Raw genomic sequence first — 144,179 nt, 5'->3', positions numbered from 1 at the left:
ATAGATGCGACAGGATGATGCTGTTAATATGAAACTTTGCACTATATCCTACAGCATCTTGGAATCGCATCAAGAACCTATGCAAGGGTCCTCTTTGTTGACATTTAGTTCAGCATTCAATACTTGTCAGACCAGGACATCTCTTCTAACCAAACTAAATCAGCTAGCAGTACCTGAGCATATTTGTCTACGTGGATCACAAGCTTCCTAACAGATAGGAAACAGCAGGTGAAGCTTAGGAAAAGTGATTACATCAGGGACACACCTGTAAAATCGAGCACAGGGGGGGCCCCAAGGCCTAATGTACTTTCACCCACTTCTCTTCTTCTCTCTGTATAGCCAATGACTGCATCTCAAATGATCCATCTGTTAAAATACTGAAATTTGCAGATGATACAGCAGTGATTGGTCTCATTCGATTTCTTGATGAAGCAGCCAAAAGATACAGGCCGGGAGGTTGAACAACTAGCCTCGTGGGTGCCACTGGAACAATCCTAGAACTGAACACACTTAAAACCGTAAGAAGAAATGGTGGTAGATTTCAGGAGAAACCCTCCCATCCCTACCTCCTCTCACAATACCTAGACAACACGGTATCAACAGTAGAACCTTTAAATTTCTAGGGCTCCATACATATCTCATGGACTCCTAAAAATGGTCTCACCTAATATCAAAAATGTCATTAAAAAAAAGCACAACAAAGAATGTTCTTTCTGCGCACAACTCAGGAGTTTCTCCAAACTGCCCAAGGAGCTGCTGATACAGTTCTCACACAGAGGAATCATTGAGTCTGCTTCATCTGCACCTCTATAACTGTGTGTGGTTTGGTTCTGCAACCCAACAAGATGGAAACACAGACTTCAGAGAATAATCAGGAACTGCAGAAAAATTAACAATTGCTGCTAACCTGCCTTCCATTGAGGACCTGGCACCATAAAAATGCTGCACGGGTCAAAAGGGCTGTGAAAATATTTACTGACCCCTCTAGCAGATCCTGGACATAAACTGTTTCAAGCTCTTACCCACTCTAAGCGTGGCTACAGAGCACTGCACACCAAGACAACTTCTAGACATAAGAACAAGTTTTTTCGAGATGCCATCACTCCTGTTAAACAAAATAATTCCCTGCGATAGCGATCAAACTATTTATTATATATTTTATTATATAATTACTGCACTACTTTTCTTTCATCATTCCTATTACCCATCTCCTCCCAATTATGACTGTATGACTACTTATAGCCTGTGCTTTGACATTTCATTTTATTTTATGATTTTACATCTTTATGTTTCTATTACTTCATTGATTGTTTCCTGATTGCTTTACTAGACCTATATGACAAATCATTAAAATGCTGTACCCATGATTCCTTTGACAAATGTATTTTCTTTTATGTACACTGAGAGCATATGCACCGGAGACAAATTCCTTGTGTGTCCAATCACACTTGGCCAATAAAGATTCTATTCTATTCTATTCTAATCATCACTCTGAACCAACCATTACTCACCCTACCTGCATTCATCCCTCTAATCAATTGGCACTTAAGGAAATGATCCTGGCATTGGGTCGAGACCAAACCCTATCAGCCAAATGGTTAACAAACTATCAAGCCTCTCCAAGCCTTTACCAAATTTTCAGAAAAGCAATCAATTTGTTCAATGTATTGTCGAAGGCTTTCTCGGCCGCAATCACTGGGATGCTGTGTGGTTTCCAGGCTGTATGGCTGTGTTCTAGCAGCATTCTCTCCTGACATTTTGCCTGCATCTGTGGCTGGCATCTTCTATCAGATTCTCTGAAGATGCCAGCCACAGATGCAGGCGAAACATCAGGAGAGAATGCTGCTAGAACACGGCCATACAGCCCGGAAACCACACAGCACCCCAATCAATGTGTTGTTTTGCTGGCTATTCCACCTGAATACCTTGTGCTGCCTCAGAACCCATTTTGGCCCCCACTATGTGAATGTCTCTTTAGATCCATTGTACACCCCCACTCTGTGAACCACTCCTCTCTTCCAGCAGTGTGGGATCTCTCCAGAGCTGCTTTTGTGGACATCTTCACAACTAGTAAATATCACCCCATTCCTAAGCGATTTCTGTTCTTTCTTATTTGTTAGCTCTTGCACTTATGTGTGCTTGCCAGTCTGTTTACCTTTTACTCAATAAAGTTTTTCTGCTGGAACAGCAGCCTGGTTTATTAGAGAATTTTGCTGTAACAACTCCTGTAAACACCAGTCTTTTGATCTCCATTACTCCCTCTTGCTAGTTCAGCTTCCATGCTAATTTGCACAACTTTGAAGGAGACTGCCTACTCAGAATAACAGTGGGGTAAGTAAATATCACCCCATTCCTAAGCGATTTCTGTTCTTTCTTATTTGTTAGCTCTTGCACTTATGTGTGCTTGCCAGTCTGTTTGCTGTAACAACTCCTGTAAACACCAGTCTTTTGATCTCCATTACTCCCTCTTGCTAGTTCAGCTTCCATGCTAATTTCCACAACTTTGAAGGAGACTGCCTACTCAGAATAACAGTGGGGTAAGTAAATATCACCCCATTCCTAAGCGATTTCTGTTCTTTCTTATTTGTTAGCTCTTGCACTTATGTGTGCTTGCCAGTCTGTTTACCTTTTACTCAATAAAGTTTTTCTGCTGGAACAGCAGCCTGGTTTATTAGAGAATTTTGCTGTAACAACTCCTGTAAACACCAGTCTTTTGATCTCCATTACTCCCTCTTGCTAGTTCAGCTTCCATGCTAATTTGCACAACTTTGAAGGAGACTGCCTACTCAGAATAACAGTGGGGTATGGAAAGCTCTGGCAAGTACAAGTTATCTGCAGACCACAGAGATCAGTTTTCCTGGAAGAAATGGCAGTTTCAGACCAGACTGTAAAGTATGACATCCCTGCTGAGCTGTCTCTTCTCTCCCAAGGCTGCTGTCCTCACCACATCTCCAGGAATTTACAAGACCATGTGGTCACACATCGAACCCTGAGATGAACCAGTCATTTTAGCTTCATTTTATTTTCATTATTCTAAAAAAAATTGCAATGTTTAGTGTAAAGGTGACGGTAGTTCCCTGTGCAAGTTTTGGTGTACTTTTAATTAAATCTCAAAATTTCATCCTTGAGATTACACAGTGAGTTACTGGGTAAATAAAGCTCAGGCAAGTGTCTGGATTTTGGAAACCCTTTCCATTTAGATAATAAAATAAAATAAGCAGTCATTTCAGCTTATATGTGTGTATGGTGTGTACTTATATGCAATTTACAGTCCACTCTAGTAGCCCCAGGTGGCTGGGGGATCGCACCACTACTGCACCACCCTGCATTCTCCAGAGGACTTTCAGATGGTATGGGGAGGCAGAAAAAACAAAAAATCTCCCTGGCTGCCTGAAAACCTTCCTGGGGCTAAATGGACTTATGCCACCTTTTCAAGTAGCGTAGAAGCCCTCCTACCTCCCTAAACAGAAGCCCTCCTACCTCCCTAAACAGAAGCCCTCCTACCTCCCTAAACAGTCAGGCCAGGAGTAGGACTAGCCTACTGCCCACCCAGGACTAGCCTACTGCCCTCCCACCCCCAAGACCAAACCTGGACCCACAGAGAAGCCCCCTCCCCACACTAGCCACCTCTGGCCACCCTCCCCGACACTAGCCACTGCTTGCCATTCTCCTCACCCCTTGCCACCCTCCTAATACCCCTCCTCACCACTAGACACCCCTTGCCACCCTCCCCCACCCCTAGCAAGTCCTCCCCACAATCCCCCACCCCAGCAAGCCCCCTGCCTTCCCCCCATCCCCAGCAAACGTTACCCTCCCTCACCCCAGCACCCTATCTAGCCCCACTGTATTACCCTACTGTGGGCTTTGCTGCTAGTATACTTATATGACATTTAGACATATGTGGTATAACAGCAATGTTTTTGCTTGCTGAGTATTTGGTGCAAAGTCTCATACTAATTTTCTTTTTTCCATAATAAACTTGCTGTGAAACTTTTCCAGTCACTTCTGTTGAAAGTCTTTCTTCTAAATGCACCACTGGGTGGTAAAATCTAGTATTCACTACTTCAAGAAGAACTTTGGCAGCACTTCCTGTTTTTTTCTCATCTTTTTTGAGTTGTAGCTGTTACCACCCACTTTGTTCTTGTATTATTTTTCAAACTGTTTCTATACATACATACGGATGCTGGGCATATTTTCACAAAAGACATTTTCAAAGCTCTTTACAATTTGTTTTGTTTTTTAACATCCAGTCTAGTGAACCTCTGTCAAGACTTTTCTTTTTCCTTTTATTTTCTGGGATAAAAGAGTTTGTCTGATATGGGAGAAGAAAATAAAATGGGAGTTTTGAAGACATAGGTGTTTATTTGGGGAGATATAGACAGTAGAATTCTCAATTTTTTATTTCACTGTGGACACAAAAACCAAGAGAATACTAAAGGTTCTCTTTTGATACATCATGTCCAAATAAGACATCAATTGAAAGCCAAACAGCCTTATTTATTAGGGGGCACAGTTTGAAGACTGAAAATATAAATCATGTATTGTTGGCTTCTTTTCTGTTTGATTGGAAAGCGTTGTGCTTTTCACCTTAAGAAAATTGGGGTTGAATTATTGACAATTTAGCCCAACCGAGTCTCTGAAAGTTCAACGCCAACAAAGTTAAAAGGTCATTTAAATTCATGGTAAGTACATAGTAATTCAACTTGTAATGTTGTGTGCCTTCAAATTGTTGAAAGCCACTTTTGAAACGATTGAATCCCATGGATTTGTTCTGGAGGCAGAAAAACATCTTGCATCAAGGAAGGCATCATTGCTAGTGGAACCGATGACTGGGATTCAGCCAGTTGTGGGATTCAAATAATTTAACAACTGGTTTAACAACTGGTTCTGCTGAAGTGGTCCGAACCTACTGAATCCCACTATTGGATTCAGCTTAATGTCTTATACCATAAAACACTGAAATCAGCGAGAAAATCAGTGTTGATAAGCTACACATTTTTCTTCCTTTTTTGCTGAATACGTTATGTTTCAATCTGTGGTTTAATTAAAATATATCATTCTCTGCAATGACCAAACATAATATTTATTGGCCTACTAAGTTATTCTCTAGAGCTGGGCTGTACTATGAGCCAAAAGGGAAAAAAATCTTACAAGAAAATGCCTTCAGTTGTGTATTTAGCAGAGTTGTGTATGATATGAATTTGGAAGAAAATGTGGATATGTCTTGTTTAAGTGCTGCAGGAAGTGTGCTTGTTCACTTCTTGAAGCACAAAAACAAAGAACAGCTACAATATCTTGCTTCTTTAGAGGCTCCTTGAACCCACAGATTGGCAGCCCACCTAAAAAGATGGTCAGCATTTAAGGTTTCCAAAACCTTAGCCAGAGCACATTTTTTTACTTTGGTCAAGAGCTGTGAGACAGTTTCTATTACATTCCTTATACCTGGAGGAACTTGCACAGCTATCTGGGAAACAATGTTGATGCTTTTTGTCATTAGCTTTAGCTTCTTTACTATTACCCTTCTTGAGAATACTGTTCAAAAGTGCTAGAAAAAGGACAGTGAAGTTCTCTGCCTTTGCCTTTTCACAGAAGAGTGCCGTTTCACAGCACAGTGATCCTTGAGAGAGATAACGTCTGCCATGAGAGAATGAGTTTCTCTGCATTTTATTGTTTTAATGTTGTTTACTGCTGCTAGTTTTCTTTATTATAGTTCGGTGGTGATGCCTTATGGCTATGAGCCTCTTCAAGGAAATGTTAAATGAAAAATTATTACATTTGAATGTGTTAGAGCTGCCAACTCTGAAATTACAACTGACCTCTGCAGAGATCAGTTTCCTTGAAAGTGGACTCACGTGGTATCATGCACAACTGATATCCTTCTACTTTTTAGACCCTGACTTCCTCAGGTTCCGCCCCCAGATCTCCAGGAATTTCCTAACCTGTACTTGGCAGCTCTAATTTCTGACAGTATATTAGTTTAAAAGTCTCTGCTGTGATTTGTCCCATTTGCTCTGTGTTCTTACAAAAGTAAAATTAAAAAGAATATACAAAGGAAGGGATGGTTATATATGAATGATCAAATGTAGAGTCAGTGATCTCATCAGATCTTGGAAGCCAAGCAAGATTCACCCTGGCTAGTTCTTAGATGGAAGACAGGGTCACCATAGATCAGCTGTGACTTGAAGGCACCAAAAAAAAAGTGTTACTGGATAAAAAAAATTTAAGCCCCGAGAAATTTTGGACCTTTGACATAAGAAACATGCATTTCCCTAAGATACTACACAAGTATTTATGGGCTCATAAGCTTGCTGCCCATATTTGGATGCACCAGTAGTGGGACCTAAGATACCGCACAAGTATTTATGGGCTCACAAGCTTGCTGCCCAAATTTGGATGCACCGGTAGTGGGACCCTCACAGTAACTCTGATCTAAACCCATTGGAATAATGGATTAATAGTCTGATACATCATTCTGTACTGAATTATATGTCAGAAAAAGACAAATATGCATGGTTCTTGTGTGACTGGGAGTTTTTATGACAGCATTTGTGATAAAATGTAATATTCAAGGAAGGCATTTCCTGTCTCCAACAGCTCATTTCTGAGCTGGATATTCTGCAGAGATAAACACAGTCATATCAAATGATTTTTCTTTAATCTTTTTTGATGGGAAAAATGCACTTCTTGCAGCTGTTTCACATTGCTGATGAGTAAACAACAGAATATGAATTATTCTATGTTATTTGGGACCAAGAGGCATGGTCAAAGTGATTCTTTTGAATCCTGTAGTAGCACCCACTGACTCTGGTCAGACAAAAAAAAATCCTTGTGCTACCTGAGAATAAGAAGGAATGGAGTAATTGAACATATAAAAGCATTTATTCTCTCTCACACTTTTACTTTAGAGCATTATGTCTACCTAGGACCTGTTCTAAAGAAATTCAGTAACTTTTTGCTAATATAGTCTAACTGTTTCTTCAGTATTATGATTCAAAAGTCATACTCACATTCTTCTCCCGAAGGGTGAATATTTGTTTGTTTATTTGATTTCTATACCACTCTTCCTGTCATAACAAGTTCAGAGTGGCTAACATCAGTGCTGCACACATCAATGAAGCATGTATCATAAAATACAAAATATAACAATAGGCAATAAAACAATATAGTGATAAAAGCATAAAATAAATTACAATAACTCCCATGAGGGAGAACAATTAAAATTTTCAATTCAATGTTTCAGCATTCTTCCCACAAGTTAACAAATTCATAACAAAATAAAAGGGAGGGGAAAAGGAAGGAGGCCATCTAAGCTGGAAAAACTGGCTGCCCTCAACCATAGGGCTGGCAGAAGAGATCTGTCTTACAGCCCTGAGGAGTGGTGACAAGTCCCGCAGGGCCCTGGTATCATTAGACAGAGTGTTTCACCAAGCCAGAGCATAAACGGCTCTGGCTCTTGTTGCGGACAGCCACATTTTTCAGGTCAGAATAGTATCTTCCACTAGATCCTGGTCGTCCACTTAAACCACTGAGAGCCAGCATGGTGTAGTGATTAAGAGCAGGTGGGTTCTAATCTGGAGAACCGGGTTTGATTCCCTACTCCTCCACTTGAGTAGCAGAGGCTTATCTGGTGAACCAGATGTGTTTCAGCACTCCTACATTCCTGCTGGGTGACCTTGGCTAGTCACAGTTCTTCAGAACTCTCTTAGCCCCACCTACCTCACAAGATGTCTGTTGTGGGGAGAGAAAGGGAAAGGAGCTTGTAAGCACCTTGAGACTCCTTACAGGAGAGTAAGGTGGGATATAAATCCAAACTCTTTTTCTTTTGATGGACCAACAGTTACAGAAAATAGTTGTATTAGACTTTTTTTACAGAACCAAAATAAGATGGCCAAAATAAGATAAGGGCATCTTAAAAAATAAAACCCATATCCTCATTTTTTGTCAGAAGAGAAAAAAAATAAAACTTCTGAGGAGATAACGGGTTTTTCTCCCCACCCAGTAAAGTTCTGACTTCCATTTTCACTGGCACCTGCCATTTTCTGCTGCTCAAATTCTCTGTTGTGCCGGCCATTTGCTGCAGGATGTCACAGAACCAGGCCTGGTAGACCCATGCCTGTTCTATAAATCCTGGGTTCTTTTCTCCAGATACTCTGAAACCAGCTGAGTTCTCAACGATCTTGTTGAAAAGAAAACAGAACACAATAAAACGTTCTAATACAAATATTTCTCAACTAAATAGCACAGTTCCTGCAGGCTTGTCTCAGCCCCCTGAGCTTAGAGATGCTCCTTCTAGCTCAGCCTGGATCCAAATCCCTATTTTATTTGTTCTTTGGTTCCCAGGAAAACTTCTGCCATGAGGTAATCTAGCCTTTGATGTATGACGGTTTGATTACTGGCTTCCTTTTGGGTAAATTTATTCAGTCTTTTGCTTCTCCATCTGGAGATCAAAGCCCTTGTCTGGCTAGTGTGACTTTTCCTGATATTGTAATGGAGTAACTTCACCACACAGGAGCAGTGGGGAAACAAGCCCAGTTCACCATTCTTGACCGTGCTGGCTCTCCTGTTCTTCACACTAGCTCCACTGTGTATTGGTGATCTGTGGATGGGAAGGGATCCTGTGCAGCCAGTCCCTTCATAATAATTTACTGACTGCCATTATGTGGTGTGATGCAAGAAATAAAGAAAGATTGCTCATATTTTTCTGATGTTACTATTTAGAGCTGTGTGTGTTGGATGGAGGGTTAGAATTGGGGCCTTCTCTTTTGTGCTTGTTGCTGCCTCCTGTTTTACAGCTCAGATCTCTTGAGATTACATCTTTGAACAGCAGTTGCAACAGAAGGCTTGACATGGAATTGTTTGAAAATCTGCTTCGTTGTACTTTTAAGATACTTCTGTTAATGTACATGGGCTGTATTTTAATCTTTTGTGCACTGGGCTACTCCATGGAAACATTATTAATAGGTTTTTTAAAAAACAAAAAACAAAATAAGCCTATAATCTCAACTATTCAGGTGTGGTGCTCTATGGCCAACCCAGATATATGGTCTCTAAGTCAACTTGCATAATATTAAGCAGGATCAAATATTAGTAAAAGTATTGATACAGCTTAGAAGAAGCAACTGTATGAGTGCAAGTAGAATGAAGGAGAGCACATACCAAGGTCTTCTACAATATAGTCTACCAGTTCTTCTGCAAAGGGTGCATGACAGTGGTCTTTTTCACACAGCAGAAATAAAACACCTTGTGGACATTTTAAAAACATCAGTTTTGATTTTTTGTTCAGTCTGTGCAGACAACACAAGAATTGCTAGCCAAAATAGATCTTCTTTCCCACCTGAGAACCAGCATGGTGTAGTGGTTAACACAGCAGGTGGATTCTAATCTGGAGAACTGGGTTTGATTCCCCATTCCTCCACCTGATTGGTGGAGGCTTATCTGGTGAACCAGATTTATTTCTGCAGTCCTACATTCCTGCTGGGTGACCTTGGCCTAGTCACAGTTCTCAGCCCCACCTGCCTCTCAAGGTGTCTGTTGTGAGGAGAGGAAGAGAAAGGATCTTGTAAGCCACCTTGAGTCTCCTCACAGGAGAGAAAGGTGGGGTATAAATCCAAACTCTTCTTCTGCTGCTGCGGCTGCTCAATGGAGTTCTTGTCAATTTCATAGTTGCACCTGCCATTTTGTGTGCTGCTGCAGAGATTCTCCTGCCTCCACCATTTGGTGAAGCTTTCCCATGGAGGTTTCCTCTACTTGCAGCTCATCTGCATGCAATTTCAGTGTTAAAAGTACATAAATAAAGTTTGTTTTGCCTGGTGATGTTACACACATGTTGTGTTTCCTTTTTTTGTTTTGAGGGGGATGTCTGCAAAGCTATGACACCATGAATATGAGCATATTATAGATTCTTGTGTTGTATCATCATATGTTTGCAGACATTCCCCTCAAAAAAGAAAAGAAAACCAACACCTGAGCAGGATTGCCAAGCAAAACAAACTTTATTCATGTACTTTTACAGTGAAATCACATGTGAATGAGCTCCATGCAGAGGAAACATCTGTGGGAAAGCTTCACCAAATGGCGGAGATGGGAAACACAAAATGGTGGGCCTGACTGCAGTGAAAATGAAAGTTAGAGCTGGGAGGTGGGAGAAATAAAGCCATTATGTACTGCTTTTGTCCTCAAAGGAAGCAAGAGGCATCTTCAACCCGTTTTTAGGGGAAAAAGATCACTAATTTAGCAATTTTCATAAAACCCTGGTTCAGAGAAACAGAACATCTTAAAGATGTTTTGTGGGAGAGAACTGTGCTTACTTCTTCCCCAAAATGCTTTTTCTAAAGTCCTCAAGACATTATATTTCTGCTGTGTGGGAAAGGTCAGTGACAATACTATTGAAGAGCAACAGGTATATTTACAATATATAATCCTGTCAAGCAGAGTAACGAGCAGAAATGTGGATTGTGTGGCACGTTAAATAAGCCGTTTTACCTCAGAAGTTCATAAACATGAAGAGAACTTTAACTGAGAGAGAAAAATAAATAGCAAAAACATATCAACAAAGTATCACATATATATTGTTACATTCATGGCTCATCGTCTGTTACAATTTGGTTGTGATAGTAAGCTTATACAGCATCTTAGTCAAAGGTACATAGCATTGATTAGCAGTACACAGAAAAACCTCTTTTCTCTCAGTCAGTCAGGGAACAACAGAACTACCAGTGGTTTTTAACTGTCACCTTTAGAATATTTGTGCAGCTTCCCAGAATTCCCTGATGCTTGTGCTGCTGATGCATGCAAACAAGGCTGAAAATTCCAACAACTATCTTGTTTAAGCCTCAGTAACTCTAACTCAGTGATGACGAACCTTTTTGAGACTGAGTGCCCAAATTGCAACCCAAACCCCACTTATTTATCGCAAAGTGCCAACCCGGTAATTTAACCTAAATGCTGAGGGTTTAGTTTAGAAAAAAACTGGTTGGCTCCCTCTTCCTCCGTCCCACCCGCTCGAGCAGGGGCCAGCCTGCTCTAACCATCAAGTTCTGCGCGCACCGCTCTGTGCCTCTCTAGCATCTCTGCCTCCTCTGTGCCCCCTCAGCACAGGCACCAGGCCGGCCAGCCAAGTCCTCCCTGCTCACCGTAGTGCTTGCACATCATGCTCAGTGGCCCAGGCCAGCCTAGATGTGTGTGTATGTGGGGGGTGATTTTCAGCCCCCCACATGACAAACTCTGTGTGTGCGTGCCCACAGAGAGGGCTCTGAGTGCCACCTCTGGCACCTGTGCCATAGGTTCGCCATCACTGCTCTATCTCCTTCCTCCAGTTATGGTCATAAGATCTAAGCCTCTCTCTGGGAATTGTCCTTAAAGCAACAGTATCAACAGTATCAATATATCACGGTGTCATCTGCAAGTTTGACACCTCACTACCCACTCCTTTTTCAGGTCATAGGAACAAGTTGAACAGGACCAGTCCCCATACAGATACTTGAGAGACTCCACTGCTTCCTGTGAGAACTCACCATTTATTCCTACTCTTTAATTCCTGGTGTTGTTGTTGTTGTTTTGCCAATTTCAAATCTGTAAGAGCACTTGCCCTCTTCTTGCATGACTCTTAAGTTTGTTCAGGAGCCTTCGGTGAGGGGCTTCATAAAAATCCTTCTGAAAATCCAAATAAATTATGTCTATTGTTTCATTCCTCTCCACAAGTTTATTGTCCTGTTTCTTGGACACCTTTAGAATATCAGGAGTGCTGACGTTCTCTACGAATTGCTAGCTATTTGAGTTTCAAAACAGTGAATGTTATTTGATGAGATTGTCATGGAGTAGCTTGGAATTTTTCATAAAATGATAATTTAATTGGTTGTATTTTTCTGTTTTACAGCAAAACTTCTGTATAATGATTTTGTTATAACATGTTTTCCCAATTCAGTGCAGATACCACAGATTGGGCATGGTGATCTCATAGTGTAGTACTCTTACAATTTACGTTTTTTTTACTGCTTCTGGTAATAGTGTAACCTTATACCACATGTGATTGATCAAACTGAAGGCTAAATGCAGCCCACAACCAGAGTTAGCCCATCAGACCTTCAGGAATCATTCACATTTTGATTATAGTTCAGAACTCTAGAAAAACAAGTGGACCAAATACTTAGTGAGCTGTAATGGGTTTTTTTTTGGTGTTTTGATGGTTCTGAAAGCCAGCATTAGTGGTTAAATGCAATTGAGAGAGACAACTAAATTGCCTTAAAAACTACTTTTCAATAGGATGCAGAAATGGTTGATATTTTTATATTATGTGCTCAGTTTTCTTTCTCTGCCTCAGTTATTGTGTCACTCAAATAGCCATTCATGGGTGTGCAGTCTGGCTTCCTACTGTAGTGTGTGATGGGAACAATACTTCTGTAACTTATGGTAGATTAAATGGAAAGATTTTGAGTCTTACAACAATGGGAAAAAATGGGATGAGTCACTTTTTCATGCGTGATAACTAGATGGCAGATTATTTTCTTCAAATACTTTCTTTACAAGTCTTTCATGCCACACTGATTTGGAAAAACCCCATGACTCATGCAAGGCATGACCCAAATTCTATTTAATCAGAGCCACCCTGGGTCTGTAACAGCTTCAGTGTAAGGAACCTCAAAGGACTCGAAATATAGCAACTGAGTTCAGTTCTTTTATTTCATAAACTTCAACGATCACACTACACGCAATGCGGATTCTGATTTTCCCGGGCTCAAGGTGTCGCTTTTACGGACAATCCGGCCCCTCCCCAAACTCCCAAGCAGAATTCTCACGACAGGGTGAAAACAAGCTTCAAACACATAAGATAAGCACAGCAAGGTTATGGCAGTAACCATCCCGGGCACGAAGCCCAGAACATGGAATGTGCCAAGGACAGGACGAAGGAGCAGAAACTAACCCCCATCCTTACATCAGAGCCACTATACTATCCTTTGTTGGAATGGTATGCTTTGTAGTTTGATGTTGGACTTTTTCGGTAACTTTCACCACCTTCAATAATGAATGATCATTTCTGTAGAAAAACAACACTATTGGGAATTGGTTCTGGTGGGTTTTCCAGGTTGTGTGGCTGTGGTCATTTGTTCCTAATGTTTTGCCTGTATCTGTGGCTGGCATCTTCAGAGGTGTATCACAGAGAAAAGTCTGTTTCACACTGGGTCTAAATGAGAAGGAAAAGTTTAGTATGGTATATTGTCTGCCTTTACTTAATGACCCTCGTAATTTTTGATGGTCTTCCATCCAAGTACTATCCAGGATGAATCCTGCTTAGCTTTTGCGATCTAATGAAATCAGGCTAGCCTGGTTCATCCAAGTCAGGCAAGTGAACTGGTAGATGGGCAATTAAATACTCTGGACTGAGAGACTCCAACATCTGCAGTAACAGAAAGTACAATACAACTTTATTCAGCAAACACACTTAACTTAAATAACTATACACTCCTGGCTTTTTCTCTTGTCTCCCTGAGGTGTCCTTCATGTTCAGGGTTCCCTTTGACGCCTGAACCAGGAACTATTCTCACAGTAACCCTAAGTCACACTGTAATGAGTGTTCAGCTCACTACAGCAAATTGTAAAGAAGGCAGATAGTAGGACAATGGAAGGAGAAGACGCTATGACTGCATTGTTCCTGTTAGACCACAGGGTAAAAAAAGCATGCACGCATTCATGCTTTGCAGCCTTGTTCCAACCTTCGACAATGCAAACTGCAGCTCTGGCTTACTTTTATATGAGCAATGGAGAAACCACTGCTTTCTATACTTATCTAATAACTAACTGGATGAATCTTGCTAGAAAATGCATTCTGCCTTCAAATTGGGACAATGCGCTCTGAAAATTCAAGTTTCAAAGGAGGGCAAATAGGAAGAGGACTTGGTTAGAGAGTTCTCTGCCTTTCTGTCCAAATGTGTTATAGCTGGAGGTACAAATTGACAAGAATTTCAAGGGCAAGAGTGAAGCATATCAAACAGAAACATTCGTTTTCATCTAGTGTTCTGGGGAAAAACTATCTTGACAGATTTCTTGAAAAATCCTGTCATGTGTTGAATTTCACCTAAAGAGTGGCTATTTAATGTGGATTTGTGCCTGCTGGTATTCAGTTCAGACTTCATATACATTGAAAATCAGTTTTAAAACTCATTAAAGATAAAGCAAAAAGGCTCTATTTGATTAAATGTTTCTTCTCTGCTTTGGCATATACTTGCAAAAAGCATGGCTTCATTTGTCGCCCTTAACTGTATATTTACACACAGCATGCAAGTATCTTGCCTATAGGGAAGTTAGAATTTATTGAAAGAACTAGTATAGAGTAGAAAAAATAGAGGGTTTTTTTGCTTTGATATATACCTAATTCTATCTATTATTTTTAGATTTACTTTCATAGATTTTTTTTGTAGATCAAGTGTTTTCTTGTTAACCTTATATTCACCTCCACTTATGATTCCTCCACTTATGGTACCTGTCAAGTGACTTATGGGTTGTTGAGAATGAGGAAGTAACCAGAGTCCATAGTGTTGGAAGACTGGTTGGGGAAGGGGGGGCGGGGAGGGAGTGCCGTCAAATCACAGCTGACTTATGACAACCCTGTAGGGTTTTCAAGGCAAGAGACATTTGGAGGTGGTTTGCAGTTTTCAAATGACATTTGGAGGTGGTTTGCCATTGCCTGCCTCTGTGTGAGGTGAGAGATTTCTGAGAAAACTGTGATTGGACCAAGGTCACTCAGCAGGCTTCAGTGTAAAGGAGTGAGGAATCGAACCCACTCTTAACCTCTATACCATATTAGATCTCCGATAGAGGCCTAGACTGTACTTTTTTTGTCCATTCAGTAATTTGATTCTTGTTGAGCATATGCAAGCAAAACACAATCTTGCCATCTGCAGTGGTGCCATTGAAATAAACCAGAGCTTGGACTAGCTGCAAGTAGGGTGTACTGAGTAATGTTCCTGATTTGAACCTGTGCTTTATAATATGATATGCATATTCTTTTGTTATCTTCTACCAGAGCTAGAATGGTACTGTGATTAAGAGCAGGTGGACTCTAATCAGGAGAACTGGGTTTGATTCTTTCCCCCTCCACATGAGCAGTGGATTCTTATCTGGTGAATAAGGTTTGTTTCTCCACTCCTATGCATGAAGCCTGCTGAGTATGACCTTGAGCTAGTCACAGTTCTTTCAGAACTCTCTCAGCTCCATCTATCCCACAAGGTGACTGTTGTGGGGAGAGGAAAGGAGTTTGTAAGCTGCTTTGAGACTCCTTATTTATTTATTTATTTATTTATTTATTTATTTATTTATTTATACTCTGCCTCATACTAGCATTTCGAGGCAGCTTACAAAGTAAAACCAAAGTAAAACCAAAATAAATAAAATATAGCAATTGAAACAGCAATGAATCATATTAGAATAACCCCCACCCTCAGACTAGCAGCTGTAGAGGAGGTTTCTAGAGGGTTTCCAGGGAGTCTAACCTATAAAGGATAGGCAACTGGTGAATCTATGAGAGGAGAGTATTTCACAGCATGGGGGCAATCATGGGAAAAAACCTCCTGTTTACCTCACCCCCACACATCAGCAGGGAGTAGTACCACCAGAAACACCTTCCACTATGATCTCAGTGCCCGGGCAGGCACGTAAGGAAACATGCACTTCTTCAGGTAGGCAGGGTTCAAGCCATTTAGAACTCTGTTTGACAATGTCAACACCTTGAATTTAGTATGGAAGCCAATTGGGTTTGGGTCTGGGAGTGAAGTGCAGTTCCTGAAGCACTGGTGTGATGGGCGTCTGGTCAGCTGTACTGGTTAACAGCCTAGCTGCTGCATGCTGCACCAACTCCAGCTCTATGTATCTCACGAAGGACATATGGAATCTGAGAAAGAGAGTTAAAAGCTCCCCCACCACTGTTTTCACTATCGAAAGCCAATCAAGAGGAAAGCCACTTTCCCCACACCTGTGACATGATACATGTGTCAGCCATACTGTATAGTGATGCCCTAAGATTATCATTTTTGTTTTATTGGTGGAGCTGTTGAAATGAAGAACTGGATCACAGCAGATACTGTAAGCCCTATCAGAAAATTGTCAGCTACTATAGCCAAAGGACAACTTAAAATGTACACTTTAATTTATTTGACATCTCAAACCTAAGATCTGCCTATTGATAGTTAAGAAACAACAACGTGCATGATCATTTTAAATCTGGCATACAAAACTTGTTCCACATTGTATGTCTTTTTCTTCTCTCTCTGGCTTTGTTTGAAGCTTGGGAAGTTAACTAAACTATGCTGCAAACAAATAATACGGGTGATGACACCTGTAACAAATTAAATCAATATTAGCACAGTTTTTTTTCCTGTGATAGCTGAAATCAAGCTCCACCACTTTCTGGGCTACCCCAAGTTAGTGATATTTCAGTTGCTCTGAGGAATGCCAAGATTACTAACAGTTTGAAGGCCGCAGTTGTTCCAACAGCTGAAGCATGAACTGAATCTGTCAAGCAAAATTAGCCAAAAATGGTCAAATGGGTTTTGCTTCTTAACCTTTGACAGCTGACAGAGAGTAACATATTGTCAGCCATTTTACCATCAATTCTGAAAATTATTTAATGTTTGGTTTTGTTATCTGAGAAAATGTTAGCCCAGAAACTTAAAGCCAGTGTAATGAAATGGCAATTCAAATGGTCAAACTGTACTTTTTTTTTTTAAAAAAAAGAAAGAACACATATTTCAATGAAATAGGCAAAGATTTCCAGTGTTTACTGTTTACAGAACCTAGAAATTAAACTGATTTGTTCAATGACAAGGAAAATAAGTGGATGCATAGTGATAGCTTGACTTTGCTTATTTCACTAGTTCTACCAGTTATGAAGAGCAGTGAATCATTTTTCTGGAGCCAGTGGCATGACACAATTCTGTCCCAAATACCTGTGGGCCAAGTGTACAACCAGTAACCTTTGGAAATCTACACTGAATTTTTCCCTCACTTACCTTTGGTTTGCCTATCACTCTTTTTTAGTACATGGAGCAAGAGGTTACTAAGAGCAACTTAAAAGATACACTTCTCCTCTTCAGGTGGAGAGGAATACATGTGACATTATAAGGTCTGAGTTCATTGCATGCATTTTAAATCTCTGCTACAGAAAAACATACAAAACACAATGAAATTCCTGTTGTTCAGGATTAGGATTCCAAATTAAATTACACAGGCATTAAGATGCACAGCACAAATACACCAGTATCAAGTTGTTGTTGTTTTTTTTGCTGACTGAACATTCGATGTATAAATTTTCTCTACCTTGGAATATTTTAAAAATTCCCCTCAAAATATTACTTTAGGTGAAATGTAGTGGTATCTTAGTTCCCCCCTAAACATATACTATCTAAGCCCCCGGCTTCAATGAACTTAGAAGGATATAGCTCTTTTCTGTACTGCACTGCTAGTGATGTAGCTTCCCATTCTGATCAGACTGAAATTCTTTGCTTCTTTTGAATGTTCTCGTGATACTTTGCTTGAATAGGAATCTCTCTGTTTGCCTTGAACATTCATTCTAGAGGCAATTTGATGACAATTCTAAAGGCAATTTGATGACACCAGTAACAAATTATTCTGGTGTGCTTGTGCATGCCAGAGAGAGAGAGAGCTTCTGTATGGTTTCCTTTTGTTTTACACAAAATGAGGTCAGCATTTGCCTTTTTCAATGTAACAATTTCCACTCTTTCTCTGCCAAATGGCTTGGAATAGACATTTGTGTCTTTGAAAGCACTTTCTATTCAAATTTCTACTACATAGTTCCAGTGAACATACATGACATAGAATCCGCTATACCAGGGGTGAGAGATTGGCTGGCAGGAGCATGACTCACAGCTCTTGTGAAGGCTCCTAGCATTGGCTGCCTTCCGGAGAATTACAAAAGAAGCAGTGGTGGTGTGAGCAAATGAGAGGTGAGCAAGTGGAGAGCAAGTGGAAGTGAGCCGGCAGGCAAGTGGTGAGAGACAGAACCGTGAGAACAAGCAGGTGTGTGTGTGTGAGCAAGAATGAGTGGGGGGGGGGTGAAGCGGCTTGAGCAGAAGCGGGCTCATGAGGGAGCAAGCAGTCAGGTGGGGCAGGCAAGTGAGTCGTGAACAAGGTAAGCAGATGTGGTAGGGCAAGTGTGAGGGGGGGAACAGAAACAAGAAGCAGGTGTGAGGGCGGAGGCAAGTGTGGTAGACAGTGGAAGTGGGGTAGACAAGGCAAGCAGTGTGGTGAACAAGTGAAGCTGGCCAGGCAAGTGTGGGGGAACAAAGAAACAAGTGGGTATCAGTGAACCGTGTGGGGGGCAAAGGTAAACAGGTAAGCCAGACTGAGCAAGTGGTGGTGGCGGAGGCAAGTGAGTGAGACAGGAGCAAGCAGATGTGGTGAGACAAGTGTGGTAGACAAGTGTGTGAGGGGAGCAAAAGCAAGTGGAAGAGTGGCCAGTGAGGCAGAGTGAGGCAGAACAAGGCAAGCAGGTAAAAGCCAGTGGTGAACCAAGTGGTGACAGCCCGAGGAGAAGTGAGGAGCAATTAGTGAGCAAGGCAAGCAGATGTGAGTGAGACAAGAAGTGACAGGGCAAACCAGAAAAACAGGTAAAAGCGAATTGAGCAGGCAAACAGATGTAGCTTGAACAGAAGTGGTGGTAACCACAAAGCTCTGGAGTATGTTGGTGTATGGAAGTAAGCCAGGCGGGAGCAAGTGTGAGGGGCCCCGAGCAAGCAGTGGGGCAGGCAGTGGCCAGGCGGAGCAAGTGAGTGGAAGCTGAGGCAAAGGCAAGCAGATGGCAGACCAGAAGTGTGAGCCCGAACAGAAGTGTGAGGGAGGCCGAAACAATGTAAAGCCAGAGGCCGAACCCACATCCTTTCCACTCCTTCCATCCACCATCCTTTCCTCCTTCCTTTCCTTCCTTTCCTTCCTTCCTTTCCTTCCTTTCCTCCTTCCTCCTTCCTTCCTCCTTCCTTTCCTTCCTTCCTTTCCTTTCCTTCCTTTCCTCCTTTCCTTCCTTTCCTTTCCTCCTTTCCTCCTTCCTTTCTTTCCACTCCACTCCTTTCCTTTCCTTTCCTTCCTTTCCTTCCACTCCTTCCTTCCTCCACCTTTCCTTTCCTTTCCTCCTTTCCTTCCTCCTCCTTCCTTCCTTCCACTCCTCCTTCCTCTCCTCCTTCCTCCTTTCCTTTCCTTTCCTCCTTTCCTTTCCTTCCTCCTTCCTCTTTCCTTCCACTTTCCTCCTTTCCTTTTCCTTCCTCCTCCTTTCCTTCCTTCCTTCCTCCTTTCCTTTCCTTTCCTTTTCCTCCTTTCCTCTTCTTTCCATTTCCTCCTTTCCTTTCCTTTCCTTTCCTCCTTCCATCCACTCCTTTCCTTTCCTCCTCCTTTCCTTCCTTTCCTCCTTTTCCTCCTCCTTTCCTCCTTCCTTTCCTCCTTTCCTCCTGTCCTTCCTCCATTCCTTTCCTCCTTTCCTTTCCTCCTTTCATGGCTCGGCTCCGTAGGCTCGGCTCGGCGTCATGGTCTCGGCTCATCGCCGTCGCTGGGCTCACCGGCGGCTGTCGCCGGCATCCGCAGACTCCGGCTCGCTCGTCGCCAAGCCAGGCTCTGCGTCAGCCAGCCAGGCTCGTCGCTGTGTCGTATTGGGCTCGGCGACTCCGTCGTCGACAGGCTCTCGTCAGTGGGCTCTCGCCGACCAGACCTTCAGTTCGTGTCTCGTCGGCTCGGTTCGTCGTCGTCGATCTCCAGGTCAAACTCGGGATCCGGTTCGGTGTCGTCGATGCCTCAAAGGCGCCATCGTCTCGGGGCAGTTCGAAGACCTATGGATCAATACCAAAGGGAATTGAAGCATAGTTCTTTATTAAAGATCTCGTCGACCAGCGCTTCGAAGGATTCTGAGATGGAAATTAAAGGTATCGCTTAAATATCACGGTAATAAACGATTACAAACTATCAAACAGGCGACCGCCGTTCAGGTCATAATGGGAAGAAGTTATTCAGATGCTAAATGACTGTGAAACCGAGCAGATGGTTAGCAAAGACAAACCAGAAGTCGTCGATCAGATTAAGGACCGGGACCGCAGGTGCGGAAGTCGGTATTGAACCGATAAAGGAACAAACGTATTAATGCTAATCAGATTGAAATATCTGCGGATCTAAAGTGACAACAGATTGTTAAAGAATTTCAAGATAAAGGGATAGTCTTTTAGGAAGCTGAAGGGGAAAATCAAAGAAGTCAAAATATCCGTCTTGGAGGTTATTCGCTGATCCAGCTGGATCGCCGTTAGGAAAAGAACGGCAGTCAAAAAGCCAGTTAACAAAGGACGTTGAGGAAGTGTCTTTTTGAAGGCCGGAGATCAAACTTGTCGAATACAGAAGAACAAATGGTGGCAAAACAGGGTTAAAGAATAAAGCTGTGAACATCAAAACCAACAAACGTTCTTCGAAGCCGTCAACAAAGGCCGTTAGATGTCGAACAAAGGGTTAAAAGATGACAGGGATTAAGACCGATTCTGCAAAGTGAAAGTCGAAGGTTTCAAGATAAGTGGTAGACAAGGGATCTAATGTTGATCAATGAGATTGCATTCACCCAAAGTTCTTAAAGAATCAAGCATGAGAGTGCTGATCTTCTCTTTATGCAAACTTTATCCTTGAAATCAGGGCTCCATCCACGCAGAAGACTGGAAGATGGCCAATCACACCAATCTTTAAGAAAGGATCTAGGGACCGAGAGTACAGGCCAGTCAGTTTGACATCTGTTCCTGAGTAAGTGTGAATCTGTCATTAAAGATGCATTATAAAAACATGTAGAAAAAGCAAGACCTGCTGAGAGAAAGAGTCAGCATGAAACTTTTGCAGAAACCAATCCTGAAACTTTACTAGGATTCTTTGAGACCATAAACAGGGCATGGGGTAGAGGAACCAGTGGACATGCTTAGATTTCAAAAGGCTTTTGACAAGAGTTCCTCACCAGGAACCTGAGAAAACAGCAATGAAGAATAAGAGGGAGATCCTCCTATGGATTAAAAACTAGTTTGAGAAACAGGGCTTGAGAATTTGGTGTGTGAGAGAATTCTGTGGAGAGGACAGGTGGTATGCAGGATCCGTGTGGGACCAGTGCTCTTTAACATATTCATAAATGACCTGGAAGTAGGGGTGCAGGTAGCGTGGTGAGAAGCCAGAGTTTGCAATGATACCAAGTTATGTAGGGTGGTAGGGAACCCTATGCAGGTGCGAGGGGCTCAAGGACCTTGATAAATTAGGTGAGTGGGCTAGAAATGGCAAAATGCAGTTCAATGTAACAAAATGCAAAGTGATGCACATAGGGGCCAAAAATCAAACTGCATACATGCTGCAAGGGGTCAGTCCTTTGCTCAGTCACAGAATTCCAGGAAAAGGGATTCAGGCGTGTTAGTTGATAGTTCCATGGGAATGTCAACTCAATGTATAGCAGCAGCTGTGAAAAGAGCAAAACTCTATGCTGCAGAGGGATAATTAGGAAAGGAATTGAGAATAAAACTGCAAAAGATTTGTCATGCCCTTATATAAAAGCTGGTGGTCGCGACCGCTTGCCGGAGTACACAATGTTCAGTTCTGGAGTGCATACATCCTCCAAAAGGATGTTGAAAAGATAGGAAAAGTGCAGAGAAGGGCGGCAAGGATGATTGAGGGACTGCAGCACCTTCCTATATGAGGAAAAGGCTGCAGCGTTTTGGAAGGAACTCTTTAGTTTGGAGAGGGGAGGCGTTTTGAGGGGGATATGATTGAGAGATCTATAAAATTATGCATGGGTTAGAAAATGTTGACAAGAGAGAAATTTTTCTCTCTTTCTCACAATACTAGAACCAGGGGGCATTCATTGAGAAAATGCTGGGGGGAAAAGAATTAGAGACTAATAAAAGAGAAACACTTCTTCCATATGCGTGTGATTGGTGTTGTTTGGAATATGCTGCTGCCACAGGAGGTGGTGATGGCCACTAACCTGGATAGCTAACTAAAAGAGGGGGGCTTGGACAGATTTATGGAGGGAGAAGTCAGATTTATGGCTACCAATCTTGATCCCTCTTTGATCTGAGGAATTGCAAAATGCCTTAACAGTCCAGGTGCCTGGGAGCAACAGCCACAGAAGGCCATTGCTTTCACGCATCCACCATGTGAACTCCCAAAGGCACCTGGTGGAGGCCACTTGCGAGTAACAGAGAGCTGGACTAGATGGACTCTGGTCTGATCAGCTGGCTTGTTCTTATGTTCATTTCCTAAGCAGCAGGAGTAAGCAATTGGGCAAAAGTGGTGAGGGGGGGGGCAAGGCAAAAAATAGTGTGAGGAGGGAGCACAGGCAGAGCAGGTAAAAGCGGTGAGGCAAGTGGTGAGCAAAGTGTGGCTGAGGAGAGGCCGAGGCAGTGGTGGTGAACCGGGCAAGGCAAGGTAAAGGTGGCCAGGTGTGAGACAGAAGTGGCCGGGGGGGACAAGGCACAAGCAGGTGTGGTGAGACAGAGTGTGTGAGGGGGGGGGCAAGGCAAGCAGGAAGATGTGGTGACCCAAAGGCAAGCAGGTGTGGTAGGGCCGAAAAGTGGTGACAGGCGGAGACAGAGGCAAGCTTGGAGTAGAGATGTTGAAGCAAATGGCCCAGGCCAGACAAGGCAAGCAGTGGGAGTGGGCGTAGACAGAGTGAGCGGGGGGCAAGAGCAAGCAGGTAAAGCAACGGGTGGGGCAGAGTGGTGAGGGCAGCAGGCACAGAAGCAGATGTGGCCCGAGACAAGGCAAGCAGAGGCAGGCGGAGCAGAGTGTGGTAGAGACAAGACTAAGCAGGTGGAGAGTGGGCAGACAAATGGCCCGAGTGAGGAACAGGAGCAAGCAAGCAGGTAGAGGTGGTGAGACAGAGTGAAGCCGGGGGGCAAAGACAAGCAGATGTGCCAGATTGGAGCAAGTGTTGAGGAGCATAGGCTGTGAGTAAGCGGGTGAAAGCGGCAAGGAAGGGCAAGCAAGGTGGCGGTGGAGCAAGTGAGGAACAGATTGAAAAGCGGGTGAGGCCCGGGCAAGTGAGGAAGCGAAACAGCCTGTGGCGAAGCAAGTTGGTGAGGGCAAAGGCAAAGCAGGTAGCCAGGCGAACAGAGTGGTGAGGGGGGGCAGAAAGGCAAGCCCAGGTGGCCAGTGAGGGTGGGAGTGGTGAGGGGGGGGGGGGGCAAGGCAAGCCAGGTGAGGAAACGGGGCAAAGTGGAACCCGAACAAGCGGAGCCAGCAGGTAAAGCGAAGGTGGGCAGAGTGAAAGCGGGGGGACAAGGCCAAGCAGGTAAGCGAGGCAGAGGGCAGAGTGGAGGTGGAGCAGGCAAAGGCAGAAGCAGGTAAGTGGGCCGGAGACAGAAGTGTGAGAAGCCCGGAGGTGAGGCCCAAGGAGCGAAGAAACAGATGTAGCGGTGAGGCGAGGGCAGAGTGAGGAAGCTGAGCAAGGAGTGGAGAGCGTCTTGAAGGGAGCTAAGCAAAGCGAGGCCGGGCCTAGTGGGGGGCAAGCGGGCTGGGGCCAAGGCGGTGGCTTGAAGGAGCCAAATGGCTCTTTGAGTAAAAAAGGTTCCCGACCCCTGCGCTATACAGTGGCAACATTCAGTTATGTTGGTTTGATGAAAAGCTAGTTTATTGTGATCTCTGAAGGTTGGCTATCACATGAACTCTGGTGAGTAGGAAGACCACACATCGGAATTCTTAACCACATTTATATTCTGGATTGTGAATCCTGATGTGTTTATGTCATCAATGGTCAAATCTGCACGGGGAAAATATCCTGGGATACTTACCTCAGATATCCCAGTTTGTGTGAGGACTCCCCATGGCTTCCAGCCCAAAATCGGCTTTATCCTGGCCCTGCCACACACTATCCTCTTCAACCAGGGATTTTCAAAAATCGCCTGGAAGGAACATCTTTTTGAGAATCCTGGGCCAAGGTCATTTTTGTGGGGAGACCAATCAGGTTTATTTTTCCCACTCCGCTTGCCCAACAGTCCACTCAAACTGCCAAACACAACAGCCAATCAGAGCGCAGTGGACTGGGCATGCTCAGAATGGCAGACTTTGGGCAAGCTGGGATGCACCTTTTTTGTGCATGCTCTGTGCGGCTAGGAAGCCACAATCGTGCAAAGGAAAAAAAGAGAGCACTTGCACGGCGTGGCTACGTGGCTGCGCAGCTGTTAAAGTTTTAAAAAGGTTGTTTCCTCAAGAAGAGGGGAGGGGACGCTCTTTCACTTTTCTGTCCCAAAACAAACAGCCAATCAGGAACAAGGAGCCGCAGAGCAAATCACAGTCTCATGTGAAGGAAAGTGGAGGTTGTGATCCCAGCATTAACTCGACCCCTCCACAGATGCAGACTGCGGTGGGGAGAGAGAGACCGGGATAAAAAGGTACTGTATCTTATGGAACCAGGGGGAACCAGGTTTATTTTCCAAGTGGGGATTTGCCCTATTATTGCTTTACTTGTAAAAAAAATTGCCATCAAGTGTCAGTCAACTTATGTGCGAACATAAATTCATATACTATGTATTTTTGGCCCAGAAATGTTGAGTTGTGGTCCATTCATCTAATTCTTTTCTAAGGTCAATGGAATTTTTCCTTCAGCTGTATCTGGCAAGCTGAAATATAAAACCAAGGACTTTCTTCTAGTAATTTCTAAATGGCATGAGACAAAGTCCACATAAAATCTTATTCCACAGCTCTCTGGACAATAAAGATGTCTTAAATGGAAATCTTGACTGGACAAATGTTACCCACAAAGATGCTGGCATTTCTATATGGGTAAAAAAACCCACTCTAATCGAAATACACCTAAATGGAACATTTTTTTTGTTTAATAGCATGTACTCAAAGGTGGGATCCAGCAGGTTCTCACCAGTTCCCGAGAGTGGGGTACTAATTATTTGTATGTGCCGAGAGGGGGTTACTAATTGGGTCTGCTTTTCCACAGACCCAAAAATCATAAAGTCCTGTTGTTTCCTATGTGGCTGGTTAGCGAAGGTAGAAAACATGATAATTCTCCCTGTTGGGCTGTTTTAAAAACATGTTTTAGAAATATGGTAAAGTTCCTTGTTTAAGGAAAGTATCCTTCTTTTGATTTCTAGAAACAAAATTAAGTATTTGAAAGTATTAAGTATTTGACAGGCAGTCAATTAGAGGAGAAGTAGTTGTTTCTGTTGGCAGTAGACGATAGGACTTGCTATAATTGGGCGGTGGTTGGGACCAGGGATACTCTGCTTCGTCTTTGGTGCTGATAAACGCCAGGTCCATTAATAACAAGACCAAAGTGCTCCAGGATTTTCTTGGAGCCCAGCGAAGCCCGGACCTGAGGTTGTGTGTCACCCGAAACCTGGAGTGCGCGACAGTGGACCCGTCGTAGCCTTGTCTGCAATGGAGTCACGCGCCCGCCAGGTTCGGCGATGACCTCCCACCAATCATGAACACAGGGCCGGGAGTGGGGGGGGTAGGGGTGGCTTTGTTCATCTGTGAATCCTATTCCCTTCAGGGCGGTCCCGATCGAGGAGATCCACCCGGCATGGAATGTAATGCCGGCCTCGAGTGGTTGGCCTTGGAGAGGCTGGCGTTCTTCTGGTTATTACCGGTTAAGCCTAAGCGCACTGGGGAGAACTGACCTGCGGCGGACTGCTGGAAGGTGGTGTCAGACTGGGTGTTCGCGGTTCCCCAGACTTGGCCATTGTCTTGGGTGACTTCAACATCCATCGTCGACGACCGCCTGCGATAACCTGGCGAAGCCGGAGCTGGTGTTCATCCATGGCGGCGCTAGGCCTCTCCTTAGTGAAATTCTGGCCCCACCCATGAAGGGCGGGCATCACAGCTGGACTTGGTGCTTCCCGGATCGGGGAGGTAAATTTGGTTGTATCCTCTATTGTTGACAGAGTGCCATGGTCCGACCATTATGCCCTGAAAGGTCAGGATGGACTTCGCCACAACACCCCTGTCTGAGGCGGCGGGCTGATTTATGCCGCCAGCGGAGGCTTATGGATCCACTTGGTTTCCCTGGAATGCCCTATGGGACCCTGAACCCGCTTCCGAGCACACTTTCGATGAGCAGGTGGAGGACTGGAATTCCCGGCTCTCCGATGCCATCGAGGTTGTTGCCCCAGGCGTCCTCGCCCGTTCTCAGCTCCATGGTACACAGAGGAGTTTCGCCATATGAAAACAGTGCTTAGGCGTCTAAATGAGAGTGTGGAAATCTCGTGACGAAGCTGCGCGAACATCTTATAGGACGTTTATGAAAGCCTATGAGATGGCGATGAAGCAGGCGAAGAGAGCCTTCTTCTCCTCCTCTCTCGCATCCGCAAGCTCTCGCCCGGCACAATTATTCCGTATAATTTGATCTTTAACCTCCCTATCGGAGAGGTCCTCAAATTCACAATTGAGCATTAGCTGTGAGGCTTTTATGAGCTTTTTTGCGGATAAGGTCGCGTTGCTCTGCCAGGATCTTCCCTCCACGTTGGCTACAATTAGTGAACTGGAGGCTCCCTTGCCGCCTTCAGGCCCTTGTTTGGCCCAGTTTTCCCTGCTCTCCGAAGCTGCTGTTGACAGGACCTTAGCTGCTGTTAGACCAACTACCTGTCCTCTGGATCCGTGCCCCTCCTGGCTTGTAAAAACCTGCAGGGCGGAGCTACGACCCCATCTATTGAGTATCATCAATGGCTCCCTTGAGCAAGGAGTCTTCCTGGATGGGTTGAAGGAGGCAGTGGTCCACCCACTCTTAAAAAGACCATCATTAGATCCGAGAGATCTGGCCAATTACCAGCCCGTTTCGAATCTTTCGTTTTTGGGGAAGGTAATTGAGAGAGTGGTGTTGGAGCAACTTCAAGGTTTTCTGGATGTCGCATCGGCTTTCGACCCCTTCCAGTCTGGCTTCCGTGCTGGGCACGGGACGGAGACTGTTCTCATCGCTGTCACGGACACACTCCATATTCAGCTTGACCGAGGCGGATCAGTGCTGCTGGTATTGTTAGATCTTACCACAGCGTTTGACGTGGTCGATCATGACCTTTTGACCCACTGCGTGGCCGCCTCCGGGGTTTGGGGCACTGTCCTTCAGTGGATTGCCTCGTTCCTTCGGCAGGGGTCCAGAAGTCAGGCAGAAGTGAGAATATCGCGGGGATCAGGCCTCCTGGAAGTGTGCCCGCTTGATTGCGGTGTACCCCAGGGGGCCCTACTATCCCCGCTGTTATTTAATATCTATATGCGACCCCTTGCTCAGCTGGTACGGAGTTTTGGGCTGACTTGTCACCAGTACACTGATGACACGCAGCTCGTTCTGTTGATTGAGGGGAAGCGGTCACTGCCCTCTCGGCTCTCCAGCACTGTTTGGAAGGCGGTTGCTGGATTTAGATTCGCGGCAGAGCAGGTTTAGAACTGAATCCATCATCCAAAAAAAGCCGCGAGGAATCCTCTGAAAGCTTGGCCGAGAGGAGGAATGAGGATGTTCCAGCCACCCGTGTGTGGGAGGGAGCTGCACATTAGGCGCTGACCCCCCCTCCGTGTGTGCAGCCTGGGGAGTCCACCTGGATTTGTCTCTCTTTCAATGGAGACCCAGGTGGCCCATGCAACCCGGGTTGCTTTCTTCCATCTACGCCAGGCCCGACGGCTGGCTCCTTTCCTCTCTGAAGCAGACCTAGCCACTGTGATCCATGCAACGGTCACCTCCGGATTAGACTATTGTAACTCGCTCTACGCGGGTCTTCCCTTGCGTTTGATCCGGAGACTGAAGCTGGTTCAGCACGCAGCGGCGCGCGTACTCACAGGCAGCGCCATCTACGATCACATTCAGCCTGGGTTGCGCCAGCTGCATTGGCTCCCAGTGGTTTTCTGGATCATCTTCAAGGTATTGGTGTTGACCTTCAAGGCCTTATGCAGCCTGGGACCCTCGTATCTTCGAGACTGCATCACCCCATATGTCCCGGCACGGCCTCTCCAGTCAGTGGAGGCCAATTTATTGGTAGTCCCTGGCCCCTCAATGATGCGGCTGGCCTCCACGCGGTGCGGAAGGGCGCTTCTGACGTCTGGCCCCGGCCTGGTGGAACACCCTTCCTCCGGCTGTTCGGGCCCTGCGGGACCTTAATGAGTTCCACAGGGCCTGTAAAATGGAGTTGTTCCGCTGGGCCTTTGGAGGGACCAGCCGCTGAAATGGTGCCCCCTCCCCAGTTAGTTTTGTCATCCTGATCCATCATCTAATGGGATTCTGCCCTCCCTTTCTCCTGGGGAGAATTTTAAAAGTGGGGTGGCGGACGCCTCTATTACTGTTATTCGCTGTTTTAAAGGTTTTAGTAATTTATTTATAATTATGTTTTATGTTGTACACTGCCCAGAGCCCCTGGGGGATTGGGCGGTATAGAAGTCTAAACAATAATAAATAAATAAATAAATAAATAAATAAATAAATAAATAAATAAAGAAAGAAAGAAAGAAAGAAAGAAAGAAAGAAAGAAAGAAAGAGTTTAAATTATGGACAGAAAGATACCAGCTGGAAATTAGGAACTTTTTTTTACAGTAAGAGTTTTTTACAGTAACAGATAAATTATTAATGCCCCACCCCTGGAATGCCCGGCCACGCCCCCGTCGTGCCCCGCCCATCCCCATTGGTGCTACGCCACTGTTTGAATCCCACCACCATGGGAACCTGTTACTAAAATTTTTGGATCCCACCACTGCATGTACTATTTTGTTGTGGACAAGTCTGTTTTATAATCATGCTAAATCAATAATTTTCACTGGGATTTGGTGTTAATTCTACACCTTGGATAGACCTGTGTGAATAACTACTGTTTCCAGGTTTTGATTGATATTACCTTGTTGTGAAAGGAATTTCCGTGCAACCATGGCGTTGAATTTCTGCATGTGCTAAAATTACCTCTCACTGTTTGCTTGTGCTGAATGAAAATGATTGCATCCCTGCTGTCTTTTCCCTGGTATCTTTTCCATGTGTACAACTTAGGAGTGGCACAAGATATTTCTTCTGATACAATTTTTAGAACAGATTAAACAAAATTATTTCTGTTGCATGTTGTGTTATTTTCACATTCTTTATTATACACATTGTGGTTTGGTAAAAAAAAACATACTGAAGTGCTATATGTTGTTGCAGCTATTGTTGAGACAGTACACTGTCCCTCCAATTGACACATTGTCGGATCCAACCCATACTTTTGACTTTGTGTCGTTTTCTTTCCTCCTAAATCTTAACAGTGTTATGCTTGTTGTGCTAAGCTGATTAAAAAAGAGAGAGGAAACTATATCGTGTGAGCTGTTGTACAGAATTGTGCTGCTTAATGTTGTGATGCCTGTCCTGAGATGGCTTACTCAGACAGGAAAATCCGTCTCTGTGAATTTCACACAGAGAAAACAAAGCTGCTACAGATCTGCTTGCAGGCAAAACCAGCTATAACTTTAGAATTTAAAACTGTCACCTATTTCTTCAGCTTATGAGTCACTCTTTGAGATGCCTTGTTTCATTGAGACCCAGCAGAATTTCTCATACCCAAAGAACAAAAAGTGTTCTGAACCAGACAACAGTTCTGTGACAAGAATTGCAGACTGCAGCTTTCAAATGACAGGCTTTAAGAAGAAGATAAAATGAGCTCAGTGCCCATAAAATGGCTGAGGAGAGAAACAAGAAAAGGGTGCTCCCTGTATGGATATCCTTCTGCCTGCAGTAAGCGAATTTGCTGTTGTTTTTTAAACTAGGTGGCTTTCTTGTGAATGTCCTCCCCCCCCCCCCAAAAAAAAACCCACTCCTAAAATCACCCTAATAATGTTTAGGCAAGAAATTTTCCCACAACTACCAAGCACAGTGCATGTGTGGATTTTTTAAAAATAGTGCATAATGTATGAGTCAGTTAAAAACTTGTAATTTGCACATTGCTAATGGAGGCTGATTGTTTAATACATCATCATAATACTTATGCTCAACTTCTGTTCTTCTTCCAGATTTCTGGTTGGTTCCAGAGTTCTATGGTTCCGAATCCTCTGTATTGTTTATTGGATGTCCAATCCTAACACTGAAAGTGATACTTTTACAACAGAATTCTCTTAGCAAGCTACTAGGGTTTTCAGCACAAGTTATTTACTATGTGTCCTGCCAGCAATGCTGTATTGTTTCCATGGACTTCTGCATGTTTTTCCCCCCGTTTGATTCCAGAAGATTTCCAGGTAACCCTTTCTTTGTTTTCATGAACACTTTTACTGAAATGTTTTGCCTGATCCATTTCCAAGCTAGCTTCCCTTAACCATACAATCATAATGATTTGCTGTTTGTTTCCCAGCCGCACCATACCCCTGGCCCTTATCCACGCCCCTGTGTAGTTACCAACCTCCCCTTCAGCCATTTTATTCTCCCCCTCCTCCATATTCGGGTTTGTAAGTTTTACATAGAAATCCTGAAGTCAATGTTCAGGTAAAGAAGCATAGAGCTTCTTCAATGTTCAGGTAAAGAAGCATAGAGCTTCGAAACAGTTTTGTCAATTTCACATAAAACATCCCCTTCTCCTTGCAGTAGCCCTGTCTTTCACACATTTCCCTGACCCTGAAACAACAGCAGCAGCAGCAGCAGCAGCAGCAGCAGCAGCAGCAGCAGCAGCAGCAGCAGCAGCAGCAGCAGCAGCAGCAGCAGCAGCAGTAGCAGCAGCAGCAGCAGCAATGGTCGAATCCCCACGGTCAATTAATTGCGTGATACTCATGCAAAATATCCAGGGTTCAGTAAGAACTCCCCACTGCTCAACTGCCGAACACGGATTCATCCCGGTTCTGGCGCTCCCCCTCCCCCTTATCATTTGTTTTTTAGGAACCTGCATGGAAGTGCACCTTTTAAAAAAAACATGTGCCAAATTCAGATCGGGAGTTGAATCTAGATTTATTTTCCCGCTGTAGGGAGTGACACGGAGCCTTCCAGCCACCCAGAGTGTGGCAGGCTGTGCACGATGATTGTTCAACCCTTTTTTTGGTTTCGCCCCGACGGGGGCTACATTGAAACGTGGCTGCATGGAAAGTGATTTCTGTGCCAACTGTAAAGTGAAATTGGACTTTCATGCCAGCGCAGCTGCATGGGTAAAGAGTACCAAAGTCGTGCATAAATGTAGCCCAGTGCAAAAAACAGCTACCATTCTATCTACTCATGCATGTGGTGACGTAGCTGTGCAAAAAAAAAGTTTTTAAAAATTCTCGCCTGAACACAGCACAACAGCCAATCAGGACAAGGAATACAGAGCCGCTGAGCAGATTGTGCGTTTGATCACACGATCGTAGGGAGTGCTGCACTTTTTGAAACCATGATAGACATCGATGCCTTCATCACACACACGCTGCAGTGGGGAGGGTGAAACCGCGATGAAAAGGTGCCATTTCTTTTGAAACCTGGTTGTATCTGGATTTAATTTCTCAATGGGTAAGTGGCCAAAGTATGTTATTGTGGCACCTGGCCATAAAAAAGAGCACTACATATAGCATAAAGTAGTGACAAACCATACTCCCTCACACCTCATACCTTGCACACTTTTATTTTCTCAAACACTAAGGCTCTGGGTTTTTTGGAGGGGCATAAAGATGTGTATTATGGTGGATTGTGCCTCAATTTGTGATGTAAAATGGTGGATTGTGCCATTTTGAGTGCATACTTTTTTAAATTGAGAGGGGCTGAAGGGAATGCACTGAACAGATTCACAACTGAGGCCCTTTCTGCACAGCAGAGGTGTATGGGTATAAAACTGTGCCCGGGGACAAGGCCTTGTTTTTGTGTGCACACACACACACACACCCCAGGCCTCCAATAGAGGTGGGGGGCACAAAAACAAGGCCTTGCCTGCGGCAGGCTCCCGGCCTCGCTGCTGCTACCCCCCACCTCTATTGGAAGCTGCACCTGCTCACAGTCTCTGATAGAGATGGGGCGGCGCCTGGCATGCGGTTCGGGGACCAGGGATATCCCATGTCCCCCATTGACAGTATGCCACTGCTGCACAGCAAATGTAAAGTGGGTTGCAGGTGGGATAAATGAACCTGTCATAACCCTGGGCTTTTTGCATGACTGGGCATCCCATGGTCATCAAGCACATTGGCTGTGGCACGCACCTTCACACCGAGGCGCTCCCCCCCAGTCACTTCTTTCCACTGCATAGTTATGAAGCCTGACAGGCATGGACCTCCACAGCCCAACATGGGGTTTATACCATGGCTAGCCTGCGTTTATTGGCTTGTATGGAAGGGAAGAGATTCACCAATGTTCACTAAAATGGTGCGCAACTAGAAATGAATGTCAGAGAATCTTGTGGAAGAATGTGGGAGTTTTTCTAAAAGAGAGCCATGGTCGCAGGAACCAATCAGGACACACTGGGCTCGGTCACATGCAGCATCAGCAATAATGCAATAGGTCGCATCATCTCTAGAGTATCTGTACAAAAAAAAAAGAAAAAATGGTATAATCATGCTCCTTACCAAACCAGTTGCTCCTGTGTGGACAATATATAACTTACTAAACTGAACAAAAATAATGTTTGGAAGGGAGGCATGCCGACAAAATTTATGAAAACAATTGGATCAACAACAGCTTAAATATGGAATAAATGCAGTGTGTGGAAAAGGCCCGAGATTCCTAAGGAAAAATGTTTAAAACTTTAGTTGTTCCATTGGTAACTATCCAGTGTGTTGTAGAAGCCACAAAACCCCTTTCTTTCAAGACATCAGAAAAGTATTGTAGATTCTGTTATTCAGGTATGCCAGTTGGTTATCTAGAAGTCCTTGTAAGCTTAGGTCTCTGCAGGGGCGGAGCGAGGGGGAACTGCGCCCCCACCTGGGAACGCCACCATGACGCCACTCAAGGCGTTGTGCCCCTCATCCCGTTGGTGCTACGCCACTGGGTCTCTGTTCTCAAATTCTGATTATGGATGCTGGGATGCTGACTTTGCCTTGAAATCACTTGATGTTTGAGCTGCTGAACCTGATCAAAAGAACAGAGAATGCAGTGAATTCCAAAAAGATCTAATTCAGTGTTGATATTTGTGAATGAAGATGCTTGTTCCCACAGTTGCCAAAGAAACCAACTTTGGCACTGTAATTTTACAGTTATAAAAGCAGATATGTAGTTTCAGATTCTCAGTTGCATTTTGGACAGTTGGTGCCAGTAAATTCCAGTTGTTGTACTTCCTGTTGAGTTAGATTTGTACAAATGGATTAACCTGTACCTCCAGATTCCTGACACAGCATGGCATTGCAGAGCTGAACTCAAGTATGGAATTACACTACCTTACAGTGCTGCTCTAATGGTCTAGCAGTGCTTCAAAATACAAGTGATCTGAAACTGACTCTCGCAAAACTGTTAAGGTCAAAATAGTCTAACTTGAGCCTTTTCTGTACAAGTCACTCAGAACATTTCTAGAACATTTTCTGTCCATCCCTTTACCATGATGTTTGTTCTCACTCACCTCTTCCAAATGTCTGGGGCCACATGCACCTCAGTGTACGAATATATGCCAGTGGGAAGCAGCTGTAGTGACCCCGTGCGGAATCTGCCTTAGCTGATCTACCAACCAAGTGTCTATTGCACATATGCCATGGTGTACTGCAGAGTTCCATCTTGTGTCTCATTCTATTTAATATCTACATGAAACTGTTGGGAGAGGTCAACTGGGGATCTGGAGTGAGGAGTCACCAATATGCAGATGACACCCAGCTCTTTTTCTCCTTAACAGTTAAACCAGGTGGGTCTGTAGAACTCCTGAATAGGTGTCTGGAGAAGGTAATGGGAAGGATGAAGGCCAAGAAACTGAAATTCAATCCAGATAAGACTGGGGTGTTGTTGGTCAATGGAGACTGTGTTTGGGGACTGAGGAGTCCGGCTGTCCTGGATATGGTTGTTTTGCCTCTGAAGGAGATAGTTCATAGCTTGCTGGGGGAGGGGGGCTACTGGGTCCTGGTCTATGGTTGGAGGCTTGGGTGTTCTCTGTGACATATAATACTTTTCATCTGCTCTGGATGGTTTGCTGACTACAACCATTCATCAAAAGCATGATCTTGACACAGTGACCCAAATTCTGATCATGTCCAAGCTACATAGGTGTAATGTGATCTAGGTGGATCTGTCTTTTAAAAGCCTGGAAACTTCAATTTGTCCAAAATGTGGTGCCCAAGTTACGGGGGGGGGGGGTGTTAATTAAAGGAATTGTATCACCCCTGTCCATCAAGATCTGTACTGGCTACCTATGCTCAGACTGATTTACAGATAAAATCAGCTATGTATATTCTGGACAGCTGTTAAAGTCCTGTTCATTTTAAAGTGAATGTTTACTTTGAAATACAAAAAATTTCCTTTGTGAGCCACATGGGGGCAGTATTTAGTAAACTCATTTTACATGTAGTCTTCCAGTCATAGGGGAAGGTCTTGGATTAATAGTGCATCAGTAAAAGGCACAAGAAATCTAACAAAAGTGGTACTGAGCCCAGTGGCACTCAGAGTTAAAATGGAAAAGCTTGATGAAATCACCCCTTAGAAATCATCTCTTGGGCACTTAACCCAATGAGGATTTCCACAATAAGAGATCAAAGCTACCATGCATTTTATCAAGATACACTGAAGAGAAATAAAATGAATAAATCTTATATTTGCTTTTGATCTTATTAATAGAAATTGAAACTGATGTTAATTGGATATGAACATGACTGGTTTCAAGACCAAAGTGATGAAAAAGAAACTCCACAAATGTATTATCAACACCACACTTGTGAGAAGTGTAGGCAAATGCAACAGCTAACTGAAATTTTTCAATTAAGTCTTCCCAGTTATTTTCCAGTTTATATTTTCTTGTGAAAAATAATGAGTTTTGGAAAGAGAGAATAAATAATATTTCACTGAAACAAGTTGTATGAATATTGAGTAGTGATTAAGACTCTAATCTGGCAGACACTAATCTGGAGAAACTGATTTGTTTCTCCACTCCTCCACAAAAAGCCGGCTGGGGACCTTGAGCTAGTCACAGTTCTCTTCAAACTCTCTTAGCTCCACCTACCTCACAAAGTACCTTTTGGGGGTGGGGGGAGGAAGGCAATTGTAAGCTGCTTTGAGACTCCTTACAGGAGAGAAAAGTGGGGTATAAAAAAATCCAGTCCAAACCAAAAACAGTAAACAGTTTTTCGTAAGTAATTGGATGTCAGCGAGCTTATTCTTATAAATAAGAATTACCTAGAAAAGGGAAATATAGATGGTGGAATTCTGATAATGTTCAGAAGTGTGAAATTAATTCTTTGTTACTCATTACTAGTGTAAAAGGTATCTATTGTATGCCCCTTCTAGCATTTGTTTGGAGCGCTAAATATATAGTAACCCATCAATATACTAGTGTAGCTTACCAAACTAAGTAGCGGAGAAGGGTTTTTAATTCTGTGTGCCCTCAGCACATAGTTTGTGAAAAGGGCATGCAAGAACTACATACTTTGCATACATTCAAGTTCAGTAATGGGGCACATCAAAACTTTGTTCACAAACCATAGTGAATGCATGCACAAACCATGTATATTTTTCGTTATACCACACCTTTTCCTTTATACCGCTTGCCCCCTCCATTACCTTTGTGACGTCCACACACATTGTCTCTTTCTTACAAACAGATGTACAAAGGAACATGCTGGCTGTATGTCTGGGTTCACTGTAACACATGAAGTGGACTCAAGTTGAAGGACTATCGGCAACTGACCTGGGGAATACTCTGAAGAATTTCTTTCAAGCAGCACCATCTGTCTTGGATCAGCAAGTTTGTGTGTTGTATTCCCTCCAGACTTATTACTGGGAACCACACACAGATGCTTCTGTGTTTTTAGGGTCAAAAAAGATCTTTACTGAAGCAGCCTGTGAAAGGGACTTTGTATTTCCAGTATTATTGGGTGTCAAGGGAACAGTTCATGATTGAAGTCCACAACAAATAATATGTGGCCTGTTGGAGACTAGGAATGACTACATTCTGTTCAACCCAACAAGGTTTCATCAAAGAGGAAACTACAGCAGAACCAATGAGATCAGGAATGAATCCTAGTGATTAATCATATGCTAAACCCTTAATGCCTCTGCAGGCTTCTTGGCATGTAAGTGCTGTGAACTTAACATGGTGCTATTCCTTGCAAATTAAGTTTACACTGTCTTGAATCTCTTTGGCCTCAGAAAGTTGCTTTTTGGAATGTAAGACTGAGGCCTTGAAAATGCAGACAACTGAAATCAAAGATTACAGTGTCAACAAGAGAGGACAGATTTTAAAAGAAATAGGGTGAAGGAGGAGTACTTGGGACCTCTGCTGCTTTGATGGTTTCTGTGTTTGGTTGACCTGGTTAGACTTATACCACAGGATGTGTGTGATGGATAAGGATGCGTGATGGATAAGCAAACAGAAATAGAGGTGGAAGAATGCAATTTCAAGGCATCATCCAGGTTCCTGTATTCCTTTATGAATTCCAGGAAAAACTCACAATATTCTGCAGCTTAAAATGAAATCAAATGGCCAACCTAGTGCAGGATCTGATAGTAATACTACAATAAATACACCTCAAACACTTCAGGGAGCTGGGTCTGATACTAATCTTTTTCCTGGTTTTATACGTGTAACAAATTATTTTTGATAATGATAGGGATTAATATTCTTTCTAAACTTGAAATCTGTGAACAAAATGATATTTATAACAAATAATTTGGCTGAAGAACGATCAAGAAACATTACTCTTGATACTTAACTATATTCATTTTGGGATCCTCTTTCTGTCGCAAGCTAACTAAATGTAACAGATTAATGTTATTAACCAAGTTGAAAAATTAACCTCAGAGTAAATGTGATAGCGTCTTCGATGGCCTCACCAAAAATAAAAAAAATTAAAATTCCTTGTACATTTCTTGCAAAACAATTATACTGAAAAAGATTTTCAGTTCTGTGTACTTTACAATATCAGAATAAACCACACACAAGAATTAATGTCAGGAGGCATTTATTTCAGGAAGAAGCCAAGTGGATTTTCAGAGTCAAAAGCTGTGATTAAACTCTGATCTTGATTTATTAAGCTTTCTTTGAATAAGAGAATCTGCTAGGTTACACACACATTCTTAAGGATGTTCATCTGTGTCCCTGCAACGCAAACAAAATAGATTTTATTCCATAATTCTTTTCATGAACAAACTTACCTTTAAGACAAAAGCAGCTATGTTTTACAGCGGAATCCTATTAGTGTAGTTCCTTCATATTGGAGCTTGAATATGCAGTTAACATCCACACATAATAAGAGGTGTTATCTTAGCCAGATAAGGAATTTGCAAGTTGCTTTTTCTAGTAAGTACTTTTATGACTTATTATATGAAGTATATTTAATGTAGTATTTATATTGTTCATATCTGTGACATTTTATTATTTATTATACAATATTTATATTGTATTTATATCATCAGACACCCCATATAATGCCGGCAAGATTTACTGTTGTACTGATGAAGATCATTTGAAAATGTGACCATATCGTGGATCACATTCCATAACTGCCATGAACTGCGAGATTGTCTGTGTCAACAAAAATGAGAGTTCCCAACTTACCAGGAGATTGTCTTTGTCAATCAAAATGGGAGATTGTCCATCTACTGGGAATATCCACCTGGCAAGTCCAGGGATTATACCATCCTGTGTCTCATTTATGATATGCGGCAGGACTTACTTATTTATTGATGTATTGATGTTGTATTCTGGTGGGATTGTTTTCCCTATTTAGAGCTGTATATGTAGTATATTATTTATTGTATGCACTTAGCACTTTTTTGCACTTACTTTCTGCATGAAATCACTTACACTTGAATACTGCTTGTGTTTGCTAGCTTAAGCAGCCTTACAGAGACTGCCCTTGCGTTCTGATTGTTTATTCTGTGTCCTCCTTGTATGTTTGTTTGTATTCAGCTTCAGGTTCAGCGTTCAACTGTTTGTCCTGAACCTCAAATTCCACCTGGAGTTCAGGGTGGAGTGCCGATCAATGGTGACCACTCGGAGGCTGTGGGACATGGGCTGGCAGCCATTTCAAGCGGTGACACCCAGGGCTCGTGCCCTGCCTAACCCCACCTTAGATATGCCCTTGCGCTGCAGAGCCTTCCTTGGTGTCCAGGTTCAGACACTGCTCAGCTTCTGAGATACGATATCGAAATATCCCATGCTGCCCTCCTTCTGACTTTGCTACTAGCTGATAATGAGTTGGCCAGACCTAACCAATTAACAAAGTTCAGAAGAAGAAGGTACTTTGTCTCCCATGATGATGTCGTTGATTAAGATATACATGTTCTTGGATTTCACATTTTCATAATCATTCACTTTCTAGATTTTACTATGTGAGCAGAAAAAATCCAGGAGATAAATAGTTATGATTTCACAGTAATCAGCACGAGTAATCAGTCACTAGTATGGTTACAATCCTAAGAACACTTTCATGGGAGTAAGCCTCATTTAATTTATTTATTTATTTATTTATTTATTTATTTATTTATTTATTTATTTATTTTTTCCACTTTTATACCGCCCTCCCGAAGGAATCAGGTTATTATTTGTTGTTATTTATTTATTGAATTTTTTATACCTATCCCGAAGATTCACAAGTGATTATTACAATATATTAAGCATAATATAATTAAATAAACATTTAAAAGCTTAGCGATAAATATCCCAATACAATTACCAAGTATAAAACTCAAGTTTAGATTTAAATTTAAATTCAAGATGTAGGTGGCGTCAAGCGTTCGAAAATATAAAATTCCCCTCCCTCCCTTGGTGAAGGCATGCAGTCTCATTAGGTGGTTAAGCGGCCCAGATGTTGGGGCCAAGGAAGGGGGCACTATTAGCGGCTAGTTCCTCCAAGGCCTGGTGGAACAACTCCGTCTTGCCCACAGGCCCTCGGGAACTCCTCAAAGGTCCGCAGGTATTGGCACAGTGAAGAAGCGTTCCACCAGGCGGAGACCAGGAGCTGTAAGGTCTAGCCGATGTGGAAACCAACCGCGTGCGAGGGCCAGGGACCACCAGTAGGTGGCCTCCGCTTGATGGGAGAGGCAGCGTAGGGGCGGTATGGGGTGATCGCGGTCTCCCGAGATCTGATGACTGAGCTGCGAATGGCCTTAAGGTCAGCACAACACCTTGAAGATGATCAGAACTCTACTGGAAACCAATGCAGCTGCGCAGCACAAGGTTGAATAATGAATTACCGAAGCGGCTGCCTGGCAAGCAGGCGTTGCTGCTGCATGGTGAACCAGTTTTGTCGCCGGGTCAAGCATGAGGCCAGCGTGAAGACCCACAATAGTCTAATCTGGAGATGACCGTTGCATGGATCACAGAGGCTAGATCCCGCTCTGGAGAGGAAGGGGCCAGTCGCCCGAGACTGGCGAAAGGTGGAAAAAGCGCCCGGGTTATGGGCCACCTGGGTCTCCATTGAGAGAGACAAATCCAGGTGGACCCCAGACTCGGGCCGAGGAGAAGTGGCGCCAATGTGACCCCCGCCTCCCCGCACCCGGCGGCTGGAAAGTCCCTCCCACCCTCCCGCGGCCGAGCCAGGGATCTCCGTCTTGATGGTTAGTTTTAACCTGCTCTGTGCAACCAACCAGCGACGCCTCCAAACAGTGCTGTAGAGGCAGGCGGCGGCTGCTCCCCTCCATCAACAGAATGAGCTGTGTGTCGTAGCGTACTGATGGCAAAATCAGCCCAAAACTCCATTTTCCAGCTGAGCAAGAGGTGCATGTAGATGTTAAATAGCAGCGGGGACAGTAATGCCCCCTGGGGCACACCGCATTGGAGGCGGGCACTTCGGGAGGCCTGGTCCCGCACCTCACTTGCTGATTCCGGTAGGGCTTGAGGGTTATCCACTTTGAAGGACAGTGCCCGCACTCCGGAGGCGGCCAGGCTGATGGGCAAGGTCGTGAATTGACCACATCAAATGCTGCGGTGAGATCTAACAACACCAGCAGCGCCCGATCCGCCTTGGTCAAGCTGAATCACGGAGTGTATCTGTGGCAGCGAGGCGATTCCGTCCCATGCCAACACGAGCGGACTGGAAGGGTCAAAAGCCGATCGTCATCAGAAAACCCTTAGGCGCCAGCACCACTCTCTCAATTACCTTCCCAGAAGCGACAGATTCGGCAAAGGCGTGGTGGCCGAATCCCTGGATCTAGCGATGGTCTTTTAAGAGTGGGTGGACCACTGCCTCCTTCAGCCCATCGGGAAGGTTCCTTGCTCAAAGAGAACCATTGATGATACTCAACAGATGGGGTGGTAGCTCCTTGACAGAAGTTTTCACAAGCCAGGACGGACGCGGATCAGAGGACAGGTAGTAGGTCTAGCAGCAGCTAAAGGCTTTCTAATGGGCAATGACTTCAGAGAGCAGAAAACTGGGTCAGACAAGGGACCCGAGCTGACAAAGGGAGTCTCAGTTCACTAATTGCCAGCTAACGTGGATGGGAGGTGGGTGGCGGGAGGCGGTAGCGATCTTGTCTGAAAAAAGCTCATAAATGCCCTGCAGCTGATATCCAATTGGGGTTTGAAGATCTCGATAAGGTCAATGACGAATTATCACGAAATAATTGCGGTAGACTAGCAGGCCAGCGAGGAGGAGGAAGAAAGTCCTCTTAGCCTCGCCGTCGCTCATCGCCAAACTTTCATAAGCCTATGATAAAATGGAACTTATGGAACTAAAATGGAACTATGATAAAATGGAACTTAAGGCGATTTCCCACTGGCGATTAATCTTGGGATATCCAGGTTTCCTCACGATCTCCCCACTGCTGAACTGTGGAACACAGATCAGTCTCGTTTCTGGTGCTTGCTCCCTCCATCGCGGGATTTTCCTGGACCTGGTTGTATATACACCTTTTTGAAAAAGCACTCCAATGGGAGCTAATAGGAGATGGGGATACACATTTGAGGGTCCATAACTTTTGGCCCCCATGAATTAAACTTCACCAAGCCTGGATGGTATCATCAGGAGAGCCTCCTACTGATACCACCCAGGTTTTGTGAAGTTTGGTCTAGGGGGTCCAAAGCTATGGACTCCCAAAGGGGGTGCCCCCATTCCCCATTGTTTCCAATGGGAGCTAATAGAAGATGGGGGCTACAATGGGTCCATAACTTTGGTCCCCATGAACCAAACTTCACCAAACCTGGGTGGTATCATTAGGAGGGTCTCCTAAAGATGCTATGCAATTTTGGTGCTGCTAGCTTAACAATTGCACCCCTGACAGCGGGCACCCCCCCTTCCAAGGGGCAGGCCTAGACGTCTTCACTAGAAACGTGCTGCAGTGAGGATGTTGGAACCTGGATGAAAAGGTGCCAATTCTTTTGAAACTTGGTTGTATCTAGATTAAATTTTCAGTGGGAATTCGACCTTAGAAGGAGACTTGCTTAATATTGTTCTATCATTTTCTCTTCTATATCTCAACCCAAGGGACAGCCACTGTAAATGTTCTGTTACATATATTCCATTGCCTATGTCTGCCTGAAATCTGGGAGTAAATTTTTGAACCTAACCGGCATCATACTGATAAAATACTTCATATCAGTTTTTTCTGCACGCCATACTTATCCCATTTTTACGGTGTTTTCAATCCCATCATTTACTTTGAATTCTGTCCATACTCTCCTCCTTGGAATGTTGTTTCATGACTGGAGTAATTTTTTTTTTGCTTTTTTATAAGCATGTGCTGTAGCAATGCTTTGTGGCTTCACTGATTTGATTATCTGAATGCCCCCCCCCAAAGAAGACATACAAAATAATAAAAATGGAGAGGAAAGGGTGAAAAAACTGAGGTGAGAGACCAAAAAAAAAAAATGGTGGAGCGAGCACCAAAAGAGAGGTTGGCAACCACACAGGGGCCATGGATAACGGACTGCCATTTTGGTGGGAATGAATCATTGTTTCAAGTATGTCCATGCTTTGAGGGAAACTAGCTCGGAAACATTTCAGCAAAAAACAATGCAGTAAAAGAGTTTTCAGTAACAATAAGGCAAAGGGTGCTTGGAAGCATTTTTGGAACCAAACAGGGTGGGAGGCAGGGAGAATGTGTGGAACTCCACAGAGAGAATGTTTCATTAGCAAGCTGGTAAACGGCTTGTGTGGAAAAGGGCAATAATGCTCTTCTATAATCTAAGGGTCATTATTTCAAATAACTTTCAATTATTTGGTCATTAATTCCAATCTAACTCTTTCTCCCCACTGAGGCTTATTCTTATGATCACAAGAGACCACTAGACGACTGCATTAATCCTCGTTACCTTTTAACAGTTATTATTTCAAGCCAAATTTGTCCCAAAGGATTTATCTGACCTGTAAAGTACCCTCACCATTTATTCATTATGAAATGATAAGTTACATTTTCACAGGAATAAATTCATTGTTGTAAAAATCTGGCCATACAAAATTTCACCCCAGAGGCAAAAACTAGTCAAAACTCTTAAGATAATTTTTTAAAACCTTTGTAGGTCAGCCATTTTTTTAACCTTTGTATGGGGTTATATCTGCCTGAAATCTGATTTGATTGGGGGAAAAACCCCTTTGTAGGTCAGCCATTTTTTCCTATCACATGTCTGTTAATTATAATTGAGGTTTACAGTAGCTTCAAATATCTTTATCTTAAAAGTCAGCCTAACGTCCTGTACAGATTTTCTCCGGTGTATCCCCATGACTCAGTAATGATGGAATCATTTAATAGTTTAAAAATCTGATTTTATTCACATATCCCATATTCAGAAGGCTTCATCTTCCATGCTTAAAAGAGACAGCTGTTCGAGAAGGTAATGGCCGGTCAATGCTGCTATAGAAGCTAGCTGCAAAAGAAGCAGAGAGATTTGACAAAGGAGAAGTTGCTTTTTTTCACCACCTGGTAGAATTTAGGAATTTTTGCCTTTTGTGGTGTGTCACTGTGGTCCCTTCCGCACATGCAGAATAATGCACTTTCAATCTACTTTCAATGCACTTTGAGGCTGGAGAAAGGCAAAATCCTCTTTCAAACAATTGTGAAAGTGGATTGAATGTGCATTATTCTGTCACATCCAGTTTCCAGTAAAGTTCCATCTATAGACAATCCATTGGCTGTATTGAACCTGGCCAGCTGAGAATGCTTCCAGGTCAGTTTGTCCCTGCCAATCAGCATAAATTGGGCTTTGAATACCCGACTTTCATCACACTTGCATATGCCAAGTCTGAAAAAGTAAATAATTGCTTATGGCCCTTCAGCACCACTGACTGGAATCAATATGTTTGTAGGAGCAGCTTGACAGTTTTTCAATTGAGAATAGTGTAGCATGTATTTTGCAGTTTTACAGATCATTGTTGCTAGTCTTCTAAGGAAAGTGCAAAATGTTGGTTTTTTTCTTTCAGAATCTTCAGTTTGAACTCAAATAGACAAAATTGTGTATGATGAATGCATCCTTTAAAGGATTTAAGACCAAATACTTATGTCCTGCCTTTAACAGAAGGGACTGCCTCTTCCGTTATATCCTTTGAACGCCTCTATGCTGGACAACTGAAAAACTGTTGGTGATCCCTGCCTGAGGGAAATTCATTTTGCCTCAACCAGGGCCAGGACCTTTTCAGCCCTGGCCCCCACCTAGTGGGATGCTCTGTCCGGAGAGATCAGGCCCCTGCAGGATTTAATGCAATTTTGCAGGGTCTATAAGCTGTTCCTAGTGGAGCTGTTCCACCAGGAATGTGATTGAGGCAATTATGATAATACATCCCTACCCTCAGTGGTGTGTGTGTGGGGGGGGGGGGAATGGTGCCCAGGGCAAAATGATGCCCAGGCCCTGCTCCTCTGCTGCGCCACCCCTGCTGTGCACGTTGTGCCGAGGTCCAGCCATGCCCCTCCTCCTTCCTGAAAAGTGTGGGGGCGATTTTTCTGCCCCCCATGTGACTTCCACTGGTGGTGCCTGGAGCATTTGTCCCTGGATGTCCTCATGGCAGTTATGACACTGACTACCCCCTCACCCTCCTTCTTCCCTCTCCCCTTTCCCTTCCTGCCTTTCCCTTTATTTTTTGTTTTTCTTAAAGCAATTTTCTTGTTTCCTTTTCCTTTCTCTTAGTTTTGCTTATCCTTTTACAGGGGTAGAGGAAAAGATTGAGGCATTTACTGTCCAATGACTGTAATAGTTTTAAGTAAGTCCAGGTAGACTTAGATGTATTTTAGAGAAAAACTTTTAAACTATTTATTGTCATGTGTATTGTTTTGATCCAAGGTTGTAAATTGCCCTGAGCCTTTTAGGGAAGGGCGATGAAAAAATCTAAACAACAACAACAGGTAGACTAATCAAGGTAGCATCTTTATATCAGGAACACAAGAAAAGCCCTGCTGGATTGTATCAGCAATCTGTTTTGTCCAGCATCCTTTGCCACATAGTGGCCAACCAGTTGCACCAGAGGGCTTAAGAGCTAAGGCCTCCCCTGGATTCTGATTCCTCAAACTGGTATTCAGAGGTCTACTACCTCATGAGGAAGGCTCATGACAATGCCCCTTTGGAAAAGAGAGAATGAAGAGTTCAGGGGCAAATTCAATTGAATTTGATTTCAGTGGGCTTAGTCTAGACTAAAGTAACTCTGCAAAAAATTGCACCATTAGTTGCAAAGATATCAAAATATGTATGTGTGTCTTAGATCAGTTGATCTTGTATACATGTACATGTGCACACATACTTGTGTATGGGGTGAAAATGGAAAACGTAAATGACAATCTAGATCAGAGTAAAAATTGCATAATTTATCAAAAAGCGTACTTATGCATTACAGTTCACATGTAACTATGGCAACCAGTTCTGTTATTTTGCTAAATGCATTCTTGTGTCTGACAGCAAGTATTAGCCAACATATGGCTTGAGGATTAACATTTTGTATTTCCTATTAGAGAATAACCGCTAAAGCTGAGAAGCATCAGACAATATGCGTTTAACCTGTTAAACACATATTATAATTTTTGCGGTTGTTTATAACTGTTTATCTATACCAGTGGCCTGAAATCAATGTCATTATGGAATTAAAAATAAATCAGAGTGAAGACCTATTGGAAACTATATAAGGCACACTATGATGAAGTCACATAGACTAGGCCAAGCCTATATGCATGTATGGGTATCGATGCTTAAAGTGACCTAGAACCAACTGAGGAAGATGTTTCATGCAAATTAGTAAATATGAAATTAATAAATGGGCCCGGTTTATATGAAAGGAAATAAATCCAGACAGTCATTAAAAACCTGGAGAAGTGAGGAATGGCATTTCACTCTGGTTGACCCTCTACGACCCAGGACTACACATTGCTAATAGGGGCTATTTTGCTGGCTGTAGAGCAAGTATTTCTTAACTCTCATTCCCCATATCTTGAGGACCTTAAATATGACAGGACTGGAAGGGTCTGGGTTTTAGACCTGCAAGTTCTGAAAAAATCCAGAATCAGCAGTATGAGCTATGGAGCTCTTAGAAATAGCCACCCTCTTTTCTTTGTTTTTCTCCTTATTAGTCTTCCTTTTTCTTTTTTCTCTCTTCCTTTTTATCTCTTTTTATCACTGTTATGTTTGTTCTACTTCCTTTTATTTTTAAGCTTTCTTTTTTCCAGTGTAATTGCACCCAGATGTGCAGAGGTTTCATCAGGTGAATAACCACAGGACATGGAATTGGAATTAAAATGGGCAAGCAAGAGGAGCACATCTGTCCAGCAGCTGGTCAGCACCCCTGGCTGACCCCAGCAACAACCCCAATCCCTTTTGGGGAGGACAGAGAGGTACTGGGCCACCAGGGCGCCCACCCTTTGTGGCCTCCTAACTGCTGGAGTGTTGGGCTCAAATTGCAGAGGCCTCTGTGGCATTCGCCATGCACCCGCCCCACCCCAAGTCTCTTATGGAGGCCCCCAACCGCAGGGAGGTTCGGCGCACAAGCTCAGCCTCCCCACAAGGATGCGTTCCTCTGCTTAAACTGCCAAGGCTGTGACAAATAGAGCAGCAAATCCTTCCCTTTTAAAATAGGGAGGGTGGGCGGCTCAGTTTGCTCCAAACGCCAAAGAAGGCCGGAGCAACCGTGTGCTGCCTAATATTTAGAGAGTGTGCTCCACCCTTTGAACACGTGTGCATTGCACAATCAGGCTGGGTGTGGCTTGGCCGCCCAGCCGGCCCAGGGCACGCGTGCTCGCTGCTCCAGAGCTCACCATGTGCCCTGCTCCCCTGCCGCAATTATGGCCTAGTTGAATCTAGTGCCATTATTAATAAAAATTATTTAAAAACAACATGTAGAGATAATGAATTTAAGATAAAAATCCAGTTAGCCTCCTTCTGCAATAGTATTTTTTCTATGGTGGATTCTGCACAGCACAAATATAACATCTTTGGATGTTACAAAAACTATTTTGGGGAAGAATTTTACATATTTCTTTACCAAAACGAGTTCAGCATGTTATATTCCTCTCAATCCGTGTTTTCAAAAAATTGCTAAACCAGAGATCTTTCTTCACCAACCTGGACTTGAGGATGATTCCAGGCTGTTGAGCAAATGCCAGCAGGCAGAAAATACTTTATTTCCTCCACCCAAACCTCTCACTTTCGTTTCTACTATGCATGCTTCCTATTCTGTGTGCTGCAGAGATTCTCCACGGAGAATCCCCATGGAGGTTTTCTCTTCTTGCAGCTCATCCATTTGCTATTTTGCTGTAAAATGTAGATAAATAAAGTTTGTTTTGCCTAGCGATCCCGTGACTGTGTCGTTTTTCCTTTTCTTTTTTTGTTCTTTTGTTTTGAGGGGCTGTCTGCAAGGCTATGGTGGCATGGCTAGAGAAGCTAAAATATGCACATATTTGTGTTGCTGTAGCTTAGCAGACAGCCCCCTTGTGTTGCTGTAGCTTAGTAGACCACCCCCAGACAAAAAAAAGGAACAATGACACATTGGGCCCCTCCGCACTGTAGGATTCGTCCTTAGTTCAACGTAGGTCCGACCCGGGTACTCTGCACAGCCGTAGCATTGGACTTGTGTCTGTCTCGGCTCACCTCCCTCTCACCATTAAATTTTCAAGCTTGACTGGGAGGTACAACTTCCTGGCGAACTCGGGTTACACTCAAGCCGAAGCCGGCGGAGTGTGGAATCTCCCTCGCCTCGACTCTGCCAGCCAGCCAATCACAGTGCAGTATTTTCAGCCATGCGCCCAGAGCGAGGAAGAGCTACGTGAAGCGGACAGCAAGAGTGCATCTTTAAAAATCCTCCTATGTAAGCTCCGTCGGTGAAAGCGAAAAAAAAGATTGGCCAGCAGCACTCACGTTTCCCACCGTAGAATGGCAGCCAATCAGGAATGATAGGGATGGGAGAAGGCCTTGAGGAGGTGAAATCCAGCCCCTCTGAACTTCGGCTCGGAGAACCGCGAGGTCAGCTGCTGTCGCTTGGAGGGTAACAGAGAAGTCGAGCTCAGGTAACGATTTCCGAAGACACAAGTCGAACCCTAGTTGGCTCTGCTGTGCGGAGGGGCCCATCGTTAGGTTAAACAAACTGGATTCATCTACTTTTGACAGCGAAATAGCAAATGGATGAGCTGCAAGCAGAGGAAACCTCTGTGGGAATTGTCCTTGGATAATTTCCTGCAGCACACAGAATGGCGGGTGCCACTGTGAAACTGAAAAAAGCTCCATGCAGCATGTGGGGGAAGAGTTCTGTTTTAGCTTACAACGCTTGTGTTCTCCAGTGCTGTGGGAACACAGTATCCCAAAATGGATCTTTTAGTAACATCCTGTTTATGCTGTGTAGAATTCACCTATGTTGTGAAATTGATAAGGCCTGGGTAGTACCCTCTCAATGACCAAAAACTGAAAATGAGTCAGTAGATGGTGTTTTTCCATAAAATGAGCTACTAAAGATTGTAATTTTTAATTTTTCTGCGGTGTTCAGAGAGTCTGTATCTCAAGGAACATGTGATAGTACTCATATATAAAAGATAACAGGGGCAAATGAGAACATAAACATTAGATGATGAACCATTAGAATAATAGTTCAAAGTAAAAGGCCTTTTAGTAAAAGGATGTAAAAAACATTTTTGGTTTGAATCACCTGTATACTATTGGTACATCCATGACATTTGTAATAACCTTTCAAAATGCGTATGATATTCTCAGTTTTAAAGTCAACCTGCATCACAAGTTCTTTAATGGACTGAGAGTTTTTGAATTCAATAATAGTAGGCTTAGTGTTGCAGTTTAATAAATGTCAGGGTCTAACGATAATTTCCTTAATCAGTATGGCAAATCAAGAAAATTGTAATGAAAAAAATTGAGCTTATCTCAGTGAGACATGGAATGCTGTATATATTAATCTTTCATTAGTTTATAGTTGGCATAGTTTCTAGCCGATGTAACAACTCTGATAGGATATTTACATTGTTGAAATTTCTGAATGAGGTTCTCATCTTCCACGTAATATTTTAAACTAGAAGTGGTGTTCTGTTTAACACATGAAAAAAGAGCTATAAGAAAGATACCTGATTAATAACAGTGGATGACAGTTGGTATAATGTAGTAACAAGTTCTTATCAGTATATGGTCTATCAACCATCCTTTGTGAACATAAACACATGTGTCCAAAAAAGAAATCTGACAAAACAATTTAATGGTTTGATGTAAGCTGTTCAGAATTTTTTTTTTGGGGGGGGGGGGATAGCCATTTGGAATTTTTAATGTTTACATTTAAAAGAATGTGCAAAAATATTTAAAATAAGATAAATTGGGAACCTTGAAACATACACCCTCCTAAAAAAATAGGAATAGCATTATATTTTTTAAAAAACTTAGTCTGAAATTAATATTTATTGACACAGGAGCAAGATATCTAGGGGTAGAAATAACAATTCAAGAAATTAAACCACTAGTGGTGTGTATTTATGCCACTAATAATAACAAATCAAAAAAATTTGAACACTTACTAGACAAATTATTAGATTACACATATGAAAACTGGGTCATTTGGGGAGATTTCAATAGAATGGTAGCATCTGAAGTATATAAGAAAGCAGGATAAAACAAAAGGAAAACTTAATCAAAATAAGCTCCCCAAATCATTTATAGACTTAATGCAAAAACTTGGTTTAAAGGACATACGGAGGAAAAAAGTACAGGCCAAGAAATTTACTTTTTTTCCAGACAGTCATAAGAGTTTTTCCAGGATTGATATGATCTGGTCTTATGCATTTAAACACAGAAAATTAAGATTTTACCTAAGTTAATATCAGACATCCCTTCAGATATTTCAACATGGCTATCATGTCACCATGGCATAGCAAAAGAGCAGATAGTTTGAAGGGCAGCCCTGCCTGGTAGTATAGCAGAGTGGTTTAACTCTACCTCTGGGAGAGAACACCCAGTTGTTAAGCCTGTCTCTGGAGCTTAGCAGAATTTGTACCATTTACTCTGATGTATAACATGTGTGGGTGATGTGGATAGATTCTTGTGTTTGTGTATGTGAAAGGATCCAATCTAGTGGCTCAGGAATCTAGTGACCTGTTTGTAACTGTAATAATTAAAGCGAATTCAAACCATTTTCTGAAACTGTATCTGGCTTAAATGTATTTGCTTCTGCCAGATTTCTTCTTTGATTACTTGTGGTTATGCGCTGTACTTTGAAATCAGCTTGTAAATAAAGAAATCTTTGTTAGTTGCATACAACTCCTCCTTAGTGATCTCCGTATTCTACTTGTTCACCACAAAAGTCAATTCATGAAGCAAATCCAAATTTACACTTACTACCTTAAGAACATCTGGTAACTGAGGGGAAGGTTTACAGTGCAAAACAAACTGGTCTTCAAAAATCATAAGAGCTGATGTGAATCTCAGTTAGTAGGAAATGCCTGTAACTGTGAAAGGCTATGGATTACTCATAGAAGACCCCATCTGCTCTGTTTATACATGAGAGAATATGCTTCCTTACAATCAGCTTCAGAGGAGATGCAGAAACCAAAGGATAGTCTCCTTCCATATTTAGTCTCCTATGCTGTCATACATTGGGAATGACTGAATGATCACTCATGTTCAACAGAGGTTGACTGACGGAAGTTCAACAGCAACCTTGCAAGCACATGTTGGGCACATCCTGTGTTGATGGTTATTTTGAGGACTAAGAGAAGCCTTATTTCCTGTGGTGGGTTAGAAACTTGTTTGTAATGGACATGTATCATACTGATTGATTTGATTTAGCCCAGCTTTTCAAAGTCTCAGGGGAAAGTATTGTCTCTCCTTATTTCCCGATTCCCCCCCAATAGCCCTTCTAGATCAAATATTCCAAAGGAGGAATTCAGCCCAGCAACCTTTCCCACGCTGCTAGATTTACCTGGAAACCCACAAGCAGGCATCCATTCTAGGAATGCCCTCCCTTTCTCTTGTCCCCCCAACAAGTGGTATTGATAAGCCCACTACTGGTGAAATGGAACTGGTATTTGCAGTTCGCCTGTCAGTAGCCTGATTAACCATGATTTTGTTGAACCTTTTTAAAAAATCTATCTGTCCTAATGGCCATCATTGTCTAGTGAAGTTCATTCCACCGAGCAAGGGTGGGTGGTGTCAAGAAGAAGATCCTTGAAATGGAGATACCAGGAGCTGGGTTCTTCTACCCAGAACTGTGGACTTTCTGCAACTCTTGGTGAAATACTGTATACCTGTCAAGAAGGTAACTTACTATGATGCTGATCAGAGCAACATCGGTTCTGCCTCTTAGCACCCTGGAGGTTGAAAAAAAAAATATGTGCCTCAAACATATGTAGCTGATAGTCCTCAACGGGATTCTGCAGTCAGCAGCCCTTTCTGCACAGACACTTTAAAAATGTTTCCTCCCAGGAGTTCTATGTTGTTCCCCCCTCCCCCCCAAAAAAGAGTTTTATTTGCAGCCTCAAAACTTTAAAATACATCCTCTTTTCTAGTGATTCTTTTGGCCTTTTCCAAAAGGCTTCATTTGTGTTCTGACCCTTTAAGGTGCCATTTTGTAAGTCCTTGCCTGCAAAAGCCCCTTGCCCTGTTTTTGGAGCATTTCAGAGGGTTTTTGATATTTTTGGGAGCTTAATCTTTACAGCATTGACTATAAAAGACTCAGGGAATTGCAGCAGGAGACTGTGAAGCATAGAATGCTGATTTGCCCACGCACTGAGAAAAAGCAGGGGAAAATACATAATGGCGGCCAGGAATTGTTTCTAAGGGATGAATGTGAACAAAAGTGGCAGCAGGGAGTGGGGGGATTGAAAATGTTTTACAAACGTTTTAGGACATTTGTGTGGAAAGGACCAGTGTCACTCACATAAAGCCTCTGCTGATAATTATTGCAATTTAAAGCATTTTTCTTGAACAAGGAATGTATGAATGCAGAAACTTTCAAAATAACTGCTTGACAGGTTGAAGATGAAAATCATTTGAGGAAGAAACAGGCTTATTGTCTTGCTATGTGTGTTGTAGGAGGGGATGCAAGTGATTTACGGTATAATCATTTGCACAGTTGCTCCGGTTGCTCCATTGACAGCATGGGTTTAGACTCAATTGACTCCGCATGGGACTGTACTATTCAATGTCATTTTTCAATGTCAAGCATGTCAAAATGAAGAAAACAAGGCTGCAATAAGTTGGTTCTAAATATGACGTCCCAGGAGGTAAGCATTCACTTTCATTATAAGCCACAATATGCCAAACACATTTTCTGAAGTGTTCCAACACAAACAGTTGTTTTCCCATACAAAATACCACCTCCCAGATGTCTTGAAGTGCCGATTCTGCAGAATCTCACTCTATTTAATCTCTATGCTAAAAAGATGTCATGCAGTATCTCCTGCAGAGTACCCTTAGCTGTTTCCATTTCCTCCCCCGTTTAGAGGTGAAATTATAGAATGAAGAACAAACAACATGGAAGACTGTGTTACTGTTACAGGATCCAATAACGCAAGGATGCCCTTCAGCTTGGTCAGTGTTAAAGTGAATTGGCTATTGATTTGGACTGAAGGTAGCATTGTCAGTTCTACACTCACAGATTTCAGCATCCAAAGCTCTGGGCTGACATCTATTAGTACTACTTCATGTCTTGAAGCTGGAGAATTTCTCATTCCCAGACTTTCTGCTGATGTTACTACAGTGAACTAACTATTAAGGGCGTGAAGAAGGAGGGGGCACATCTTTTGACTGGACTCAGTAATCTGAGTGTAAAAGTAGATCACTGTCATGCACAGGGAAACCTATATCAAGGATGACAAATATCCACTTCTGAAGATGATTTTGTTTTATTTTCAATATCTAGCTGTTACGCTAGCTCAGGGGTCTTCAAACTACGGCTCTCCAGATGTTCATAGACTACAATTCCCATGAGCCCTACCACTTGGTCATGCTGGCAAGGGCTGATGGGAATTGTAGTCCATGAACATCTGGAGGGCCATAGTTTGAAGACCCCTGCACTAGCTTAACAATATGAGAACTTTTTAACATTTAGCACTGGGGGAAATAACGCGGCTTGGCAGCGAGAGGTAGGCTAGCGGTGAGATCTTTGTAACAGCTATACTGGAAATGGCTTTTGAAACTTTCTACAGAGAATACAAAGGAGACCAAATTGTATTTTAAATATATGTATAAGTTTTGGTTGTAAACATCCATACAGTGAGGCATAAAGAAGCATACACACAGTTTCTAAGAGATATAAAAAGGGTGGAAAGTAGGTTTGGATTACAGATTGGGAAGGGAAGCAGGGGACTTATACATTACCTAGGTTTTGCACAAGCACGTAGGTAAGGGGGGGTTCTCGGGTTTGAACCCCCCATTCATGTCCGAAGCTCCGCCCACCCGTTTGTGGGTTTTTAAAACATTTTTAGTGTTTTTCGGTTTTTGGCCTGCAGGGGGCGCATTGTTTGGGATAGCAGCACCAAACTTTCAGGGATTGTTTGGTGGACTCTCCTGGTGATAATACCCAGGTTTGGTGAGGTTTGGTTCAAAGGGTCCAAAGTTATGGACTCCCAAAGGGGGTGCCCCATCCTCCATTGTTTCCAATGGGAGCTAACAGAAGATGAGGGCTACACCTTTGAGGGTCCATAACTTTGGACACCCTGAACTAAATTTCACCAAACCTGGGAGGTAGCATCAGGAGAGTCTCTTACTGATACCATCCAGGTTTTGTGAAGTTTGGCCCAGGGGGTCCAAAGCTATAGACTTCCAAAGGGGGTGCCCCATCCCCCATTGTTTCCAATGGGAGGTAATAGGAGATGGGGCTACACCTTTGAGGGTCCATGACTTTGGACCTCCTGAACCAAACTTCACTAAAACTGGGTGGTATCATTAGGAGAGTCTCCTAAAGATACCCTAAAAGTTTGGTGCTGGTAGCTTAACAATTGCACCCCTGACAGCAGGCACCCCCCAAATTTCCTTTTAAATCCACCCCCTTCGGCATGGATTTAAAGGGAGAATCTGAGGTCCTCAGTTTAGAAGAAGAAGAAGTTTGGATTTATATCCTCCCTTTCTCTCCTGTAGGAGACTCAAAGGAGCTTACAATCTCCTTGCCCTTCCCCCCTCACAACAAACACCCTGTGAGATGGGTGGGGCTGAGAGAGCTCCGAAAAGCTGTGACTAGCTCAAGGTCACCCAACTGGCGTATGTGGGAGTGTACAGGCTAATATGAATTCCCCAGATAAGCCTCCACAGCTCAAGCGGCAGAGCAGGGAATCAAACCCGGTTCCTCCAGATTAGAAAGCACCTGCTCTTAACCACTACGCCACATTGAAAGTGATGCTGTTTCACGGTGGGGGATAATCCACCACAAAACAGCATCACTTTCAATGTTATTTAACTGGGGACCCCAGATTCTCCCTTTAAGGTGGATTTAAAAGGAGAATTTGGGCTCTCTAGTTTAAACACCATTGAAAGTGATGCTGTTTGGGGGTGGATTCTAGCATCACAGCGGCTGCCTGGGGGGCAGGGGGCTCAGATTTTGCACCGGGCTCCATTTTCCCTCTACGCCTCTTCCCAGAGGGGAGGGCAGAAGGAACTGCCAGCTGCTGGTTGGGAGCCCAGCTGGTGGGGGGCAGGGGAGGGCAGGGCGGGGGAGTCTGCCGTCCCTGGCCTTGGAGAGCTGCTTTTATAAGTGCTAGGCCAGGGGCGGGGCTTGGAGAGGCATGGCCTCACCCTAGGGGCGGGTGGGGGTGTGGCCCCCCCCGAACCCCCCCCATAAAAAGTCTATACCTACGTCCCTGGTTCTGCAGAGAAGTTCTTGGAGAAGGCAAGGATTCAAGTGGTCAGCATGTGAATCCAAGTGAAAGACAATATTGTGTCTCAAACCAACTTGGCCAAGAGAGGTTCAAGCTAGTAAAGAGTACTGGAGCGAGCCAGCCTGCAAGCCAGCAAGCCTGCCAGCAAGCGAGCAAGGAACTTGGGGTGCGCTGTGCTTTTATACCCCTTTGCGCAGTTTGGGGTGGGAGAAAGTAAGTTTCATTTCCTGGATCTTTGGGTTTCCATGATGGGATCACTGGGCTGAGCTAATTAGTAGCTTATCTATTGTCTTCTAAATATCGGGACAGTAGAGCCAATTGTTTCTTGATTGTATCAGGGGTAGTCTTGAATGACTTATACAGAGTTACTTCTTGGAGTCTCTGCCCAGGTATTCAAATTTGGCTGAGGCTTTGAGTGGATCAGGGAGGGAACAATTGTTAAGGAGATGGTTCTAAAAGGCAGAGGAAATGCATAATCTGGTATCAGGGAGTTCTCTAGGTTTTTTGTGTTAGTGAACTTTGGCAGGGTGTGGTAATCAAGATGCATGTCCATGGGGCTTCCAGTCTCAGCTGACTGCATTAACCCTTTTAATGATCTCATTTTGCTAACAGATCTTTTTGCACATTTTGGTATTAACATCTGGACATTCTGCTACACACACACACACAAATATATGGCTGTTGGCATTTGTCAGGAAAATCATGTGAAATCCATATTCCAGTAAAGTGGGGTATAAAGGGTAGGGCAACATAGCTGACAGGAAGGACAGTATTGTGCAGGCCAGCAGAGCAACCTCTTAAAACCTCAAAAGAGGGTAAGGCAGGTGACTCCCTTTACTCACTGTGGGCGCAGACTCCCTTTATTCACTGTGGGTCTGCCCCTGAAGAAAAGGCATTGGGAGTCCATGGCGTTTTCCCCGTGGCTAATAAATCCTGGGATAAGGAGGTGAAACACCCCAGTTCGGCCATGACTTCCGCATGGCTTCCTTATCTCACGCCTTTCAAAAAACAATAAATTGGAGGTTCTTTTTTTAAAAAATGTGCCACTCCCACTCCTATGCAAACACAGCGGGAGATAGACTGGTTTGTTTTTCCCACCTCATTGCCTGCAGCCAATCAGAACGTCAGAAAAACGGGACAGTTCATGCATGCCTAGCAAAGTCGGCGAGGAAGATGAAACTAAATTGGGGGTATGCCTAATCACCTGGAGTTCTTCCTCTTGGCCTGAACGTGCTGATGGGCTGCCATGCAGAGGGAGAAACCAAGATAGAAACATCCCAGTATGTATGATCCTGGTTTTCCCTCAGGATATTTTGTCCATCCAGAAAACGCCCACGATCAGCCTCCTCTCACACAAACTTTTGTTAGGTTTCCCCTGGGAAAACTGAGGAGCAGGAAGCCAAGTGAAGGGATGGAGAGAGGACATAGGTGAATCACCCTTTCCTAATCTGGGGTACCAACTGGGAGTCCCCGCAAAAAGAAGCACTATAGGGCGCCAATCTGCAGAAGATACAGTCTGACACAGTGATGATATACGTCCGCCCACCAAAAGCAATGGAATGAAAAACATGGGGTAGGAATTCTGGGAAAACCTTCAGGCCTCTGGAAATGATACTGGAAGTGATTTACACATCCAGTTTTTTGCAATTTCTATGCATATCTTTTCCAGCTCATTGTTGTGCACTTTACTTGTTCCCTAGGCAATTTCCTACTTCTGGCATATGTTTTTAATCATTCTAAATCTTCCTCTCCCGGGCCAGTTTCTCTGATATTTTTGATAACTTTATTTGATTCTGACATTTAGACTGGCTGGAGTGCTTTTGTTGGTGTTGCTTTTTTAGATTAGCTTCTCCCTTTGAAATGATGCCCTTTTGCTTTTAATGACATGTTTACTTCTACATCAGTACTTTAGTACAAAATTAATCTATAGGGGCACTGCCCTCTTCAGAGATCCCACCTATCCTTGTGATTTAAGTGAAAGGGAGATAAAGAAAAGGAAAGCCGGGTGATACTGGAAGAAGAAGTGGAAGTGGATGTGCTGCTTTGCTAGCCTGGTATCCTTTTGGATGCCTCTTTGTCTTTTGCTTACTTTAAGAGCAAGCATTCTTTCTCAGTTGCCAGTGTGCCACTTCTTCCTTCCTTTTACTGTATTAATGTCACATTATTATCAACTGCTCACATATTCTCACCACCTAAGGCACACATTCAGAAACTTTGCCTCTTATGCAAATAGTTCCACTTGGGCTCTGCTGATCAATTTACTTTCGTCATAATTCTCTCTAATCTGCCTAATGTTGCAGCTGATGAAGAACTGACTTTCGGCTACCTGTGACCTAAGTATTCCTAAAGGCAAGCTGCTGAGTTGCCCAAAATGCTTTCATGTGCCCAAAAGGCCGCATGGTCAGGGGATCTGGGCTTGCATCATGGTTATGAGACCATAATTCCGGGGCCTCCACTGGTCATGAATAACATGGACTCTGTTGTGCACAGCTGACTCTGAAAAAAAAGGAAGCATCTTTTATCATTCCTCCTTGCTTTACAGGTCAGTGTTGCTAATTGCACTGTTCTTGGGACCTTAAACATATTCAAAGCTATGATTAAAAAGTATTATGTGCCGCAAATGTTTAAGGGAAGGATAGCTTAATTCTTACAAATCTCAGTGATTGGCAGGATCAAATATCTGCCACATCTTTGTGTACACAAGCAAAGCTCCACCATTGTGAATATGCATCTTGTTGCATCTAATAGTTACCTATGAATTCATAATGACATGTGATATGGAGTCAAATGAAGCTGATAACATTTTTCAACAAAGGTATGCCTGTGAATTTCTTGCCTGCTTTACTGCATTTGTAGTCAAGAGGAGTCTTAGTCAGAAACTTTTAAGAAGGTACCGGTAGTCCTCTATGCAAACGCTGGGCCATTACTGGCCCATGGTAGACATCAGATCACGATGTTTACTAGGCAAACTTTGTTTATGGGATGTTTTGCCATTGTCTTCCTCAGTTTGCCATTATCTTCCCCAGTTTGCCATTGTCTTCCCCACTTTACCCCTCAGCAAACTGGGTACTCATTTTACCAACCTTGGCAAGATGGAAGGCTGAGCCAACTTTGAGCCAGCTAGCTAAAACCAACTTCCTTGGGGATTGAGCTCATGTTGTGAAGTTTTGACTGTAGTACTGCAGCTTACCACTCTGCACCCCAAGGTCACAGATGCAGGCGAAACGTCAGGAGAGAATGCTGCTAGAACATGGCCATACAGCCCGGAAACCGCACAGCACTCAAGTTAATTTATTAACTGAAACCTTTATTTGAAAAGAATCTGATTGCTCTAGATCTGATTTAGCAATACTATTTAATAGATACACAGAAAATTGGCATTTTCACTGGTCTGACTCCATCAATGACTCATGAGAAGAGTTCCCAATAAGATTAATCTTCCTTGATAAAAGTTTGTCTCAAGTAGGGATGGGCACATAAAATCATTATTTTTTGGATTTGGATTTTTGAAAGGTGCTAAATATTGTTTTGAAGAATACCCTTTCAGGATGTGGGTTCAAGTATTTTTTTCAGGATTCCAGAAGTATTTGAGTTCCATTATTCCCTATGGACCATTTTGGTGATGGTGGACTTTTGGAGATGCTATTTTTCAGCCAAATGACACCAAACTTGCAGGGGGACCTCATGCTGCCTGGCCACTAAAAATACTCTAAGCTTCATGTTGTCCAATTCTGCATCTTCTGAACAAAGTACCATCACCTCATACCACATCACCCCGTGGATCAGAAATGATCTATTGCTTGCATGGGGGACTACCTTTACACTTTTATTTTAAAATCCCATTCAATATGCTTTTTCTTTCCTGTTTTTGTGGTATAGGATTTTACTCTGCAGAGTCCCAAGCATTTGTATATTTTTATACGTTTTTATCAATATCTGGTCAGTGATAGTGTTCCTTGTGTCTGTGTATATGGTGGTAAATGTGAAGGAGTTCTGCTACTCTTGGGGGCAGGGAAGGCTAAGGGTTCACAGTAGAATCATAAACAGTTATTTCTATTTTTGGTGGCCAAAGTGCTAATAACTCCTACAATTTAGTAAGAAGTCGGTCAAACCCAATTCAGCAAAAGAGAAAGATTAAAGGAAATTTCAAAAATAAAATGCAGGGCAAGCAAAAAATGAGCATGCATATAAAATGTGACCAGGCAAAAGGGCGAGGTTTTCCTAGCAGATAAAAGAACTTAATTAAGAGAGCAGCACTTGAGAAACAGTTAATCCAAAGGAGCTTTTAAAATATCCTTTCCCACACTCTGTTAAGTTCAATGTCTTCAAGGCTTACTGACATTGTCCCTTGTGGCGCTTTTGATCACAAAAAAAAATCTTACTCTTTGGAAAAGTTCATTTGTGTTAATGCAGACTCAATATTGAATTGTGTTCTCTTCCGTCTCCCACCTCTGAGTTTCCTTCATAATGTTGCTGAGGCGGATGGGACACATGCTAGGGAGAAGGGGGAGAAAGCCAGTAAGTGCATGGGCCTTCTTTCTCATAATGATTCTCCAGGCAAACAACCCGCCCATCTGTTGCTGAACTGTGTTTTGCCATCTGAGCTTTGAAAACCTGAGCAAAACCTAGACTGGGTGGGAGCCGGCTAATGACATCAGGGGAAGCAGATCAGTACAGCAGCCTTCTGCCTGTTCCTTGCTGCCTGTACCATTTATGTCATATTGGTGAGCATGAGCTGGATGATATGCATTGCCCAAGAGAACAGCTAGTTTTCCCTAAAGTATCACAGAGGTAGATTACCCCTTATAAAAGGGCATTTTGGTTTCACACTGAATGCTTTTTTGAAAGAGAGAAACAGCTGCTTGCTTTGATGTTTTCATTTGTATATAATTGATATAATTTACCCAGTACTTGCATAGTGGAACATGCTGGCCTTCTTCTGCTAAATGTCTGGCCATGGCTGCAAGGCATAATAAAGATCTCCGGAGGTAATATGTTATCACAGTACACTTGAGTTTGCCACCTACTTGTACACTGAACCAAAAATTATAGCCATGCATATATTTGCCATTGCATTCACAATTTGTATTGGCATGAGGATATTTCTAATGTCTTCAGTACACTTCTGAAAGTGCACATCAAGAAGTAATTTAAAGTTACAGAAACTGTAACAAGTTACAGACACCAGAGTTTTCTGAACATAAAAAAATTACAATGAAGACAACGGATATATCTTGCATGCAACCTACCCATTCATCACTGCGGCCTCTGTACAATCTCACATAGGGATTGCGCTTGAACAGGCCTGCCACAGAGCTTTTTAGTCAGCATTTTAAGAGCTTCTAGTCATAAGAGCTCCCCCCCAGTCACTTTGCACCCAGGATCATGTGATCTGATGAAGGGGGTGAACTCTCTCCCTCCAGGTCTCTTTTCGCCACCATGTGGAGTGGTTGTGTTTTCTACCCCCTATGTGACTAAATGGCCACAGCCTAGGGACATTTGATCCCATATGTCCCCCTGGGTGGTACGCCCCTGGGTAGAGTCTGTCTCTTTTAGAGTGGGAGAATTAGAGAGCAAACTCTTGACTTAGCAAAAGGTTGGGCGTTTTCCCCGCACTGCTTTTTCCCTCCTCTTACCTCCTCTCAGCTGCCATCACTGTAGAGAGGTATGGGGACATGCTTCCTGGCCTCTGTCCCTGGAGATGTCCCCATGGCCATGGGGGCGGGCCCCCTGGCCTCTCTACAGTGACAGTAGCCGAGAGGAGGTAAGGGGGGGAGCAGCGTGCCCTGTGTGAAGGCAGTCCTGCGGGCCCCTGGGGCACCGGGGCCGTTTGTAGAATGGTGCGCGAATGGCCCCAGGGGGTGCACCAACTGCAACTATGTTGGTGCACACACCCCTTGCTTGCCTGTGCAGAAGCAGCCCTAGAGTGTAAGACAACTTATGCAACAATAGGTTTTTAAAAATTATTATTATGCTACAAACTTGTAACTTGTATGCAAATTTAAGACAACTCATAATTCTTGATGGCACTCTTGCGGGATGGGGGGGGGAACGAATATTAATTTTATGTAAATACATTATTTCCGATGACATTCTTGGTTCATACCTCTGCTTTTGAGCTCTTTGAATTTCTGACATTTTCCTCTGTGCAATTTTTGCTGAGGGCTTTGAAACTGTTAACCACATTGAATTTTAAAAGAACCATGACCTAATTTTTATTCCCCTGGTGCCAGAAGCACTAAATTCTAAGACAAACTGTAAAAACCATATATTTGATGAAAATCATTAGGATGAGATAGTTACTTTTAATGAATTAACACAAGTGCAGGACATTAGCTGGAAGTGTCCAGGAGCTTCATCCATGAGCACATTAAAAAAACATCATGATATCAATCAGAAAGACCTGCTTCTTAATGAAACATCTTTGCTGCCAAACATGGCCTCCCTTTTTCTGTATTTAGAGCCCCTCCCTCCTTTTTTCCGCATAATAGATGCCTGTAGTGACATTTGGATTTCTGTTGTGAGCTACCTGAGTTGGAACAGTTTCTTTCACACACACAGTCCCAAACCAAAGGCAGAACTCAGTATGAGTTAAATGTGTTTAATCCTTTGATTTTAATTTGAGAGAATTAAACTGGTGGTCTCAGCTGAAATGTTGAAACACCTTATTTTGCCCATCCCTACTGACTCAAGAACATTTTAACATCGGAAAGGGCCAATTTTTTTTACTGTAGTCTCCTCAAAAAGATCTCTTTCATATGCCCTTAATGGCATCTTCCCTTGAAACAGCAAAAATACTCGCAGTCTAGACTTCTTATCAAACTATACCTTTATTAAATATTGAAAATAAAATATGACTGAAAGGCTTTCCCAATCGTTTTAATCTCTTTTTACTGTATCATGTTCCTCCATATCAGAATGGCCTGCCTCATAACAAAGTGAACAGCGGTGCTAATATTAAACATAATACATTGTGTTTGGGAAATTCATTTGCAGCCCTTATGCTGATCTTTGATACCAAGGAAACAGTGGCGTAGTTATGGAATTCTGTTTTGCAGCAGAATGTACTTTCCTTTTTCCTTGGTTAAATATACTGCATGCTTTCTAATCCAATCTAACACAGCAATGTGTAAAAGTTAAATGGTGTGGTATGGTTTTTTGTGTGAGACATGTGTAAAAGTATTGTTATTTATTTAACATTTAGAGCCCCATCCAGATGTGGCCCCCCCGAATCCATTCATGGGAGCAGCGTATGTGGCTGTGCCAGTAGATTTACTGTCCTCAGAAGAAGGGCAATTTCACTGGTGTGGGGGCACCCTCCCCAGCATTGGGATGCAGCACCAGATGCTGGCACTTGAGCCCCAGTGCCCGCGCTGCTGCCACCTGCGCAATAGGGATGGGCCAGGGCAAGGCTTGGGGAGGAGCCAATACACCAGTGGCTAGGGCCTCAGACTTATGGCACCAAAAAGGGTGGCATAAGTCTATTATGGCCAATGGGGACTTCTTGCTGGCAGGAGGGCTTTTTTTGCATTTCCAGCCTCCCTGTGCCACTGGGAAGCTTCTTTGTGTCATGGCCACAGCGCTGCAGCCAGGTGCACAACCCCTTGGATAGGGCTGCAAATCTTTTACTGTTTAGTTTGACATTGATTATTCTGTATTTATTTCCACAGTTTTCTTTCACATGCCTGATGTTTTATATAGTCTTCACTGATGATGAGCTATTAATTTATTTAAGTCTACAGGGAATATAAGATATGACAGTGTTTAGTGTTTATTGATATTCTATTGCTTCACCTCTTGTTGACAGCCAGCATGGTGTGGTGGCAGACTCTAATCTGGAGAACTGAGTTTGATTCTCTGCTCCTCCACAAAGGCAGCAGACTCTAATCTGGATCATTTGATTCCCCACTCTTCCACATGAAGCCTGCTGGGTGACCTTGGGCTAGTCACAATTGTCTCAGAATCCTGTCAGCCCCACCTACATCACAAGAGGCCTGTTGTAGGGAGAAGGTGATTGTATGATATTCTTTATAGTATGACAAGAGTGCGGTATAAAAACTGACGGTTATATTTCAGAAGAAAAAGTGTACAACTACACAACATGAATAGTTGTTTCTACACCCAGTATTTCCACATTAGTTGGTAATAGCTGGTTACAAGTAACTATCACTTTTAGTGTGATTGCCCCATTTTGAGCCATTTCACAAACTATGGTTTCTTAGGGTACATCAAGGCAGAGTCGTCACCTGTGGTTTGTTAACAACAATTAGTCTGTGGGATTTACGAGTGTAGGTGTCTTGGCTTAATTCTAGTTTCCCTCCAGCTCCACCCTTCTGGGCTGGAAAGAGGTCTGGACACAATGGCTTTAGAGCCTGTTGCCTTTCATTACTTCTCACTAACAGTCTCCCCTGACTGAAAAAAGCAGCATTTGTCAAGGATTTGAATGAACAGCTGAATTCTAATTTCAGAAGATAAGTATAGTTAAAATTAACCATGGTTTCACATGTCTGCAAATGGTGGATAGGTAACTAATACATAAAACGTCATTAAAAATATTGCAAAGAAGACATTCATTACAGCGGACTCTTCCTGTTAAATCCTGAAATCAATGGGAATTGATGGAGTAACTCTGCATAGAATTGCATTGTTATGCTTCTATTACCAAAAGGCACTCGGAGCACATATATATTGTTGATTATAATACACAGGATTACAACACACATGACTTGAAAAATGACCTTATTTCATTGTGCAAATGCCATGAAGCAAATATTCATTTCCTTTGCCACTGTAAAATATTTCGGTCACTTTTTTGCTGGAAGTACGAAAAGCAATTTGATAGAAATTATATAAGGAAAAATAATATCCCTCTGCAAACATACAGTAATCTGAAACAAATAGTGGTCACCAGACCCAAAATTAAAACTCATAATTTATCTTATATTCTAGTAGTGAAGTTGGCAAATCAGAAGATATTTAAATCCAGTGACTGCAGCTGTGAATGCACAAATCAGATATTTTTACAAACATGAAAAGGGTTCCAGGTTTGCATAAAAATGTGAAATATATATAAAAATATTGGGGAATATTAAAAATGAAAAATAATAAATGGAGCACCTGTAACTTTAAACAGTGAATCCCCTCAATCGCCATTGCTAGGCAACCACAGATTTCAGGCCTGGCTCTGTCAATGAATGAGGGTGGGGATCTGTCCAAAGCAGGCCTTCTTAGCCTCTGAGAGAGGACTAGTTGAGCCTAAGTCTAGTTAATGCTTTCAGCTCCAGGTTGAGAAATTATTGGATTTCACGGTGGAGTTTGAGGACAACAGGGTTTGGGGATGGGAGAGGCTTCAGACAGAGAAATACCATTTATCTGTTCATTTCAGCAGCCATTTTCTTTTCTCTCTTTCTTTTTTGCAGCACTTTGAATTTTATTGCTTTTGTATTTAGCATCAACCATTATCAACCATTATACAAATGTGTCTAATAAGATATCTGTCATCTACAGATCAATTGTAATCCTTGGAGGTTTGAATTCCCATCTTGCTGTGGAAGCCCATTGGGTGATTTTGAATCAGTTGCATACTTTCAGCATCACAGGGTTGTCTTATGGATAATAAACAGGAGAAGAGAATAAGGTAGGCTGGTTTGGTCACCACTATGAAGACAAGTGGAGTTAAAATGAAGCAAATAAATAATAAATATATCTGAAGGTGGGAGGTAGATAAAAGATAGGTTGGTGAATAGCTGAGGAGAGAATGAGGGAGGGAACGGAGAAGAGAAAATATGGTGGAAAGGGGGCTCAAGGGAAAAAATGGGCCACAGCTTTCCTAGGTAGAGGCTGCCTGGTGGGAGTGGGGAGAGGGAAACGTCTGAGGAGCAAGTAAAGGTAGGTTAGCTGTTGGGTGGGAAGGAGATGAGGTTACCAATTTCAAGTTGGAAAACATCTGGAGATTTGGAGGGAGTGGTTAGGAGGAGGGATCTCAGAAGAGTATAATGCCACAGACTTACCTTAGCATCCACTTCCTCCATGGGAACTCAGGGGGCCAACTGTAGTCGTACCCACGAGGTCCCAGGAAAGAGACGACACGCGGAGATTTCATCTGGTGGAGAGAGCCAGCAAGCAGGAAGGGCGGGATCCCGTGATCCTGGCAACTCTGCCGTGCGCTCGCCCCTCACACCTTTTATTAGGGTTTCAACGGGGGCGTGTAAAGGGGTCGGGCAGGCGGGAGAACGGGAGGTCGGGAGATCGGGAGAACGGGAGATCATCATGTGATGCATGATCTCATCGGGCTGCTACGTGCGGGAGGAAGCATCCGTGTCTGGGTCTAATCTTCACCTGAGGGCAGGAGCCCTTTTGTCCTTTTGTATGGGACACCTGGTGACCGTGAGTCAGGCAGTTCATGACCCGTGACTCATGGGGGAGTGGGGGTTGGGGGAGCGTGTGCGCCCGGAAGGCCGTAGCCGGCACCGGCATGCCTGGCGCTCCTTCTACGGTTCTGCCGGGTTCGCGGGCTCACCCCTACACCAACCTCCAGGTGAGAGATGGAAATCATCTGGGATTACAACTACTACCCAGATGACAGAAATCAGTTTCCCTGGAGAAAACGGCTGTTTTGAAAAACAGGCTCTATGGCCTTATATCATGCTGAGGCTTCATCCTCAAATCTCCAGGATTTTTTCCAATGTGGGGTTGGTAGACCTAAGAAAGGAAGCAGAAAAAGGGGAGAGTCTACGGGGGCTTTCAAGAAAGGGACAGAGGAAATAATGGGGAAGGTGAAAATGAGATGCTTTGCACAAGTCCTTGGGGGTTCCCGCTTGTTATTTTCCGTTTCTGCATATGATAATTGCAGTTCCCTTCTGTGCTGAAACTTAGCATGCAATCAAAAATGGTATTGACATCTCTGTAATTCCTCAACGACGACAGCATAATGAAGAAGTCAGCTGCAGCGATCCACAAAGTCCTCTATTATTAGTACAATTGTAACATAGTAATGGATTTCAAATAGTGCGGAAGGCATCAGCAGATTACTTCATTACTTCACCCTGACTCTGCTATGAGGCACAAAAGGATGGAAATAGATTTCATCCTGTTTATTCCAAGCAAAGTGAGAAGCCACGTGCCAAATATGTCCTGAATATCCTTCCAATACCTTTAGTCACCAGGTAGAGCTCCTATTTTCTGGTCTTGACTACGGTTGAATTACTGTTCCTACTTTGTAGCTATGTTTGCTTGCTGGGCATGCATGGTTACAGTAATGAAAATGTTTATTGCTTTTTTTTGAGAGAGAGAGACCTAGTTGGCCCTTGCTGCTGCTGGGTACTGAGGTGAATTTAGGATCTCTTAATATTTGCTGAAGAGTTCAGGATAGCCTTAAAAATAAATTGGAGATATAATATAATCTCTTTAGGATGAATTGAAATGATGAAAGGCTGAGTTAGGATTATGCGGCAAGATACCTCTATTCCTTGTGCAAATGGTCCATCATACTGAACAAGTCTTTTCATTCTATGAAATGATGATTTAATTATGCACATCAGTGTGAGTCAAACAAAATGGTTCATAAGTACTTCAGAAATAAGGAGGGGCATAAAATAGAGGGGGGGCATTAATTTTTAGAAAAGATAAATGAGGTTCTCTACAAGTTACAGGCACAGCAATAAAGAATCAACTTCAAGTATTTGAAGGACTGTCAGAGGAGGTCTGTCACTTAGAGGAGAGCAGGGAGGAGTTCCAGTTGGCAGCAGAGGATAGGACCTGCCATAATGGGTATAAATTATGGGGACAAAAATTCTGACTGAATAGTAGGATTTTTTTCCTCGTTAAAAGAGTTGTGCAACAGTGGAATCTGCTTCCTAGGGAGGTGCTGAGCATCCCGTCACTGGCAGCCTTTAAGCAGCGGCTGGACAAACATTTGTCTGGGATGCTCTAGGCTGGACCTGCATTGAGCAAGGGGTTGAACTAGTTGGCCTGTATGACCCCTTCCAACTATGATTCTATGAACTTCACAGTAATGTGCACAATAGAGCATAGGGGATAGTTTGCCCAACCTTCTTTTGGGGTGTTTTCCAATAAAGTATGCCAGAATATTTAAATCTGCTAATCTTTCTCAGGTATCGAAGAGCCTACATGTGGCCTGATTGAATTACCTGCCATTACCTGAATTGAAGGGCAGATTTAATTAAGGGCGTTTCCCCACTCTCCATGATCCCCCCTATGCTGCGCGCTCCTCTCAGCGCGCTGCATCCCTGGTGCACGCCCGGGCGTCCCCATGACCCTGCGCTGTGCGGGGTCATCAAAAGGCACCATTTACAAGAGCGCCAGGGATGCCGTGCGCTGAGGGGGCACGACAGCGGCAGCGTCGGGGCAGCTGCGCTGTCGCCGCCCCTGTTGTGGGGAGTGCTGGGGGACCCCACGTTACTTGAGAAGAATAGCGCGGGGCTTAAGGTAAGTGAGGAAAGGCCCACAGTTACATTTTTCAACAAAATCTGCCCTTATGGGTCTGATAGTATCGGTGCAGTAAGTCCAATAAGTCATTTGTTTTTTCCATTGTCTGTTGGTAGACAGAAATTGGTTGATCCATTTGACAAAAAGAAAGAAGCCATTCACTCTTCCCGACATTTTAAAATAAATAAATAAATAAACTGGAGATAGTAAAGATTGCAAAATTTACATTTTGGCCACTTATTTTAAAAAATAAGGGAAATATATTAAATATTAAATGTGTTTTCCATTGTGCTTTAGTGTGGTCCTGCTTAAGACCTATTGATCAGTCCAGGAGAATTATTAAAGTAAAGAATTAATCAAATTCTGATTGAGTGCATCATTACAATGAACAAACATTACAGCGAGGCAGTAGGCAAGCTGAATATAAAAGAGGTAGGCAAAATGCCCACACAGATTACCAAGATCATAGCAGCACAGCGAATGGATGTTAACTGGAAAGCAGCTTCCTGTGGTGAAGCAGCTTAGCAAGAAATTTGCTAAGCAGTTGCTGAACCTGGGTGGAGGAAAGGAAGAACCTTGGTGCTTGCAGTGCTTACTCCACAGCTCCTCAGTCAATCTGATTCACCATTTACTCACCTATTCTCACCCTGCAACCTGCAGCTGAGAAGGTTGGTCTCTGCTGCCTTGTGTGCCTATGCATGTGCGTGCGTGCCTGCGTGTGTGTGTGTGTGGTTTTGGGTTTAGCATTATTTTGCTAGACCATGTAAATGTCATGTCAGTGTCACTGGTTTACTGCTCCAGCAATAGATCAGCAGCATTGAAATTAAAATAAAGAAAGCTCTTCTGATCACTCTGAATTGCTCTGAAGAGTAAGAGGAACTGCTGGTAGTTGGGCAGGGGATGGTGAGGAGGAGCAAGAAAACCCAGTGCAAACCAAATGCATGTTGTCTCCTGTCACTGTCTCTATGAAGGGAGAGGAAAAGTTGCACTTCCAGAGGTTTCAGAAACTGTTGAGTTTCTCTGATCTGAAGCGTGGTGAGTTCTGGAGAAAGGGAATGTGTATGTTAGAGAGAATCCAATCCAAAGAGAATGTACATTCATTGCAAAGGAGACTGCAAGTATGTAGTGCCTGGTGGAAAAGCTCTGTCCTACAGCCCCTGCAGAATTGAGATAAATCCTACAGGGCCCTGGTCTCATTTGATAGAGCATTCCGCCAGGCTGGGGCCAAGGTTGAAAAGGCCCTGGCCTTAGCTGAGGACAGCTGGATGCTTTTCAGGCCAGGGACCACCAGCAAGTTGTTGTAAGTGGAGCATAGGGGGGTACATATTGGGAGAGACAGTCTTGCAAATATGCTGGTACCAGATCTTTAAGGGCTTTCAGTTTAAGGACTAAAACGCTGAAATGGAAATGTGTGATAACACAGCAGACTCTGAAATGCAAAATCCAATCTAAATGCACTACGTGCACAGCCTCAAGAGTATGCCTGAAAGTGAAAAGATTCCACTTTATTTTACAACATTTGGGACCAAAACTGACTCAAAACAGAATAGTGTCTTTGTGTGAAATTTATGAAATTAAGAACATAAGAACATAAGAACTAGCTGCTGGATCAGACCAGAGTCCATCTAGTCCAGCTCTCTGCTACTCGCAGTGGCCCACCAGGTGCCTTTGGGAGCTCACATGCAGGATGTGAAAGCAATGGCCTTCTGCTGCTGCTGCTCCCGAGCACCTGGTCTGCTAAGGCATTTGCAATCTGAGATCAAGGAGGATCAAGATTGGTAGCCATAGATTGACTTCTCCTCCATAAATCTGTCCAAGCCCTTTTTAAAGCTATCCAGGTTAGTGGCCATCACCACCTCCTGTGGCAGCATATTCCAAACACCAATCACACGTTGCGTGAAGAAGTGTTTCCTTTTATTAGTCCTAATTCTTCCCCCCAGCATTTTCAATGAATGCCCCCTGGTTCAATGAATGCCCCCTGGTTCTATTGTTATGAAAACCCTGATTACTTCTGCGATCCATCTATCTATTGCTAGTATTCTTACCTAAATGAAGAGCTCTAGCTGTCTTTCTTTACAAGAGCAGAGTGGAAACTGATCAGTGTGCATGAACAAATATATGTTGCCATATTTGGTGGTGTGTTTGAGGACATGTGAGAGCAATGAGAACTATAGGCATTCAAATCCTCTGGGTAAAGATTCATTCTGAAGTTCTGTACTTCAGACTAGACAGAGCTAACAAACATCAGCTTTCCCCCTGAAATACTTCAACTGAAATAGCTATGAATAGTTACCATAGCAACTAAATGGACTGGTGTAAAATGTTTTTGCACAAAATCTCATTTAGTGGTTTAAGCTTTGAAAGGTTGCAGGTGATTTTAAATTAAAACACTTTTACTTTTGAAGTATCTGATATGAAAAATATTATAAGTACATATTTCTGTGTTAACTATAAGTCATATCAGGATCTCATAAGAGAAGTTCATAGATTTGGCAGTAGACTTCCTGCCAGCAACCTGAGCGATAGTGGGAGAGGGGGAAAGCTGTCATATCAGTGACATCACATTGCTCCAGGAATTGACAGAAATTCTATGGTTTTATCATAAAGTTTCTTCCAATTTTGAGAGTGACATGACACCACTTCTGTTAAATTTCCAGAACTTGGTATCACAGTGCACAGTGCATCTAGTGCCTCCCCTCCTTCCCTTCTCCCCAAGCTCCCAGCAGTTGTCAGGAGGCAACCCTAGAATAAATAGTATTAACAGCCTGATGCATATCTCCTGGAAATTGATTGATTTTTAGTCTTTTAAAGCGTTTGGACCCCATCAGTCACCCACTAATAAGAAGTGTCTCCTAAAACTATCTTTATTGCATAGTGCTTCTGATAGTGAAGCCTCTGAAACACTTTAATTGGATTTTGTGGCACAGGATATTTATAAATTTGGAAAAGGAATCAGATAGCATATGGCAGGGTGGGATGGGAAGCAGGGACCCTGGAAATATGTACAGAAAATGAGTGTATTCCATGGGTGGGAGAGAGGCCAGCACCTAGATGGCTCCCACTATCATGATGTTCTGGGTGTTGGTTCCCCCCACCCACATGCATTGGGGTGGGGGAAGGTTATTACTGGTGAACAGCAGACATGCTGCCAAGTGCCAGATCTGTCCCCTATCTGTGCCTCTGCTTCCTTCAGCCAGCATACCAATAAACAGGCTGTGGCCATATTTTATTTCACACAAGGTGGTTGTCTGGGTGTCCTTCCATACCCTCGAGCTCATTCTCCCGTCCTCAGGCAACAATCCTGGTTTAGGCTTGATTGAGTCATATAGCAGAAGAGATGGAAGAGTATGGAAATGGTAGAGTAGACTACTTCACAGCACAGGAAAGGATTTTAAAAAATTACTGTACATTAACCACTCCCTAGAATCAAGTTGGTGCTGCACGCAAAGAGGTCAAGTAGAACTTTTCACTCTAAAGTACTACTGTTTTATGAGCAGAATTTTTTACATGGGGGGAAGCATTGAAAGTGCGCCCCTCCCCATGTTCAGTCTGAAGTAGTACCACTTCTAGATTCCAAGCCTCATTTTGATGCATGCATTGGTTTTGTAATCCCAGTTTGCTGCCCGGGGGGGTGGGGGGGTGATACACTAATATCGACGTTGAGGCCAATTGGGTTTGATTCAAGGCTCTCAAATATCATGAACAGGATTGCGTAAGTGAGGGAAGGGTATGAGCCAGCCAGCAAGCCTAATTTGTGCTCATAAGAAACAAATTATAAGGCCTGAATGCAACTGCATTAAGAACATAAGAACATAAGACAAGCCAGCTGGATCAGACCAGAGTCCATCTAGTCCAGCTCTCTGCTACTCGCAGTGGCCATTATTTGAGCAGGCGGCCAGAATACTGTGGGTGCTGTCCAAGAAACTGGAGAGGGGCTAAAGAAGTGAGATATAGTAGGTACTGAGATGAAAAACAAGAATATCATGGACTGGTATGAACCCACTAGTCACTTATTTGCTTGCAAACTTCTAGTCACGAGTAATTTCCATTTTTCTGAACATGAATTATAAGTACACATGACCAGTTAAATGAATTCCATTGGTTGGCATTGCTAAAACTATGTCAAAAGTGAAGAATGTGAGAGTAGAATCACGTGCATGGAATCTTCAGGACTGATGATATGCTTGATCTATTCTTTGGTTGCTATAGTGATGATATCCTAGAAGCCGGGCAAGACGTACTTCTCTCTGTGACAGAATTAGTAATTTGTAAATATTAAAGGGTACAGTTCTTGCCTGCTCAGAGAATAAGTATAAGTGAATCAGGATGATTTTAATGTTTTTCTTTCTGAAGCAAATAGTTTAAAATCAGCTAATATAATTTCATACCCACTCTCTAACCAATAGCTGCATAAGACTGCTTTTGATGATACCCAGGATGTAATAGTCACTGCAGTGTAGTGAAAGCCCACACGCCATGTGAAAAGAACAGGTAATAATAAAGTTTTTCTTTCTTTCTTTCTTTCTTTCTTTTTTTCTTTCTTTCCTTCTTTCTTTCTTTCTTCCTTTCTTTGACAACGTGGTGAAGGAAGGAACAAATTCTGAGGTCACACCAAAACATTTTGATTAAAAAAACAAATTACGTTGACATGAAGTTATATTTGTACTGAGTGTTTCCATATTCTGTATCTCATTATTAGGTTGGTGGAATTTTCCTTGTGTTGCAGCATAATCAGGATGAATCCTAAGAGAAAAAGTACATCAGGGCTCCCCCAATCCCTCCCAAGAATTCAGAGTTTTAAATCTGAGCCATGGGTAAGTGCTGCTGCCCCAAAGCAGGAATTTCAGGGTCAAGTGTTGCCTGGATTGGGAAATTCCTGAAGATGTGGGGGTGGAGCCTTCAGAAGATGGCTTTTGAAAAGGGGATGTGATTCCACAGAGTCTATCCCCCAAAGCTGCAGTTTTCAACATATATCAGTCTTCTGGAGATCTGTTGTAATCCTGGGTGAACTCTAGGCTCCATCTGGAGCACGGCACTGTCGCCATCCCATTCCTAAGTATTGCTTTTTGTATCTGCGCCTTCCACAAGACATCAGTCCAGAATAACCTGTTGAAGCAGTTCTGGACTGACAGCAGAAAAGCAAATATAAGGAGCAGCTGGGTTTGAACCAGTCCCATCCAGGTCCAAAACGTGAGTCCTGAGCGCCCCTTCCATTTGGGGTAGCTGTTTCTACTTGTCATAGAATCATACGTGGATTCCGCATGGGCCAAAAACAGCGGTGTGAAAACAGTGTAAAAATGGTTTTAAAAGTGTAAAAAGGGTTTACACTGCTCATTATTTACTAATGAAATGTAGGCTTCCTTTACAAATCCAAATATAAAGGCAACTTTAATACTTAAACAGGATGGTACAGTCTAATAAAACACTGTTAATGTTCTGACACACATAATTGTCAAGATGTTATTCTAATGGCAGGTCTTGCCAGGGAAGGACAGAAGGACGTAGCATCTAGATAGCCCTTGCTTGTGCTAGATTGCTTACGTTAGGCCTTTGCTATGCAGAAATGCATGGGCTTCATTTGACATGCCTTTCTCAGATTGGTACTGGAAATATTATCTCAGGTGGCCTTGAGATGGCGAACAAGGGAAGAGATGCTACTGGGTCACAATGAAAATCCCCAAAGTTCACAACCCAAAGAAGATTTTAGAGGTGAGATAGGATATAAAACAAGGGAAAAGGTTTATTCAGCTGCAGTCCTGCATAAAATAATATTTTGGCTAGATTCTGGGGGTTGGAAGCAATTTACAGAACCGAGATGCAGGCATTTATACAAGTTCACAAGTTGTGAGAGGTGCATCACTGATATCTCATTGCAAAAGGTGCATCACTGGTACCTCATTGATGACATTGTTTTTGTCCACAAAACCATCAGCAATGCACTCTGCACTGTTATTCTTCTGTTATCAAAAGACTCCCTTTCAGCTCAAGAGTAAAAGAACATCCGTCATTCAGTTTCCACTGCTATTCTACTAACCCTGTGATGCTACCAGTTGCATTCTCCCATTCATGCAATCCAGATGTCAAAACCGACTTAGTTTTGAAATGTAAAACCGCAAAAAGGGTCTTTATTACATTTCAGTCATCAGAATAGAATAAGATATATTCTTTCACAGTTAAATAGCTGTTTCATTGCTGGTGTAAACCACATCTTAGTGGCTTTTCTAAATAGCTTACATAGAAAAGTTCTAAAACAAACTGTGTATATTGAGAACATTCTGCTTTGTATCTTCTAAAGCAGCTTCAACAAAGAGAAACCTTTCAGATTTCTATAGCTAGGGTGAGGGTTATATCAGTAGCCCCTTCTGCACATGCAAAATAAGGCACTTTCAATCCACTTTCAATGCACTTGGCAGCTGTGCAGAATAGCAAAATCCACTTGTAAACAATTGTGAAAGTGGATTGAAAGTGGATTATTCTACATGGGCGGAAGGGTCTGGAGAGAATAATGCTTTCCTCTTTCTAAGTACTATACTTTAATAAAACTTTATAATATAAAACCCCCTAAATCCTAATTATGGCCCCTACACTAGCAATGGGGTTTTGAAGGAGGGGCACAGTTTCTTTTAGCTGGGCAGCTGGGCACAGATCTTTACTCTTTGCAATGATCTTGTAGTGTAACCTAATTGACCTACATTCAATAAATTGATTTCACTCTTATCTGAGTCTATTTATTGGGAGGTCTACAGAACACAACAGTAATATGCCATTATGGTATAGGAGACAGAGAGCTGGAGCAGGATCTGAGAGACTCAGCTTCAAAGCCCCAGTCTACCATGGAAGTTTGCCAGGTGATCTTGGGCAAGGCACACACTCTCTCAGGGTTGTTGTGAGGACAAGATGCAGGAAAGGGAACTGATGTAAACAACTTTGGGTCCCCACTGGTGAGAAAGGCCTGGTATAAATAAAATTTTTAAAAATGCATTTCCTTACCATCTCACATCACAGTTTGTTCTTTGAGGTGGCAACTGTATGCAATGCCATGTCAAAATGCAGTTTTGCATTGCTACGGAGACTTCAGGGGACCTGTAGGTTAATGGCACCCACATATCATATAGTTTCAGCCTCTTCAGCTTTCTCTTTCTCTCTGTCTTTTGCAGGGAAGGTTCCTTGCAGTACCATCCAATATGATTCACCTTGAAATCTGACTTTTTAGAGCCATCCTGTTAATGTCACTGTACTGTACTATTTGCATATTTCCAGGAGGTTGAACTTGATTTCTTTAAAGAAGACTCATGGGACTATATAAATGTCAGCTCTTTGATATCCTGAAGCAAATATAAGGTACTGGCTGTCAAACTGAAAGTGGTCGGCATTTTCTCTTTTAAAGCGTGCCTTTGGAGGATTTCGGACAGCTATATTTTTTTGTGTTGCTTTTTTATAGCCAGAATCCAGACAGTTATATAAACACGTTCTATCCATCAAGAGGAATATATGTTTCTTTTCTTCTTTGTTTCACCAATCTTGTTGAATCAGCTACCAATCGATTAGAGTGAAGTGGAGTCTGGAAGGTTTAAATATGATCCAAAACTGCTGCTTTCTCTTCCACCTTCTTTGGGAGCTTCCAAAAGGGACAGTGACCCAGGCCATTAAAGCTCCGTGTTAGACAAATTTAGCTTCCCACACTTTAGAACATAGATTCCCAGATTTCTAACTGATTCTTGTTATGAACTCATTAACCCATTTATCTACCCAGCGTTCTTTTCTGGTTATTCCTTTTCCTGTATAACTGGACTTCTTAAACTACGGAGAACATTTTTGAACTTGCAAATATGGTTAATACAATACCTTAATTTTGGATGGCAGTCCTTATTGAGCTGTTCAGCTCAAATGATCTAAAGGTCTTTCATGTTTTCTGTGAATGGATCCACTCTTCCTACAAACATTGAATAGCATTGCCAGAAAAAAACATCAATCTAGCCTCAAATACAGTCACCAATACCTTGTCTTTGTTATTGCTGTCTTCTGCAGAACAGTCCTTTAATGGTATATTTGCTACAGCCACATCAGCTTGATAACTTTTCTGCTTTGCTTGCTTGGGCTTTCCATAAAGAACTCAGTTTATTGTAGCTTTTAGAGTTTAGAGAAGTCTAGCTCCTCACACTTTAGAAAATCAGTTTCCAGAGTTCTCTGGGAGGAGGGAATTACTATTAATCAAATTGAAGTAGTTATGAACCCACGAATCCTCTTGTATATGTCCATCATTTCCTTCTTGTTAGACCTTCCACATGTTTGGTGGATTTGTGTCTGGTGTCCTAGCTAGAAATCCTTCCTGGTTAGAAATGAGGCATTTTTCAGCTTTGCCCACTGATATGCAATGGTTTATTAAAGGATACTTGCTGATCTTCCCCTTGGATAGTTTTTAGGAATTACTTTAAGATAGTCCTATTTCAGGGTGTTTTTTCCTGATTCTTGTCATCTCTTTTTCAGTAGTTAAGGTATCCCTGTTCACATGTTCACATGTTACAGGGAACAAATGTATATCCTGTCTATATGTGCATACATGTTTGCAAGAAACAGCTAACACACCTTCATCTAATGATACTGGAGACAAGTACCTGGATAAATGTGAGGTTTGTATCATATGTTCCAGTGTATATATATTGACTGTAATAGGAGAATTGCTGAGATTTGAAGAGCCAACGCTCCCTTCATCAGATACCAACAAGAATTACTGAATGCATATAACAAAGAATAATCAAGTGTACAGTGTACACAGATTGTACATGTATTCACTGTAACTTTTGAACAGAACTAATGCTGGCAATTAAAATTCACAGATGGGGATATTGGGTTACTCACAGGTATATTTTCCAATTTCGGCACATGGTTTGCAGACCAAGGTGTTTTGAGAGTTTATGCTTACACATACTGAATAATACATAGTTTGACCTATTCACAGAAAATGGCAACTGCATGTATCAGGAAAATTACAGGTAGTGTCATCTGCTAAATGCAGTCTCTAAGTATGAAAAATGTAATTATTGAATCAGGCTGCTGTTTCATTGGATATGTGAAGGAAGAGATATTTTCATTTGTTATAATAATTATATTATAATAATTATATTGACTGTTATAATAATAGATTGTGAGGCTTTTAAGCTTGCCATTGTTGTTCAGTGTATTAATCTCTACGAAAGGCACGATTTTCAACTATTGCCAAGTGCTTTGAATTCTCGAAGGCTTTCCCAAAATGGCAGCAGCAGGAGGTGGAGCCAGCCACAAAATAATTGCCACAGCTTAACTTCAGTAAAACAGTGCCAAAGCAAAATTGTAAAAAGTTCAATCCATTCAAATCTCCAATAGTAAATTAGAAGCACTGCTGGGCCCATTCACTTAATAAAAACACTTGATGTTCACTAGAAAAGGTTTTGGCAGGTTCCATGCCGCCTGCAGGCACCCCATTGGGAACTCCTGATCTAGGTGTACATTTTGCATACCATTTATCAAGGAAGTGCAGCAAACATGCCTTAAACAAATGCAAGTAAGTCTGAACTGTAAATATGCTATTAGAAATTCTGATTTTATGCTTTGGCATTTTGCTTACGTTGAGGCAAGCTTCTGTACTTCATTAAACCATTTTGCCTGTAGCAGGTTCTTCCAGGTGGAGCAGCTCCATTCTATCAGCCCATCTTTGTCAATTCAACTGCATGCAGATTGTGTAGTATGCATGACCTAATCATGTTTTAGTCCTTGACTATGTCATCATATTCAATGATGTTGGGAATTGAAGCAATAGTTTTGCAATTTACCACATTCATAACCTGCTAAACCCTCGTTTCTTCATAATTCAGGATAATTTACACAGCGGTCTGCTCATTTTCCGACAAATTAGCTTCTGATTTTGCTTAGACTACTTGGTCCTTTAATAGAATGTTTGAAAATGCTGGGCAAAAAAGGAAGGAGCAGGGTTCATAGTCAACCAAGAGGTGATTGATGAATACCGCGTGGTTGAATAGTTTGAAGCAATAAGTTACTCTGCATCCTGATGAGCATGTGAAACACACATCTTCACACTTCTGTGGCTCATGTTGCTGTTCTTTTTTAAAAATTTATTTAAGAATCTAAGAAAAGTGCCACAGGATCAGATGAGTGGCCCCTCTTGTCCAGTAATCTCTCTCGCACGCAGCGGCCAGTCAGTTACTCTGGAGGGCCAACAACAAGGAATAAAGGCTGAGTCCTTTCCTGATTTTTCCTTCTAGCACTGGTACTCAGAAGCTTATTGCCTCTGAACATGGAGATGCCTGCTAGTCATTATGGCCCTCCATGAGTCTATCTAATTTCCATTAAAAGCTATCTATGCCTGTGGCCATCATTCATTCATTCATTCATTCATTCATTCATTCATTCATTCATTCATTCATTCATTCATTCATTCATTCATTCATTCATTCATTCATTTCATTTTTATACTGCCCTCCCCCGAAGGGCTCAGGGCGGTGTACAACATCAACAAACCATAAAAACAAAATACAAAGTTAAATTAAGACTTAAAATGCAGCATTCAATTATCAAAACTAATTCAGACTTAAAATAGATGGCATCCAGCTATTAAAACTCTTCTTAGAAAGAGGGACAGTGGGTCTCAGAGTGGGTCTCTACATCCTCTGACAGCAAATTCCATATTTTAATCACTTATTGTGTAAAGAAATATTTCCTCTTATTTCTCCTGAATCTACTACCCATCAACTTTGTTGGGGTCCCCCAACTTCTATGATTTTAGAGAGGGATAAAAAGTTATCTCTATCCACCCTATTAATAATTTTATAAACTCTTATTATGTTTCCTCTTAGTCATTGATTTTCTATCCTGTAAAGTCTCTGGCTGTTTCTGCATGGGCCCTGGGAGTGCTGGTGTACATGACAATGGCACCGGCCTGGGGCCATTCGCACAGTTGTGCGCTTGTGGCCCTGGTGCTTCTGCACCCCCATGGTGGCACCTCTGCACGAGGCGCACTGCTTTTGTTTTTAAAACTTACCCTGTCCTCCTGTGTCACTCCGTCAGGCAAGGGCCCTGGCAATGCCCTGGGGGCCAGAAAACAGGAGGCATGTCCCCTCGTCCCCATGGAATGACACAGGAAGAGGGGGTAAGTTTAATAACAGAAGCAGAGGGCCGAAAAACGGTACTTTCCACCCGGTGCTATTTGTTCAGCACTGGGTGGAAGCTGATGTTTTCTAGGCAGCAAAGCACCATTGTTGGGGTGGGGCGGGGGGAGAGTGGCGCTGCCTTGATTTGGAGGTGGCCATGCACAGTCCCCCCCCCACACACACACACAGTGTTTTAACCGGGCAGACAATGGTGATTTTGGCCTGTGCAGAAACAGCCTCAGACTCTTCAGACTTTTCTCATATTTGCCTCTGACTTGCCAGTAATGATTGTGCTTTGGAATTCCCATATTAACTGAAGCTTAACTATAAACTTGCACAGTAACTCTTTTCACATATTATAGCTTTGGAAGGCCAACTGCATGTAAGGGGACATTTCACTAGTATAATAACTGTGGGCAATATTTTGTCTGAATAGGGCAATGCACATATTTTCCACCTTCAATACACATGAACAGAACACTAGATTTATGATGTTATGTATTTTAATGTACCAGCTCTGGGAAATAAATGCATTGTCCTAGTCAGACAAAATGGTGACCACACATATCAAGATCTCTCCTTAGGATTTTGGCTGCAATATACAAATATAACACTAACAGCAATGTTCATACAAGATTACGTTTGAGTTTATGCTTCGGTTCATGCATTGTCCAGTTAGATAGACCAACCAGCTCTGTTCATATTTTTATGTAATTTTGGAGGGAGTGGTTTCCTATTGATGGGATAGGTTGTGACTCAGTAAGGTTCTAAACAGTTTCCATAAAGGGAGAAGAAGAAAAGTTTGGATTTATACCCCTCTTTCTCTCCTGTAAGGAGACTCAAAGAGGCTTACAAAGTCCTTTCCCTTCCTCTCCCCATAGCAGATAGCTTGTGAAGTAGGTGGGGCTGAGAGAGTTCCAAACTGTGACTAGCCCAAGGTCACCCAGAAAGAATGTAGAATTGGGGAAACAAATCTGGTTCACCAAATACGAGCCCGCCACTCATGTGGAGGAGTGGGGAATCAAATCAACTTTTCCAGATTAGAGTCCACCTGCTCTTAACCATTGCACCATGATATTAAGGAAATGACTTTAATAGTGTACTTCTGAACTGCCCCAGGAAATTTTCTGTACTTAAGATACTGCAAACTTAAAACATAAGTTTCAGTTTATTGGTAGGGCAAGAAAATTCAAAGTGATTCAAAAAGAACAATTTTCCAGCAGTTCCATTGATGTGGTCATGCATTAATTTGGCGGCAATTTCTCTTAAAATGCCATGAATTGAGAAAGAACATGAAGAAGACACCCTCAAAATTATTGCTATATTTAGCAGCTTTTTAAACATCATATTAGCATGCATGTTTTCTGTGAATTTATATTTAATACAAACATTTTAAAATACCAAATCTGAAAATGGTACCCATCTGAATTACTGGCCTTTCCATCAAAATATAGACCTTTGGCATAACATACGATTTTTACAATTACATATGACAAATAATACTTTCAAAATCATAATAAAATATATATTTAGCATTTAATAATTAAAACAGATATTTGCTCTTCTGTGACCAATACTGAGTGGCATATAGCTGTCTAAGAGAATATTTCAAGGCAAGTATACTTTCAATTTGATTTCCTCGCTTGAACAAAGAAGTGAAAAACCTTTGTTTAAAAATATTAACGATCTGGCTACTGAAACTATATTTCCACTACTTTCTCAGATCCATCATAAAATTACTTCATATTTAGGCATAATGCTCAGTAAGGCAAACATTTTTTTCAAGAACTTGAATAGCTATTTTTATTTGATTAAAATCAGATGGTCTGACTACCCTGACTATTCTGGTACCACGACATACAAAGTAATGTCAGTACACAATGGGGCATCCTTTAAGGTGGAAACACAGTGAAGAAAGCTGTAATACATAATTGGTTTTGTCAATCATATCATAGGATGTCACAATAGGAGAACATGGGTTATATAAACAGTGGTTTGATCGATAAGAACGGTTTGAGTGAAAACAAAGATTAAGTCAAGTGCCTTGGGAAATACACTGACTGGCTTGTTCAAACATCTAAAGTTTGTTATTAACTAATTTCATTACAAACTTAAATGACCAAAAAACAGCACAAACCATCTTCAAGATAAAAAGGCTCTTTTGTTAGCCCAAATATAAGTGTTTCAAGTGTATACACGTGTTTTGTTTATGTCAAGATCTACATTAGCTTGTATATTACAAGTCCCTCAAAAGAATTTTGATTGGGTGCTGCAGCTATAAAGACCATAGAATATCATGAACATTTAACTTTTTCAAAGGCATTAAGTTAGATCCTCAGCAAAATTTCTACTTGCACTATTGAAACAACAAGAACAAGACTGTGCTACTTAGCTTGTACTAATTCAAACTTATTGTATTCCCACATGCCTTCCCACTTGCACAAGATCTTTGTAATTCTGGCCGTTTCTGCACGGCCCCCCAGGCACTCCCACGCCGGCAAGAATTCTGCCGGTGTGGGGGCGGAGGCCGGCGGACGACAGGCGGCTCCGCATGGAGCCGCCTCTGCCCCCTTCCTTTCCCACTCCCCTTGTCCCCGTCGTCGGCCTGCTGGCCTCCGAAGCCCCGCCCACGCTGCCCTCCGACCTCCAGGGGTCGGAGGACAGTGAGGGAGGGGCTTCGGAGGCCAGCAGGCCGACGACGGGGACAAGGTGAGTGGGAAAGGGAAGGGGGCAGAGGCGGCTCCATGCGGAGCCGCCTGTCGTCCGCCGGCCTCTCCTGAGGCCGCTCGCACGCTTGCGTGCGAACAGCCTCCGCCCCCACGCCGGCAGAATTCTTGCCGGCATGGGGGCGCCTGGGGGGCCGTGCGGAAACGTCCTGAGAGATGCAGGTTCAAATCATCACTCTGCTATGGAAGCTGGATTTTACCTGGGATTTACCATATAGTTTTTTTAGCAATTGCTAGAGTGGACTGATGTCATTTCCTGCCCCTCAAAATGGTGGAGAACAGTTTTAAAAAAACTTTTTCTCTCTCCAGCCATCATTGCAGTGGTGGGAAACAAGAGCTGGGGAATCCTTTGCCCTGGCAGGAACCTGGCAGCTTTAATAGCAACCATATATGTCAAGACTTCTTCTGACTCAGGCCAGTGGTTCATCTCCTATTTCACATAGTGGCCAACCAGTTGACCTGCAGGACAATGAACAGGGTGTAGAGGCCAAGGCCTTCAGGAAATGGTTTTACTCAATAGGGATTATTTGTAGGACTCTGCCTAAGTATGTCCTGTTTTACCATTTTTAATGCTCCATCCATCACCATTTTCAGTTGCCAGATCCACAAGTTTAGTGATCTGTTTCATAATCCCAGCCTAAAATAGCAAAATTGGGGACAGTGGGAAGACAGTCCAGCCACTCAGTCTATCCAGATAAAATCTGTAACTACCATATAGTGTATAAAATACACTTTTATTCGGAATTACTCAAAAATCAAATACATGGCAAAGCAGAATTTTAAGACAAGCAATTAAAGCTGTAAATATGGTAAGAGATCTGACTTCAAAAGAACACGCTCTGGGTCTAGGTTTCCTTCAAGTTAAGAACCAGTATTATGAGCTTCCTCCACCATTTGATCATCTATTTACTTCAAACTAATGCTTCCTGAAGAGGTTCTGAATTCTCTGCTCATTTCCAGTTTTCTCAATACTGCATTAACTGTTATATAACAACTATCCATTAACAGCATTATGTTCGGATCAGTGAAAGCATCTAAAGAGCTTTTGCTAGTCACCACAATATTTATTTCTCTCAATGAAAAAAATCATTCCCAGCTGGATTTTTTTTTTTGAAAACTTGATGCAGTGTGTGTATTGACCAGATCTGGCCTATTTCTCCCTATACAAACCTGATTGTCAGACATGAGGAATCCTTTATCCACTCCAAAGAAGTCAACAGTAGGATCATATCCTATTGGTTACTGATTTAGTGAGACCTTTGGAATGGGATCCAAGTAGAGTAGGACCCTGTCTATATTCTCAAGACGCTACCTGCCTATATTTTGTTGGTTCCTTAATTATAGTAAACATTTTTAAGGGTTCACTCCATTTTATTCACATGCCTGCCACTACAATCTAATCCTAGACTAGCAATCAACAGGCTATGTCACACCTCCATGAAGATATTACATCTCCAGTTTTGACTCCACGTAGGTTTCCATGCTATATTCAAACATTTAATACTTCTTACAAGTCACATAGCACTTTCAGCACTTTCAAAGCACTTTGCACATGTTACTTTGTAATTCTTATAACAGCCCTGTGAAATAGGTTAATGTTATTTTGTCTCAGTGAATTAGTGGCAGAGATGAGACCAAGACCGGGGAGCCAGTGTGGTATGAAGGCTCAGAGCAGGTGGGCTCTAATCTGGAGAATCAGGTTAAATTCCCCACTGCTCCACCTAAGTGGTGAGCTCTAATCTGATGAACTGAATTTGTTTCCCTGCTCTTACACATGAAGGCTGCTGGATGACCTTGGGCAAGTCACAGGTCCTTTCTACACAACCAATTTAAGACATCATGGGAATGTCTTTTTAAAAAAGTGTCTTCTCAGTTGTTGTCTGGACAGCACAGACAAGTACATTGTGTGAGGAGACAACGGGGTGGGGGGAGTTCCCACCTGCCTGGAAGACTTGGGTTTTTTTTGTCTTTGTTACTGAAATGGAGGCATGTACAGCTAATGGGAACAGGGGAGGCTTTCTCAGTGCTGCATTCACCTGTGGAGAGGACTTTTGCATGCAAATTCTCTAGGGAGAGAGAGGGGAAAAGCTTCCCTGCTCTGAAATGATACCTCTCACTTCTTCTTACACCCCTCCAACTAAAACAGAATGTGGCATGCAAATTCAACATTCAATTCAGGGGTAAGATGAGTCATTCTTCATCCTCTCTCACTATTCTGAAGCTTAAATCCTTCCTGCCACCCGTCATTTGCTGAAGTTCCCCTGGGACATTTGCTCTGCTACCATTGCAGCTGGGTACATTTTCTGTGATTAAAGTACATGAATGGACTCAGCTTCTCCTGCCAATTACAACAACATGCCTTTTCCCCATTCTCATTTTTTTTTCTGGAAGGTAGCTTCGAAGCTACCAAGACTCGATATGAGAATCCATGCTAATTCTCATTTTGAGTCAATAGCTTTGAAGATACATCATCAAAAAGTTTTAAAATAAAAACCTATAAGTTGCAGAAATTGGCAAGAAAAGCTGGATTTAGTCATGTACCTTATGGAGTAAAAAGGCAGGTGGCTGCAATGCCTGCAGAGCAAACATCCCAGGGAATCTTCAGCAAATGGCAGGTGGAACAAAGAAGTCGAGCAAAAGAAAATGGCAGGCGGCGGGAAATGAAAGCAGAAAGCTTATAAGTTGTGCGGAAAAATAAAACACTTCCTTGTTCTGCACACGCAAGGGAAAACATTTTGATTCCATCTGGGGGTGGGTGGGAAATTGCTAGTTCAGTGTTTTCTTTAAAAAAATGGGTTGAGCAGAAATAAAACATCCTGAAGATGTCTTGAGGGAAAAGCTGTGCAAACTTCCTCCCCAAAATGCTTTTTTTAACATCCTCAAGAAATTTTATGTGTGATGTGCAGAGAGGACCACAGTTCTCTCAGAACTTTAAGAACATAAGAGCCTGATGGATCAGACCAGAGTCCATCTAGTCCAGAACTCTGTCACTAGCAGTGGCCTACCAGATACCTTTGGGAGCTCACGTGCAGGATGTGAAAGCAATGGCCTTCTGCTGCTGCTGCTCTCGAGCCCCTGGACTGTTAAGGCATTTGCAATCTCAGATCAAAGAGGATCAAGATTGGTAGCCATAAATCGACTTCTCCTCCATAAATCTGTCCAAGCCCCTTTTAAAGCTATCCAGGTTAGTGGCCATCACCACCTCCTGTGGCAGCATATTCCAAACACCAATCACACGTTGCGTGAAGAAGTGTTTCCTTTTATTAGTCCTAATTCTTCCCCCCAGCATTTTCAATGCATGCCCCCTGGTTCTAGTGTTGTGAGAAAGACAGAAAAATTTCTCTCTGTCAATATTTTCTACCCCATGCATAATTTTATAGACTTCAATCATATCCTCCCTCAGATGTCTCCTCTCCAAACTAAAGAGTCCCAAACACTGCAGCCTCTCCTCATAAGGAAGGTGCTCCAATCCCTCAATCATCCTCGTTGCCTTCTCTGCACTTTTTCTTTCTGAGTCCCATCTACATCACAAGGTGTCTGCTGTGGGGAGGGGAAGGAAAAGAGTTTGTAAACATCTTTGAGACTTTTATGGTTGAGAAAAGTGGGATATAAATCCAGATTCCTTCTTCCAAAATCAGAGTTCTAGGCTACCATAGAAGAAGATCATAGACTGTTCTGGAATGGCCCTCTCTTTTGCATCAATTTTCTGCTGGTCTGACTTGATGGCCAGGCTGTTTGAATTGAGGAAGTATTGATCTTGACAGTTTTCCAAGTTTTTTTCCTGGAGCTGTCCAGCTGCAGGTCCATCTGGGCCACATCCTCCAGGACAGGCAAGGTCCACTTCTAGCTCCTGTATCTAGCCACTTAACAGAGTTAATTTACTAACATGACAGCTGCTGCTACAGAGTAAAACTCTCTTGACTGAGCTACCTAAAATAGAGCCTTGTAAAAACTGTTAAATAATGTAAAGTATAAGACCTATTTTTAGATCGGGAGAAAGGAAGAACTGTTTAGGCATGTGAGTTCTCTGTTGCATCCTACAGTCTCTGGGCTTCAAGCCATTCACATGCTCTTGCACGGTTACCCACAATACCGGACTTAATTTGTTACTCAGAAGAAAATCCCATGCCCCCGTCACATAATTAAATTTTCACATGAACGCAGAATCTTTTTATACACAAGCCAAGTTTATTTATAGAAGCTGGTTTCTCAAATAGGCATTCGACATCTGAGAGACAGTTATCAATGGATGATGGTCCCAAGAGTTAGTGGTGCTTTCAGGACCTGTGTATCTTTTGATCTGTTGGATACCATTTTTGAGGCTATCAAACCAGTTATCCCTTTCTAGTTTTGGCAACACAGCATTAAGCATGATTAGTCTCACAGGGAATAGGTGAATGCATATTTGAATAAACAGCAGTTGCTGATATCATATAACCTAGTTTAAGTACTGATGTATGCACACTCTATTTACCATTTAGCTTATATATTTATTTACAAATTTTTACACCCCACCTTTCAGGCCACCAAAACAGCTAATAGATTACAAACATACACAATAAAATATGTCTAATGATGTCATATACAACTATTTGTTACAAGAACTGCTCTGAAGTGCATCAGCTTCCTTAATAGTAAGGCCTAAACTGAGCTGAGCTGGGACAGTATTTATCCCCAGTAATTATTTAATCATCTGCAACTACAAATTATGCCAGTGGAAGTGAACCTTTAGGAATGAAGCATTTTAGGGTGGACCTAGATATGCAGTAGAATGACCATATGAGGTAATAGAGATCAGAAGCAGTAGAAAAGCCTATGCCAGTCCAAGTTCAGAGACATGGGAGCTTTTGAAAACCTTTCTTATTGTAAAAAAATTATGAAACCTTTCCTCCAAATAGAAAATTACAGGGATGCCTAGATTCGCCTCCTTGGTATGCTACATTTTCTACACACAAGGATATTTTACTGAAAGGGAGCGGTCAGAAGTTATATTCTCCCATCTACAGTTTGAAGTGGTATGCGCACCTCTTCCACCTCAGCTCTGCTGCCTCACATTGCCATAGCATGGGAAGGCCAGAGCTGTCATCAAGCAAGACATTGTTTCATGGTTGCATAAAACAGGGTATTGTACAGAAATGTGGCTTCATTCAAAATTACATCATTAATTTATGTGTATATTCTTTTTCAGGAAACATCTTCGTTGTCAGCCTAGCCATTGCTGACCTGGTTGTGGCAATCTACCCGTACCCTCTCGTCCTGACATCAATCTTCCATAATGGATGGAATCTGGGATATGTCCATTGCCAAATCAGTGGTTTTTTTATGGGACTAAGTGTTATTGGATCCATATTCAACATTGCCGGAATTGCTATCAACAGATATTGCTACATCTGCCATAGCCTCCAGTATGATAGATGGTACAGCGACAAGAACTCTTTGTGCTACGTCATTCTTATCTGGGCCTTGACCTTTGTTGCCATTGTGCCCAATCTCTTTGTGGGATCTCTTCAGTATGATGGCAGGATCTACTCATGTACCTTTTCCCAGTCAGTCAGTTCTGCATACACAATAGCAGTTGTATTTTTCCATTTCATATTCCCAATAGCCATAGTTACATTTTGCTACTTGAGGATATGGATCCTAGTCATTCAAGTACGGAGAAGGGTTAAACCTGACAACAACCCTAAACTAAAGCCACACGATTTCAGGAACTTCGTCACAATGTTTGTGGTCTTTGTACTTTTTGCAGTCTGCTGGGCCCCTTTGAATTTTATAGGCCTTGCTGTGGCTGTCAACCCAAAAACTATAATCCCCAAGATTCCAGAGTGGTTGTTTGTTTCAAGTTACTATATGGCGTACTTCAACAGTTGCCTTAATGCTATCATTTATGGACTTCTGAACCAGAATTTCAGACGTGAATACAAACGAATTATTCTGACGATTTGTACAGCAAAAGCTTTCCAGGACAGCTCTAATGATCCTGTAGAGAAGATCAAAAGCAAACCCTCACCACTAGTCACAAACAACAATTTGGTGAACGTCGACTCTGTGTGAAAAGAGAAACTTGGTTACTATCAATCGCAGACACTGTACTGTACAGAAATGATAAATCTTCTCAGTTTGTTCATTGTAATGCAGCACATGACCCCTAATGTACAAATGCATTTGGATAAAGTCCTGTGTACAGTATTTTGAGCCAAAGTAACTGTTTTCACATAAAGCCCTCCCTATTGCACTCCATGGTACATAGCTAATAGTGTATGTCACGCTGGGGTACCTCCCATGTCCCCTATACCCATAGGCAGGAATGTTCCCTAGTTTTTTATGAAATTTGCTGCTTCTGATCTTGCTGGTCATTTTACTATATATAACCTTATGTGGGGGTTCTATTCAATTGTCCCAGCCCATACCTCACTGAAGTAAACGTATAACACGAACCAGCTTAAGGAACTGAGGAGATCTCTCCTTTTTCTCTCCTATGTTTAATCTCAGAGGCCGTTTCTGCACGGGCATTAAATGGCGGCCTGGAGATGGCAAAAATGCCATCTCCAGGCCGCCATTCGCACAGGGGGCGCAGTTGCATCGCAGCAGCGCCACCCTCGCTTGAATATAGCATGGAACCTAATGGAGTCAAAACTGGAGATGTAATATCTTCACAGGTGTGACATAGCTCCGTTGATTAAGGTCTAGGATTAATTGTAGGTAGGCATGTGGAATAAATGGAGGAACCCTTAAAATACTTAATTATGCAATTAAGGAAACAAATATAGGCAGAAGGCCTTGAGAATATAGACAGGGTCCCACTCTACTTGATCCCATTCCAAAGGTCTCACTAAATCAGTAAACTCAATAGATATGATCCCACTGTTGGACTTCTTTAACCAAAGCCTTTGGGATGCTTTCACTGGATCCCAACATAATGCTGTTAATGGATAGTTGTTATATAAATAAAGCTAATGCAGTATTGAGAAACTGGAAATGCAGAGAATCTAGAACCTCTTCTAGGAAGCATTAGTTTAGTGCAAATAGATGATCAAATGGTGGAGGAAGCTCATAATACTGGTTCTTAACTTGAAGGAAACTCTTAGACCCAGAGCGTGTTCTTTGAAGTCAGATCTCACTAGCATTTACAGCTTTTAATTGCTTGTCTTAAAATTCTGCTTTGCCATGTATTTGATTTTGGAGTAATTCTCAATAAAAGTGTATTTATACACTATATGGTAGCTACAGATTTTATCTTGATAGACTCTGCTAGCTGGACTGTCTCTCCCACTGTCCCCACCTTTGCTATTTTAGGCTGGGATTAAGTGAAACAGATCACTAAACTTGTGGATTCAAGTAACTGAAATGGTGGGATGGATGGAGCATTAAAAATGGTAAACAGGACATACTTAGGCAGAGTCCTGCCAAATAATCCTATTGAGTAAACCATTTCCTGAAGGTCTTGGTCTCTACACCCTGTTCATTGTCCTGCAGGTCAACTGGTTGGCTACCATGTGAAATAGAGATGAACCACTGGCCTGAGTCAGAAGAAGTCTTGACATATATGGTTACATAAAGCTGCTATATTCCTGCTAGGCAAAGGATTCCCAGCTCTTGTTTCCCACCACTGTAATGATGGTTGAGAGAGAAAAAGTTTTTTTAAACTGCCCCCACCATTTTGAGGGGTGGTAGCCTACATCAGTCCACCTAGCAATTAAGCAAAACTATATGGTAAATCCCAGGTAAAAATCCAGCTTCCATAGTAGAGCATGATTTCAGAACCCTGCATCTCTCAGGACGCTTCCCGACTGCTCAGGGCGCTCTACGCCGGGCAAGAATTCTGGCCGGGCGCAGGATATACCACCAGACGCAGCAAGGCGAGCCGCCTCAGGAGGCCGGCGGATTTACAGGCGGCTCCTCGCGACAGCCGCCTTCGTTTTGACACTAAATACACCTGTTGGTTCGCCCCGCCCACGCTGCCCTCCGACCTCCAGGGGTCGGAGGACAGTGAGGGAGGGGCTTCGGAGGCCAGCAGGCCGACGATGGGGACAAGGTGAGTGGGAAAGGGAAGGGAAACAGCGTGTTCCCGGCGGTGCCGTTCGCACCGCGCCGCCGGGAACACGCTGTTGGGGCAAAAACAACCCTTTAAAGGGTTGTTTTTTAGGGCGGCCTGACGCCGCCCTGGGGGAGGGGGAGCGAAGCCAGGTTGGCGCTGCTGCGTTGCAGCAGCGCCGCCTGTGCGAATGGCTCCCTGGGAACGGCGTTTTTGCCGTCCCCAGGGCACCATAAAAGGGCCGTGCAGAAACGGCCTCAGATCCTGGTCCAGCATTGTAAACATTTTGCAGTAATCAGAGCCCTGAAGAAATCAGGTTTTTTAAAAACAGTGTATATAAGACTAAATATGCGTGTAAAATGCATTTCCTTTTTCAACTGGGCTTATTTCATTATGGGTAGCACATGCTCCCGATATGCACATTTGACGTTTTTCTGTATACGCAATCATAATGTCTGAAGAGGGCTAATCTGGTAATGTTTGTTTTCACAGTATGTGCTGAAGTTTGGTTTAAAATGATGATGGCAGTAAAATTGACGTGTCTAAGAAGAAAGATGAACTCTGAAATAAATTTTATGAAATGATGGGTGTATTGCTAAATTTTAGCAAGATGATGAAGTTGATGAGGATTTCTATGCTGCCCCTCCCCTTTCGGGCTCAGGGTAGCTCATAACATTTCAAGACAAATAAAACAAGCAGTATAAAATGATGTACATGAAAACACCTAATCCTTGTAAATGCTTCTAAACTGTCATAACTTGGCATAATGCCAGTTCTCTTCTAGAAAATAAAGGTGTATTATATTTCAGTAGTTACAGTAGACTCAGCAACAATAATCTTTATTGCCATTGAATGTTAAAAGTTACAGAGTATTGCACTTTGAGTCATGTATTCTCATAGCGATTGAGAGAAACTTGACTACCTCCACCATTGTTTGAGAATGCTGATCCCATAGAAGATGGTGTCCTATTTCCCTATTGACAAATGAGACACCCTCTTTAAGCAGAAATCTTATAAATATTCCATGTAGGGGTACATAAAACTGGGAGTGGAGCAGCACATGATCTGTGGTTTCAGGTTGTCTCAGTGAACAAGGGCAGAGTCTTTTGCTATGAGATGTGCATGGATACCCACCCCGCAAGGTGGCTGTAGGACGGATATTAAGGCAAGCCAACATAAAACATCACCAGAGCTCAGGGAATGTGAGATGGGTACAGTCAGAAGGGAGAGTTCCATGAGCGGAGATTATTCCAAGACTCAGTGGTGAGCAAATCCTGTGCGCATGGGAGTACAGAGTTTGCCTTTCAATGTACAATAGACTCATTAGGTTTGAAATTTTTTTACACGAAACTGTATTAAGTTCTCAATTGCCTTTTGAAAGCTTCCAATGCCATTGATTCCTTTTACTTGCTGCATTAATCACTAACAGATATTTTAAATACTGAGGTGTGAGCCTCAATCTGTTACAACAATCAAGATTAACAGTTTATTGTCTCTGTTTATCTTAGCTACTCATGTTAGAAGGGTACAGCAAACTTCTTGGCTCTATAGATTTATTTATTTATTTATTATTTGATTTCGTATACCGCCCTATCCCCAAAGGGCTCAGATCTTCAGTTTGCATCCAATATGCATAAAACCAGAACATGTGACAGTCATTGGTGCAATTCTTAACCTCAGTGGTTGTATCCTAATTGAAACAAGGCTTGGAAGCTTTAACTTAGATTGGGACTAATGGTAGAAAGAAGGAGCTCTTAAATGGACAGGTCCAGTTCCGCCTCTCTCTGAAAGCAAGCAACAAGGACCAACAGAGATGGCAATTAGGGCCATTAAGTCAGTTGGAGACTAAGCCACACAAATCTGTCCTTGGCCTCTCTGTGAAGAGTCTGAGTGAGGGATGGTTGATAATAGCACTGGGCTGCCCAGGCTGAATGTGTGGGAATGGTGTGTGAAAGGATAAAGGCTCTCTGAATAACAAGAAGCGACAAGATAGGTGACTGCCTGACTTATTACATCCCTGAACATGTGTGACAGAGGTTGAGGTGGGTAATAGTGTCTGTGAAATGGGACCACAGGCTCTTTTTGGACCACAGGGACCAAACCAAGAGCAATGTTAAAGTCCAGTAACACCTGAAAGAGCAGCAAAATTTGCAAGATATCAGCCTTTGAGAGTCAACACTCCCTTTGGCAGAAGAGACAAAAATAATCTATGTATTTATTTATCTATTTAAAATATAAGTATTTATTAAAAATATAAGTACCCCCATACAAACCAGGATCAAAGGAATGTAGCAAAACCCTTTAAAACTAAGAACCGTCGAGCACTAAAACTTGGCTGGCTTAAGCAATAAATAGGACTCATTGGAAAACTTCATTTTCTTGACCAACTGCAATCACATGACAACTCCCGCCAAAACCTTCTTAAAATGTTCTGTTTTGCCACTCTTCTGAAAGTGATAAGTTATACAATCCTCATAATGGATATATCATAATGGATACAATTTTGACAGTGTGTACTACTATTTTGAATTCTGTTTAATAAGGGAGAAGAATCTAATGTGGCCATTCATAATGCTAAGCCAGTCCTTCCTTTTTGTTATTGGCATTGGACCCAAAAGCCCCAAATCCTTTATATTGTTAGAAAGGGATTAAATAGTGTTTCTTTTGAAGAAGAATAACAACTTTACTTCATAACATTATAGAAACACAACAGTAGAACAATACACAGAGAGGAAGCTGACATCTTTTCTGGGAAGAATACAACACTAACAGTTCAATGGCGCCAGAGGGGAATTGCTAGTTCTGGAGTGAACATTCTGAGCAAACAAACCCCTCCCTCCGTAAACAGTAAACATTCAATGCAAATTAGGTCCCATTGCTTTTTCCAACATATACATATGTAATAAAGTATTTTCCACAGAACCAGTACTTCCCTTACTATAAATTTAACAAGTATGCAAGACTGATTCAAAGGACAGCAGCAGGGTGTAAGAGTCCTGGTCAATAACTTCTCACCCAAGTGCTTTAACAGCTTCTGCTATTAAACATCTAATTCTGGCGACAGTTTAATGCTGCCTCCTGTCAGGAGCTTGGGACCCCAAAGCCTGATCATGTCAGAAATTACATCATGTATGACTCTAATTTGTATCTGACCTTTCTTCTCAGACTCTGCCAGGCTCATCCAGGCCCCATATTCCACAACCCCATAGTGCTGGGCAACCAGGTAATGTAAATCACCTAGCTAGGTGTAAACATTCTAACTGTCCTTGGTTTTCACACCAGCTGCAAAGGGGGGGCTGGAAGAGTTGCTCAAGTTATATCTCCCTTTGGCTTTCTCATGTGCCTTGCCTTGCACAGACCTTCAATAAATACTACTATTATCAATATTGGAGTCTGGCTAATGTCTATTGATGGACAACCTTACATAGGGATATGCCCTTGCCTCAAATTAAAACAAGACGTCTGCCTACCCACATGCTGCAACTTAAAAAATAACTGAGATCTGGAGATATCATTGCCAGCATCATTGTGGTTGCTTGGTAATCTCATACAACCAGGACCTGAAGGGAGGGACAGAGGGATGGGGGAGAAAGCAGTGGTAGTAGCAGCAGGAGCACTGGGGGGGGGGAGAGAACACGAGGAGAGAACACTGAGATGGGAGAGTTGGGCAGAAGAAAGTGGCAATGGTATAGTGGTGAGCATGAGGAAAGAAAGCAGTGGTCAGCATCAAGAAGGAGATTTCCCCTTCCCTCACAAGTTCTTGTAGATCAGTGAGGAAGGGAGGGGAAACTGCGCCTGGGCATGAGCTGCCCGTCCACCCCCTCCTGCCCCCGACACGTGATGGCAATGGCGGCACCCAGGACAGGCTGCCCTAGATATCCGCTACACATCTGTGTAGATTCTTCCTTCCTTAAACCTCTCAGTTTACAGACACTTATCATTATCACAACCCAAGTAAAGCAATTTAGAAAATTTCTTGGGAATGTAAGGCAGAAAAAGCAGCACAGATAGTGATGAGAAATAATAATCTGTCAAATGCTTAACAATAGTATCAACCTGTCCTGACAGTACAAGCCATCTAGATTCAACGATCAATAGTAACAACACTGTTATCTTAGTTCTGAAATACTAGTAGAGGCCATTGTTATGGAGTTCTAAAGTAAACAACGTTCTAATGCAGTGGTTCTCAACATGTGGGTCGTGACCCCTTTGGGGGTTGAACAACCCTTTCACAGGGGTCGCCTAAGACTCTCTGCATCAATATTCTCCATCTGTAAAATGGATAAATGTTAGGGGTTGGGGTCACCACAACATGAGGAACTGTATTAAAGGGTCGCGGCATTAGGAAGGTTGAGAACCTCTGTTCTAATGGCTGTTGTGGATTCTAGCCATGGTCTGGAAGTTTTTGTTCCTAATGTTTCGCCCTCATCTATGGCTGGCAACTTCAAAGGCATGTCACAGTAAAATGTGCTTCTTCCCAGTGGTGGGATCCAAAATTTTTAAGAACAGGTTCCGATGGTGGTGGGATTCAAACGGTGGTGCCGCCGCACACACGCACCTCCAGTCCCTATTGGGCAGGGAGGTTGCTTTAGTAACCCCTTCTCGGCACTCAGAAAAAAATAGTAACCACTTCTAGAGAAGTGGTGAGAACTGGTTGGATCCCACCGCTGCTTCTCCCCATGATACTGTGTGGAATGATTGTGGGGTAGGATATATATTCTGCTTCTTCACAAGGCAGTGAGACACATTTGCATGCGTATGGATGGAACGGTTGCATTTGCTGTTGCATTTGCAGATAACTCCAGAACAAGCCTATTCTAGTTCTATTGGGAAGTGTTGTTATCACTCACAGGGATGTGTCCCTAGGATTGCAGGATCCATGATATGTTTAACAAGTTGGGTCCAGTTCTCACTTTTTCAATGCCTAGTTTCTAAAGCCTACAATTATCAAGTTTGACTCAAAGCGGGGGAGGAGAAGGGCTCCTTTCTCCTCCCCTGCCATTTTCTCAAGTGAAATGCACCCCCATACACATTATGTTCCCTGCAGCAGCTGCTTGGAAAGTAGGTCACTTTGTTAATTGTGTAGTTTGGCCCTTAAAGCAGCTGGGAATAAAGAAAATGCAACAGGAAGGGGGACTAGAAAAGACCTGTGCACACACGCCAAGATAGACATGGCTTTTCAAATTCCAGTCTCTGTTCTGCTACTATATGGCGTACCAGTCTGGATGCAAACACAACAATCCTTGAACGAGTTCAAGCCAGCTTTCTAAGGAAAATTGTGGGCATTAGTTACATGGTCCTCTGTGTGGAATCTAGCCAACAACTATTGGAGACCGAAGCATGGATTTCAACAATCAGATACTGGTTAAAAATCCACTATAGGTCTAATGGGGATAATCTGATCACAAATGCTCTAGAAGACACTAAATTTACCAGTTGTTCTGAATTAATCCACAACAAAATTGGCAGATTGGGAATAGCCCTGGGAAATCTGTTAACCAGTGATGGAAAAGTGATCAAACAAAGGCTATTTGACCATGAAAGACAGATGTTGCTGCCACACTCATTGAATATATGCTCACCTGGTGCCCTAGGCACACCTGCAAACCACCTGTCTTCATTAGCCACACCCCTACAAAGAAGAGACTTCTCCCTGGCAAGATTAAACACCTCCCTCTCTTTAGTAACAACAGGAAGGTCCTGACATATTCCATTTCAGGAGAGACTATGCCTTTGTGGTACTGATTCTCCACATATGATTCTACACATCATCTTAAACTGTCTACTGCATGATGACATTCATTCTCATTTAATTGTGCCTCTAATTGCCAAAGGAAAGGAAAGTTCAGATGGATCTCTCATCCAAACTGTTTTGGCTGTCAAGAATGAAATGATAATAGCTTCGGTGGTGCTCTTTTTGGCCACAGTTCTGATGGAAACATCCCACATAGAACATCTTGAACTTAAAAGAGGATAAGTAAAATGATGCCTTCTGAACAATGTAATACAAGACTGCCTGTCTAATTTTAAATTCCAATGTTGTTTTTAAGCAAAAAAGTCTAACCAGACAAGTTTTTCTGTTAATTTGTAATACACCATTAAAGGTTTCTGATTCTGATATGTATGGCTTGAATATCATGAAGACAGAAAGCATTGACAGTCCAGGGTCAAGGGAGTCGCATATATTAATACTCATAGTTGCAGTCAGCTGGCTGTAGTGGTGAAAGAAAAGGGAATATCTTCTTTCTTGCCTCTTGCACAAAATCATCCATCTTGCCTCTTGTGCAAGAGAAATCAAGGAGTGATTTGGTTCCATCCTTCTTCTCAGTTCTGGTGTTTCTGTCTTCTCATTTCAGCTAGCAGTACATGCAAGTCCCTTGACCCTGGGAATGAAATTTCCAAGGAACAACAATGGCTGAGCGAGAGCGGAAAGTGGAGTTTCCAACCCTATAACCTTAGACAAATTCTAGGCTGTGATATTGGTTTAATTATATGGAGTTTCTCAATGTGTGAATCTTTTTCTAAAGGCTTATTTAAAATCTCCTGTAACTAAAACATGATCTGAAAGGGTTAGAGTGAAAGTAACCAAGTGAAAGTACAAAGCAGTGGATATGGAGATTTTTTATGAAGCTTACTTCCTTTTCTGTTGCATGTATGTGTAGGATATCGATGTTAGACTCATGAATGCACTCCCACGCCAAATAGCTTTTTAAAATTCCCCCACAGGGAGTTTCAGTATTCTCTTGATTCCTTCATTAAATAACATTTGGCTTTATTACTAAGCATCTAACAGTGTTAAAATTAAAGTATTGAAAAAGGTGGACAGTTTTGCTCTCATGGTATCATAATGTAGTTAATCTGATGTCACGGCACATTAGCAAATATGGACTTTAGTAATGCCTCTAGTAATGCTTAATACTTGAATTGCCTTTTCTTCACAATGCCAGAAAGTTAAGACACAATGATGCACTTTTCCTACTAGCACTAAAGAGATGACAAGGTTCTGGCCAGATAAACTTTTTTGTGGGGTGGGAGAGAATGAATTTTTTTCTTCAACTCACTTATAATAAGTCAGTCCATTGTTCAGAGCTATCTACTCTGATTGGCAACAGCTCTCCAGATCACAGGCGGTCAAAGGGATTTCCTGGAGATGCCAGAGACTGGACTAGGGAACGCCAGCTTTCAAAACATTGAGCCACATCCCTTCCTACAAGTCCTCTGGTTTCTCAGTGACCAGATATTCTGTTGTGCCTGAGTCAGTTGGTCAGTCTGATAAGGCAGTGATAAGGCAGTGCAGGACATTGACTTGCATTGCTCCAGCCTTGAGCAGCAAGAGGATGAGCCAATTATGTCTCACACAATAATACAAGCGAAAGGCCAAACAAGAACACAACAAAAAATCCTTTTAACGAAACTGAAGGTCTATATATAGACTGCCAAAGATAGTTTCCTTTGAAATATTTAATAAGAACTCACTTGTTCTCCCTCTTTACCTTAGTTTCAAGTTCACCATCCTTTTTATAGCTGCACGTGTATGAGCTATGAGACCCCCTTTATTATTGAAGAAGGTCTAACCAGATAGAAAACAACAAGGCCATTCTCCTCTTAGGTAGGTAAAAGGGGAGGAAATGAACTAAGAGCAAGTGCCATAATTACCACAGTGTATACATTAAAGAATGTCGAGCATGTGCAGAATGCTTCACTCCCCCCACTTTAGGTAGTATTTATCTTTTTTAAGAATTAAAACAAGTTGCCAGCATAATATGATATTATTTCCCAAGGAAGTATACAGGATTTTACAGATTAAGATGCAGATGGGTGATTCACATTAATATCTAGTCCTGTCATCGTCCCCATTTGCCTATCTCAGCTGCAAACTGAACTCCTCTCAGATGCTGCCTTGTCAAGCTTGCATATTTCTGCTTATTCCTGACTTCTGTTTACAGGTTTCACAGTGAACTACCAGGTTACAACATGAAAACTTTTTTTTCTACTAATCAGATAGCGATTTTACATTTGTGAACCACCAAAACTGTTCAGTAAGATAAGGTTACATTGGACAGCTATGTCATCTGGTCTGTAGGACATTTGGCACATACAACATTTGAAATCTAATCCAATGTCAACCAGTAAATTGGAAAATAATTGCACTGTAAGAAACTTTAAGGACATCAGCCTTATATTTAGAGCTAGTGTTTCTGTGGTAAGATTGTTGAGCTAGGATATACCATAATGGATACAATTTTGTCATTTGTCATACAGCAAAGCAGCCTTTACAAGGGGATATTGAACCTTCCACCAACACAATAATAATGATAACAACAGTGCTGGAACTGGGAACTCCAACTTCTGTTCCAAATGTATAACTGCTAAAAAAATTATTGTTCCGTTACTATGCATGTAAAGGATAGAAGAGGGGGGAAGCATGCTTTTACTACTTTATTAGATCACAGGGCAATATTACCCCCGCCCCTTTCATAATAAAGATTTGCTATTATACTACTATTAAGTACATTCTGATGACAAGATCATGACTTGAAAATATAGGGGGGGCATACAGAAAAATTTGATGGAGGGAGAGAAAATGTATGAAAAAAGAGTGGAAAAGAGGGAGAGAAACTGAGTAAACAAGAGGAGAAAACAGTTTTTAATCCTGCTACAATACACTAACTACTGCTTTACTTCAGTCTGGCAGAAAGGTGGATCTAGTTAGTAGTTGATGGAATGCCTTTTACAGTAGTCAGATTTTCCGGCACCCCTAGTGGCTGCACTCAGAACTGCATCAAAAGAAAAGTCACTGGGAAGACATTCAACTGGATGCAGAATGATCTGGCTTCAGGGCCCACAAGCTGACTTGGGCCCCTGAATTTTGTCCCCTTAGTTCCCCCTTACTATACTGGTTGAGCAATGCAATTGAACAGTTCAAGCAACTGGGAAAATGGCAAAACATGAGAAAGGACAGGATCAGAAGCCAGCAAGAAAACTGACATGCAGTTAATTGAAGAACTCTGTGGGGTTTTTTTGGTCAAAGTCTGTTAAACTGATAGAATTAAATGTTGAGGATAAATGGCCCAGAAGCTACAACAATGCAGTAGTAGTTCCATCAGATGGAACACTATATTCCCAGCCATGGCGATAATTTCTCTCACACCTTTGCCTGTCCATTGTGAGAACATCCATTGGCACACTGGGTCAGCAACTTCTACCCAACTTTTCTGGAGATTAGTTGGGCAAGGAAAGCAAGGGCAGTCTATAACCATCTTCCAGAGATGGGATTTCCTCTGTGGCATCCACTGAGTCTTTCAGACTGTATCTAATGAAATCTGCACTGGAGATTCTGGCCATAGAAACTGCTGCTGACAATTTCCCCCTTGGGAGCTCCAATTCTCTCAATCTTTTTCTCAAATAATGCATGTCACTATAAGCCTTGACGTGGAAAACTACTAGATAAGAAAAGGATTTCTATGAAGGCTGAGAGTCTCACTTCAGGGAAGTACATTATGGTGACATTTAGTCATGTTAAATGTGCTGGTGGCAATGCAAGGGCACACAATAATAATGTGACATCAAATCCCTTTCTTTTTGGCATATGATGTAATGTCAACAGAGAGCAGTTTTATGGACAGCTTGTCTCCAAGGTATTTTTCCTCAGTTCGACAAATGCTCTTTGACTCCTTCACAGTAACTGCCTCAGGACTGAAAGTATATTTCAAATTTAAACAAACATAGGGACAGTCAGAGTCTTTCTGTAGAGAGAAAGGGAATGAAAAGGAAATGTATTCAACAGTGGGGAAAGTGAGCTTCTGGCTCAGGATAGGGTCTCCTTCACATAAATGGACACATGTAATGTTATTGTGTGAAATACAGAAGAATCAATGCATGTGCTATGTCCCCATATACAGATACTTTTAAATCACTCAAAATGGCATTCATGTGCCAGTTTGCTGAGCTTAAGAACAAAAAGGCTGCAAAAACAAGAAAATATTGCTCAGCTATTGTAAATCCTGTAGTGGTTGCCATGGAGCACCCTAAAGCCATCTCTACAAAATGGCCATGAGGTACAGGAACCCTTGACAGTTCTTGACTCACTAGACTGAAGTTAAGTGACTCACTAGACTGAAGTTAAGTAAAGAATGGCCCTTTCCATACAAACCTTTTAAAATGTTTTGAGACAGGAAATAAAGTGTTTTCTCTGTGGAGTTCCACATTGTTTTCCCCCCCTTTTTTTCTTAAAATGTTTTCTTTCCAGCCTGAAAACATTTTATCTGAAAACCCTTTTACAATTATTCTTTCATTTTTTGAAATGTCTTCCCTTGATGTGTGGGCATATTTAAAATGTATCTTTTCCATTGTGTTTTCCATGCCTCTGTGGCATCCCTGAACTTTTCCCTCAGCACCATTTTATCACATCCCCATTTTGTGGATTTGCTGATATTGCCTCCATTAATTGCATCCATTAATTGCATCCATTAATGACTATCAGGTATATATAGATGACAAAGTGAGAGGCACTGGTTCTGACAATACACTTACTATATTCTAGAATATTCTAACTGAAATTTACTCCAATCAATGATCAAGCTTTCCAACTTCATTACTGGTGCAAGTCCAAGAATACTGACCACCCTTTCCCTATCTATTGCATCCATACAGTTCTTGCTGCTTGCACTGGGTTGAATCCAAACAGCTTTTCTACTGTAATAAAATATGACTATAAAAAGACCATGTTAGCACAACGGGGACTTCATGGGGCAAAAAACATGTGGGATGGGGTAAGAAGGAGAATTAAGGCAGATAGAGTGAAAAAAAACCTGACTAGATCCAACCATTTGTTTTTGAGTCAGTTTGCTATGTGTAAGGGTCTGGTACTCCAGTCAGCAAGCAAAGACTCAGGAACGTTTCAACAGCTTTATTGGAACTGTGTCAGCCCAAGGCAGAGGCGTATCTCCAAGGGGACGGGAAGGTGTGCGATGCACCGGATGTGTGCCCCTGTGGGGGTGTGGCAAGGGCATTCTAGGGCGGGGCAGAGAATGCACCATTGAACTGGGTGCTTTCCCCCCTTGCTACGTCTCTGGCCCAAGGTTCAGGTAGCCAAAACTAAAGTTTGACTCTCTGACCTCTGGTATATACCTGTAAGTTACAACATAGCTCATCCTCTGATCCCCCCTCCCTCACATTCCCATGATATCAGCATAATAAATACTTGTGTGAACAGAGCATTGTTTTAGGACAGATGGTTCCCTCCTCTGGAGGAAGGCAGATAAGAGAGAATGGTTAAGCTCTATTGACTAGTTACATGCAAGCAAGGGAGGCTCCATAGCCTTGAGTGATGATAATGGCTCGGCCAGCTGTGGCCCTGATGCGGACGTGCAAGATGCCAGGCTGTGCAAGATGCCAGGCCAAGAATGGTGTGGCCTGGCACTATGACATAACACTAGCCTTATAAACAAGTATGGGCCCATGAAACTTGTGTGGGGGGGGAGAAATCTCAAGGAGCAGCAGTGGCGTAGGAGGTTAAGAGCTCGTGTATCTAATCTGGAGGAACCGGGTTTGATTCCCAGCTCTGCCGCCTGAGCTGTGGAGGCTTATCTGGGGAATTCAGATTAGCCTCTACACTCCCACACATGCCAGCTGGGTGACCTTGGGCTAGTCACAGTTCTACGGAGCTCTCTCAGCCCCACCTACCTCACAGGGTGTTTGTTGTGAGGGGGGAAGGGCAAGGAGATTGTAAGCCCCTTTGAGTCTTCTGCAGGAGAGAAAGGGGGATATAAATCCAAACTCCTCCTCCTCCTCCTTCCCCCTCCCACCCTGCTCACCTTTCAGCCTAGCTTCAGCCAGGTGGGTCTGACAGAGGCTTTGCTGATATAATGGCACCCCCTCCCCATCTCTTAGTGATTCACCTGGACTGCTTTAGGCAGGCCCGTTGAGGCTCCTGCTGGGAGCCACCTTTTCCCCCCTTTCTCTCTCTCCTCCTCTCAGTGGCTCATGCAACTTGTGCATGGGGGTGGGGAATCCCATCATTCCTCTCACATCTCAAGACCTCACCACAGCTCACCAAGGGGGAGGTCTGCAAAACCCACAGCAAAGGGGGTGCAGGTGGGCCCACCAATGACTCACAGGCTCTATCACCATGCTACTGGGCTTGCCAACCTCCTCCAAATGTTGATATTGCTGGGATCACTATGGCATCTGGCCTCCCCCAGCCAAGGCTATACTGTTGGATTTGGAGGACCTCTGCTACTGACAGAGCAAATGGTAAGTGTAAGTGAAGACAATTCTTTTTTTAAAAAAATCAGGAGAATTTAACCTCCTAGGGCTTTTTTACAAAAAAAAATCAGAGTTTTCTGCAGACTTAGGGAGTTTGCAGAAAAACCTGTTGGGGTGAGCGTGCTTCTTATCTGCAGATTTAGGTATCTTTGGGAATTAGGGGGTATCTGTGGGGATTAGATAGATAGTCAATTTAATATAAAGAGTTCTCTAACTTCTTAATAAAACAAGCCAGATAATAACAACAGTTAGCACGTATGTAACAGTTTAGAGCATCAAAGGCAGCTCATGGCAATTATTTCAGTAATCTTTAATAACCCCATACATGACTTTATCTTCTGGTTTGAAGCATTTCTCAAATGATTTTTCCCTCTTCTACGCTAGTGGTCCTATTTGTGTCAGTTCTTGTATGCAAACGGAATATTGAAATGGACGTGAAACTCTAACACAATAGGGGGGAATTAGATAGCTGACAGAAGTGCCCTGTACAATGTCTTGAGATAGAATAGCCTGTAACCATGCAGTTCCTGCTTTTGCATATATTCTTGAAACAATCACTTTTCATTACTCATCAGCAAGCCAGTGCAGGACTATAACCAATGAAACATCATCTTGTGCAAGTCAGTGCTTTGTTTCTATACATTAACGTAACTTTGGTGAGGGAAGCTGATGCTGTCTATCCGTGCTTCCAGAGAATTTAGGATGGGGGCAGGCAAGCTGTTTGGCCCAAGTCCTGGAAAAAATGCAGTGTTTACCTGTGATCTTGTTGGTATGCTGGCATACCAAAGCAGACTGATGAGTGGTACTGGGCTAAACACTCTGGCAAACAAGTCACGTCCCTTACTTCAGACGGTGGCGGATGGTGGCAGAGGAGGTTTGGGTTGGTGGTGGTGGTGGTGGTGGTGGTGGTGGTGGTGATGATGATGATGATGATGATGATGATGATGATGATGATGATGATGATGGGCATTAGCTATGTCTGTGACCTGTCCTTTTTCCATTGGCCCCAGTAGTGCTTCTAGTGCTGCTTCAGCAGCTTGGAAGAAGAACTGCTACTTCATGAGGAGTGGTTGAAACACTTAAGGCTGTTTAGCTTAGAAAAAAATGGTAGGTAAGGAAAGACAAGATAGAGGTCTATAAAATTATGCATAGTATGGAGACAGTGATCAGCAAAAAGCTATTCTTCCCCTCTCATGATACTAGAATTCAGGGTCATCTGCTGAAGACAAGAAATTCAAAATAGATGATTTAAAACAGATAAAAGGAAGTATTTCTTTTTAGCATCTGGGAGACTCAAGTTCAAATCATCACTCTGTCCTTGAAGCTCGCTGGGTAACTTTAGCCTAATTACACATTCCCAACATAACCAACCCCACTGGGTTTTTGTGAAAATAAAATGGGGGGGAGAAGAATAATGTAAGCAACAGTGGCTTCTTCTGCACAGAACTTTGAAAACATGTTGCAAACATTTGTCTTAAAAAGAACTGTTTTGGCTTTTTCTCCCACACAATGCGGAAAATAAAACGTTTCAGATGAAATCAGTTCTTTTTCCCCACCTGCTGCCTGACTGTAAAGTTCTCACTTTCATTTGTTGCTCTGCTTGCGATTCTCCGTGCAGCCCACCATTTGCAGAGGTTTCCCAGGGATGTTTCCTCTGCTGACAACACTGCTGGGTGACATTTCACTGATTTAATCCTGCCATTGGGAAGTAGATTCTATTTAATGGTTGCCATTTTAACAGTTTTTTAAAATGGTTATTCTGAATGGCTGAGAACAATACTTTTCTATTCTGAAGAAGAAGAAGAAGAAGAAGAAGAAGAAGAAGAAGAAGAAGAAGAAGAAGAAGAAGAAGAAGAAGAAGAAGAAGAAGAAGAAGAAGAAGAAGAAGAAGAAGAAGAAGAAGAAGAAGAAGAAGAAGAAGAAGAAGAAGAAGAAGAAGAAGAAGAAGAAGAAGAAGAAGAAGAAGAAGAAGAAGAAGAAGAAGAAGAAGAAGAAGAAGAAGAAGAGTTGGATTTATATCCCCCCTTTCTCTCCTGTAGGAGGCTCAAAGGGGCTTACAAACTCCTTTCCCGCCTCACAACAAACACCCTGTGAGGTAGATGGGGCTGAGAGAGCTCTGTAGAACTGTGACTAGCCCAAGGTCATCCAGCTGGCGTGTGTGGGAGTGTACAGGCTAATCTGAATTCCCCAGAGAAGCCTCCACAGCTCAAGTGGCAGAGCAGGGAATCAAACCCGGTTCCTTCAGATTAGAGTACCTCCTCTTAGCTACTACACCACTGCTGGGTAATTTAAAATTTAAAGTCATTTTTGGAAATTTTTAATTTGCACATCTAAGAGCAGAAAGTATCGGGAAATGTTTGGAATTTAGAATTACCGGTAAACGTTCTGCCCATAGCTAATTATTAGGGACACATGCAGTTAATTGCCATTTCATTTACCTTATTAAACAAATAATGTCACCCTAATCAGATTTTCCACTTGTGATTTTTTTTAATTTACAAGAGTAATATATTTTCAAAACCTTAAACTGTTTAGAGTTTAAAAGCCAAGAAAGCATTTCTAGGTTTTTGCTTCCTCGTGCAATAAATTTCACACAATATTTATGTACCTGCCAAGAGGCACTCTTTTGATGGGAGACTAATAAGCTAGCATGCGCTCCAAATGTATTTGCTCAAAGAAAAGTCAAGTCAAAAGTAATGCTGACACACCTGCAAAGGAGGGTGTTTTGTCTGAAAACCAGCTGAGCCCCAGAGTGTATTTATCCTAAAGCATTATGCTTTAGAATGTTTATTGTGCGAATAGAAACACAGGTTTGTTGTGGTAGTGTGAGCCGGATGACCTGGAATATGTTTTATCCTCTTTATACCCTCTTTATATGCTTACTGAATTTATCTCTAGATTCGGAGACACTAATATACATAGGGAAGAGGGTTGATAAAACCATAAGAAGTTTTTCTCAGACAAAAATATTCATGAGCTAAATATTTACTTGCTACAATGCACAGTAATTTGCATTCAGGAATCATAATGTGTAAGCAGAAGTGAGATCAGGAGATCACAGGAACTAAATGGACAAAAGCAACGTGGGATGAGACTGTAGTAACGAGGGAAACTGTGCGAGATTGAGCTAAGTAGCTAGATGGATCCAATCCAAATCTTCTACGTGAGAAGTGAAGCTGTTCTGAAGAAATTAGCTTCAAGTAAAAGGGATGAGCACATCCTCGCCAGCTGTAACAGTGTATATAAAATTTAAATAAAATTCAGCAATGCTCAGTTAGAAAGGAGAGAAACCACAGTCCTTTCAGAGCTGATACTGTTATGCTAGCTGGTGTGTAAAACCAAAATACAATTTGGGGAAACTGAAGACTCTAATAGCACCAAGCATTTGCCAAAAGTTTAGAAAACTGCCATTTGGGGGAAACAAAAAACATGTAAAGGTATTTTCTGTTATTAGGAGAGAACTTTTCAGAATGCCAGGATCTTTTGTCAGAACTAATCATCACACGACCGAGATCAGCCCCTTTGGAGAAAATGGCAGCCTTGGAGGGCGGAGTCTATGACATTAGAACACACTGAGGTCCCTCCCTAGGCGCCAACCCTTCTCCAAGCTCCAACCCCAAATCTACAGGAATTTCCCACCCGGAGTTGATAACCCTATGGTTCTACATCTCCCACATACAGAAGGCATTCAGACAAACATGTAGACATGTAGTGTGTTAGAGAGGATACAAGAAGTTTGCTGAAAACTATGGAATTGAAACACTGAAAAAAACTGTTGGTGTAGCTGCGTCATAGTGGCTAATTGAATTTTCAACGTAATCTCAGCTGCTGTTAAATAGATTTATAAAGGTTAGGAAAGGAACATATGTTTCACTTTGATAAACAGCAGTGTTGGCATCAGGTAACATGACAGAACAGAAATTTGGAAGGTGGAAAAACTAGAGATTATAAATAGAGGTGATCCTAGATCTAATTCTATGTGGGACCCAGGACCTGGTGCAGGAAGTCAGTGTTGTTGAGCCGATAGGGAACAGCGACCACAATGCTGTCAGATTCAGTATCTCAGCATGCGAACAAGTGGCAACTACTAATGTAGTTACATTCGCCTTCAGAAAGGGAAATTTCTCAAAGATGAGGGGGATAGTGCGCAGGAAGCTGAAAGGGAAAATCAAGAGAGTCAAAACTGTCCAGGATGCTTGGAGGTTATTTAAAAACACAGTAATAAAAGCTCAGCTGGAATGTGTTCCACAGGTTAGTAAAGGCAGCACCCAGTCCAAAAGAAAGCCACCATGGTTAACAAGAGAGGTTGAGGAAATTATCAGAAAAAAGAAAATGTCTTTTAGAAAATGGAAGTCCAGTTTGGCTGATGAAGAATACGAGAGGGAACACAAATGGTGGCAAAAGAGAAGCAAGTTAGCTGTAAGGGAGGCAAAAAAGGATTATGAGGAACGCATGGCTATGAACATCAAGACCAGCAACAAACAGTTCTTCAAGTACATAAAAAAGCAGGAAGCCAGCAAGGGAAGCGGTAGGCCCAAGATTAGATGACAAAGGAACAAAGGGTGTGCTAAAAGATGGCAGGGAGATTGCAGAGAAGCTGAATGAATTCTTTGCATCTGTCTTCACCCAAGAGGAGGTGAGGAACATTCCTGCACCTGAACCAAGCTTCTTAGGAGGCGAATCGGAGGAACTAGCGAAGATAGTGGTAGACAAGGAAGAAGTTCTGGCAGCCATTGATAAACTAAATGCTACCAAATCCCCTGGCCCAGATTGCATTCACCCAAGAGTTCTTAAAGAGCTCAAGCATGAAATTGCTGATCTTCTCACTTTAATATGCAACTTATCCCTGAAATCAGGCTCCATCCCTGAAGACTGGAAGATGGCCAATGTCACACCAATCTTTAAGAAAGGATCTAGGGGGGACCCGGGAAATTACAGGCCAGTCAGTTTGACATCTGTTCCTGGTAAATTAGTAGAATCTATCCTTAAAGATAAAATTATAAAACATGTAGAAAAGCAAGACCTGCTGAGAAAGAGTCAGCATGGCTTTTGCAGAGGCAAATCCTGTCTTACAAACTTACTAGAGTTCTTTGAAGGTGTAAACAGGCATGTGGACAGGGGTGAACCGGTGGACATTGTCTACTTGGATTTCCAAAAGGCTTTTGACAAAGTTCCTCACCAGAGACTGTTGAGAAAACTCAGCAATGAAGGAATAAGAGGGGAAGTCCTCCTATGGATTAAAAACTGGTTGAGAAACAGGAAACAAAGAGTGGGTGTAAATGGGAAGTTCTCACAATGGAGAGATGTAGGGAGTGGTGTCCCCCAAGGATCCGTTTTGGGACCAGTGCTCTTTAACCTATTCATAAATGACCTGGAAGTAGGGGTGGGTAGCGTGGTGGCCAAGTTTGCAGATGATACCAAATTATGTAGGGTGGTGAGAACCACAAAGGATTGCGAAGAGCTCCGCTGACCTTGATAAAATAGATGAGTGGGCTCAGAAATGGCAAATGCAGTTCAATGTAGCAAAATGTAAAGTGATGCACATAGGGGCAAAAAATCCAAACTTCACATACACGCTACAGGGGTCAGTGCTATCAGTCACAGACCAGGAAAGGGATTTAGGCGTCTTAGTTGATAGTTCCATGGGAATGTCAACTCAATGCATGGCAGCTGTGAAAAAGGCAAACTCTATGCTGGGGATCATTAGAAAAGGAATTGATAATAAAACTGCAAAATTGTCATGCCCTTATATAAAGCAGTGGTGTGACCGCACTTGGAGTACTGTGTCCAGTTCTGGTCGCCGCATCTCAAAAAGGATATTGAGGAGATAGAAAAAGTGCAGAGAAGGGCAACAAGGATGATTGAGGGACTGGAGCATCTTCCCTATGAGGAGAGGCTGCAGCGTTTGGGACTCTTTAGTTTGGAGAGGAGGCGGCTGAGGGGGGATATGATTGAAGTCTACAAAATTATGCATGGGGTAGAAAATGTTGACAGAGAGACATTTTTCTCTCTTTCTCACAATACTAGAACCAGGGGACATTCATTGAAAATGCTGGGGGGAAGAATTAGGATTAATAAAAGGAAACACTTCTTCACGCAACGTGTGATTGGTGTTTGGAATATGCTGCCACAGGAGGTGGTGATGGCCACTCACCTGGATAGCTTTAAAAGGGGCTTGGACAGATTTATGGAGGAGAAGTTGATTTATGGCTACCAATCTTGATCCTCTTTGATCTGAGATTGCAAATGCCTTAACAGACCAGGTGATCGGGAGCAACAGCCGCAGAAGGCCATTGCGTTCACATCCTACATGTGAGCTCCCAAAGGCACCTGGTAGGCCACTGCGAGTAGCAGAGAGCTGGACTAGATGGACTTTGGTCTGATCCAGCTGGCTTGTTCTTATGTTCTTATGTTCTTATGATTATTAAGACTTCAGACCTTTAGGCTCCAATCCCAAACACTTTCTAGGAAGCAAGTCCCACTAGATCCCATGAGACTCACTTCTGGGGAAAAAATGCAGAGGATCACACTGCATGTCTGTCAAGAAGCCTAGTAAAATTCGCTAAGTAAATTGTTTTAATTAAACTGTGGAATCTCTTCTACTTATCTTTTTGTGGTAATATTATACATAAAGAAATATAGCTAATTGAACTGTTTCGTTCTCTTCCTTTACCTCTCTGTATGCTAGGATTTTGGTCCTCGAATTATGCTCGATTACCACTATGGCTGCCCTGACCTGGATAGTGCAGGCTAGCCTGATCTTGTTGGATCACAGAAGCTAAGCAGGGTCAGCCCTGCCTTGTATTTGGATGGGAGACCACTAGGGAATACTAGGGGATGTAACATGGAGACAGGGAATGGCAAGCCACCTCTGAAAATCTCTTACCTTGAAACCCCAATGGGATTACCATTGGTCAACTGTGACTTGATTGCAAAAAACTAACACTATGACAACAGAGTTGCACAGAAAAGTCCACCTCCTAGCTTTTCATCTTTTCCTTTTTCATTGCACACACCTGCAGAGCCTCAGAGAAAAATGCCTCCACTGAAACATTTCTGCTACCATCGTTGTTACTGCCCTGATTCAGAGTATATGCAAGGTTAAAGAAACCCTATGGTGTCACTGACATGACAAGCAATTTTAGACTGGGCAATTTGTTCTTTTTCTGAATCACAATACAATAAACACTGGCATATGAATATATTTGTGAAAAGCAGATTATTGGCAAAGGGAGCGATGGATGTTCTAAATATTACTGGGTAAATTTGAATCAAGACTTACAATAGTGCCAGTCTTGTAACATGATTGGTTCCGTCTAAAGAGAGAGAGAGAGAGAGAGAGAGAGAGAGAGAGAGAGAGAGTCCTTGTTTCTCTCTCTGGTTCTTTAGGTAACATGCTTGCTGATTAAGGATTACTTTCAAAGTTCTCAGGCAGTTTAGCTTGATACTGCATATAGAAGAGTTTGATATTGTGAGATGTGTACCCTTTATCTTTATCACTAGATTAACACAATGTACAGTTCCTGTTTCTTACATATTACACAGAAGTAAGTTACTATAATGGGAGACCTAACACAGAATAGAGTGTCTGATTCTTTGTCGGAGGGCATCTTATAAATCCTTTGAGGGAGGGTATCTTATAAATCTAAACAAACAAACAAAAATTATTAATACCTCTGTGGATACTGTTTCTATGAAATCCAAGGAGTGTGCGGAAGCCAAATTGAAAATGGTGTGACCCCAATGTTAGTGGTCAGACTACTCCCATAATCCTTAGTGGCACTTATAAGGGCTATAACACACCTCTATTAAGGATAGGTGTGGTCCCACAGGATAAGATCAGCGAGAAATGGAGTTCAAACAGACACCAAACGGCTAAGGAGGACTGACACTAATCCCACCTCCCCCATCCACACTTTTAATGGTATACACTGCTATACAGCTCATGTTAAACAGCTTCTATTACATTATAACAATCTCATCAATATTGATGACAGGTCTTTTCTATAAGGTTTTCCCCCATAAACAGAATTACAAACAGCCCATAATAAATACCTTTTCTTTGTTATAGAAAACCATCAGCAGTTTTCCCAGGGAAAGTTTCACTCAGCTGCCAAATGTGTCTTTCATCAAGCCTAAAGACACTGGCCAGCATCTCCTAATAACAAACAATAATTGAGAGAACATGTTTTCATGAAGACACTTGGCTATTGTTCTCATGAAAGCTAATAACCACACCACTCTGCACCTAAAGGATGAAAACACCCTACAGATTCCAAAAATAAATTTCAAAACTTCTTCTTTTTACTCACTGGTATACAGTACAAAATATCAGGCTTACTCAAATACCTTCATAATAATTAAATATATACAAGAAAAAAATGTGTATTAGGCCAACTACCTTTACAAAGAAAATCCACAGTAGGCAATAATGCTTCTGGATTATATACATATTTATATATATTATACCAGTACACTAAACCATATTGGTTTATTATTATTTGGCACAGAATCAAATTTTAAATATCATTATCAGACAACGTTAAAACGATTAATTTGCTTTAACAGTACAGAAGCCGAGTTATCCGAAGTTGTAGCTAAATTTCTTTTGAAGGTCTTGTGGGGTTAGAAAAATACCTCAGGTTTTGCTAAGCCTAGCCTTGTATTACGTTTTGACACTTTGTCTTTTCTTCTTTTGAAAATGCCTAATAAAGGTTACTGAACTGAACTGAACTGCTTCTGGATTAGTTGTTATTTTACCCAGGCTTTATCAAGCCTATTCCTGTAAATAATAAATACAAATAATAAATAAATAAATAAATAATAAATAAATAATAAATAATAACTGACTCCTGTAAGAAAATGGACAGGTTCCTAACTATAACCCAACAACAGCTAAATTTCAAGGATAGAACTGCAGCAGAGTCTAAGTGTTTTTAGAGAACTAAATGAATTTGTTCCCCAACTTAGGTACAGAAAATCACCTCAGCTTGTTTACCCCAAAACGAACAAAAAGAACACTCAACAGTTATCTACAGAAGGTATGATAGGCACTCTTGGTTTGCAAACAGTGTTTTGAGTGACAGAGCTTTCTGTTTTCTTTGCAGAAAACTTATGCAGAAAAGAAGGTTGTGTTTACAGTTTCAGGAGCCTGAAAGGCATCCACACTTCTTTAATTCAGCAAACTATGTAAAACAGTTGTTTGCAAGAGCTAGTAGAGAACAGGACTGAAGTCTATGCCTGATGTGATCTGACAGCATTGTTTTCATTTTTGTGGTTCCATTGTCTGCATTACTTGAGATAGCATGTCTGATACTTTTTTGCACTTTTTAAATTTTTGTAATCCTAGTCCTGTTGTATTGTTTTAGAGATCTCTCATGCTATTTGGTTACATTGCTTTATACTATGTAATCCACATTGAATCTCAAGTAGAAAATGAGTCTATAGATATAGGAAATAGTGATAGATGTCCCCCAATATACTCACACACACACACACACACACCCCGGCCAATATATATATTTGGCTATAGGCCTAGGGTGAAGCTATGGTCTGGTAGTTTTAGGTTCTAACATTTCCCTGCACCTATGGCTAGCATTTTTGAAGGCATGTCACAGTAAAATGTGTTTCTTCCCATGACACACTGTGCCACAGAGAGGAACAGATCTTATCATGACACGCCTTTAAAGATGTCAGCAGTAGATGCGGGCAAATGTTAGGCGCTAAGAGCTTGACCGCAAAGCCCCCAAAATCCACAACAGCCTGCACATACATGCACAGTTGCCAAAAACAGTGAATAGACTTCAGTTCCAATTATGCAAAAATATATCCAGAAGTATCCTGCAGTTTAATAGCTCACATCATAACACTGTATACGCATGACATATGTAGGAAAATATTGAAGCCACTAAGTATTACAATACCCTATGAGTGATGGGATGGATTAATTTCTATTTATATAAATAGCTTCCAAGGGATGCTATTTATGATGATGCAAAAAACATCCAGCCAGTTGGCAAAGTCTGCAACTGAGAAAAACAAATATTTTGAAGCAGACAAGTTGAGACAATGATATGCAGAAGCATGGTTTTCTCTATGTCAACTTTGGAGCCCAAATAAAACAGATTCACACCTTTGTATAAGCATTATTCAAACTGACTGCTCACTACATTTTTTTTTTCAAAAAGGTTCTTTAGGGTCATTTCCTGGTAGATGTGGAGAAAACTAGTAGGTGGAAGCATTTTTCAAGATGGGGCTGTGCTGATTTCAGTAAGGAGAGCGGGCTGATTAGGAACACAATTTCTTCAGATTTCTGAGCCACAGAATCACAAAAGATTAACACAAGAACAAATTTTAAAATTTTTAATCTGGCTGACTTTGGGAAGATGTTTGCTCACTGATGTGAGCAAGAAGATAGATTTCAGCAGAAAGGCCCACAAAGAACATTAAATAAAAAGGGAAGAGAAGTTAATAGGCTGTTTCTATGAAATGTCATCATCATGAAAGAACTTGATGCAGGTAGGCCAGATTTACATGAAAAACCCAGACCAATACTGGATATTGTTGTTGTTGTTGTTGTTGTTGTAGATTTCACAGCTGCCAGATCTTTAGCTTGAGCAGCTAAAATCAGGGATTCAGTTTCCTTTTTCACAGTACCAGTTGTTAACCAGGTCTTTTCGTTGTCCACCTTGTCCTTGATTTTCTCCAGAAATTGGCCATGCAGTGCTTTGTTGTGCTAGCTTTCAGTCTTCATTTTAATCACATTTTTCCTGTATTCTTGTTTGGTTTTCTGGGTCTTCAGCAAATGTCTGTTCTTCACTTCAATCAATGCCTGTTCTTGACTTTCCTTCACATAATCAGCCAATGCATGCTTCTCCTCTTCCACTGTCTGCTGTACTTGCAGTAAGCCTCTGCCACCAGACCTCCAGGGAAGAAGAGCTGGAAAAGATCACAAAATACAAGGACCTAGAAATTGAAGTTGAATGATTGTGGCAAAAAAGAACAACAGTAATCCCACTAGTAGTCGGTACTCTAGGAGGAATCCCAAGAAATCTTGAAAAACATCTGGAAAGACTAAACTTGGACAGAACATCAGTCCACATGCTGCAGAAAGCAGCACTTCTAGGAACTGCACATATTCTACGCAAATACCTCTAATATCCTAGGTCCTTGGGAAGGACTCGATATTCAGAGATGAATTTCAGACACTTGTGCTGTGTTGTTATGTGTATAATAATAATAATAATAATAATAATAATAATAATAATAATAATAATAATAATAATAATAATAATAATAATAATAATAATAATAATAATAATAATAGGAGAAAATCAATGACAAGGTGGACAATGAAAAGACCTGGCGGTGGTTAACAACTGGAACTCTGAAAAAGGAAACTGAATCCCTGATTTTAGCTGCCCAAGAGCAAGCCTTTAGAACAAATTCGATCAAGGCCAAAATCGAAAAATCCTCAGATGATGCAAAATGCAGATTGTGCAAAGAAGCTGATGAAACTGTAGATCATGTCCTCAGCTGCTGCAAAAAGATTGCCCAGACTGAGTACAAACAGAGACACAACTCAGTGGCCAAGATGATCCACTGGAATTTATGAAAGAATTACAACATAAGAACAGCTAAGAACTGGTGGGAACATTGTCCAGAGAAAGTAATGGAAAATGAGAAGGTCAAGATCCTGTGGGACTTTCGAATCCAAACGGACAAAGTGTTGAAACACATTGCACCAGACATCACCGTGATCGAGGACAAGAAAGTGAGCATCATCGACATAACAGTCCCCGGTGACAGCAGGGTCATTGAAAAAGAACACGAGAAGGTTACTAGATACCACGATTTGAAAATCGAGCTTCAGCGTCTATGGCACAAACCAGCTGAGGTCGTCCCAGTGGTAATCGGCACGCTGGGCGCCATCCCAAAAACACTAGGGCAGCACTTGGAACATCTTCAAATTGACAAAATTAACATTGGTCAAATTCAGAAGGCAGCCCTGCTGGGATCCGCAGGGATACAACACCGATACATTACAACTTCCTAGGCCTTTGAGTGAGGCTCGAATTGTAATGAAGGCCAACAACCAGCTAAAGATCTGGCAGCTGTGAAATCTACAATAATAATAACTTTATTATTATTATATTATTATTATGCTATTCTGAGTAGTCAATGTGCAGATGAAAAATCATAAAAGCGTAGAGGCTCTGTGCTTTGCTACCTCACATAAAATCTGTTTATAATTCTATATGTCTTAAGAACAAAGGAAAAACATGCCGCATTCACCTTTTCAGCTGTTTGTTGGCACAAATTGGTAAAATAATTATAGGCTGTTGGCATTGACCCCCATAAGACTTTTTTTCTGCCTCAACCTTCAGGAAAAATATTTGAGAAAGTCAGGAAATTTGGAATTAGGCGCCATTAGATTTGGTTGACACTGACAGAACATGTCAAGGGCTAAAGCTGTGGAGTAGTTAAAGCACTGGACTATGATCAGGGAAATGTGGATTCAGATCTCAACTCTGCCAGGAACCTCATTTGGCCAGTTACTGCCTCTGAACCATAGACTTGTGAGGATAAAATAAGATGAGGAAAGCATACAGACTTCACTGAGCTCCTTGGTAGAAGTATGACAGATAAAAATCAGTAAAATGGCCTACATGCTAGCTCTGGTAGAGACCTTGGAAATAGCTACAGTCACTAAAGAAAAATGGCCTACATGCTAGCTCTGGTAGAGACCTTGGAAATAGCTACAGTCACTAAAGAAAAAAGCCTTATCTCCCCCCCAGTTGCCAAAAATCTATTTACCTACAAAAAGGTACATTAGTCTAGAGAGGACTTATAGTCTAATACTAAGTGACAGGGTATCAAGAATATTTATCCCTCCAGCTGTAGGAATGAATCAAGGAGAGCATCTGTGTTAACCTTATAAACTAGGCATAAACTGGTAGTGTCTACCAGAGCTTCTCTAAGTAGAAATGCTTGGGCTTGAAACTGATATTTTCTAATGTATTGCAGAAAATGTATTCAACCAACGAGCTATGTCCCCTTCACTTTTCACAGTATTATACAGGGAGGTAAATGAAGAACAAATAAGTAGACGCTTAAAGGAATCCAGGTAAAATATTCAGTCTTGAATACAAAGAAGAAAGAGATAACTGGGAACATATGTGGTGACATTTATTCAAACGACTTCTGAGTGCAGATGTATCTATAAGGTTTACATTCTCTGACTTTCAGGATATGTTGATGGTGTTGGGAAGTGAATTCAGATGCCTTCACATCCACATGTTCATGGACAGGGATGATAGGTAGATCATGGTAATGTAGGTTCGCACATATGGTGGTATGACGCAGGCAGCCCAAAACTCAGCCCGAGGAGGCTGGGACTGCGCCTCTGCAGCAGCACCCCACTGCCTTCAGAGGGCTCTTCAGTGGCATGGGGAGACAGAAAAACCCAACACACACACACCACTGGAAAGCCCTCCATGGGGCTTAAGGGAGTTATGCCACCCAAAAGAGTAGTGTATGTCCAAGCTTCAAACTGTGGTGCAACTGCCCACACACCCAAGGTGGAAGCCAAGGAATGTCAGCTCCACTACCAGAAATGTCACAGCCTGCCGACTTACATCAGTGTCCAGGCAGACACGAGTGCAGCTCTGTGGTGTCCTGGATGTCTGGGTTTCACCACTGCAGAGCTGAAGGGCAACCAGTCACTGGCACCTTTGCCTCCTCCACAGGCAAACGCACTGGTGCCTCCACAACACGATTCAGCCCCCCCAGTAGGATTAGGAATTCTGGAATAATTCTTTATAAGGGGCAGTAGATCCCCAGAGTATGACCAAAGATATCAACAAGCTTGTCATTTGTGAACCTATATCATTCTTGTCTCACTCCAGCATAACAGTACCTGTTTGCTGACTGTAAGACCCTTACAATGTCATCTATGGGGTGTTATATTGCTACAATAAACAAACATTGTTGTATGTTTCTTTTGAGCTTTGTCTATATGCATGTGTTTCTTGACTGGGTGTTCACTATGGGCCCCAAGCACACAGAAATATATAATCAAATCCATTGTCACAGAAATATATAATCAAATCCATTGTCACAGTTTACATCATTCTTGCATTCCCTGAGGTATAATGATGTAAGACTATTCAGTCATATTGAAAGTGCACTGTTAACATACCAGCAGTGGAGGCATATAAGTGGTAATTAGTCTAATGCTGTTAGAAAACTACTCCTCTTGCTGATGGTCAACTGTCGCTCCAGGATAACTTGAGAGGAAGTGATGTGTGGATAATTACAGCTAATTTAATTAAGCCATATCTCATTTTTCAATATTTCAAAACTCCACGAGCAATATACGAAGCGAGAAATATTTACTGGGCAAACAGTACTATCCTAAGCACAATTGTACTTTTCTATATTGAAAAGTATAAACAGCTGAGCAGCCCATCCATGCTGCATGAGGTGGACCGCATTACCAATGGAGCACTGCCCTACCACTCTCAAAGAGTGAGAAGGCTTGCAAAGTGCAACAGCTTCCCCGCTGCTAGATGTCTCAGTGGACCGCAATGGACTTATGCCAGCCAAAAGGCTATCTTAAGTCTGGACTGTGGCCCGCTGTCAGCTTGTCCCCAGCCTCGTCCCACCCCCCACTACACTAGTGGCAGTTTGGGGGGGGGGCTGGAATGCTGGCACCATGTTCAGCACTATGCTTTAGAGCACTGGCAGCTACACTCTGGCTTACCTTCTCCTGCTGGGTTCTGTCGTGTTGTGGAGGCCAGAGGACACGCCCCCCTGGCCAGAGCGACAGCTTTGGAGACAGAGGCCAGGGGGGCGTGTCCCCTGGCCTCCACAATGCGTCAGCAGGAGAAGGTAAGTCGATTGGGGAAGACGGGAGGGAAACGCCGCCTTACATCCACTGCCAAAAGTGGAAGACACCACTTTTGAAAAACCTCGCTCGAAGAGTGAGGTTCAAAAGTGGTGTTTCCGTGCTGCTTGGGTGGCACGAGCACTCTGCTGCTGCAACGCAGGAGCGTCTGCTGTGCGAATGCCTCCCCAGCAACGGCGTTTTTGCCATCCCTGGGGCGCTGTATTCCATACAGGCAGAAACAGCCAGAGCAGCAATAGTAAGAAACTTCACTGCCCTGATTAAATGAATATGAAACTACCACAACACCCTAAAATGATAGCCTAAAAGTCCTGCTAATACTATTGCTTCTGGACCTGTTTAATTCTCACAGCTTTATTATTCTAGATACATACATATATGCTGGCACAGTTTATTATAAAGTCTTAATGGAAAACAGGAACAAAAGTAACTGAAGTTTCCACTGTCAAGTAAGCACCTTATTAAAGTATTTTGGACATCATTCAACCAGAGCTAACTATTTTTAAGTATTGTACCACAGATCTGAAAGAGGGAGTTAAATACATACTTAGTGTGGGATTTACAAATCCATAATTTGGGTTGTCACATACTCTAACTTGCCCTGCATAGTTAAAATTATTTGGGAGGGTGTTAAATCTTACTGAGACTCCACAAAGGAAGGCATGTTTTCACTTGGAATGACACATTAATGAGTACTTCACAGTGTCATTATGTGGGTTTGGATCCCACATAAAAGCTCATAGAAGGAGCTGGTGAAGCAGATCATTTCCTGCCATCCCCACTCTCAAGCAGCTGCGAGATTTTGTTTAATAAAATGCTTTTTAAGGGAAAAAGATCTATCTAAAGAGGGTTTTCTATTAAGATATATCATTAGCCAAATGGTTTTCCAACATGAAATATAGTATGTGACTGTATATTCATGCAATGGTTCCTTTTCCTTCATGAATTTTTGGTGAAGTAAGTCAGAGGCCCAGGCAGCCAGTGTAATGCTGGCAACGGCTGCACATTTTAACATAAGATGATTCAGGCCTGCTCTAGTTCTTGATAGGAGAAGTGCGTCATCCGCATATAGCAGGACGGGAGTTGGGATATTACCTAGGATAGGACTACTCACATTTAGTGCTTTTAAGGTTGGCGCCAAATCATTTAAAAACAGGTTAAACAATGTGGGGGCCAATATGCATCCTTGTTTAACACCAGTTGTAGTTGTAATTTTTGGGGTAAGCACACCTTCTTGTGTAGACCTCACTTGGCAATGGGTTTTATGGTATAGTAATCTTATCAAAGCGAGTAATCTGCTTTCTACCCCTAGGATTTCAAGTTTTCGCCAGAGCTTGTTTCTTTCAACTGAATCAAATGCCCCCTGTAAATCGAGAAAGGCAATGTACAATTTAGTACGGCCTTTCTTGATATATTTGTGAAAAATTACATCAAGGAATAAACAGTGGTGTAACGTAGTATACCCCTTCTTGAAACCTATTTGTTCTGATCCTAATATTTTGTTCTGCTCAATCCATGTTTGTAGGCGGTTAAGCAGCATCTTTGCGTATAATTTTCCTGCTATTGATAACAGACTTATTGGCCTGTAATTAGCTGGTACATTAGGATCACCTTTCTTATAAATTGGTACAATCACCGCATTAGTCCAAATCTCAGGCATTTTGCCCGTGTTATTAAACTCTGAAAAAAGTTTGGCTAATATGGGAGACCACCAGTCAACAAATTCCTTGAATATATCAGGAGGGAGCTGATCAGGCCCAGATGATTTATTAGATTTTAATTGTGTAATGAGCTTTTTTATTTCTAATTCCGTGATTTGGCGCCAACCTTAAAAGCACTAAATGTGAGTAGTCCTATCCTAGGTAATATCCCAACTCCCGTCCTGCTATATGCGGATGACGCACTTCTCCTATCAAGAACTAGAGCAGGCCTGAATCATTTTATGTTAAAATGTGCAGACTACTGTAAAATTAACAGCTTAACTATAAATATCGCCAAAACTAAAACCATGGTCTTTTCTAATAGATTTAAACCATTCAAATGGTTCATAGATGGAAAGGAAATTGAACAGGTTAAATCCTTTAAATATCTAGGGATCCACCTCCACTAAAACACCAAATGGGTACAGCACAGAAATGCAGCAGTGAAGGGATGTACAGCTGTAATAAACGCAGTGTGTAATTTTTTTAATGCTAAAGGACAACAACATATCCCCTCAGACTTAAAGGTTTTTCAAGCCAAAGTTTTGCAGCAACTCCTTTATGGGGTTCCGATTTGGATAACTGCCTGGTGCAATGCGGCAGAAAAGATACAATCTGCGTTTCTATACAAAATATTCGGAGTCCCGCATTGTGTACCATATGCGGTGCTATGTTTAGAAGTGGGCATGCACCTATTAAATACCAGGGCTTGGCTGCTCACCTTCAAGTTTTGGATAAAGATATGCTTTCAGTTACATTCGGGCAGTTTACTGCATAAGGCCTTAGCTGAAGTCAAAAGCTTTGATTGGTGGAACACAATTAATGGTAAACTTACCCGATTGGGCTTTTCTTTGGAAGAGCTGGCGATGAAGGACCCCCAACAAATATATAGTCTAATTAAACTTAGATTATATGATCAGGAGCTTCAACACTTAATTAATAAAGCAGCAACCACATGCTCCCCACTGTATTTTGGTATAACTCCGGAACCCGATAAGATGGCCAGCTACTTATTACTAATCCCTGATCCCAACCAACGACGGATACTGACCAGAGCCAGATGTAATGTTTTTTCACCTGCTCTCTTGCAAGGTCGGTTTGAGAAGCGGCCCCTAACACATAGAGTATGTCCATTCTGTCTCACCATAGTCGAAACATTGGATCACATTTTATACTATTGTCCAAAATACAACACACAGAGAGAAGCCCTATTACCATCAATAAGGGGTAAAAAACCGTCCAGAATATCAACGGTAAAATTACTAAATAGTAATGATCCTGATATGCTTGGGAGATTAGCCAGCTACTTGTTAAAGGTCATGTACCTAAGAGATGTGTAACTGTATGAATGTAACGTTTTGCATTGAAATTCAAAATGATAATTTTCAGCCAAAGATACTGAATGCAAAGTTGAATGAAATCAGTATCATGCAAACATAAACTATATATAAATGAGTAATATTCTTCAGCCATGGCACCTTGGGTTATTTTAAAATGCATATGTATAGGCTCATTGTTATTTATTTACTTATTTTAAAATTAGGAAAATTTAATTGTCCTATTGTTTTAATTAGTAATCTCCAGAGCCTGAGGAGTGGATATATCCTTTTAGCAAATAGAACTAAATCGGGAAGTGCCAGATATTTCCTGGTGTTGGATCTTAAATATAGTCAAATGGTATCTGTTTTACAAATTTATTTTTGAATTGAATGGCTAAACCCTTTTAATCCATTTTATATTTCTACTAATGAACTATCAAGTTGGAAAGCAAAATCCATAGATGTAACATATGATTTTAAATTTAATAATTTAATAACAGTGTATAACCACTGTCTCATACCTAATGCCAATAAAGGTTATTGTGATTGTGATTGTGATTGCTGACAACGGCTGTGAGGGAGCTGACTAATATTGGCTCCTCCCTTGGCCACGTCCCTGCCCTAACCTGATACTCCAGTTTTGGCAGCAGCAGCCCTGGGCCACTAGGTTGGCAACCAGCACTGCATCTGAGCATCATGGAGAGCCATGGCAGCTGAACACCAATGGAATTGCTCCTCTGCTGGGGCAAGTGCAGATTTCCCCCCACTCATCCCGTGGAAGGGGTCGTGAGTATCTCGCCCTTTCCCGGCCCAAAGGCCAGGCTCAGGGTGGCAAACAATATTCTAAACCCGATACATATGCCAGTAAAATCATCTATAAAACAACACATAGTAATACAAGTTCATTAATAATAATCTACAATTCTGATAAATTTCTATGGCATCAATACAAATTCAATTAGATTTTCATGACCAATTTAAATTTCACTTATAATGTACAAATCCCTGCCTCCCATTTCTGTACTAGGTTAAGTCATATCAGAAGAGCAGGAGGATAGGCGACGGGGGAATTGGGAGGCCAGTCAGTTGTAAAACCATTGTTGCCTCAACCAAAGGCCTGGTGGAACATTGCTATCTTGCAGACCCTGTTGAACTGGACTAGGTCCTGCAGGGCCCAGGTCTCAGCTGACAAAAAGTTCCACCAAGTCAAACCTTAAAACCTGAAGAAGAGAAGGTAACAACTGCTCATCCTTAATGTCAGCTATAATAAACTTCAGAGCTAAGGGGAAGGGGGGGAAACAATTCAAAAAACAAGTTTTGGCTGATGTTTTCAAAGAGCTGGTAGAAGTCACTTAAGCACTTGGATTCAGAAACTGTTAAAGTAATGATTTTGCTTTTAACAGCAGTTGCTTCTGCTGACATAGAAAAAATACTCTTTACTTTTGTTCTTATTCTAAATTGTGAAATTGTTTGGGACCTGATAAAGCAGAAAAGCTGGTTTTCTTTTTCCAGATTATGAACAAACAGGAAATTGACGATGAGCGATCGGCAGAAGACAGTATTTTAAGTTTTTCATGGCTGAGGTAGTTGAAGTTATTTTTAAGAGGTTTTTTTACCACGTTAGTTAGCAGACAATGATTTTTAAGCAAATACAAGAATACATATGATACATAATGTTATAGATTTAAACAGCTGAAATGATTATTGTTATTGTTAATTATTATTTTTCTCCAATAAAGTACAGCATAAAAGTTGTCCAAATATGAATGGTTAACCTATTGAAATGGAGATAGTTCACCTTGCAATGATGTCATAATAATCGTATTTCAAATGGCAAATAACCAAATGATCATTAATTTTTGTAGAACTGTAAAGCTAACCTGAAAAACTATTATGCTAACAATGAAACCTTCATCTGGATTGTAAATATTAAGGTTATGGCAACCAGCAGAAGAATCATTTTGAGTAGAAAACCATGACTTAAATCAAGTCTTACTAATGATCTAAATCAATTTGATTTTAATCAAATCCTTCCTGGCAGTGTATTGTCAAAGGCTTTCACAGCTGGATTCAACTGGTTGTTGTGGGTTTTCTGGGCTATGTGGCCGTGGTCTGGTAGATCTTTTTTCTAACGTTTCATCTGCATATGTGGCTGGCATCTTCAGAGGTGTATCACAGAGAGAAGTCTGTTACACACTGCGTACAGTGAGAAGGGAATGTTTAGTGGGGTATATATTGTCCATGTCCAAGGGTGAGAAACCAATCAGTGTTTTGGGTGGAACTTGCTATGCAAAGGTGTGGTTGAGTGCATTGTATGTGGGTGGGGGTTTCAAACCATTTACATTTGTATTCATATTTGCATTCCCTGCAGTAGTAACAGTATTAGTGAATGCAAATCCTATTTCTGGGTTGTCCGTGAACCTAGCATGCCCTTGGCCTTTGATTCAGGTGTTTTTAAGTACTGGTAGCCAGATTTTGTTAATTCTCAGAGTCTCTTCCTTGTTGTTGAAGTTGTCTTGGTGTCTGTGGATTTTAATAACCTCCTTGTGTCGTCTGACATAGTAACTGTCTGAGTTATCCTTCCTGGTAGCCCCACCCCCTTTAAAAAACAAAATAAAACTAGTTTATCCAAGCCGTTTAGGAGAGGGTAGACAGAGGTAGGATTTTGTTCCTATTTTCTTTTCCCTGTAAAACAGTTGGTTAGTTAGAATTCAGTTTTTGAAACAGGGGAACAAGTCAGAACTTTTATATAATCAGAATAATACAGGCTTCTGGCTTATAATAATCCAACACAGGATGGGAGGGCGGGAAGAGCTTGTTATATTTTTCAGTATTATTGCCCTGCTCTGGCTAGCCCTGGCTAGCCTGATGTCATCAGATCTCAGAAGCAAAGCAGGGTAGACATTCTCAAGTGTCTGAATGATAGATCTCCAAGGAATATCAGGGTTGTAATGCAGAAGCAGGCAACGGCAAACCACCTCTGAATGTATCTTGCCTTGAAAATCCCACCGGGGGTCGCCATAAGTCAGCCATGCCTTGACAGCAACAGCAACAACAAAATCAATATTATTAGGGCAGTAATTGATGCTGCCAACTGATCCAGTAGAAAGGTGAACCCAAAAAAAGAGGTTGCTGTGGAAGCAGTACAAACAGCGCTTCAATTCTCTGTAGCAATTCGAAAGAAACACGTTGCATGAAATAATTTATGGCAGACATTTTCAAACAATAAGTTAGCGGTGTCATGTTATATTTAATGAGTACCAAATGAAAGAAGAGAAGCATTCTAAGTGGTATCGTGCACAGTATCATAGGCAAGAACAGGTTTTAGTATGGTGACCTCTGCCCCAAACCTCCATAAACACGTAGTGTTTCTTTATCAGGATAAGGTTCTGAGAACAATCATACAATGTTCTTGTGAACAGGGGCATATTTTGTTAAGTGATGCCAAAGGAAGTATGAATCAAATACTTGGCCTAAAGTGGCTTTTAAAGAAAATCCCTCAGAGTTTTCTGTGGATGAATTAACAAGCAGTTGGTTATACAGGGAGTTCTCTAAAGACAGTAAGCTAATGAAATGTGACAGGTTGAATGTTGCAAAAATAATGGTCTGTGCTGTCCAGTGACTGTAAAACAGAATCTGGATAAGGTAAACTAAAAAATAATTGTATACAACGGGTCCACAATTGTTTGAGCCTATGGACATGTTTGCAATTCTGGCATAGGGTGGTAGGTGCAGTGATGAAGGGAGGGGGAACTGTGCCCGGAGCATGAACTGCCCGCCTCCACCTCCCCACAATGACTGCAATGGCGGCACCCAGGACAAGCCGCCCCAGATGTCCCCATTGCAGCTAAGCGCCTGGGTAGGTGCAACCACAAAATGGCAGCTGTCAGAAGAAGAGCCAATCACAAAATATTAGGAAGTTGTGACATTATGATTAACTCTAATAGTAACTCTTCAATCTTTCAGCCAGACGCTCTGTTTAACAGGTTGCCATTTCAAATGAATGTACTGCTTTAAAGTACACACAACTTACCTTCAGACACGCAATGAAGATTTTTGTGCTGTGGTGGCAGAGGCTGACAAAACAACATTAAAAAATATCTGTCAACTTTCTCAGAACACTTCATAGGTGCCAATGGTAATTTTTCATATTTAATGGCCCCTTATAATTGAGGCCCTTGAGCTGGAGCTTATATAGCTTGTACATAAATCCAGCTCTGCTTCTGAAAACAAGAGAAATGAAAAACTGCAGCTTCACATGGAGATTCTGTTCTGGAGACATACATCATCTGAACTGTACAGATGGTCTCTACATCTGAATTTGGGAGAGGTGGGGGTACTGCTTCTCCACTAGGTTTGTGGCAGAATGGTACCAAGGCCGAGTCCTCTAATCCTGCGCAACATGCCCTTACAGTTTGACTGTTTAGCATAGTGAACAGTTGATGTGATTCCCCTAAGAAACATGGATCAGGACCCTCAAAAGGGCTACAAGCCCCAACAGCTGCCAAGGTTTACTGTTCATACATCCCTGTTGATGTTGCACGTGTGCAAAGATCAAGGGTGCCACACATCCTGCCTCTCCTTTCACGCACAATGGTGAATCGGCTCCGATCCTTGCCTCGTTCTTCCCTATTGTGTAACACCTCCTGCTTAGTTTTTCTTCCCTGTTTCCTGCCTTCTTAGTCTGATGTTGCCAATTGTCCTATCACGTGTTTGTGATGTCTTGTATATAATGGGTTCCTTGATGATGGCTAGGAGTCAAAGGAGAGTCTTGGATCTGGAAAGACTGAAGACCACTGCTGTAGGAAGACCTATACACAATAAGAGATTGCACACAGCTATATGCCCACATGCTTGTTCAAATGACTGCCACAGAAAATGGTGGACTCCCTGTGCCTAGTTTAATCATGCTAATCATACATGGAGTGTTTCATCTTTCTAGATTAATGCAGTTGATGGTGATCCTTTGGCCGGATCCCACATCTATAAGGCGTTCCTCTGAGAGAACAATATACAACATGTTTTTTTTCCCTCCCATGCCAGCAAAACCAGCCAATAGAAGTGATGATATTACCATGTATTCTAGGGCTGAGCCGTACAGTCCCTCTCTACAGATATTACTGTGGGAAAAAAGCAGCAATTGTGCAGAGCTGTAAGTTTGGACTGGTGTAGGAAGAAGTATTTCCTTTCTTTACTCTGTTCAGCAGCGATTCCTCATATGTAACAACAGGTATGTAATTCCTGATAGCCACACAAATCTTTAAACCAAGGACACAGAAGATAAAAGAATGAAAGCAGCAAGCAGATGTTCAATTATTTGAAGGTCTGAAGGGAGAGTGTTTTATAGTTACTACATAAAATAAGTAAAACAGAGTCCTAACATTGCTCTTCTACCACCAGAAATCCAATAAGCTGGAACTAGAGAGCCTTTAGAGTGTCACTTTAAAAAAAAGGTTTTGAACAAATATAGCGAGTGGAAGTAATCAGAAAAGCATCTTCAAGAAATCAATTCACATCTCCATTAGTAGTCTACAACATTCTCTCATTACAAGAAAATGTTGTGTTCATATTGGACACATCTTGGAAGCAAACATGTGAGTAATAGCAAATGCCTTTTATTTAGGGCATCTGGTGAATTCTGAACAATGTTCTTAGAGTTCTCTTCAGACCAGTCATCCTAGCATTCACCAAGACAGGAAAAAATGGGTGTGTGTACATGTGAAAAAGCTTCCTTTTCTCTCTTCCTCCTCTAGAAGTCCAATTTTAAAAAAATGACATAAGAATATACAGTACAGTAATAGAAAGCATGTATCTGAAACCAGAAACAACATGTGGACTTTAAAAAAAATGCCATCATTTTGTGAGCCTGATTTTCCATAACCTGTTCCTAGACTCTATTGCATACCATACTGATTCCTAGAGTTGGAGATGGCTTGACTTTAATGGAATTAGAAGGATGAAACTCTGCTAAAGATGACACTGTAAATCTCCAATCCATTATTATGCACAAATTAACAATTAACTTGATTATATATATATATATGTCTATATATTTATGCAACAAAGTCTCGGGCAGCCCAGTCCAGAACCCTGGGGCAGCCAGGGATGGTACCAAACCACTGCCTCCAGTAGGCTTTTCAGCAGTTTGGAGCATCATAACACAAAAAACCCTCCCCATCACTGAAAAGCCCTCAACTGGGATCAGTGGGCTTATGCCACCCAAAAGGTTGTACATCCATGCCCTGGGCACCAGCATTCCAGGAGACAAAGCTGGGATAGAAGCCAACTAAGGTCAGCTCCACTGATGGCCATGGCTCCAGAATGCCCCCAGCCATGTCAGTGCAGCGTCCTGCACCAACAGGGCTGGGAAATAGTGGCTACTTTCAGGGTCAGACACTGCAGAGTCATGTGGCTCTTGGCTGCCTGTGTATCTGGCCCCTCCGTTGGTGCATTTGTCCCTTGCATCATCAGAGTAGGCCCACGTGCTGGCTCCATTGGTGAGTCGGCCTTCCTCTGGGTTGGGCTCTAGATAAACTTAGTGTGCACACAAGTACGTAAAAACAACAGCCCCAGTTTGAAATGTTTACAAAAGCTACAAAACACCCTCAAGCTAAGGATATGCAGACATAGGTCTGAAACATCTGGATGCTGAGAAGTAGATAGATGGTATTACATTTTTACTTGAGTGTTGCAAAAATATCTTTGAAGCAGAAGACAAATGCAAAATGTTCTGTGGGGTGAAAAATGTCACCTCTTTAACAATTTTTTAAAAAATCAAATCCTATACAAATATGACAGTATCAACCTTCTTCAAGACAAAATAAGCATGTTTTGCCAGACATGACAAAAATATCTATCAACAATATATAGCAAAAAAAAAAAGCAATATATACCAAAGATTGAAAAGGAACTCACCACATGATAAGCCAATTGCTTAAATCTTAGTGCATTTTAATGAACCAATCTGGGGGAAGGGGATGAATTGCCTCTTGTATGTGGTGTGTGCACCCCTGCCGGCAAAGAGGGCAAGCACACCAGTGTCTGGATGCCTCACAGTTCCACAGTGATGAAACCTGGAGGTGGGTACTGCCATGGAGCTATGTTGGTTCCTGAGCAGATGTTGACATGGGGAGTCAGGCTGGGGTGTTCCCAGGACGTTTCTGGGGTTGGAGTTGACTATAGCTGGTTTCTACTTGGGCTTTCCAGGAATGCTGCAGCCAGGATGGTGTAACTTTCTTTAGCCCTATGGAGGGCTTTCAGGCAGTCAGGGTTTTTCTTGTTTCTGCTGCCTCCCTGCTCTGCCTTGAAGCCCTTTGGAGGCAGCATGGCAGCAGCACCATTCCTGAACCCCGTGGTCTTGTGGATTGGGCTGCCCAAGTGAAACACATGGGAATTGTGTTGAATTGTACTCAATCTTGACAAAGTCAACAATCTTTCACAGAATTTTCTCATAAGCAAAGATGCAGCTATATTTGTACTTATTGTCTTTAAGAATGGGTATAATTTTGTAAAACAAGGAGTGTTTACAACTTTTATGTGAGTAAATTGGACAACTTACAAACTTTTTTTTATCATACAGAATGTGAGGAGTGGCAAACTTCTCCTTACTGCTTGGAAAGGTGCAGTGAAAGAACTCAGAGTTCCACACAGAACTGCCAACAAGTTGAAAGAAATTTCAGGAGAATGGGCATAAGAAGACTTAACTCTGTCCTTAATATTGGTTTTGAAAGCTAAAATGGTAGTGATACCAAAGTAGTATTTTTTGCTTCATAGGTTTCCAAGGTCATTTCAGATTGGAGAAATGGTATGGTATTTTCTCCAGATTGCAGAAATGGTAAGGCTTAACTATCCTTCCCTCATACTATACCCCCAATATAAATTGACCTCTTCAAGAAATATAGAGAAGAATTGGGAAAGACTGGTGCCCTAGATACAGTACACTTTTATGGTTTTGTTCAATACTGCTATTGATTTAGCATTGCAGTGCAGGTAAGAAACTATGCTGTTTCTCAGCTACACAGAACTTCACGCAGCTTGGGAAAAATTCATTTGAGCAGGGACGAAATGAGAGAATGTTTATTTGGCAGCTCTTCATTCGGGAAATATTCACCATGATATCGTGCAGGTTATAATTCCCATGGTTCTTTGCCCAACGTATATATCCTACTCTGTGTTGTCTTAATGACCTTCCATTGTACTTGGGAGTTGTTACAGAGACAAGAATCAGGATTCAATTTTGCTCCTGCCACAGATGTACGAAAGTGTCTTAGCCAAATCTCTTTCTCATCATCAACCCACATATAACATCTGCAACATTGTGATAATGCATTGTCTGACCTGTCTTACCAGGTTATATTAACAGCTGCATTAGGTTGGATCCTAGAACTCCCTTCCACTAAAGGGATGGTTTTTTTTCTGGAGCATGATGTGCATTACAGCTCCACATCCATCACATATATAACAGCTTGAACATTCTAAAGTGCTATTTCAGTGGGGAAAACAAGATTAAAAGTCAGTTGTTATCCTGATGCTCCATGCAACAAACTTCCAGCAGAGGAGAGATGGTACCCAGATGCTATCTCTCCATGGCTGCAGACATGCTAATAACCCTACCTTGCTACTAGCCATCCTTGTGTTGGATTCCTTGATTGGTAAGAAATTCCATATCACTAGTAAGCTTGAACCATGCCTCTGAGCAGAGAGCTACATTGTGGCTGAAATATGATAAACCTTCTAGGACTGAATAGGTTTAGTCTAAACTTTGTTTTTATGGTTACATATTTTATGGCAGTGCTACCTTAACATCTCCCCATTCTTTCTTTCACAATTTTTTTCATCTACAATCGACAAACTGGATGGATCCATGATGTAAGTTTCATATCAGAAAATGAGAATGAAAGCCCTGCTAATTTATAACTGTGGGAGTAGCTGCCCATGTAAACATTTCAAGTACTCCAGAAAACCAATGTGTAATAATGTTTAAAGGCTGAGGGTAGGACTTGGTTCAAATCCCCACAGCCATAGAAGTCACTGGGTAACCTTCAGCCAGCAACCCTTTCTCAACCTGATATATTTTTATTTATTTAAAAATATTTATCTCCTGTCTTATACCAATCTCTCTAGGTGGCTTCACAGGTGAAAGGGTGGGATAAAATATGTATGCTGCCGTATTGATCTCCTTGAAGGAAGAGTTGGGTAAAACAAGCTAACACATAATAGTAGTTCAGAAAACATAAGGCAGTTTTCCAGCCTAAGTAGGTACCACTGGTGCCCACTCCGCACAGGCTAATAACAGCGCCCGTAGAATGGTAAAAACAACATTACGGGGTGCTGTTCACATGGCTTCCGCCTCTGCAGCATTGTGATTTCCCCCCCAACCAGCAGAAAACACTGTTTTCTTGTCTCACTCAATGAGCAAGGCGTTTCCCCGCTGACCCTGTAGGAATGGCACCGGGTTGGATGAGCCACTTTTAGGCGCCTCTTCTTTTCCCCACACTTACCTTCTCTCCCTGCAGAGTGTGGGGAAACAAAATGGAGATGTCTTCGTATGTGGAGGTGCCTCTGCAGGCCGTGGCTGCTCAGGGGCCACTTGCACGGGAGCGTGGGAATGGCCCCTAGGACCATACTGGCATTTATATGTGCCAGTGTGCAGCCGTTGTACTGGCCCTTGCAGAGTGGGCCAGGGATGCCATTCCTCTGGTTGGGGTGGCAAATTCTCTGCCCTGAGTTCCCATTGCTAACAACTGCTCCAAGGGGCATTGGATAAAAAACAAAAAAAAAGTCCCAGCAGTTTTTGAGGGCATGATGCGGAAAATCTAGAAATGACAGCAGGTAGCTCTAGGAACGGTTTTATCATGGATTTTTTAAAAAATCACATATTTTCTAGTGATTCCTAGAGCTACTGGCCAACACTTCCAGGTTGTCACCAGTAGTGGTGTCATCAGCCACATGAAATTTCCCTCACCATGTCACTGCCCCCAATGATCCTGGTGCATGTCAGGCTCAGCCTGGTAATCCTCAGGCATCAACAGCAGTGAGGGAAATGAGAGACATTTCCTAGCCCTATTTCTGTAAGCCCTGGTCCCTCTCAGTCGTTCATTGCAGAATGCGTGAGTTGGCTGCATATGTTTTGGGCCTTGGGAATACCTGAGACAGAAGGCAGACATTGATGCTTTATCACATGTTTTATAGCACAATCACAGAAACAAATCATTTAAGTCATATAACAGAGCAATCAAATCAGTTTCTACCATGTTCCATAATCTTTGTGACCAATTATATGGGAACAAGTCAAGAGAAACATAGTCACCTATGAGTAATTTCTACCTTTCTAAAGATCACCTTTAAAGGTTTGAAATGTGTTTTGCACCTTTACAGATTTGAAATGTGTTTTGCACATGTACATAACTGCTCCATTGTATCCAAGTTTCTAAAGCATACTTGTTAATTTTAATTTTCTTATTTAAGAAGTTTATACCATATTTGTTCAAGACTGTAAGAAAAAAAAGAATTTTCTGAACTTAATTTAAATAAGGGAATGGACTTGAGAATAGTTTGGTATGCAAGTAAAGCATTTATTAGAGGTCACTTGATACAACGTAATTGTGAATTTAAGAAAAAGAGACAAGAGAAAATACATAGTGTTTTCGAAGGAATTTTAAAAAAGAGGATGATTTTTAAAAAGGCACAAAGAACTAAGAATGCAAATAAGAATCTAACAAAACCAGTTATCAATGGTAATGGTACGAGAAATGGAAACAAAATTGAAATATGTAAAGCAAAAATTTTTTGAATTTGCAAAGAAACCAGCATAGTATGTAAATTGAGAGAGAAGAAAGAAAATGATGTTGAAACTACAAGAAGGAACCAAGGTTTCAACAGATAATGGGACAATTAAAAATATTCTATAATTACTATGTGGATTTATATAAAGGTCAAGAGATTTTGCTGATAAAAATAGATGATTATCTTAGAAAACAAAATTTACCCAAGATTACAAAAGCATACAGACTCATTATGAAAGGCACTATAACAACAACAGCCCAATCCAGACCAGGGAAGTGGCTGGGGACGGCATTGCTGCAATGCCATTCTGCCCCACCAAAGGGGCCAGGATTGCAGTGCCACTGGCCGCAAACCCTGGCTGGGAGCTGACTAATGTTGGCTCTGCCTCCCAAGTATGCCCCAGCCTGCCCCTATGCTGACAACCATTTTAGACACACAATCTCAGGACAACCTCACTATGGCTGAACTTCTGGCTTTTGCAATGGTGGGACTGAGGGGCACCCAGCCACCCGCACATCGGGCTTTCACCAGCACAATTTGCTCCTTGCACCAGCTCGATAGGTAGGTCCATACTCCCCAGACTGGGCTGCCAGAGAAGTGGTGGATGCTATAAAAAAATATTTAAACAGGAAAGGTTCCTGATCCAGATGATTTATTGGGTCTGTCTTATAAGAGTTTTGAAGATAAATTTTACAACTTCTAAAACACAATCAACTCTATCCAGCAAGGAAGAAAGATGCCAGAGTCATGGGAAAAGGCAAATATAACTCTACTACCCCAAAAAAGATGAGACTTAACTTTAACAAGAAATTATACACAAATATCATTGAATAATGACTATAAGTTATTAACAACAATGCTAATCGATAGACTGAAAGTAGTTTTACAAAAGTTCCTTCCTGAAGATCAATGTTGATTTTTGTATAACAGACAGTTAGAGGGCAATGCTAGAACTGTATTGGATATTTTGGAATATTTGAAGAAACATAATGAAAAGGGAGGTGGAAGGGAGGGAAATAAAGAGCCTCTTGCCTCGCCATTCATGCAGGAGCATCTCCAATCCAGGATTTTGCAAAAGTATCACTGGTTTAGCAATTTTTGAAAATCCCAGGGTTGAGGGAAATAAAATGGGGCAAATTCATTTTGGGGACGGGACCTGTGAGAAGCCCCCTCCCCCAAACGGTTTGCACTGTGCTCTACACCTGTTATATTGATCCTGGCCAGAATTCACTACTGTTGAGGAGAATTTGAGGTGAATGTTTTACCCAGAATGTTATTTTTGTTTCAAACAACATCTGTGTTAGTAAATGATCTCCTATTTAAACAATGGCAGAAGGCTACATCAAGTTTTGTTCGTCAAGGGAAGAAACTTGGATTCAATACAAAATTCTACAAGATGCAAAGGAAAGAGCAGGATGACTAACTTCTGTCCATTAGTGCAAATGTAATTCTTAGAGGAAAATAGTGTTGTATTAACACGAGTCTTTCTGCACCTACACAGAAAATGTTAGAAGATTTTGATTACATTTTCTGGTTTTGTTCTTGAACTTGTATGTTTCATAAATCTCTGAAGGATGACCTACTGAAATGACAGCAAGAACGGAATCTATTTTTCAGATATCTGCCATCTTCACAGACTCTTGCTGGAAAAGTCCATGTCTTTAGAGGAAAAAGTACTTTATTTTAATGGCTAAAAGTGCAACTAAGGCCTTAATCCTGTGCATACTTACTAGAAATAAATCATTCATGTACTGGATTGGGCAACTTCTTTCTTTGGGTTGCAACAACAATTTCCAGAGTGTAATGGAAAGGGCAGAATAATCAACACCAAATGTGTATATACAATAAAAATAAAATGCTTTCAAAAAGAAAACAGCTCCCTCTGCCCTCTCAATTCACCAAAGAATGGAACAACCAAGGTGATTCCTGATCAACATGACAATGAAATAAAGATCATAACGAAAAAAATCTGCTAAGAATAGAAGTATATAATTTTCCCTTTAGCTGAAAAACTGCATTCTAGCAATGCACACAATGTATACTGTCCATGACAAGGAAAACCCAGCAGACATATGCACTGCTGATATCACTTCTATCATTAACATGTCCCATAATGGTCATGGTCCATAGAGTATTTGTGAAAGCAGAACAGCAAAGGCGTAAAAAATAACAGAAGTACAGCCCAGCAAAGAAGGAATGAAAAAGGGTAGATAGGCCTTACAGACATTACAGGAAGACAATCCATCCCATGATCAGTTGAGAAATCAAGACACTTTTCATGTAAGCACTGTCATAGGACAATGTTATATTTCATTGCATGTACATTAGGAAGTTCAATATAGGATATAGTGATTCTTCAAGTTTCAGAAAGAACAGGAGATATAAAATTAAATCTAAAGTTGCATTTAAAATGTAACTTAGGCTTCATTTTTGTCTGCAGATGACAAAAATCAGCATATCAGGCCGATGTTTCTACCATCACTCCCACCATACACAATTAGCTTACCATTTTGCCACCTGATATTTGCAAGACTGAAATGTCAGTGCTCATTGTCATCCCATTGTCCATCCATTTTCCACCAGATCCTGAATTTGTGTGTTTTTAGCTGGTCTTGTAGAGGAGAACTGAACTTCTGATGTTCTAGATGTTCCAAGCATCTTCTACTTTGCCTCAGGTCATCCAGCAGAAGTTCAAACGACACCTGTAACAAGACAAGAGCTTTCTTTCTTCAAAATTCAAAACAACAACAAAAATGTGTATTTTTTTTAAAAAAACTGAGCAATGAAAAATATTGACAGAAATCATTATTCAATGTAAAAACAAACCACCAAGAACAAGGGGGAACGTGTCAGCCTGATTATCAGACAAGCATTCTTATCCTGAATCCAGTATTTGTAAATAAAAATTTAGATAAAGAATTTTCATTGGCCAAATTATAGTATTGCTACCCAAATAACATTTACATTTCACAAGAAGCCAATGTCCAATTCTGCAAGCCCAGAGGATCTAGTATGTTGTTAAAGGCTTGACTGTATAGACTTTAGGTTTTAATTTAAAGTTCTATGAGAGCTGAGATAAACAATCAGTCTAATTACATGGTATAGTTCTCAGTAAACTATACTATTCCAGACTAGAGGTGGGTGTAGAGGGTTTAATGCCCCAGAACACCCCCTTCCAAACCCCTTCCAGCACATACAAAAATAGCACACCACAAGAAGAAGATGCCTTGGTGTTCTACATTAGAGGAATATTTGTAGATAGGAAAACATTTCCTCACACAACTCTCCACCTGAGTTCTGAAGTGGTACAGCTGCACTACATGATTGTGCTGACCATATACCCTAGATACATTTTCACAATACTATTTATAAAAGACTTGTATGGAGAGACTCTGGTTCCCTGCATGGTTTGCAAATTGAGACCACTCTTGTTAACATGCAAACTGAGGGCCAGCTCTTGTGCTACTCCTCACTGCAGCACATACTCTTTTCCTTCCCACATCAGCAATATGAACCACTATCAACCACCATTAACCAGGATCAGAACTGAATTTGCAAGCTGTGGTTAAGTGGAAACCTTGGCTACAGTCATCATGTGATAATGAAGGAATAATGCTAACCCATAGTTATGACTGTCCTTTGAACATGAGAAGAAAGGAGGGATGGTGTGTGACCCCACAACTGGTGCCTGATTTGCAACACAAGGAGCCAATGTAACACCACAGAAAGGCCTCAGTCAAAAGAAAAATAATGAGCCTGTTCATTCAAAATACTTTGCTCTCCTTTACTTCCCTGGTTTTGTCATTTTACGTTGTGTTTCCTATTTGTATCTTGTTTTTCTAGGAAGAGATTACATTCAGCAATATACATATAAGGAATAATTCAGAATCTTTTAAGTGCTGCCCATACAGAAGAAGATGATGATGTCTGAATGATAATGAGATTTGCAACTGTTCGGTTCCCTTGTTCTTGATTTCTTTGCACAAATAGCACTGAAGGCATAAGGATAGGATCAGTTGGAGAAGCACTTCAACCCATCTAACATGCTTCTTCAAGTTCACAGACATCTAACATGTCAAGCCTGCTTTCAAAGAAAAATTGTGTGCTCTGTCCTCTTAACGGCAGGCCTGCCCAACTCAACAACCCACCAAATGGCATGCAGCCCCAAAGTCAAGGCACTGTGTCTGGCAGAGATTTGACCTCCCACTCCCCCATTTTTGGAGTCCTGAGCTGGAAAAAGGCCTGGGACTGCAGATCCCTTAGAAGACTGAAATAGGTAGCTGACAGCCTACAATCAGTTTGATGAGCCCAAGATCTTCTGGGGCATGTTGCTAAAATACTATTTTTTCTCTTTTAACCTGTCCATCTAATCCTGATTCTTGGAAATCACTATCAAATCACTATCAAACATTAAATCCCCTCTCTGGTGGAACAGGCTCCCTAGAGCAGGGGTCTGCAACCTGCAATTGGCCATGCTGGTAGGGGCTGATGGGAATTGTAGTCCATGAACATCTGGAGAGCCACAGGTTGCAGACCCCTGCCCTAGAGAAACCAGGGCCCTGCAGAACTTACAGATGTTCCGTGGGGCCTGAAAACAGACCTGTTCCACCAGGTGTTTGGCCAGCCGGGTTGAATGTGATCCCATTTCATCTGGCCTCCGATGGGCTCAGTTGGGGAGGGAGGGGGTTGGGTTTTTAATCGCCATCTGTCTTATGTTTTAAATGGTTCCTGATTATAGTTTTACTGGGTAGTCGATTATGGGTTTTAATACTATTTTAACTTATTATGTTATGTTATTCTATTTTTGTTGTTCGCCGCCCTGAGCCTTTCGGGGGAGGGCGGCCTATACATTTGAAGCATAAATAAATAAATCTAAATCAGTCAATCAACCCTATACATCAGCAAGGATTAAATTAGCACACACTGAATTGCCCCCTGCCTTTTATTGTTGAATGACTTAGCAGTCCTAGAAATAGGGAAGGCTTCTCTTTTGGCCAAACTGCATGCCTACTGAAGCTTCTTGTTGACCTGGTCCCAAACAATCTGCCACCAAAAGCATTCTGGGGAAAAGGAATCACTCCTCAACACCATTCCTCCCAAATCATGAATTGCACCAACTGGTATATCACCTTTTTATCACGCAAGATGTTATCCTACCCCAACATCACTTCTGTGTAACACGTATACCCCCGCCACAGCATGCCAACTCTGAAAAACACTGTTCTCTTCCTTACTAGTGCGTATAACTGGGGAGGGTTGACAGAAGCTGGATAAAACTGCTTCATGGGCTGTCATCCCTGGGTTAGGTCATGACTAGCGGCAGAAATTTCCTGTTCCTGATGGTGAGAAAAAAATGAATAATAGACAAAAAAACTGAACAGAAAAGCTTTCATGGCCATTAATGGGAACTCAACTTCTGCCTTCAACAAGAATGACCTTTCAGGAAGGATGTTCAATAAAAAGAGGCACAGCACAAGCTACAGAACTTTAAAATTAGGAGTATCCATTGTGTTTGAAAGATGGAACGTTCCGATCAAAGGAAAAAGAATTAGGTTCTATGACATTCTGATGCTTTAATAATAATGAATCACCCTTGACAAGATACATCAACTCACAGATGTCTGTTACGTGAAGACAGTTACACTCAATAGCCTGTGTTTTACTGCTGCGTTCAGCAAAATCTGAAGTCTTCCGCTAGGTTTATGAGCTCTTTTCCAACTTAGCATAGCTTTTTCTCCAGCAGAAGAACCGCTGAAGTTGTACAAAGTCTGCTTACATGGAAGGAAAGTGTCCACCTTCACCGAGCAAAGTAATATAAGACAGGCTATTTTAATTCACATCCTAAGATCCTTATGCCTTCTATGTATCCATGGCAATTTATAGAAAAGTTAAATCCCAGTAGACATAAAGAACATTTAGTCTTTCAACCCTGATCCATCATGAGAGCCAGTGCAGTATGGTGGTTAGTGCCAGACTAGGATCTGGGAGACTCAGGTTCAAATCCCCACTCTGCCATGGAAGTTTGTTGGGTGATCTTGGGTCAGTCACACACTCTCAGTCTAACCTACCTCACAGGGATTTTGTGAGGATACAATGGAGAAGGAGAATAAGGGGTAAGCCTTTCTGGATCCCCACTGGAGAGGAAAGTGGAGTGTAAATTAAGGAAAGAACAGCATATATTCCTTCCACAAATGAAAATGTTTGTCAAGACACAGAATGGTTCCTGCCACAAAAGGCTGACCCAGGCATTTCAATGGAGGCCACACATCTATGGATGTAGTTTTGTGTGCCTTCTGAACATTTTTTTCTCTTTTTTCGAACTGAACGGGGCAGCCTGCGCATGCCAGACCTCTCTGCAGATTGATCAGGATCAGGGGGTTAATGGAAGCGCGGTCGCAGTTGCTAGCGTTAGGGACTGAACTTTTCTCTCAGAGTATGTAAACCTTTTTTCTTAAAAATCAGATAAAACTCATGACAGGCAAGCACATTAAACCAAAAAAAAAAAAAGTCCTACCAGTAGCATCCCCAGCTTCTGTGTGTAGAAGAGCATCTATTGAAGCCGTGTGCATGACTAGGAAGGAGCGCATCTATTGAAGCCATGCGAGTGACTAGGAAGCAGCCCTTTGAATCAGCTATTCCTTTCTGGCAAGGACAAAACAAAACTTCTTTGGGATATTGATTTGAAAGCTCTGGCTCTGGCTAACCTTCTCTCTGCCAAGCAGAAGGTGCCATTTCGTGCCAAGTCCCTTTAAAAGCCTTCCTGCTGTGTCTTTTGTTTTTCAGTGCCATTAAGAGGTCCAGTAAACCATTCTGAAGTTGTCTTCCAACCATTTTGTTGACAGCCTCTTCAGAATCACCTCCATCAGATCCACTTCTTTTTGTAAAATGAACTTTCATTCCATATTATTCTCTTCAGGAGGCCTCTTCTGTTCCTCCCTTCGGTTCCTCAGTGTGGAGTTGTGGTTAAGAGCAGGTGGATTCTAATCTAGAGAACCAGGTTTGATTTCCCCCACTCCTCCACATGAGCGGTAGACTCTAATCTGGTGAACCAGGTTTGTTTCCCTGCTCCTACACATAAAGCTTGCTGGGTGACCTTGGGCTAGTCACAGTTCTTTGGAACTCTCTCAAGCCCCACCTACCTCGCAAGGTGTCTGCTGTGGGGAGAGGAAGGGAAGCAGTTTGTAAGCCGCTTTGAGACTCCTTATAGTTGAGAAAAGCTGGGTGTAAATCCAAACTCTTCTTCTATTCCAGATGGACCTCTCAGCCCATGTCCACAAGAAATGCCATCAAATTACCACGTTAATAGGCAAGGTTGCATTGTGACTCTGCACACAGTTGTATTTTTCCTCACACTAAACAAACTGAAATATATGTACTTATAACGTATACTTAATTAGGATTCAGAAACTTTGCTCTGTCACACATACAAAACAATGATAATGGCTAACCTCAATTACCTTTTCATAGGTGTGAAATTTCACTAGTGATGATGGTCCATGGGTTGGATCCAACCAGCTTTTCCACTGGGGAAAAATGGAGAAGGGGGTCCTCTCTGATCACCAGAAAAGGCTATTCAGGAAATGATGGGACCTGAATGGACAAAAGTCACATGGAGGGGGCGGAGGCTGTAGAAAGGACAGGAATTGAATGAGATGGAGCCAGAAACAGGATGAAGCCAACTTTATAGTATTTTATTTAAGAGACCCTTTGACCAGGTAAAAGTGATAACTTTGGGGAAAAAGTTTACGACATTTATTTATTTTGGTAAAATAGCAACTCTCCCACTAATTTGAATGGTTAGGCTGTTGATAATAAAGGATCTCGACTTCCCGTTGTTCAATGGCCAACAATGAAAAATATTTATCCTAACAAAATGTAGTTTGGGTTCTATGAAAAATTGAATTAGCTAGGAAACTTTCAAGCATCACCTTATTATGCTACACTTACCAAAAACAATATGCTGGGGGTAAAAGTCATAGCAGTATAGCAGACATTTGCCAGAACCTGGCAAAAGACACGACAAAATTGCAGCAATTCTTATTTTCCGAATTGTACTCACTCTTTTCTCTTTTAGCACAACTCCCCTCCATCCTCAATTTCAGCCATGAGAATAAAATTGAAGGAGCAAAAAAAAAAAAGGGACAAGACTGAGAAAACAGGCATGCAGGATGACAACAGCAGAAAGTTGTGAGGAATCCTAGTCCTTAATCTGGCACATCTGATCCTTGAACAATGAAAACAGGTTCTAAGTACATTTGAGTTCCAATCCAACCCCTCTTAGGGCCTTTCCCCACTTACCTTAAGCCCCACGCTACTTGAGGAGAGTAGCGCGGGGTCCCCCGGCACTCCTCATGAGAGGGGCAGCAACAGCGCAGCCACCCCAATGTTGTTGCGCCCCCTCAGCGCACGGCATCCCTGGCGCTCTTGCAAAGGGCGCCTTTTGATGACCCTGCGCGGCATAGGGGGGATAGGGGAGAGTGGGGAAAGGCCCTTAGATATAGAAGGAATTCGTGATCCCATGGATCTGATCCATGGCTTCAAAAAAAAAGTAGTCTTCGGGACACTTGGGCAGATTCCGCACAAGCCTCACAAGTGGCCGGAGCACCCCCCAGGGCTGTTTACATGCTGTCCTGAGAACAGCCCTGGTGCCCAAGCGGCCTGTGGGGCCGCTTTTGCATGGGGCCCGCTGCTGTAGTTCCCCTCTTACCTCCTCTTGGCTGTGGTCGCTCTGCAGTGCCACGGGGACATGCCCCCGTGGCCATGGCGACGCCTGCGGGGTCAGAGGCCAGGAGGCATGTCCCCTGGCCTCTGCAGAGCGATAGCAGCTAAGAGGAGGTAAGAGGGGAACTGCAGCGGCACAGAGCAAACGCCGAATTCCACCCAGTGCCGTTCGCTCGGCACTGGGTGGATGCTGGCATTTTTCAAAAGTCTTGCTAAAGTAGTAAGTCAGAAAAACGCCATTATGGGGGGATACAATGCTGCAGCTGCACTCCAGCAGCGATGCAACGGCGTTTTTACTGGCCCCACGCCGCTGTATATGGCCTGTGCAGAATCTGCCTTGGACACTCAAAAGCCCAAATAATGATCTGATTTATCAAGATACATAAGAAACCCCTATCAATTTGGCCAGGTCACTGGTCCATCTAGTTCATAACTGCTATCTGATATCTTTTAAAAATAATATATATATTTAAAATTCTCACACGTAAATCAAACACAGCACACAAAGAAAGGAACAAAACAAAAAACCCAAACCAGAAGCAAAATACACCTTATGACACAACCTTATGTTTATGTCCAGATATCTCATCTTTGATTAAAAATTTATTAGTTCACGCATACAGTTAGTTCAATAGCCATTTTTAAGTATTTTCTAGAGTTTGCAATCTACTGTTTTCTTTAGTTTTCAAATCTTGCTATTACTTCTCAAAGGCTCATTCCGCACATGCAGAATAATGCACTTTCAAACTGCTTTCAGTGCTCTTTGAAGCTGTGCGGAATGGCAAAAGCCACTTGCAGTTGTGAAAGTGGTTTGAAAACGCACTAAGCTTTCCTAAAAATAATGCACTTTCAAACTGCTTTCAGTGCTCTTTGAAGCTGTGCGGAATGGCAAAAGCCACTTGCAAACAGTTGTGAAAGTGGTTTGAAAACGCACTAAGCTTTCCTGAAAAGGCCTAAGCTTTCCAAAAGATACTCTGTAAAAGATTTCAGGTTTTCTACAAAATTGTCCCCTAGTATCAGCTTCGTCCCTTAGTATCAGCTTTGCCATTTATGAATATTCTTTAACTTTCCAAGCCCTGTATTTGCTGGTATCTTATTATTTTTGCTATCTGATTTCTTCACTGCAAAAGTCAGGATTGGAACCTGGAACCTTCTGCTCTTCTAATAGGGGAGATGCTTGACTTTGTGAGTCCAGAAAGACGATTCACCAGAACAGCCTAATGCCTTGAATCAGGACGGCAGGTAACTTCCATTTCATGAGCCTCCACATTCATTTATTAATTTCACTAAGAGCCTCTTCACACATGACACTTAAAAAAAAAGAAATAACACACTTTCTCGTAAGAAATATCCGATGCAGTCTAAATTGTCCCAGATGTTTCCCCCCTGAAATAATTTCTGAAACTACAGGCAGCCACCTATCTCCAGCATGTGTCTCACTGATGCTGAAATTATGCACGTGAGGAGCCACGCTCACTTGGCATTTCATTTGCTACAGGGAAATGCTTTCATACAGCAAAAGTGTTGCGCATCCTGCACCCCTCAGAAGATTACAAATGAGTGAGCCAACGTATTGTGTTTCTCCATTTCACAGACCTCTCATAGGATATATTCAGTGGTAGGATGCAAATAATTTAACAACCGCTTCTAAAAGGACTCCGTGGTGGGATTACAACCATTCTCTGAACGAGACAAAAAATTAGCTACCGGTTCTACTGAATAGGTGCGAATAGGCTGAATCCCACCACTGGATATATTGAACATCAACCTGCACAGAAATAAACTGCAAGAGAATTGCTGCAGATCACAAAGGTTTCGGAGCTGGCATTTCTGCCTTTACTGAACAGATGACATCCCAACTGACAGGTAATTACATAAGGAACAACGTTCCCATCATCCCGGAGTGTGACACAAACCCATTCAACCAATGTATGAATGAGATTTATTCTAGGACCGCACAGAATCATGAATGTGATACTGGGCACATCCCAGTCACATGCAAAGGGATGCTCATTCAGAACGGTCCCTCAGAGTCTAATTCAGCATGTTTTGCCAAATTTTTAATAGTGCCATCCTAAACAGACTCTGTACATGCTTCTAATCTCAGTGGCTGCAATGGACTTTGAAAGGTGTAACTCTGTTTAGGAACATACTGGAAAGAGCCACAGTTACAAAGAGAGCCGAGGTCCCAAAGATTTCAGCCAACAAAAACCTTGCAAGCCATTTAAAGCAGAAGCCTATTCTTCACAATCCTAGAGTCGGCTCGGAATTGGGTGAAGCAATGCCCCCCCCCCCCAATTATTTTTACCCCTCTCTCCCCAAAACAGACATTTAAAAATGCATACAGTCACTGATTTGAAATGGTAAACGGCTTGGAAACCTGTCAAACCAACACATAAGCGTCAGATTTGTTTTCAAGAAACTACTGCTGAGCTGTTAAAACCAGTTTGTTGGGTTTTTTTAAAAAAAGGACAAAAATCAGTTAGGTACCAGGGGGTTTCAGTCCATAAACAGTAAATAGTGGGAAAATCAAGATTAAGAGCACCCAGTTTCTCAGCAAATCTGCTCCTTGGGCAGCCCTTAACAATGGCTTAGCAAGTATGATTATCTGATAGACAGAACTTTCTGGGTGTATCTACATGGGGGTTCTCCAGCTGCATCTTTAGCTTCTTACCCAAACAATTCCAGGCCCCAGGTCTGTCATCAGGCAGGGCATACCGGGCAGTAGCCTGGGGCCCCCACAAGCATAGGGGCCCCATGGTAATCTATGCATGTTGTGACTTGCTGTCAACAAATAAATAAATGCTATGTTCAACTATAAATACTTGTTCTCGGAAAATGCATATTTAGCATATATTTTACTAAGCATAACGAACACTATTCGTGCCAATTCTGAGGATAACAAGCGGACATTGGCACTTGACGCTCTGATTTAGTATCGTGGTCCCCTCTGCAACTACACGTGCATGCATGTATACGTATCTCACGGCCCCGGCACCCCCGCCCCCACGAGCAAAAGATTGTTGTGCCTGCCTTGTGCTCGCTCGCATTTGCACCCAAGCAGCTCCGCCTCCGTGGCTGTTGCTAAAAATACGCGGGTGTCTCTCGTGCACCGGAAAGACGCGACGCCGCCTGGCTCCGCACGAGCAGAGGGAGCAGCCGGCAGGCAAAGTTCTCCGCGGGAGAGGTCTGGGGCCGGATCCTGCGGGTCAGACGGCAGCACTCTTTCTGGAGCAAGGCGCCCAGTCCGGCAGTCCGGCTCCTCTCCTTCGCGCATCCCGCTTGCATTCCCACAACCCCCCCCCCCCCTTGCCTTTCCACAAGGTCGACTGAGCACCGAGGAACTCGCGCTGCCTGTCCCAAGCAAGGGGGAAAACAGATGTCGCCCTCCAGGCAAAACCACACGCGAGACGCAAGGGGGGCTCCGGGAATCCCGCGGGAGGGGAGCTCTGCAAAAAGCCCGTCTTGGACCCCCTCCCTGTAAGTTGAGATCTCCCCCCACCCCCCTCCTCCCCCCTGTTCGTCGGCGCGTCCCCGGGTGCCTCTGCCCGTCCGTCCTACCCCGCGGGGCGCTTCTTCTGCCGCTGCTCACCCGCGTTCCTCAGCTTCTTGTTCCGATAGACGGAGAGGATCACCAGCAGGTTGCCCAGGATGTCCACCACGATGGTGAAGATGAGGATGGCGGCCAAAGCGGTCGCCACCCAAGGGGGCCTGTCCGAGTCCGGCTGCCGGGGCCCGTCCGGGACGGTCCGGTTCCCCGCTCGCATGCTGCCGGACCCAGCCGCTCACTTGGCCAGCATCCCGGCGGGGCCAACTTAGATGGGCGCCCCTTCCGTACGAGAGCCAAAGAGTGGTTCCCGGGGGGAGGGGGATTTGGCAATGGAGCCCCTCCTCCCCCTCCCGTCGGATGCTGCAGCCAGGCGGAGGAGCCAGCAAGCCTCGCCTTACCCTTACGGGAAAGTTGGCTCCACGTGCGCGCATGCCACCGCGGGTGACTTTTATAGCCTCCCCTCCCTCCTCCGCCGTCCGCCCCCTCCCCAAATGACAGGCTGGCAGTCCCGTCTCCCCCCCCCCCCCGCCATCGCCGCCTCCAGGTGACCTCCAGCGTCGGCGCCGAGCCTGGCCTCCCCCTCGCCGGACACGTGCGCGGCCAGGGGATCCCATTCCCGCGGCTGCTGCAGGAGCCGGCCGCGTGGCAACAGCGCCGCCCTGAGGCCTCGGGTGGAACGAGGGCAGGCGGATTTCCCCTCGCTCGCCCCCGTTCATTCATGCCCTCGCTGGTCCAGTCGCTTCTCCATTCATTCATTCTCTCGCTCATTCATTCATCTATCCATTCTTTCATTCAAAAAAAATAAGGGTGCCTTTCCGAGAGCTTAGGGCTGCCTGGCGCGCGCAGGCGGGGAGGGGACAGCGACGGATCTCCTTTGGTCGGTGTGGAGAGGGAAGAAGAGGGGGCTTTCTTTTTGCAGGGGGCTTTGGATGGATCACGTCTGTTTCGCTCGATTTTTTTTTTTTTTTGCAAGGCAGGCGGGACTGAGATGTAGTCAACGACGACCCAACCTGTTCAAAGGGCTCTTCGGGTAGTTGGGGAGGGGACGTGGGACCCAGGTTCGAATCCTTATAGGAGAAGGGAGGGAGGAGAGCAAAGACTCCCTCAGTCTCTCTCCTCCTCTCTCCTTCTCTCTCCCCCCCCCCCCCATTTACGAGAAAGTCAGACCCTAGTAAGAACTTAAATCCTTCTGGCTATTTCACATATTCTGAAAGCTTTGCTATAGCAAGAGGAGTCTTAGCTCAGACCCAAAAAGGATTTTCTCTCTCTCCCCAAGAGTGTTGGGGGCGGGGAGGTATCATGCTGCAAACCAGATGTTTGTTCCTCTTGGCTTCTCTACAAGAGGCATTGGGTACCCAAGATAACAAATGCAGTGGTTCGCGTAAGTGGCCCGGCCATGCATGGTTTTCTACCTAGAGGCAGTAGCAGCTGTCGCTTCCACGGGTGTAAAACTGCATTGGATCAGTGCTGCAGCAGTTCCTCAAACTCTGCAAAAATGGGGACAGCATTCAAACAGCCTGAACAACAGCCAAGATGAAGAAGGATCTCTCACTGACATGAAATCTGGCTGAAAAAATGCCTCATCTATTCAGTTTAACCCACCAGTGTTTTTAAAGGGCAAACTATTCTCATTGGATGGTTTAGAAAATTGGAGCCTTTTGGCCAATAGCATAACATTTGCTGGGTTTAGCAACCCCAATTCTTTCAATTTTGTCATGATAATGGCATTTTGAAGCCCTTGGTCCTAAATAATTAAAACAACCTTATAGGCATTTATTAAAAGGCAAAGGGAATCAAAGAATTGTGAATGAGAAAGACCTTTAAATAGCTGTATAACAACCAGAAAAGAACTTTCAGATCTGTGAGGTCTAAAATGCCTTTAGCTCTCTGTTTGCCTTTGTGTTGGCACCACAATTGTTTAAAAACGATGCTAAAACTAGCATCTGGGATCCTCATACTTGCCCCATATTAGAATGAAAGTTTTCTATCATTGGTATTTATCACAGATCTCTAGGAATGTAAGGCTAGAATGAAACCAAAGGGGTTTTTCTTCAGGCTGTACTGTCATGGAATTCTCCAGCCTCAGAAAACAACCACATTTCATTAATGGTAAACATTACGCTATTAAAATGACTTGGTAGCATTCCTGAACACAAATGCAAGTTTGTACTCTAAGACATAGTTGCCTAATTGTCTGGAAATTTTATATAGGTGGCTTTATCTACAAGAATTGTGCAACATCCTAAACACACATTTTTAACTTATAACTACAATACAGTCCCAGTACAGCCATACCAACCCCATGGCACACAGTGGTAAGCTGCAGTATTGCAGTCCAACATCTGCCC

At 42.4% G+C, this 144,179-nt stretch overlaps 2 protein-coding genes across 6 annotated transcripts; one reads left to right on the top strand and one right to left on the bottom strand.

The window, feature by feature from the left end:
- Positions 1–64,845: 64,845 nt before the first annotated feature.
- Positions 64,846–142,240, bottom strand: LOC125440091 (melatonin receptor type 1A-like). Of its 5 annotated transcripts, XR_007245632.1 has the most exons (4): positions 141,874–142,240; positions 137,018–137,185; positions 132,067–132,262; positions 111,739–111,786 (listed from the first exon to the last, which is right to left on the bottom strand). XR_007245632.1 is itself a non-coding variant. In XM_048509662.1 (2 exons), the coding sequence occupies exons 1-2, from the start codon at positions 142,046–142,048 to the stop codon at positions 64,872–64,874; spliced, it is 234 nt and encodes a 77-aa protein (XP_048365619.1). In that variant the 5' UTR covers positions 142,049–142,240; the 3' UTR covers positions 64,846–64,871. The 5 variants fall into 5 exon arrangements, 1 of the variants encoding a protein (XP_048365619.1); XR_007245630.1 differs by lacking the exon at positions 111,739–111,786 and having other exon boundaries at positions 129,327–132,262; XM_048509662.1 differs by lacking the exons at positions 111,739–111,786; positions 132,067–132,262; positions 137,018–137,185 and adding an exon at positions 64,846–64,930.
- LOC125440090 (melatonin receptor type 1A) lies at positions 85,737–87,034 on the top strand. Its single transcript, XM_048509661.1, has one exon. The coding sequence runs from the start codon at positions 85,869–85,871 to the stop codon at positions 86,598–86,600; it is 732 nt and encodes a 243-aa protein (XP_048365618.1). The 5' UTR covers positions 85,737–85,868; the 3' UTR covers positions 86,601–87,034.
- Positions 142,241–144,179: the final 1,939 nt, after the last annotated feature.

This window comes from Sphaerodactylus townsendi, linkage group LG10 (genome assembly GCF_021028975.2).
Source record: "Sphaerodactylus townsendi isolate TG3544 linkage group LG10, MPM_Stown_v2.3, whole genome shotgun sequence".
NCBI classification, from domain to species: Eukaryota; Metazoa; Chordata; class Lepidosauria; order Squamata; family Sphaerodactylidae; genus Sphaerodactylus; species Sphaerodactylus townsendi.
Note: the sequence above shows the minus strand (reverse complement) of the source record. Positions and strands in the feature narration are given on the sequence as shown.

Coding starts and splice junctions, on each gene's coding strand:
- LOC125440091 (XM_048509662.1), bottom strand. CDS start 142,048: ATGCGAGCGGGGAACCGGACCGTCCCGGACGGGCCCCGGCAGCCGGAC. Junction 64,931..141,873: donor CAAGAAGCTGAGGAACGCGG/GTGAGCAGCGGC, acceptor TTCCTTTCTTAG/GTCTACCAACCCCACATTGG.
- LOC125440090 (XM_048509661.1), top strand. CDS start 85,869: ATGGGACTAAGTGTTATTGGATCCATATTCAACATTGCCGGAATTGCT.